Here is a 122,598-nt window from a genome sequence, read left to right as displayed (position 1 = left end):
AAGATCGTACATAGATCATTTACCTTTCCTGATGGCGGCAGTGGACGTTGGACTGTGGATTATGGCATCTGATTGTGATCCTGATCGTGGTGGCAGCTAAACATGGACCATTATTTTCAATAAGACTGCTTGATCGATAATATTTCTCCTCAGATACTCGACCATTACTGACAATAATCCATCAGTTCATTGACCTTCAGTTATTCTACAAAGTGTTTATTCTAATAAAAGCTGTAAATCCTCTGATTTCTCTATGTTCTCTATTACTCGTGACATCTGTGGGACTTGTGTCCGTCCTGGGAGACGCGTCCTCACATGTGTCTCTGAGGTTTCTATCTTCTTCACCTGTTAATGGTTTTAGTAGTTCGACTCTTGTTGAGGGTGAAGAACAGAGGACGTCTCACGTTGTTAAAGACGATGAGACAAACTGGGATCTGTGAACGTGGGCTATAAATTGTCTTGATTTATTTACTTATTGAATTCATTGACTTTCAATTATATTATTATTATTTTTATAACTATTTATTCCAACCAATGCTGTAAATACTCCATAGCCCCTATCCTCACCTGTGACTCTCTGAGCTTTATTTACTGTTAATAAAGTCTGCTAGTTTTACTCTTGTTGAGGGTTAAGAACAAAGTGTGATCAATAATAATTTATAATCAATCAGTGAGGTCAAGGATGAATTATCAATGATCAATGATTCCAGAAAATCTTATTGTAGATGACTCCCTGACCTCTTCAGAGTAAAATGATTAAAACACAAAAAGAAGTGGATGTGTGGGAGACTTTTATTGTGAAAAACTGTGAGTGAACTTCCTCCAAACTGAGGTCGTATCATACCCATGCTTTATCCAATCACAGCGTGGTTATGATACAGCCCCAGCTGTGAGGACACGTCATCAATCAATATGATCCTTCTCTTCAAACATGATCAGACGTCCAGGGTCTCGGACAAACAAGGAAACAAACAATCAATCAATCAGTCAGTCAATCAATCAGTCAATCAATCAGTCAACCAATCATCAATCAATCAATCAGTCAATCAATCAGTCAACCAATCATCAATCAATCAATCAATCAGTCAATTAATCAGTCAACCAATCAATGAATCAGTCAACCAATCAATCAATCAATCAGTCAATCAGTCAATCAATCAGTCAGTCAATCAATCAGTCAATCAATCAGTCAACCAATCATCAATCAATCAATCAGTCAGTCATTTAATCAGTCAACCAATCAATCAATCAGTCAATCAATCAGTCAGTCAATCAATCAGTCAACCAATCATCAATCAATCATCAATCAATCAATCAGTCAGTCAATCAATCAGTCAACCAATCATCAATCAATCAATCAGTCAGTCAGTCAATCAGTCAATCAATCAGTCAACCAATCAATCAATCACTCAATCAGTCAATCAATCAGTCAATCAGTCAGTCAATCAATCAGTCAACCAATCATCATCAATCAATCAGTCAATCAATCAGTCAATTAATCAGTCAACCAATCAATCAATCAGTCAATCAGTCAATCAATCAGTCCATCCATCAATCATCAATCAATCATCAATCAATCAGTCAATCAATCAGCCAATCAATCAATCAATCATCAATCAATCAGTCAATCAATCATTCAATCAATCAATCAATCAATCAGTCAATCTGTCAATCAATCAATCAATCAGGCAATCAGTCAAAGATTCATCAGATGAATTTATCATTTAGACAAAGTTAAGTTGAAATATACAGTATGTGTAAAATACCTTTGAGCTCGGTGTTTAACAACAGGAAGGTTGTTGGTTGGAATCCCAGTTCAGTCTGTGTAGACTGAAGAGTTCCTATGTGCCTCCACGTCTTCCTCTCTCTCGCTTCCTCCTCTTCATCTCCCTCGTCCTGAGGAGGAGTGAAGGAGTGAAATGGTGGATGACTGGGGGAGAAGTAAAGATGCAAGTAAAGGAGGAGTAGGAGGATGAGTGAAGTAAAGTGTGGATGAGGAAGAGAGGGAGTGGAGGAAAGGAGCTTAAGAAGGAGTGGAGGAGTTAGGAGTAGAGGAGTAGAGGAGTGGAGGAGTAGAGGGGTAGAGGAGTAGAGGAGTAGAGGAGAGAAGGAGTGAAGGAATAGATGAGTTGAGAAGTGGAGGAGTAGAGGAGTGAGGAGTGAGGAGTGAGGAGTAGAGGAGTGATGAGTAGAGGAGTGAAGAGTGAAGGAATAGATGAGTTGAGAAGTGAAGGAGTGAGGAATGGAGGAGTAGAGGAGTAGAGGAGTAGAGGAGTGAGGAGTGAGGAGTAGAGGAGTAGAGGAGTGAGGAGTGAGGAGTAGAGGAATGGAGGAGCAGAGAGTTGAGGAGTGAGGAGTAGAGGAGTAAAGGAAAGGAGGAGTGGAGGAATGAAACAGCCTTTTAAAGGACAAGTGTGTTTATCTTGCTCAGAATAACGCTCTTTGGTTTAAAACCAGTTTAAACCAGGTGGGTCAGATTAGCTCAGGTTAAGGGTTAAAGTTAATAATCTGCAGGTTATTGGATTTAATCTCCGTCTTTCTCTGTCTAATCTGATTCTGTGTCGATGTTTGAAGGATTATTGAAGACAGACGAAGACAATCTGCTCAGTTCCAGTCAGAATAAAACCTGCTCAGGTAAATCTGACATCCGGATTCAAGGGGACTCAAGATTCTAATCTGTTTACCTGCTGCAACACAACATGTACTACTACATATGTACTACTATATAATATACTCCTACACTTTATACTACCTGGTACTGTTCTGTGATATACTTAAATACTGCTGCAGCACTATAAATACTACAATATGATAAACAAGATATACTACTACCAATACAAATACTACTTTATACTACATCATATTATTAGAGTTGCTTTCTTGCTTAATGTTTCATCTTGTGTAAAAATCATGAATACTGAATTTGAATCAGTTTCATAAAATAACTGTAAATAATAATGAATTAATAACTGAAATAAATTAATGTTGATAAAAAACCTTTATGGCAAAATGATCCTTTAATTTTCTTCTATAGTAAAAGTTTAATTCTTGAACATAATTTTTGTTTATTTTTATTCAATTTGTTGTATCAGTGGAACCTTCTTTTAAAGAATGACTCATTTATCTTACACATTTTAATAATCAGACATATTTTATGAAAATACATTTTTATTCATCTGAATTCTTTTTCAAAAAAGTAAAATTTACTCTATATTTTAATTAAGTTAGAAATAAATCATTGTTTAATTCAAGATTCACTTTGATAAAAATGTACTGAAGCTAAACAAAGATTCAGATAAAGAGTACAAAAGGCATTTATTATTTATTATTTAATGTTATTTTATATATTATATATACAAATGTTTTACCTCATTGGTAAACTGGTTTGTTTATTATATTTAGGAAAAAATGTGGAGAAGATGAAGAGTTTTCTGAGCGAGTCGCTAAATAACGAGTAAATAAGAGTTTAATTATTTAATGAAGAATTTAGTCGTGAGGAGGTTAAACAGTTTAACAGGTTTAAATAATTAGTCTGTTAATGGGTTAATGGTTTAACTCTGTTCATTTTAACATCGGATCAATGGAACACAAGTCTACGCCCCTGATCTGCAGTGTGTGAGCGTCTGATGAAACCGTTAACTCACCCTTACCCTAACCATTAATGTTAACTCACCCTTACCCTAACCATTAATGTTAACTCACCCTTACCCTAACCATTAATGTTAACTCAACCTTACCCTAACCATTAATGTTAACTCACCCTTACCCTAACCATTAATGTTAACTCACCCTTACCCTAACCATTAATGTTAACTCACCCTTACCCTAACCATTCATGTTAACTCACCCTTACCCTAACCATTAATGTTAACTCACCCTTACCCAACGTTAACCTGCAGTGTGTGAGCATCTTATGAAAGCTGTCTACAAGGCAACTGAAGCTAGTCACTGAGGACATTCAATTACGTTCAATATATCCATCATCCATCATCCATCCATCATCCATCCATCATCCATCATCCATCATCCATCATCCATCATCCATCCATCATCCATCCATCATCCATCATCCATCATCCATCATCCATCATCCATCCATCATCCATCATCCATCCATCATCCATCATCCATCATCCATCCATCATCCATCATCCATCATCCATCCATCATCCATCATCCATCATCCATCCATCATCCATCATCCATCATCCATCATCCATCCATCATCCATCATCCATCATCCATCATCCATCCATCATCCATCATCCATCCATCATCCATCATCCATCATCCATCATCCATCCATCATCCATCCATCATCCATCATCCATCATCCATCATCCATCATCCATCCATCATCCATCATCCATCCATCATCCATCATCCATCATCCATCATCCATCATCCATCATCCATCATCCATCCATCATCCATCATCCATCATCCATCCATCATCCATCATCCATCCATCATCCATCATCCATCATCCATCCATCATCCATCATCCATCATCCATCCATCATCCATCATCCATCATCCATCATCCATCCATCATCCATCATCCATCCATCATCCATCATCCATCATCCATCATCCATCATCCATCATCCATCCATCATCCATCATCCATCCATCATCCATCATCCATCATCGATCATCCATCATCATCCATCATCCATCATCCATCCATCATCCATCATCCATCATCCATCCATCATCCATCATCCATCCATCATCCATCATCCATCATCCATCATCCATCCATCATCCATCCATCATCCATCATCCATCATCCATCATCCATCATCCATCATCCATCATCCATCCATCATCCATCATCCATCATCCATCCATCATCCATCATCCATCATCCATCATCCATCATCCATCCATCATCCATCATCCATCATCCATCATCGATCATCCATCATCATCCATCATCCATCATCCATCCATCATCCATCATCCATCATCCATCATGGAGCTACCCACTGAACAGCATCACGACTGTTTGCCGTCCCGGCTCCTAAACGGTGGAACGAGCTCCACAGTGACATCAGAACAGAAAGTCCTCACATCTTCCTCCGCAGACTAAAACCACATCTCTTAAATCATAATAAAAAATTAAAAGTAGTGCTTCAGCATCACTTATATGTCACAGACATGTTGCACTTTGTAGTTCGGCTTTCTTGAAGAAAATTGTACTTTCTTGATTCTTCTTATTCTGGTTTGTTCCTCCTGGTTGATGCACTTATTGTGAGTCACTTTGGATAAAAGCATCAGCTCAATGAAATTTAATGTAATGCAATTCATCATCCATCATCATCCAACCATCATCCATCATCCATCATCCATCATCCATCCTTTTTATCTAGATATGGATTCTTGAAGCCATTATTCTTTGGACACAGGTTTTCCTAAAAACATTTTTTACATAAAGATTCTGTTTTTATTTGAACTACATCTAAACTCTGGCTGATCTCTGCCTGTGTGGACAGCGACTGCTCAGCTCCTAATCAGATTAACCTTTTCGGACAAAGTTGAGATGTGACAATCTTAATCCTAAGACTTTGGAGAAACCCTGCAGCTAAATCTTTGGAGTAATTGGTTTATGAGGGTTTATAAAGAGGATGGAATCTTGTGAGAGTTAGAATACTCAGGTTCACGATGGGGAAACACTTCCACCTGTATGAGAACATTTCTAATGTGAGTCCGTTCGATGGGCCCCAGTTTTACCTGGCCCCTCAATGGGCTTTTCACCTGCAGACGATCTTCATGGGCTGCGTCCTGTTTGCTGGCACTCCTTTAAACTTTGTGGTTCTTCTTGTGACACTCAAGTACAAGAAGCTCCGAGTCCCTCTCAATTACATCCTCGTCAACATCTGCTTCGCAGGATTAATCTTTGTGGTGTTCTCGGTGAGCCAGGTGTTTGTCTCCACCATGAGGGGTTACTACTTCCTGGGTCCCACACTGTGTGCACTGGAATCTGCCATGGGCTCGATAGCAGGTAAAACAAATCAGAAGTTTGATGTTGTATTTGATTCCCTGTCAGCAGCAGGTAAACACAAGTTCTCTTCAGTCTGGTAACCTAATGTTTCTGTCTTGACTGAACTCCTCTTCAGGTCTGGTCACGTCGTGGTCTTTGGCCGTTCTCTCTTTTGAGAGATACCTGGTCATCTGTAAACCATTCGGAGCCTTTAGGTTCGGCAGTAATCAGGCCGCAGGTGCTGTGGCCTTCACCTGGTTCATGGGGATCAGCTGTGCCATCCCACCTTTCTTTGGATGGAGCAGGTACAACTCTGAGTGAGGTTTCATCTCACAGTGATGTGTTTAACATGAAGCACCTGAACGGGTCGTGTGTGTGTGTGTGTGTGTGTGTGTTCAGGTACATCCCTGAAGGTCTGGGCTGCTCGTGTGGTCCTGATTGGTACACGCACAACGAGGAGTTTCACTGCAGCAGCTACACAAACTTCTTGATGGTGACGTGCTTCATCCTTCCACTCAGCATCATCATCTTCTCCTACTCTCAGTTGCTGCGCTCCCTGAGAGCTGTGAGTTCAATCAATCAGTCAATCAAACTTTATGGTCAAACATTCTCGTCTCTAGATAGAACATTTAACATTTTAGTAAAACACAGTTGTTGATGCACACTTATTTATTATCTATTGATAAAGGTGATTGTAGGAGTAATATAGAATTTGAGTATTGATTGTACGTATAGATTATAAGAGCCTCAACTGATAAAAGTTTACCATGTAAATAGAATGTCTTCAGTTAATGTCAGTGAAATAAGTTTAACATTATTTATACATAAAAGTGTGTGTATTTGTAAGTATATGCATGTTACATAAGTGTCAATACTCCCCCTTGAAAACGAGATGAGGGGTCTCGAGGGGGTTGAACCAACAACTTGCTCTTTGTGGTGTTCAGGTCGCAGCTCAGCAGACGGAGTCAGTGTCGACTCAGAAGGCAGAGAAGGAAGTATCGAGGATGATTATCGTGATGGTCGGTTCCTTCCTCACCTGTTACGGTCCATATGCTCTCGCTGCTCTTTACTTCGCTCACTCTTCTGACACAAACAAAGACTACCGGCTCGTCACCATCCCGGCACTTTTCTCCAAGAGCTCTTGCGTCTACAACCCGTTAATCTACGTCTTCATGAACAAACAGGTGAATCAAACCTTCAATTTCATCTTAACACACAGGTCAAGGCTACATGTAAAAAGAAAAGTAAAGTCAGACAGGTAAAAAACAAAGGTGAGGAGTTTCAAAACTGACATCTTCTGTTTGGCCAAGTGAAATCATGACTTATTCATCAGTCATTGTTCTCCAATGAGGACAACTTTTAATGTCCTTTATATTTTAAATGTCCGAAATGTATGTTATGTTTTTGTTGTTTCTTTTCTCCTTCTCTCTTTTTATTAAGTAACTGATCTTTGTTTTTCTTAATTCATCAGTTTCAAGCCTGTATCATGGAAACTGTGTTTGGAAAGAAAATGGACGAATCATCTGAAGTTTCTTCAAAAACTGAGGCGTCTGAAGTTTCCTCAGTTAATTAATGTTTGAAAAAATTTGAAGTGATGTCAGATGAAAACGATCATTTAACTGTAGAGGTTTTTTTAGATAAAATAAAAATAAAATGTTATATAATGAGTTCATTTGTCATGTTCTTTCGGTGCAGCCATATCTTTAGCTTGAAGGAGATGGTCGAGGGACACAAAGACTCAGTGTAACCCAACTGAGCGAAGTGGACCTTATGGAAAGTAGGGAAAGGGGGGCTACAAGACAGAAAGATTCACCCACACTGGTTATAGGGGAACTAACCCTAACCCTAACCCTAACCCCCACTGCATCCGTTGACTCTCTGTTTGACTGAAGCCAAAGACAATGCACTGGCCCACGCACAGTATCAGAGCCCTCCACTCTCAGATATCCGCTTTAAGTCCGATTGGGTCTGTATAAATGTATTTCTTAGTTTTTGATAAATATATTTAAAAGAAAGTGTACGGTAAGATTCATTTTTTACTTGATAGACTCTTTTAAGGTTTCTAATATTATAGGACACATCATCAGTAGTGGAGCCCAGGATCATTGAGGGTTTTGGCCATCATCACTAAACCCCCTCACTTGAGGAAAGCCCCGCCAGGGTTGATCAAGCCCCAGGGTGTGTCCAGTTAAGTTTTAGCATATAATCTTCTTTTAAGATTTTATTAGGGTTATGGTTAGGGTTAAGGGTTGACTGGTTAGGGTTGGGAGTAAGGTTATGGTTATGGTTATGGTTAGGGCTATTGCTTTATTTTTGAGTCTCAGCCATAGGGGAGATCCTGGAGGGGAACAGTTGTTCGTGAGCAGCTGGAGTTCACATACTTGAAGTTCTGGGTTAGGGCTACCTAGGTTAGCTAACCTTATTTTAGGGGCAAGATCTGGTTAAGCATATGTAGTTGCAAGAATGGACCGTTTTGTGGTTGAGGCTATTCTCCATAGAAGACTTACTCCCTGCTCAGCACATGTACCCTAGTCCTAGAAGTCATAAACTGGTTCTGCCCAGGGATAAGCAGGACCAGACATTTTTGCTGAGTGTGGAATTTTTCCTTATAAAAGGATCTTTTTTTAAATTGAATAATTATGACAAATAACTAGTCAAAATATTAGAGTAAATCGAATTGGTTAATAATTTTACTCTAAGGGTTAGCCTTATCTGTCAAGTACATTAAGTTGCTAGTAGGGGTTGAATTTGTTTGAAAAAATCATAGATCCGTAATCAATCAATCAATTAATAAATTTATTACTACAAATCTTAAATTAGGGAAATCCCTCAGGATGGTATATATTTCTTATCGTTTTTAGATTTGTTTTGCAGATAAGAGGGGAGTAATTTAACAAACTTGTTTTATAAAACAATCCCATCAATCTTTAGGAGTATCGGACACGATTTCTTTGAGTTAAAAACCTTTGTAATGTGTATAAGAATTACTTATTATGACAAGAATTTATTCAAAATATTAAAGTAAATTAGGTTGGGTCCAACAATATTCTGAATAATTTATTTTTTGTTTAATTCCCCTGTTATTATCCGTTTAGTAAATTTTGCTGTTAAAAATGAAAAAAAATTGTAATTTTAAAATATATATATTTATTATTTCCTCCTGGATGAATTTTTAAGGGTTGACCTCGGGTAAGTGATACGATCTGGATCCAGGTTTGAAGGCAGAGCTCAGATCTGGGTCTGTTCTGCCTCCTGCTGTGAATACAATCTGCTGGTTCTTATCTTGGTTCTAATGGTTTTCCTTGTGGTTTAGACGTTTTGTTGTCAGACTGTGTTTTGGATTCAGATTCCGGTCCTCGGAGCTGGTCTGGTCTGGTCTGGTCTGGGCTGGTCTGGTCTGGGCTGGTCTGGTGTGTGAACGGTTTTTTATCGACAGCCTGTTAGTCCGATGGCTCTGGCTGGTTAGGGTTTGTTGACGTATCTCGAGGACCCCCCCCCCCCCCCCGCTTCATCCGATGACACGCCATCAAAGCTAGTGTTAATTAAGCTTAAGAATTTTGCTGTGTTGTTTTGTGTGTGTTGTTTTTGTGAGTTGATGGGTTGTTGATGTGTCGTTTTTCTGAACCTGGGACTCAGCTGAACCTGGACCTGGTCTCAACATATCCAGGATCTCTTTGTCCAGCTGAACTTAACCTGACATCTCAGTCAGGCTCAGTGGTCACATGATGCTAGTTTAACTCGTTAAGTTAACTCATTAAGTTCTGAGAGTGTGCACATGAAAGGGACAGTTTGACTGACAGCAGAGTCGAGGAGCAATCTGTTGTATATAAAAAATCAGAGGACAACAAACGTCCAGAATAAAAGAAACAGTTATGTTGTTATCTCACGGTTATGTAATGCAGGAAGAACAGCTGGTAAAACATCGGGATTGTGTCAAGGTGGAAGAAACAGCGCCCCCAGGTGACATTTTGTAAAAGTATATTAAGTAACCACAATATTATAACGTGTGAACGAGATAAACATTAGTGTCAGGAGACACCACGTGACACCATCTCTCTCTCCCTGTCAGAGTGCATGCTGGGAGTGTGGTGAGTGCTGCTGGCTTCGGCCTCCACACTCTAACAACTGTGTCCGGCTGTGGACTGCTCAGTGGAGGAGGGCCGTCTGGACTCTGCTTCACGAAGGACCAGCGCAGACAAAGTGAATCAGGTTCAGGGCTCTTTCACACCTGGTTTGACACTGAGCAGTCCCGATCTCTTATGTGCACCCGTTCCTTAAAAAAGAGCTTTTGGAGAAAGAGCTGTCGAGACACGGCGGTTAATGTCCCCGATTAACATGATCCACATCCACATCTCCAAACCTTTAACATGTTGTGTCTTTCAGGAGACACGTGGTTCTGAAAAGAAAGAGGAGGAACTGAATTTGGTTTTCATCCGGAGCGGCCCCCCCGGCTGCCCCCCCCCCCTTCTAGTTGAAGACTTCTTTCTCTTTCAGCCATCAGAGCTGCTCGTTATTGAGCCGTTTGATTCTCTGTAATCTTTAAGGTCCTTAACTTCTATGTAAAGAGCCTTGAGATAATATGTGGTGATTTGGCAGTATACAAATACAATTTAACATATAAACATGTATCTGTCTATGTGTATATTTACGTACGTATAATTACATATGTATATTTACACAAATATCATGTTTTCATTTGGAGATTCGTTTTTTCACATCAGTTTTGAAAAGTTTCATAAAAGATGAAACAAACTGGACGAACTTGAGAATATTTGTCTTTACAGTTTCTTCCTTGTGTGATGAAACTTGATTTCTGAACGTTGATAGAAAGAGGAAGAAGAAGAAGAGGAAGAGGAAGAAGAACCTGCTGAAATACTGACCTCAGTGAAGAAACACAAGACAAAAACAACTGAGGTCACAACAGACAGATTTAATTTCTTTAGAAAATCGGAAAAACAAATCATCAATTATATCTGAGAGAAAAAACGTGATTGGTGAGAAGAAGAGCTCTGATTGGTTACTGAGTAATGCTGCTGCTTCCTGGTGGTTTTCACAGACTGGTGGATTTCAGGCCGTCAACATTCAGGTCTTTGGCGACGAGTCCAGCGGTGACCGAGTGCATCTCCCCTCGATGAGCGAGGAACACTCGGACGGCTTCATCGCTGAACTTTTCAAAGTTAAAAACTTCTCTGAAAGTTAAACATATTGATTTGATTCATTATAATTAATGATGAATAATTTGATCAATCTGTCATGTGAGAAAATCTTCCAACTGAATCATACCTGAACAACGGTCTCGTGAACTTCATTCTTCCCTGTTCTGTCGCCATCTTCAGCGCCAAGGGAACAGCCTCCTCCCACTTAGAACGAACACACAACCTCAGCCACCTGCGGAGACACGGCAGCCAATCAGGACAAGCGACGGTTTGAAGCGACTCAGCGGTTTTCTGGTCTCGAGTTCTCACCTGAAGCGAATCTCTGCGTTCAAAACGACGTTCAGATCGTAAACCTCCTGCATCTTCTTCAGGTGAGTCAGAGGAAGAGGATCCTGCAGAGACACACAGGTGGACTGAGTGGGACTGAAGTGGATTAAAGTGCAGTGAAGTGGATTAAAGTGCAGTGAAGTGGATTAAAGTGCAGTGAAGTGGATTAAAGTGCAGTGAAGTGGACTGACAGATTTACCTCCTGAAGCAGGAGAGAAAGGAACTCGATCAGCTGATGTGACGACATCGTCTTCAGGTCGTTCTCTGTGAAGCTGGTCAGATCGATGGCCTATAGGGAGACACGTGAGCATTTAAAAACTCTTCTTAAAGAAAACTAGTCCTCATCAAGTCCAGGTCTCACCTTGATCCACCTCTGACTCAGAGCAATGCAGGAGTCAGCCAGTGTGGTGTCGTACCTGAAACACAGAAGTACTGATCAATAATCTGATCAGGTTTAATGAGACCTGATGAGTGACTGACAGGATCAACTTACTGAGGTTTGACAGGAGGCATCCCTGGAGTGAACATCCATGCGTTCCAGTCCACCTTGTTCAGGACGTCAACCTGAGACCAAGAACAAAGAACGTCTCTCAAACTGCTGCAGAACGCTCGGTGTCAACCATCGCTCTGGAGGTGAAGAGACTATCGCTCTGGAGGTGAAGAGACTATCGCTCTGGAGGTGAAGAGACTATCGCTCTGGAGGTGAAGAGACTATCGCTCTGGAGGTGAAGAGACTATCGCTCTGGAGGTGAAGAGACTATCTAACTATATGGTAACATGTTCACCAGGTGCTGTCAAGGTTCCTGGATATTTCTTTAAGATACACCGGCTTGCCCGTCCACGCCCCTACAATTTACCTATAGGTATATATATATATATATATATATATATATATAGGAATGGAACCAGCTGATGGTTTAATCAACACTTCTCCGAGCGGCGTCAGAGAACTCAGAGAGTTAAGACTCTGTCTCCACTTCATTTCATATTCCATATGTACGGTGGAACTCTTTGAGACACTGAGGCTGATCGAGGGAGACTAGACACACATGAAAAACAAGCTTGGCCTGTTATTTATTTAAAGAATGCTCATTAGCTGACGAGTAGCTATCAGCTAATCTTCCCCTGGTCCAAACCTCACATACAGTACCTAATAGTACATAAGATTACATAACAAACATTAATTACATTTATATACATACATTTATGCTGGCTGGCCAGGATTCACGCCCTATTGAAGGGATAGGGGTGTGGCCCTTAGAGACCTGGGGCCTCACTAATAAACGTTGCGTATGCATGTTTCAGGGCCCGTTGTTAGCATGTGCTACTTCTCATGCAAACCTTGGGATCTATAAAAACTAAAGAAAAGGGAGAATGTGCAAACTCTGACCCATGTTGACAAACAGCTGGCTGGGACAGGTATGACTGTGGAACTGAACTTCCTTGTTTACTAGTAGCTTCACCTGGGATCTGTCCAGAAAGAGGGATCAACTAGCTTCGCTGTCGATAATGGCCAACGTGCTCTCATGTTGGTCGTCATGCTACACTATGACTTTTTATCACATGTTGGACGCCTTGCTGGGAACTGAAGAAATGTAGGTTCTCTGAAACTCCACATGGGGACTTCACTGTGTGTTCACCTGAGCTGCTCGTTCTCACCTTTTCTTTAAAGTATCTGAACAGGTAGTCCTTCCACTCGTCTGTCGTCACACTGCTGTAGGCGAACAGCTGAATGTACGACTTCACAAAGCCCATGAACACCTCTGGAAAACACATTTGACAGGATTAGAAACATGGTAATCACATAAATGATTGAAGAGTGTGTGATGTAGACGTGTTACCTGGACCTCCCATCAGCTCCTCCAGGTAATACAGCAGAGCGAAGCCTTTCTCATAAGGAACAGAGGAGAAGGCATCGTCAGGGTCCACGTCCTGGAGACTGGGAACCAGGTTAGTGAGAGGGTTGTTGACCCCAAACGTGTTCACCTGAGGAACAACACGTTCAGGTGAGAAGATGGAACTTCATGAGTGCAGGTTTGAAACAGACGACAGAGTTCATGGTCTCACAGATTCCTGCAGGTCCTTCCAGCCGCCCATCGCCTTAAACTGTCGGAACTGTTCCCCCTTCATACGCCTGCCAATCATCCTCTCCAGGTACACCGTGTGACCCTCGTTCAACCTGGACACACGGCGAGAGCATCATCATCACCGTGTTGTGCGTTTTCCTAGGATGTCAAGTCGAGCTCATGTAGCATGTTTGTTTACCAGAAGTGCTCCCAGGTCTTGTTGGTCACCAGGTTCCCGGTCCAGCTGTGTGAGATCTCATGAGCGATCACCTGACGTGAAGAACAACATGTGATGAACACGTTAACATTCTCACACATGACGCTGAATCGGTGGTTAGGGTTAGGTGTCTGGTTCTACTCACATTGGACAGAGATTTATCTCCAGCCTGTAAAGAGACAATTATGTTATCAGAGGTCCCATGAAGCGATTACACGGGTCATGTGACGTGTTTATGTGTCTGCATGTACCAGCAGTGTCGGAGTGGCAAAGGTCAGACACGGGTTCTCCATTCCTCCGTACGGGAAAGATGGCGGAAGAACCAGGATGTCATACTGACCCCACACATACGGTCCTGCCAGGTCCTCCGCAGTGGTCAACATGGTCTCTGTCTGATGGGCACAGGAACATGAATAAGTCAATCACACAGGAACACGTGTACATTAACCAGGAACATGTATACTCTATGTGTACTAACCTCAGAAAACTCAGACGCTGCCTTATCAACAAACTCTTTCTCTGACCACACTCTAGACCTTGGACCAATCACTCTGTTGACCAATCAAAACAAAGATACTCTTTAACCTGCTCAGGGCTACATGATGACATCATTGAACAGGTGAGCGAGAAATTACCTGCTCTCTAGATCTCCAACCACAATCGCTATCAGGTAGGACGGCATGGCCACCTGAGGACGGATGTTATAATATTAACAACTTTGAACGTTAATACCACTTTTAGTGTCAGTCGTTTCCGGTTGTAGAAGAGAAACTGACCGGCTGTCTGAACCTGTAGATGATACGATTGTTGTCTTGAGGATCGACTTCCTGTCCGTCTCTCAATGCACTCATCACAGCAACCAGGTCCTTAGGTACAGACACCTAACGAGGACAGAGACACACCTGAGAAATGGGTACGATCACCTGACGTGGACAGAGACACACCTGTGTGGGAAGACACTGGTTGGACAGGTGTGTGTTACCTGTGCGTAGTAAGTGTGTTTGACCGACGGACTGTCCTGACATGGGACTATACTCCTGCAGTGGTGAGCCTGTGAGACAACACAGAGGGAAACAGATGCTCACGAGGAAGAATCAGGTCTATTTAAAATAAAAAGGTTTAAGTGAATAAACAATTATAACAGTTTAATGTGAATTCACTAATAGTTAAAGATCATTTTGTGAAGCAGGACAATGAACCCATCACAGCAGAGACTTGGTACAAAAGGACGAGGGCAAGAAAAGAGGAATATGAAGAAAAGAAGAAGAAGAAAGAAAGAGGAAGGACGTGTGGTCATCGTCTTCATCAGTTACACAAACACTGAGATGAAGAAACTCACAAACAGACGTCTGTGTCAACATCTGTTAAAACATCTCTCAGCTGACGGTATGTGACCAATTGGAAGCGAGCGTTCACCTGACACTGACTGAACAGGTACGGGTGCTTCTTCCCCGCGGTCTGTTCGGGGGCGAGCCACTGCAGAGCCACCGCAGACGGAGACGTCTCATAGGTCACTTCCACGATCACATGCTGCCCTCTGATTGGTCCACAGCAAAAACACAGCACAGTCACAACATGTTACACAGACAGAGAAGAAGAAGCGGGTCGACAGGTGAAGTCACCTTGAGAGGTCAAAGGGCAGAGTGATGTCCAGCGGCGCCCCCTTGAAGCTGTGTCTGGGGCCCAGGCTGAAGGCAGCTGCTTGTCCATTGGCCGACACAGACAAGATCTTCAGGTCCCTGGTGTCGAGAGTCTGCGACAGAAAAACAAGAACGATTACTAATGTGCTGAGAAGCACCTGTACCGACCAGTACTGACCAGTACTGACCTGTACTGACCTGTACTGACCTGTAACGACCAGCACTGACCTGTAACGACCAGTACTGACCTGTACCGACCAGTACTGACCTGTACCGACCAGTACTGACCTGTACCGACCAGTACTGACCTGTAACGACCAGTACTGACCTGTACAGACCTGTACTGACCTGTACAGACCTGTACCGACCAGTACTGACCTGTACCGACCAGTACTGACCTGTACCGACCAGTAACGACCTCTACCAACCTCTACCGACCCGTACCGACCAGTACTGACCTGTACTCACTGACCTGTACTGACCTGTACTGACCTGTACTCACTGACCTGTACTGACCTGTACTGACCTGTACTCACTGACCTGTACTGACCTGTACTGACCTGTACTCACTGACCTGTACTCACTGACCTGTACTGACCTGTACTCACTGACCTGTACTGACCTGTACTGACCTGTACTGACCTGTACTGACCTGTACTCACTGACCTGTACTGACCTGTACTGACCTGTACTGACCTGTACTCACTGACCTGTACTCACTGACCTGTACTGACCTGTACTCACTGACCTGTACTGACCTGTACTGACCTGTACTGACCTGTACTCACTGACCTGTACTGACCTGTACTCACTGACTTGTACTGACCTGTACTGACCTGTACTCACTGACCTGTACTGACCTGTACTCACTGACCTGTACTCACTGACCTGTACTGACCTGTACTGACCTGTACTGACCTGTACTGACCTGTACTCACTGACCTGTACTGACCTGTACTCACTGACCTGTACTGACCTGTACTGACCTGTACTCACTGACTTGTACTGACCTGTACTGACCTGTACTCACTGACCTGTACTGACCTGTACTGACCTGTACTGACCTGTACTCACTGACTTGTACTGACCTGTACTGACCTGTACTCACTGACCTGTACTGACCTGTACTGACCTGTACTGACCTGTACTCACTGACCTGTACTGACCTGTACTGACCTGTACTCACTGACCTGTACTGACCTGTACTCACTGACCTGTACTGACCTGTACTGACCTGTACTCACTGACCTGTACTCACTGACCTGTACTGACCTGTACTGACCTGTACTCACTGACCTGTACTGACTCATCACATCTCAGCTCAAAGTTCGTCTTCACACAAACACGATAACAAGTCTAAAGTCTCATCTGCCTCAAACTAAACTTCAGAAACATCTAGATAGATTTTCATGCCCAAAAATATTTGAATATCAATGAAATATTCACTAATAATTGATATTCTGTGAGAAAATCTCAAACTCGTACTTTGACATAATTAACTCTAAAAGATCAGAATAACTTATTAACATAGATTGTTAAGGTATTGAATTGAATTAAATTTATTTGACTCTGATCTGGAGTAAAACCTCTTGATCAAAGTCTGAATATCAGATCAATAATCATTAACTTTGTTCAGATCAATCTTTTTTATGCCTAATCAGACTAATAAATCATCACCAAACATTATGCAACAGAGAACCTGAAGTTTCCTGAACTCTGTTTGAATGAGTTGGAGAAAAGTCACTGATCGATCAAGAATCCATCAATAAGTCATTTGATTTGAATACGTTTCGTTTTCACATACAACGATCGAGTTATTTGAACTGAACGATTCCATTTAGTCATTTAAACTGGATTTAAATTACATGTAAAACTTCATATTTAATATCTAGAAACATCCGATTTCATTGGAAAATGTTATCTAGAGATTAAGTTTCTTAAGGTCAACATTCACTGTGTTAAATGTATATCTGTGTAATAGCGTTTAAACATGGTAACTAAATGTAACTCTTGTTTTCCTATGTAAATTTAAATAATAAATAATGTAAAGTAAAACTGAATCTAAGCCCGTTCAGAGTGAATGGAGCGTTAGCATGATGCTACCAGGCAGAGCACCGGGAGCACCGGGTGCACTGGGAGCACTGGGAGCACTGGGCTCCGGGGACGTACCAGTACGGACATTCGGTCCTGCAGCACCTCCACGGTGAGCGACACCTGAGCTCTGATCACGTGGCTGTCGAAGTCCACGTGGAAGGTGACGTTCAGGTGCCTGGTGACGCACCGGGACGAGCAAGAGAAGGAGGACGGATCTGAGGACATGATGTCGTTGGTTCGTCTGTGGAGACACTGAAGACACCGAGGACAACACCGGGAGCTATACCGGAATATACAGCCACGTCCGGTACCGGCCTGTTCACAATAAAAGTTACCACATCATCGGCACAGCAGAATAAATGCTTTTATTTTGAAACCCCGCAGATAAAGCATTAAATGTAATGTGCTGTTTTTTTATCTTATGAACTGTTATTGAATCATTTTTTTATTTAAAATAAGCTGAAATAAATTGATAAAAACATAAGCGATGAAATCATAAAACATAACATTGACTCGTTTTTTCACATCGTACGTTGCTTTACTTCTAGTGTACCGACCAGTACTGACCAGTACTGACCTGTACCGACCAGTACCGACCTGTACCGACCTGTACCGACCTCTACCAATGCTGAAATAAAATCGCAGATAAACATTTTCTTTGTTAAAATGCAAGTTTGGTGTCAATGTCAAAGTTTCCTGACTAATCATTTTAATTAAATAGTTTTCACACTATCAATGATTAACTTTCTTTATTGTAGAAACATCTGAAAAACAATATTATAACTTTATTTTATTATAACTTTAATGTTACTTTATAACAAATCATAAAAACTCATAAATCTTAAAATATATTTTACGTCATTAGACTTCAACACGAACATCAGCTTCATTCCATTCAAACCTTAAAAATACTTCTCTGAATAAAGATTTTTAAAAATGATTGTTTAAACAGATTTTTGATAAATGATAAAAATTATTCAATGACATTTTCTTAATTGAGAAAAAAAAAATCTGGTAACAAGTGAAGAAAAAACACTTTATTGCATTATCTCCATTTCTTCTTCACATTAATTAGGAATGACGAGGCGTTCAGGGACGGCTCTGTGGAATGAGTCATCACATGACAGGTCACCGTCAGCTGCTGGTAGCCCCGCCCACAGTGGTAACTGTCACCTGTCGTTAGCCCCGCCCCTCCCGATCCCTTCACTCACATGATTCAGTTAAAACATGCGGATTAAAAGAAAGACAGATCGAACAAACATCTGCAGGAAGAACAGAAGAGTAGAGCATGATGGGAAATGAAGGTGAGCCCAGAGTCCATGACATCACTTCCTCTTACGACACATTTATAATTTAAAAAACAAAAACAGTCTGCGAACCGCTCGTCCTCCGTTTGTACATGTCACTTCCTGTTTCGCGTGCGGTGGTTTAGCGTTTTGACAGCTCATTGGACAACCAGTCCAGACCCTCGTACAGACCCGTCCCTTGCGTGGCGCAGGTCGCCTGAATGTGCCACTGACGAGACAACAGACCAAACAGCTGTTAGAAACACCTCATACTAACACCAGGCTCTTATTGTGAAAGGAAGGAACTGTTAAAGACATATGGAGATTTAAAAAAAAAAATTGGTTACATCATTACAACTTGTTTAAGATAAAACAAAATTTGTCTTGAATCTTTTTTATCAGAATCTTATATTTTCAACTTTAATTAAAAAACAAGTTGTATTCTTTGACAAATGAAGTAATTGTGATGTCATCATGTTGAATCCTTTGTCATGAGATCATGAATCACTGTCAGAAATCAAGCAGACGCTGACACACGCTCACACAAAGCCTCGGTCAGGAACATTGACTGGATATCGCTTCTTACCGTTCGGATGCGGAGGTTGTTCAGACCCAGCTTGTCGGTCAGTTCAGTGACACTCATCGCATTTGGAAGATCCTGTTTGTTCGCAAACACAAGAAGAACGGCGTCCTTCAACTCGTCCTCCTGGATCTGAAGAGAGAGCGTCATGTGACTGGTGAGGTCATGGATCATGTGACTGATGATCATTTTACATGCAGAGGAAAACGTTAATCTGATGTGATGAATTGAATCCTGATCAACAGAAGAGTAAATATTGATCGGACACAGATGAATAATCTCTAGATGTTTTCTCACCATCTTGTTGAGTTCCTCTGCCGACTCTGGTACTCGCTCTCTGTCGTTACTGTCCACCACGAAAATCAGACCCTGCAGAGGTCAGAGGTCAAAGGGCACACACAATCAGTTTTACAATCGGCGTGTAAACATGTCGTAACTAATGTAATTGTTGTGCACATGACAATAAAGTCTTGAATTATGAAAACGGTGTCAGGAGGGTTCTGGTTCTTAATCCAAGGGGAACCTGGCGCTGGTTCGGACGTCATCAGGTCCCTACAAACTTCTCAAGACAAGTTCAAGACCAGGTTCCGGCTCCAGACCGAACCAACTGCCTCGGGGGAAAAGAGGTTAGTTCTGGTTACATTCAGGTTCGGTACCTGTGTGTTCTGGAAGTAGTGTCTCCACAGGGGTCGGATCTTGTCCTGACCACCGACGTCCCAGACCGTGAAACAGATGTTCTTATACTCGACCGTCTCCACGTTAAAACCTGGAACAGACGTTTGATGAGCTTTAGTCTGAGGCTCTGCTTAGTTCTATGTTTAACTTTGTATAACCAGGGAGCCGAGCTGCACTGAGTCCACTCAGTGTTCATTTGGGCCTTTTCACACATGTTTCAGCCTCAATGAGTTTTTTACAGTCTTAGCTGCTCTGTCACTGATTTACTTCTCTATGATTCAAACGACGCCAGCTCCTCAAACATTTACAATTTATAAAGGCTGTTGTTTTTACCCAGACTGAGTTTACACATGTGCCCGATCATACTGTGTTTGTGTGAGAGAGAGAGAGAGAGAGAGAGAGAGAGAGACTGTGTTTGGGCTGTTACTTCCTTCGGGTTCTGGAATCCTTCACAAGATTCATAATTCTTTTATTTAATCAACAGCTCATAGTGTTGAATCTGATCCGGGACAAACTTGATCACTAGAAGTTTCCACAGGAGAATTTAGATTTGACGGAGCTGCTTCTCTCCGTCAAATCGTTTTTTTCCAATTCTCTGTTTCGACAGAAAAGCCAGGATGTGAATGTCTTCATCATCCAGAGCAGCAGGGCTCCATGTGACCAGCCGAGGACCAGTGACATGCTGAGCCGGAGTGTGGCTCACGGATCATCGTTTCTCGATAACGATATTATCGTAGATGATAAATATCACACACTCCTGACAGATACTGTTTTATATAAACGAACTAATCCCAGATCAATCAATCATCTACAGTCCAAACAAATTACGCAATGACTGATGTGTTTGATCAGCAGCCCTGTTTGGAGCAGTGGTCGATCAGCTGGTTTCTTTCAGAGGAGCGACCAGCTGGTTACTGGTTGTTGAACTTACCGATGGTTGGGATGGTGGTGACGATCTCTCCGAGCTTCAGTTTGTACAGAATCGTGGTTTTTCCAGCTGCGTCTAAACCAACTGAACCAAAACAAACATCACATTTTAATCACCGCCCCACACCATCCTCTGAGGGTGATTAAATCAAACAGTCCGTTAGCCTCTGAAGCTAACAGCTAGCTTCTGTTTAACCCTGTGGTTCAGCTCAGACTCTTTAAAGACTTTACAACCGGAAACCAAATTTAAGACGAGAATCACATTTGTCATAAAAACATAAACTAATGGAAGCGGGTTTCCGCCGGTTAGCACCAGAGCTAGTTAGCTTAGCCTCTCTCACCCATCAGGATCCTCATCTGCTTCTTCCCGAAGAACCGGGCGAACAGGGACGAGATGGTCAGGCCCATTTTACTGGAGAGTCCCGGGGAGCAGCGGGCGGAGGTCGGCCGGTCAGTCAGTCCGGGAACAGCTGCTGAGAAGCCGGGGAGCAGACCGGGGACAGGCGGAGAAGAACCGGGGCGCGCGCAGCTCCTCCTCGGTGCCACGTCCAGACCAACGCGGAAGAAATGACGTCACGGCTTTGAAAAAACTTTATTGATTTACAAATAGTGTAGATGTGTTCACGGTCACTGGGAAATGTGTACATTAAAAAACAGAGGAAAACTTCGATTCAAATCAACGACATTCACTCAATCCACTTCCCAGGTTTATTATATACAAAAGTTATATTTATTTTTCCCTTAAAGTTCGTTGTTAAACAAATCAATCCAAAAAAATCAACCGCCAGTGAAAACACTAACATAATTAATTGTAATCATATTGAGACTCGTTTGCTTTACTTTATTATTTCTGTAGCGGGTATCAAGATGAATTCAGATCAAACGGTTGGGTTTTAAAATCCCTGATGCCTTTGAACGCATCCTTGAGTTCCCTCCTCCTCCTCCTGCTCCTGCACATCCGGTTCAGTCCAACATGGCGGCGGCTCGTCTCTTTATTTACAGACGATTCTTTGACTCGTTTTTCTAACGCAACGTTTCTTCAGGTGAGAACCGGAACGTTGTTGATTTGATGACGAGCAGGAAACATTCAATTCATTATTAAAAATTAATTAAATCTGAATGTTGATAAAAACATAATCAAACAGAAACTGAAGCTGATTCACGTTATCAACATCTGGAGTCTATCAATAGAATGTCTGCGGCCGAGTTGTGTAAATGATTCTTTATCAACTGATCAGATCTGAAACTTCAGATGTTTCTGTTGATGTTCCCTGAGTTTTGACTTTCAGGCTTCCAACCTGCAGACACGACCCAGTGAGGAAAACACCAGCTCCACTTATTAAATATTGATGTTATATCGATTATTCAAATTTGATTGAAAAGTTAATATTTTATTAAAGCTGCCAAACAAATATATGATTGTGAATATCAACAACTGAATGATTTCAGTTCATGTTGTTTTAATGACGATATTATGGGATGGACTGTGCTCTCAGTTTTCACCATGAACCAGTTGTGTTCCTGATGGTGGAACCGGTCTGACTGGTGGCCCGGAAGTTGAGCATGGAGAAGTTTGGAATGAGTTTCGGGGGCGGGCCTAGCAGGAAGGAGCTGCTGGACGCCATCGAGTCCCAGAAGAAGCAGCTGGTCCAGTACCAGAGCCGCTTCAAGGACGTGGTCCAGGCCTACAAGAGTCTGCTGAAGGAGAAGGAGGCTCTAGAGGCAAGTCTGCAGGTCCTGAGCGTGACCCAGGACCCGGAGCAGAATCAGGTCCTCGTCCGCCCAGACCCTGCTGACGATGGCTGCTCCTTGCACAGCGAGGACAGCGTGGACACAGCGGTGTCTTTGGACACACCCACTGACATCAGAGGGGACCAGTCTGAAGACGAGCAGGGGGACACGGGCGGAGAACTCAACTCAACAGTACGTGTGAATGTTTGAAAGAGTTTCTAAAGACGCTCCCACTTTTGATTGAACTTAAAGTGTGAATAATGCGGGAGTGGTGCAGACGTGACCAATAAGCTCTTTCACATTTCTTCTTACAGTCGCTGAGAGCAGAGCTTGATACCAGCAATGTAGCAGGAGAGGCTCTGCAACAGACCACGCCCCCCCCGAGCGTAGAGGCGGAGCGACGCCTGGCCCAGCTGAAGAGCCAACTGAGCACGCTCACCAGCGCCCTCGCCACCGTGTCACAGCAGAAGTCTCGGATGGAGGCGAGTTTCCAGGCCGACAAACGTCAGCTGAAGCAGGAGCTGGACGAGCTGCAGGAGCAGCTGGTGGCTGTGACCTCACAGCAGGAGGCGGAGCGTCGTGCTCTCCACCAGCAGCTGGCCGAGAGTCGAGCTCGCATCATCACGCAGCAGCACGAGCGGGAGCAGGAGCACGGCGACCACGTCCAGCAGCTGCGAGAGCTGCAGAGGATCCTGCAGCAGGAACGAGACCTTCGACAGGACGCAGAGCTCCACCTACAGGACGCCAACGCCGCCCTTCTCGTGACATCACAGGCCGTAGACCGGGGGGCGGAGTCCGAGGCTCACCTGAACCAGGTCAGGGAGGAAAGAGATGAGCTGAAGAGGAGGCTTCAAGTCGCAGAGGCAGACCAGAAGAAACCAGATCCGAGAGTCGACGATCTGCAGCAGGACCTGACGGAACAGAAAAAACACTTCCAGAAGCAGATCCATATAGAGACCAGGAAGGTAAGTCTGACCTGAACCAAACCCCGATTCAGACTGAGACCAGGAAGCTACCATGCAGATTGGTTTTGGTCTCATCAGAGTGTCTCAACACTGTCTCTGTATTCCAGGCTTGCGAGGCTGAGGAGCGTGCTCGTGAGCGTGCTCAGGCTGCGGAGGTCCGGGTCGCAGGTCTGGAGCAGCGCGTCTCGGAGCTTTCTGAGCTGCTCGGCTCCTGTGAAAAGGCGAGGCAGCAGGGCCAGCAGGCGGCTCAGAGACTCCGAGACCGGATCCTGCAGCTGGACACTGAGAACAAAACACTGGCCATCGCCGCTTCGAGCAGGTCGACCTCTGACCTCGGCGTGGACGAGTCACAGCTGGACGTCAATGCGCTGAAGGAGAAGCTGGAAAAGGTGAAGAAGCTGCTGCTGTTGGCGACTCAGAGGAACCAGAACCAGAACATCCTGGACCTGACAGAAACCGAGGGAGAGCCTGGCAGCGACAGAGCGTCAATGCTTGTTTACCAGCTGGAGCTGCGGCAGCTGAAGGACGAGTTCGAGCGCTACAAGCTGCGAGCACAAGTGGTGCTGAAGAGCAAAAACACCAAAGATGGCAGCCAGGCCAAAGAGCTGGAGGATGTCCGGGACCAGTTGTCAGAGCTAAAGGAGAAGTACATCAACCTGAGGATACAGAGCGACGAGGCCAACGCCCACCACTGCCGCGAGCTGGCGGAGCAGAGGCAGGCGGCGGCATCACTGCAGCAGAGCCACAAACAGGAAGTGGAGCGGGCGGTGGTGGTGCATCGGGATGAGCTGCTGCGACTGGAGGCAGAGCTGCACAAGCAGAGGGAGAGGACCATGAAGCTGCTGGACGAGAAGGACCAGGAGCTCGAGAGGCTGAGGGCCGCTGCTGCACTCGGCCGCAGCAGTGACAGCTCCGAGGTCAACGATGAGGGGCGCGAGTCCGAGTCCGAGGGGGAAATCATCGGCCAAGCCCTGCAGCGAGCTGCGCCAGCTGAGCCCACGCTGCTGCTCTATGCTGAGCAGCTGGCCAGGAAAGATGTGCAGGTTGGTGGCCTGCGCCGGCAAAGACATCGGCTGGAGGAGGACATCCACCAGCTGCAGGCCAGGCTCATCGCTAATGGAGAACGACACGACGAGGAGGTGACGGAACTGCGAGGACAGGTCGACAAGCTGATCCGTGACCAGGGCAGAGAGGGCGCCAACATGGAGTACCTGAAGAACGTCGTCTACAAGTTCCTGACGCTGCAGGATGCCAGCGGGAGGCATCAGACACTCACCGCCATCTTGACCATCCTGCACTTCAGCCCGCAGGAGAAGCAGCACGTCCTCCGGCTGCAGGGGGTCACGTGGTGGAGCAACAACAGAAAGTAAAACCCCCGAAGAAGAAATCATCAATCATCTGCTTGTAATCATTTTTCTCTGTGATGAAGGGAAAACTCCAAACAGTTTATATTCAGAATCTTTTTGACCCTTGCTTGATGCCATAGATTTTTCTCTTCCTTGATGATTCAAAGTTTGCTTTAAATTCTGCTGTCGAACTGAACACATGAGAATTAGAACATGATGACATCACTGATACATATCTCTGTTCTTAAAATCATCGATTTGTATATTTTTGATTCTTCTGGTGAAATTAAAATATTTTTCCTCCTTCACAAATTGTTTTATTTTGTTCTTAAACTCAATTGTTTTCTTCAATTGTGATTTTGTGTAGATTTAAATAGCCACACACAGCAGGAGCTGTTGTGTCATGTGATCTCGACTGAAGCTCAACACACGTGTATCATGTGATATCAGCTTTTACCTTTTCCGTTTTCTGAAGTCCGGAGAAATAGAACATGTTGACCTCATGTCATGTGAGTCACGTGACTCACATGACATGAGGTCAACATGTTCTATTTCAAATTAAGTCGTCGTCAAAGCACACGTGAACTGACGTAATGTAGTTTGTGATCTGATTTGTATCAAAACAGTTTCAATAAGTTACATGAAGGTGGTAACGACGGAGCAGGAAGAGGTTCACAAATAAACTCATGTTTGAAATAAAAGTGTTTTAAATGAACCTATCACATGTTGGACAGTCAACATGTTTACTGTTGAATCTTTCTCAGAATAACGTTTTATTTAGTGCAAAAAGTCCCAATAGCTAAAAAGTTGTCATACCATGAAAAATCTCATTAAATATAAACTTTTTATCACAACTTTACAGATGTTCTGATTCATTTTTAATGTGGAAACATCAGAAACACAACCAGAGAACATATAGAACATTTACTGTTTCAGTGTAGTGTGTCCTCAGAGTAGTGTGTCCTCTGTGTAGTGTGTCCTCAGTGTAGTGTGTCCTCTGTGTAGTGTGTCCTCAGTGTAGTGTGTCCTCTGTGTAGTGTGTCCTCTGTGTAGTGTGTCCTCTGTGTAGTGTGTCCTCGGTGTAGTGTGTCCTCTGTGTAGTGTGTCCTCTGTGTAGTGTGCGTTGATGTCTAATGCGGTCTGAGGTGGTCTGATGTTTAAACATTTGGTCTCATGAGGTCTCAGATGGTCTCAAGAGGTCTCAGATGGTCTCAAGAGGTCTCAGGACTGTGTGCAGGTCTTCAGGAAGTGTCCTGATGATCGAGTTTACAAAAGAGTCCAGTTTTTCAAAAACTCCATCCTTCATCTGCAGCTGCTGCCTTTGAGCTTTATTCTGAAAAATACAAACACACTTCTTGTCTAATACCTCAACTTTGACCAAGTCCAAATCAGAAGTCATCTGGTCTCATGTGGTCTCATGTGGTCTCATGTGGTCTCATGTGGTCTCATGTGGTCTCCTCTGGTTTTGCATTGACCCTGATTTACTCACCAGTTTCTCCCTGAGCTTCAGAATCAGGTCGACGATCTCAACCTCAGATTTGTCTTTGGTCCAACCGATCAGGTCCTGGAGACCAACGCCAGAGTCCAGAAGTTCAACAGCTGACCAACGTGTGGTGTCATAAACTAACATGTGATGTCAAAACCTAATGTGTGATGTCATAACTCACAGCGTCACAGATGATCTCCAGGTGGAGACTCTCCAGTTTCTGACTCATCTCTTTGTGGCGCTGGCGATACCAACCGTCAAAGTTCGGAGACCTGAAGAACTTCCTGTTGAGTCAAGAAGATGATTTCAGTTTTCACGGCCTAGCACAGGAGCAGGAAGCCGAGCCAGCGACACCTGAGCGACTCACCTGTACAGTCCTGTCCAATCACCTTTGAGCAGCGAGGTCAGCTGAGGTCCGGTGTGATCCAGAGTCGACATGAACTCGTCCTGACTGAACGGTCGAATCAGAGGAGGCGTCTGAAACGTCACGACAAACATCAGCAACATCCTGACTGATTAATCACATATGATCCACTTCACTTTACCTTCCAGGGGGTCACCGATCTCTGCAGAGGCATCAGGCTCGCCATGTAGCGCTCCTGAAAGACAAAACTCAGGGTTATGTGATAACAGGAGCAGAGTTCCTGCTCTGTGATTGGATGATTTGATGAGAGCTAGTTTAAAGGACTGTGGTACATCCTGATGATAATGACAGAGTGATTGTGTTAATGAACTATCAATTAGGGGCAGATTTCTTAAAGGAAGTTTGTAGGAATGGGATCTAAGATACAGGTTGTTGGTTTAGAACCTGAGGTTGTTCCTGTCAGCTGATCAAGTCTGATCAGAGAGAAGCTGTGTAAATAACCATCTCATCGCATTTCTCACCAGAGGGATGATGAAGCTCTGAGTGAGCTCTAGCAGGTGTCTCCTCAAGATGGCGCTCTGCACCTCTGACGGCCTCTTCCTCTGAATCCCCTGAACACGCAGATGGACACGTTGAACATTCATGTCCAGAGATTCATGAGGTCATGTGACTCATGTTCATTTTACCTTCAACAGTCGTTTAATCAGAATTTTGTCTTTGTGAAGAAATGTCTTGTACGATGTGTAGATCCCTGCACACATAAACACACAAATACTGTGAACACGCACACGCACACAAATACTGTGAACACACACAGGCACACACATCTATGTAGTGAGGACACTCAATGACATAATTCATTCACTTAATCTTAACCATCCCAGCTTAATGACAAACCCTGATTCTAACCCTAAACATAATTCCAAACCTAAAATCTAGTCTTAACCCTCAAACCCAGGTTAGGGTCAGAAGGTGAGGACCAGGTTCCCGGCTCACAGGTCCTCACAAAGTCCTCTGCAGGGTTAGGGTTAGTCCACCAAGTCCACTCACACTGACCTGGGTTAGGGTTAGTCCACTAAGTCCACTCACACTGACCTGGGTTAGGGTTAGTCCACCAAGTCCACTCACACTGACCTGGGTTAGGGTTAGTCCACCAAGTCCACTCACACTGACCTGGGTTAGGGTTAGTCCACTAAGTCCACTCACACTGACCTGGTTTAGTGTCCAGGATCTTTAACTTAGAGAGTTTCTTCACCTTCACCTGTTTGGGTAAATCACCTGGAAGAAATCAGAAGTTTCACTTTGACAATCAGTTCATATCCTGGATTGATGATGAAGAGGAAGTGATGATGATGATGAAGAAGAAGAAGTGATGATGAAGAAGAAGTGATGATGAAGAGGAAGTGATGATGAAGAGGAAGTGATGATGATGAAGAAGAAGTGATGATGAAGAGGAAGAAGTAAAAGAGAATAAATACCTGTCGTCATGACGTCTCCCAGTCTGATGATGTGAGGCCACGACTGAAACGTCTTGATGAAGAACGGGTTCGTCACTCCAAGAAGAACGTTAGGTCTGACACACACACACACACACACACACACACACACACACACACACACACACAAGGGTCAGGTCACACACACACACACACTCATTCACTCACTCACTCACTCACTCACTCACTCACTCACACACACACTCATTCACACTCTCACACACACACACACACACACACACACACACACACAAGGGTCAGGTCACACACACACACACACACACACACACACACACAAGGGTCAGGTCACACACACACACACACTCATTCACTCACTCACTCACTCACACCCACACTCATTCACACTCTCTCACACACACACACACACACACACACACACACACACACACACACACACACACACACACACACACTCACTCACTCACTCACTCACTCACTCACACACGTCAGGTCACACACACACACAACACACACTCACTCACACACAGGTCAGGTCACACACACACTCACACACACACACACACACTCACACACTCACACACACACTCACACACACACTCACACACACACACACACACTCACACACACACACACACACACACACACACACACACAGTGACTCACGGCGCCTGCGTCCTCGTTGTGTACTCTCTGAACTCGTTGTCGTGAATTGTGAAGTAAGGTCGAAAGTCGCAGCAGAACTTCAAAGGACTGATGGAGCTGAGGAGACACACACACTGTCACCACGGCAGCAACACAAACACTGCTCTCTGATTGGCTGCGAGCAGCCTGTTAAACCGGTGATGTCACAAAGAGACAGAAGTGATCTGATTGGACGGAGACCTGACGAGCGCCAGCACGGTCTCCGAGGAGACGTCGGGAGATGGTGCCATGACGACCAGCGGCTCTCCCAGTAAGGTCAGCTCCCAGATCATCTGCAGGTGGACCAGCAGCGACTGGAAGCTCCTGCTCAGAGGTCAGAGGTCACATGACAGTCACAAGACGAAAACTCTGCAGAGGAGGAAGGACGTGAGGACTGAGCTCTGACCTGAACAGGTCCGGCTCGTGGAGGCTGGGCAGCAGGGTCGGCGCCGGCAGGACGTTCTGAGGAAATACAAACATGAGGATGAAACTTTATTCAAAACAGATTGAAGGACAAACGGTTTGACCTCTGACCTCTGTCGGGATGTGCCTGACTGGACTTCCACCTGGCTTGTCTGTTTTCGAAGGAATCCTCACCTGGAAAGTCACACAGCAACACGCTAACATGAGTCACATGACGACCTGGACATGTCTGAGTATCAGCTGGTGTCATGCTGCCCCCTAGAGGCCGGTGTCAGTCTCACGCTCTGGAGTCAAACTACAATACCATGCTGTTCCCCTGGCGAGTAAAGATAACTCTGTGTTTAACTGTTAGTCAAATGTAAGGCCACGCCCCCTCGACTAACCTGTAGGGCCCCGCCCATCACAGGCAGGTTGAGAGTCAGTCCAGGTGTGGGCGAAGGCCATTGGTCGATCTCGTTACAAACTGTGAGGGCGAGTCCAAGAGGTCAGGTGACGTTTCAGCGCTCTGCTCTAAACGGTTACAGGTATGATGTAATGATGACATCACCTGCTTCGAGACTCGGCTCCAGCTTCTCAAAGAACTCGGGAGCGATGACCTGCAGCAGCGAGTGGAACAGCTGAGTGAAGGGTAACCTGGACACCAGCACCAGGGACTGGAACACAGAGGGTCACCTGGTTCAGAGCTGTCAACACAACTGAACCTGAAGAAGCTTCTATTGTGAAAAGCCTGATCTGGGTTATTGGAACCTTCACCTGGTCACTGGCTAATATCTATAAATATATAACATCTGGTGAAGACTGATCCTCACCTTCTGGAAGTATCCTCTCTTCACAGAAACGTCCTTCACCTGCCGGAAGTAGACGTGACCAAAGAAATGAGACGCCTCTCTCTGAATGAACAAGAGACATGGATTAGTCAGTCAGTCAGTCAGTCAGTCAGTCAGTCAGTCAGTGACTCAGTCAGTCAGTCAGTGAGTCAGTCAGTCAGTCAGTCAGTCAGTGACTCAGTCAGTCAGTCAGTCAGTCAGTCAGTCAGTCAGTCAGTCAGTGACTCAGTGACTCAGTCAGTCAGTCAGTGAGTCAGTCAGTCAGTCAGTGACTCAGTGACTCAGTCAGTCAGTCAGTGAGTCAGTCAGTCAGTGACTCAGTGACTCAGTCAGTCAGTCAGTGACTCAGTCAGTCAGTCAGTCAGTCAATCAGTCAGTCAGTCAGTCAGTCAGTCAGTCAGTGACTCAGTCAGTCAGTCACTCAGTCAGTCAATCAGTCAGTCAGTCAGTCAGTCAGTCAGTCAGTGACTCAGTGACTCAGTCAGTCACTCAGTCAGTCAGTCAGTGACTCAGTCAGTCAGTCAGTCAGTCAGTCAGTCAGTGACTCAGTCAGTCAGTCACTCAGTCAGTCAGTCACTCAGTCACTCAGTCAGTCAGTGACTCAGTCAGTCAGTCAGTCAGTCAGTGACTCAGTCAGTCAGTCAGTCAGTCAGTCAGTCAGTCAGTCAGTCAGTTACCTGCAGGGTGACAGGAGCGTCTTGGTTGTAAACGTCGTCTCTGACCCGTGAAGATCTCCGACCCACTGACTGACGCAGCCTGAAGCTGAACTGAGTGTCCCCGAGGCATCCTGGGAAATAAAAGCTCATGTGAACTATGTCTAAAATCATTTACTAACATTACTTATAATAATAACTTATATAGAGAGAAACTAAACACTGAAAAAAACACTTTCAGATGTTTTCTCTTCACATCTTTATCTTTAAATGTAGAAATAAACGTGTTTGTGATGCTCTGTTCATATTTACATTATAGGACATGAGGTCGGGCTGTTTGTGTACAGTGACCTTCAGCTCTCTACTTCTCACAATGCGCTGTGTATCATTATAAAACAAGATGGTGAGTGGTGAGTAGTTAGTGAGGTTTCACCTGAGTACGAGTCGGGGAAGGACAAGTAGCAGATACTGGTTTTCTGACAAGAAATCACAAGAGACAGGATGAATACCAGGATGGAGGGATGATCACAGATGATGAAAGAAAGATACAAGGCTTCACCTCCTTCTCAGTGAGTTTCACATCTGGAGGAAACATCAGCTTAAAAAACACAAACAAAACCATGACGTCAGTTTCAGTGTGATGACATCACACTGCATCACTGATGACATCATCAATGTTCTACTGTTTTAACCACAGACCAAACCGCTCAGTTCATTTTCATTGAGCTGGAACATGTCACATGTTACATGTTACATGTATCTTCATACAGACAAGTATGTTCCATGTATATTGATATAGACACGTATATTACATGTATGTTAGATGTATGTTACTGTTGAATTGAGTCTTTGTTTCTTTATTAAATACAAACTTGTATTCACATTTTAATGTGATGATAATTTGTTGTTAATATAATTTGATTCATTTTCACATAAACAGATGAGATCTGATTAAACAAATCGAACCATTAGTGTTTTAGTAATTATTAGTTATAATCATATGAATTACATGATGCTAACGATGCTATGCCAACGATGCTAAGCTAACCTCCACAGCCTGTCCGAGCTCCAGGTCGAAGGTAACGACACACACACATTCCAGCCAACAGGAGAACTGGGACCAGCGCCTCCTCCCGCCGTCATGACGCGGAGAACCGGCTCTGTGAGGCGGGTTCATCTTCCATCAGGACCCGGTCCGAGCTCTGAGCTCCTCGTCAGTCCTCAGCCAGTCCCCTGGTGGACAACTCAGGCCCTGCAGCTACAACAACACAGAGCCACGTGATCTGCACCGGTCATTTGATCTATATATATATCTATGATTTGATCCCTGTGCAACGCTGCATGCTGGTACTAACGCAATGCATGCTGGTTATAACGCAATGCATGCTGGTACTAACGCAATGCATGCTTTTTAGATTTTTTAAAATAAACTTGTACATATTTGTGAAAAAGGACAAAAAGAAAACATGAAGTTCTCTTTTAAACACGAGGGATAAATGATATGTATAAATAGTTTGATTAGCTTTTTGCTTTGATATATATGATACATCATTTATGTATGATTGTGTGAAGCTATATAACCTCTGTCACAGTATCTGTCTGTTCTGTTATTTCATATGTGTATTATTTAATGTTTATACTGTCTTTGGAGGAGATTTTGAGAATATTTTATTTCTATATCTATATATTGGAGAATAATATATTACTCTATATTATTCTCCAAATTTCCTCAAAAGATTTCATTCTTTAAATATTATCATTTATTTTGATATAAACGCAGTTTTTCGTGAAATAATAACCTAGTTTTTCTGTCACTGTAGCTTCTCTGAAATTATAACAAATGTTTTATTTTTTTAATAAAAATCTTGTTACAACATTGAAACTGATACTTTATAACAAACAACGAGATATGAATTGAATATCAAATTATTAAACTTCCCTAAAGGCAGCCCCCCAGTGGACAGAGATGATCATGAATCATTAGCTTTACATTCTCGACTGTGATTTTCTCTCTGAGTGAAAAATCAACACAAAGCATCTCAACCTGAATTATGTCTTTAATGTTTGTTAAACTGTTTTGAATCCACAGAGTTTAGAACAGGTCATTTGACACAGATCACCTGACTGCTGCGTTACAGGTGAGACCCCTCACTGATTTTATGACAGCAAACAGCGCCCCCTGCAGGCTCCGTCTACCAAAAGCATCTTCACCCAGGGTACCTGAATCACACCCGGACCTGGACTCAGGTGCGTGTTGAGGCCGGGTCCAGAGGAGCAGCAGGAATGTTGCTGTTCATTCGTGACAGAACAAGAGCAACTGCTCGCTGTAAATGAGCATCACATGACTCAAGGTCCTATGTTGTGTGATTTAAATCTTTGTGGCCATGTTGTTGTACGAACCAGTCGATTTGTCATAAATAAACTTCCACGTATTCGTCTCAGATCGAGAAAAACAGAAACTCTAAAAAACATTCCATTTATGGAGCCTGTTCTGACGTGAGAAGACAAACTGCAGGTTTTTGTATCCGTGTTCGTGTTTTGTGCGAGTTTCACCTCCACTCGTTAAGCTAGCACCGTGTGATCGAGTGGGCGTGGCCAAGTCCAAGGCGCTAGGTGGAATTAGAGTCCAAGTGGTTAGTTTCTGGTCCATGAAGGATGTGAGTAGGTTCAGAAGAAAATCACACGTAAAATCTTTTCTTATTATTTTCTATTCAACATCAAATTCACTTTCATTTATATGTTTATTTTAATTGTCTTCATTCAGATTCCAAAATATCTTTTTAAAATGTTGAAAAAACAATGTTTTATACGATGGATTTTTTTCTTGGGTTTCGATGAAAGACGTTTTGATGGCACTGTGACATAAATCACTCTGAACATGGAACACCTCTTTACTTCTATTATCTTTGTTTTTAAATCCTTTCAGCAGCATGCTAACATTGACTGAAACATCACGAGTAGCTAAAAATTCAAACTGAGTCCAACATGCTGAAGAAGAGCAAAGACTAATAAACAGGAACCATCCAACCAGAAGCAGCGGGAACCACAAGGTCGACTGGATTTCAAAATAATATTTAACCTTTACAAACCTTACTTATACGTTTTACCCCAACCTACTAAAATGATGGTAAAAACGTATCTTTTTATTTGTTATTCTTCTGGTGTGTAGTATACATAACAGCCTCAAGGGTCCCTAATGAGGCAGCTGTTAAATGCTCATCATATTTGTTTCTATAAGTTTTGAAGGAATCTCCCATCACTGGTGCACTGATGACACTCAGTTGGTGGTAAGAAAGTTAGTTTGTGTGTTATACATATTACAGCCTCCAGGGGACACCGCTGTAGCTTCAGTTCCTGGCTGTTCCCGTCTCTGCTCCTCTACATGAATCCACCTGAAGCCCAACAGACTCAGCACTCAGCCGAAGATGGAGGCAATAAATCAGCGACGTAAAAACTCCACAAAGCGACGGAATCACGCATTTTTTTCATTGCCACCTACACATGAACACGTGCACTAGCAGCTACGCCAAGCAGCGTCTCCAAAGAGAAACAAAAGACGGCAAAAGATCTACAGCAAGCTCAATACGCAGGACTACAACCATAGAACAGTAGTTAGGTCTATTGTCATTAAAATAAAAGATTTAAGTTTGCTTTCATATATAGGCAATACAAAATATGTAACATCTCAATACTCCAATAATATCTCTGACATTAAATTGTGCTCATTTGGATTCTATCTCTTTACATATATTTGTATTCATTTTCATAGATATTTATATATACTTTTCCAGTTTTTTCCCCCTATGTTGTACTTACTTTACGCCACCTCCTGCTGTCGACAGTGCAAAGACCTCATCAATATGCTTTATGAAAAGAGACCTGATTCCCCTGGCTGATGGAAGTATGGAAGGCAGTAAGTGGTTAATGAGAAGATGGGATGAGGCTGATGGTTAGCACCACAGAACGTCCAGAGGGATAATCCACTTCAGAACTCCAGAGGCGATGGTCCAGATCCAGAAGTCAAGGAAGGACCATCTTCTCCAGAGGTTCAGAAGGGATTTTCCCAAACTTAGAGGGACAAACTGTTCCAGAAGTTCAGAGGGAATGATCCACATGAGAAGGTTCGGATGGACCATCAACTCTAGCTCTTCAGGTAGGACTATCCAATGCAGATTTTCCGGAGGGACAATCCGCTCCATAAAGTCAGGTGGCTCATCAGCTGCAGGAGTTCAAGAAATAATTTCCACTCAACAACTCGAGAAGAAACAATCTCCGGGGCGGGACTCTCCAAATCGGAAATCTTGGATGGACAATCTGTTGCAGAAGTTAAAAATAAATAATTCACATGAGAAGATTAGGATGAACCATTAACACAAAGAGTTCAGGAATTAATTTCCACTCTAGAACTCCAGAATGAACAATCATTAACCCTAACCCAACCATTGGATCAGATGGGACAAACCACTGCAGATGATAAATAGAGATCTTCCACTGTAGGTGATCAGGACAGCCTGAGGTGGTTCAGCTATGCCATCCATCCAGGAGGTACAATGTTCTCCAGACCTCCATGAGGGATGATCAGCACCAAAAGGTCAAGAGTGACAACCCCCTCCACAAATTCAGAACGTATGATCAGGTCTAAGACTCTATATGGGACAATCCAGTCCAGGAAGCACTTCAGTAGGAATGTATGAGTCAAGCTCCTAATGAAACACAGAGTTGAAGAATGACCAACAGACAGACAGACAGAACCCTGTTAAGTACCAGAGGTCTTTCAGTCAGGAAACAGGAGACGTGTATCATGGTCCGGAGTTAATTTAGCTACTGAGACACAAATCTGCTCAAGAGAGTCAAAAGTGTGGATCATTAGTTTCAAATTCCGAATCCATTCCATTCACGCTATTGGGACCGGCAGAGTCCTGATCCAAACTAGTCCACAAGGGTCTATGGGTAGCTGGTCACCGCCTGCTTCTGGGCCAGGCGACGCAGCTCCTCTCTGATAGCCTTGATAAGCGAGGCAGAGGTGTGGGCGGAGGGCGAGGCGTCCTCTGGTGGATATTCTGGAGTTGGTGAGGTCAGGAGGAGAGGTGGTGCCGATGGGTCACGCAATGAGGAGCTCGGCATCTGGAAAACAGAGGAAGAGGAGAACTCAGGAAACGACAGCACCTGCAGGAAAATGAAGAGAAGGTGAAAATGTATTCACAACACTTTCTGCACTTTGTCGATCACAGACATGGAAACAAAATGAGACTGACACAAGACTCAAAGATTTGCATTACTCTCCAATGCAAACAATTCACAAGTGAGTTTGATTTGAACAAAGTCAACTGGGACATTTTCACAAGTATGAACAAGTACTGGTAAGGACTGATCTAAAGAGAACTGGTCTAGACTGTCTAAACTTTCTTTAACTGGTCTGGACTGTTGCAGACTGTGCCCTACATCACCACACTACTCATAACTACGCTGATATTTAGAACAACTGTTTGTTTGGTCCAGTTTATTAGGATTCAGAATCTCATCAGACTCACGCTCTCTCTGCTGCCTCCTGGTCTTGATAGTTCCTGGTCTGAATGCTGCTGGGTCCAGCTCGAGCCGGTGGGGCCAGACAGGCTGCGACCTACCCCAGGGTAAGCACCGATCTGACTGGACAAACCCACCTGCGTCAGGTGGTGGAGCCGGGCTCCTGGAGGAAAGCATTCCGAGGATAAAGTCAACAAATGCAACATAAAAGACTGATAGGAAGCGACATCTTGAGTGAATCTTGGACGTGCATCCTCAAATTGACTTACCTGTGCTGCCCCCAACAGGCCGTGGTCTGGAGGAGGGGGGGTCCTCATACTGCCCCCTGTTGGAGTAAACTGACTCCTGCAGCTGATCTCCAGTGGAAACATATCCTCCGGAGCTCAGGCCCTGCCTGATTAAAACACAGAGTATAAGTACCAGTTCACCTCCAACCTTTAGACCTTGACCTGGTTTTATGTGACACTGACCCCTGCAGGAGGCCCTGGACCGACGTAGGAGACATTCCTAACTCTACGTATCTCTGCAGGAAGAGGAGAAGACCACAATGAAAACTGAACTCTGACTCATGACACAAGTTTTGGTTCTCAGCTGCAAGTCGACAAACTCACTGCAGAGAAGGGGCTGTGAGAGGGGGCTGCTGGGTAGGAGCCCCACTGTCTGCCCGGGGGACGGACCTGAGGGGAGGGGCAGGGCAGGGCAGGGCTTATCCCGCTCACCCCGACGCTGCCCTGCGAGGACGGTGAGACCAGAGCAAAGGCGTCATCCAGGAGAGAGTGCATCTGTTGCCGGGCCTCCTCAATGGATGGCTGTGGGGGCATGTAGGGGGGTGGAGCTGGGGCCGGGTCAAACACCTCGTCAGTGGGAGATGGACTGTCATGATCTGGGGGCAGGTCAGGGTCCGACTGTGAGAGAGGAGGCAGAACATTACGAAAATAAAGATATTCAGTATGATCAATCATTAATAAAGGTGTTCCACAAGGATCATCTTCAGGTCCCATGTCATTTACATTTAACACATTGTTATTATTATTATTGGATCAGACTGTTTGATTCATTAAAATGAGAAATAAAGAGGAACTCCGGCTAAATCCCACCTAAGAACACTTCATGAGGAGAACCACACGACCACAGCTGTTATCGTTCTTTGTCTCACCATGTAGGCCACGTTGTTGAGTCCTGGGTACTTCCTGTAGGTGGCGCTGTGATCGGTAAGAAGCCGATCTCTGTCGGTATCAGGAAGACTTCCAGGTCCTGGTTGAGCACGGCGACCCCGAGGAGAGCGCCTCCCCCTGGATGGACATCACACAATTATAATATGTGTGATTTTTAATTCTTACTGTAACTTATGTTCAAATGGTTCCTTTACAACCTTTCAGTATCTGTTTGTGATGTTTGATATATATTAAACATTGTCAAACACGTTAATGTAGGTCGGGGGTGTCCAAACCTGATATCCACATACAGAAAAAAATACGAAGGTCTGGGCCACTCACGCCGCCACGCCCCCCCCGCCCAGTTGGAAGGCAAGGGGTGAGTTGGGCGCCACCTAGTGTCTAAACTGAGAAGTGCAATGCAGTGGGCCAGAATCCATTTCATTTCATTGAGCTGAAGCTTTTATCCAAAGTGATTCACAATAAGAGCATCAACCCAGAGGAACAAGAAGAATCAAGAGAGGGCCCTTTTCTTCAAGAAAGACAAACTACAAAGTTCTATAAGTTAGTGACATTTAAGTGCTACTAAAGTGTTAGTTCCAAAAAAAAATTTGTATTTCATTTATTTTTTTATTTTTTCAAAATGGATGACGGGCCACAGTTGGCCCAGGGGCCGTAGTTTGGACACCACATTAACGTCTCTCAGGTGAACTCTGACCTCTTCCTGGAGTCGGTGGGGGTCGGGGGTGAGGGGGCGTCGGCCTGCAGAATACAATCCATGTGGTCGTGGGCGGAGCTGTAGAGTCGCTGTGCAACCTCGCTCTGCACCGGCCCGTCTCCGAAGGCGTCCATTATGTCGTCCATGGAGGGAAAGTCACACTGACCCCGCCTCTTAGCGCGCTGCCGGAGTTTGTTCCTGTGATGTTCGATCTCTGACTTGTATCTCAGCGCCACCTGCAGGAGCACAGGTGAACAGAGGAGGGTGACGTCATGCAGGTTTAAAAAATGGTGAACAGGCAAAGAGTCTCACCTCTGTGTTGACCTTCTCCGTGAGCGTCGGGCTGTGATGGGGCGGGGCCTGCGTCGGCTGCAGACTCGGTCGAGGCTGCATGGCGATCAGCTGCACCTTGTTGGCCTGTCGCCGAGTCCCGTCACACGAGCCTCGAGAAACACGGTCCACGTGGTCAAAGATGGAGGACGAGGACAGAGGCTCCTCTGGACCGCCGCCACACGGACCTGCTGGAGGAAGTTTACATCACAGCAGATTCTGGATCAAAGGACTGATGATGATGAAGAAGAAGATGATGATGAAGAAGAAGATGATGATGATGATGAGGATGAGGATGATGAAGAAGATGATGATGATGATGAGGATGAGGATGATGATGAAGAAGAAGATGATGATGATGATGATGAGGATTATGATGACGAAGAAGATGATGATGATGATGACGAAGAAGAAGAAGATGATGATGATGACGAAGAAGATGATGATGATGATGATGATGAGGATGAGGATGATGAAGAAGATGATGATGATGATGAGGATGAGGATGATGATGACGAAGAAGAAGAAGATGATGATGATGACGAAGAAGATGATGATGATGATGACGAAGAAGAAGAAGATGATGATGATGATGATGATGAGGATGAGGATGATGAGGATGACGAAGAAGATGATGAAAATAAACGAACGTGCCTATCTTGCTTCGTCCTTCAGTGCAGAGACATGAAAAGAAAATACAGACGTTAACATCAAACTTTATATAGAAATTAAACGTTGATGATGATGATGTCACCGTGTCTCTGACCATTTTTGGGCGTCTTCCTGTGCTGTTTGCCCTCACTGGGCGTGGCCACAGGTCGGGTGCTCTCCTCTGCTGACTCTCTGCCACTGGATTGGTCGCTGCCTAACGAGTCCCCGTCTGACGGGCTGAGTCTGACAGAAGAGATGTTACTCTCGTATGAGGGTGGTGTCACGTTATGTTCACGTTAATGCAGCGTCACGCTCATCTAGGGCTGCTCGATTATGGAAAAAATCATAATCACGATTATTTTGGACAATATCGAAATCCCGATTATTCAAACGATTATTAATATGTGCCCTTATTCTGAAGTCTATGCTTTATTCTTTAAATGACTGGACCGGAAGTACCAGTCACTTCCGGTTCCCTTAAATGTGAACGTCCCCATCTGCCCCCCCCCCGCTAAAAGCACACAGACAGAGAGAGAAAGGGAGGGGTGGGGGCTGAGGACCATCTTCATTTACCCTTGAACCCGACATTGAACGGGTCACAAACAACAACAAGCGGAGAATCGCGGGTCCGGTGTGACCAGCCGGATCCTCGAGTCCGAAGTGTTCCCATCAGGAGAACCGTTCTACTCTCTCTGTTCTGTAAACACGGCCGGTCACCACACACACAACTCGCCTCCTTCACCTCACGGCGGCTGGAGAGTGAGAGCCAGTCAGCTGGGCCGCTGGATGCTTTGGGGGGAGGAGCCAAATAATCGTTTCAACTCGATTATAGTAGTTTGGAGATCGTTTGACCTCATAATCGTAATCACGATTAAATTTCGATTAATCGAGCAGCCCCACGTTCATCACGTTTACGTTAATGTGGTAGCGTCACATTAACCAGTGTTGGTCAATGTAAGTCCTCACAAGTGTGGAAGAAAGAAAGTGTCTCACCTTCCCCTGCGGCGGCCCGACCGCCCCTTCATGGACGAGCCTTTAGATTTGGGGGTGTTGAGGTCTCCGCCATCGGGGGGCGTGGCCTCTTTGACAGGGGCGGGCAGAGAGCCGGGCTCCTGGATCACCATGATGTCGTCTTTACTGTGCTGACCCAGGTGGAGTTTGGCGAAGTCAAAGCCTTTGACGCTCGGAGCCTGAAGCTGAGAGAGGACAACCCTGATTGGTCGGTTTAAATGCATGTGCAAACGAAGAGCCGACGACTTCCCTTTGACCTCTGACCTTCTGCCTCTGCTGGATGGTGTTGATGGCGTCCGGCTGGAACTCGAGTTTCTCTGAGCCGCACAGTTTCCAGTAAAGGATGATGATGATGAAGACAGCGAGCAGCACGGGGACAACCACGCCCACGATCAGCAAGATACTGTTGCTCTGAGTCTCTGCCGGAGGGACAGACAGGGTCTCCATTGCTGGAGACAGACAGGTGAGAGAGAGAGATAGGTGAGAGAGAGAGAGACTGGTGAGAGACAGACAGGTGAGAGAGAGAGACAGGTGAGAGAGAGAGACAGGTGAGAGAGAGAGAGACTGGTGAGAGACAGACAGGTGAGAGAGAGACAGGTGAGAGAGAGAGACAGGTGAGAGAGAGAGAGACTGGTGAGAGACAGACAGGTGAGAGAGAGACAGGTGAGAGAGAGAGACAGGTGAGAGAGAGAGAGACTGGTGAGAGACAGACAGGTGAGAGAGAGAGACAGGTGAGAGAGAGAGAGACTGGTGAGAGACAGACAGGTGAGAGAGAGAGACAGGTGAGAGAGAGAGAGACTGGTGAGAGACAGACAGGTGAGAGAGAGAGACAGGTGAGAGAGAGAGAGACTGGTGAGAGACAGACAGGTGAGAGAGAGAGACAGGTGAGAGAGAGAGACAGGTGAGAGAGAGAGAGACTGGTGAGAGACAGACAGGTGAGAGAGAGAGACAGGTGAGAGAGAGAGAGACTGGTGAGAGACAGACAGGTGAGAGAGAGAGACAGGTGAGAGAGAGAGAGACTGGTGAGAGACAGACAGGTGAGGGAGAGAGACAGGTGAGAGAGAGAGAGACTGGTGAGAGACAGACAGGTGAGAGAGAGAGACAGGTGAGAGAGACAGACAGGTGAGAGAGAGAGACAGGTGAGAGAGAGAGAGACTGGTGAGAGAGAGAGACAGGTGAGAGAGAGAGACAGGTGAGAGAGAGAGAGACTGGTGAGAGACAGACAGGTGAGAGAGAGAGACAGGTGAGAGAGAGAGAGACTGGTGAGAGACAGACAGGTGAGAGAGAGAGACAGGTGAGAGAGAGAGAGACTGGTGAGAGACAGACAGGTGAGGGAGAGAGACAGGTGAGAGAGAGAGAGACTGGTGAGAGACAGACAGGTGAGAGAGAGAGACAGGTGAGAGAGACAGACAGGTGAGAGAGAGAGACAGGTGAGAGAGAGAGAGACTGGTGAGAGAGAGAGAGAGAGACTGGTGAGAGACAGACAGGTGAGAGAGAGAGACAGGTGAGAGAGAGAGAGACTGGTGAGAGACAGACAGGTGAGAGAGAGAGACTGGTGAGAGACAGACAGGTGAGGGAGAGACAGGTGAGAGAGAGAGAGACTGGTGAGAGACAGACAGGTGAGAGAGAGAGAGACTGGTGAGAGACAGACAGGTGAGAGAGAGAGACAGGTGAGAGAGAGAGAGACTGGTGAGAGACAGACAGGTGAGAGAGAGAGACAGGTGAGAGAGAGAGAGACTGGTGAGAGACAGACAGGTGAGAGAGAGAGACAGGTGAGAGAGAGAGAGACTGGTGAGAGACAGACAGGTGAGAGAGAGAGAGACTGGTGAGAGACAGACAGGTGAGGGAGAGAGACAGGTGAGAGAGAGAGAGACTGGTGAGAGACAGACAGGTGAGAGAGAGAGACAGGTGAGAGAGAGAGAGACTGGTGAGAGACAGACAGGTGAGGGAGAGACAGGTGAGACTGACCTTCAGCCAGAGGTCTTTGGACTCGGTGTCCGAGGACGATGGCGGCCCTCTGAAGGTCAAGGCGGTTCAAGGTGGCAGCAGTTTCCTCTGCAGGGATTCGCTCACCGTTCTGACCCTCCACAAAATACATGACCTCCAGGGGGCGCTCTGAGCCTGACAGCCTCGCCACACGCACCACCTGAGAAAGAACAAGTGAGTCAAGGAATCACAAAACCCTGCTGGTTCTAAACGGAACTTCAAGTTATTATAAGAGATAAGATAAGATACCTATAGTATATTAGATACTTCAAGAGCCCTAAGTTCCATGTACTTGTATCTAGGGGTGTGCGATATTTGGAAACATGCGATAAAGTTGTTCAATATCGCAGTGACGATATGACTTGCAATGAATAAACATAAACAGTCCCTGGCTTTGGACGCAGAGACCACAGACGGTCCTCAGCAGCTGCACTAAGTCCACTCAGTGTTCATTTGAGCCTTTTCACACATGTTTGGAGCGTGAATGATTTTTTTAAAGTCTTAGCTGCTCTGTCACTAATTTACTTCTCCTCTGCGTCTCTATCATTCAAACTAAACTGAGCGACGCCAGCTCCTCAAACATTTACAATTTATAAAGTCTGTTGTTTTTACCCAGAGCCGCTTCCCTCCGTCAAATCTCTTTTTCTAATTTTCAGTTTTCTCTATTTTCTTCTTATTCTCTTCTTCCCACAATGATTCACTGACAGAAAACCCATCACGGATCTGAATGTGTTCCTCATCCAGAGCAGCAGGGCTCTGTCTGATCAGCCAGAGAAATGGACCTGCAGAGCGCGAGTGTGTGGCTCATGAGCTCGCACATCGTTAAAACAACCATTAAGATATTATCATAGACGATAAATACCGCACTCCCCTTTATATAAGATATAGAAGTGTATATGTTCACAGTGTCACCTGCAGACTGTTGTTGCCCACAGCTGTGGCTCTCCTGCGCCTCCTGCTGGGCTCCTGCAGCCCCTCCTCCAGCAGCTGAGCCAGACGTCGCTCCAGACGAGCTTTGAAACTTCTCTCCTTCACCTGCTGCTCCTGAACGCCCAGCAGCACTGAAACACACACGGTGTCGGCTCATCACTACACAGATACTAGACAACACAGAAGCACAACACAAAAGGAGGTAACAACAGAGAAGCCAGGGCTCAGTTGGGACCTCACCCGTTCGGACCCAGGTGAAGCGCAGCTGATGAGACGTGTTCAGCTCAGGGTAGTGAAACGCTGAGGAAATGACATTTAACACGTTTATTGTATGTTCAAACATTCAATTAACATGTGCACATAAACACAGACATATACATAACTGTGACATGTATACACACGTTACATGTGTAAAACTGTTGTTCAAAGTGGTTGAACGAGTCTCATCTATTGAATGTTACACAGGCAGGTGTACGTGTCGTACGTTCTGCGATCTGCAGAGCAGGAAATCCCACGAAGAAGCTGAACTCCACCAGGCTGAGCTTCCTCAGGTGTTCGCTGACCTCTGACCCCAGAAGGTAGCCCCATCCATCACGCACTGCAAATGTGACATCGACGGGAACCGTCTGCTCGACCGGAAGCCGGGACATGCTCATGGTGACGTTCAACAGCTGGACGAGAAAATAAACAATGAGAGAGATCACATGTAGTTTTAGATCATGTGACATTGACATCATTCACAGCCAGAGCGCACCCCCCAGGTCACTCACCTGTACAGTGACGGCTCCCGCCTCATGTGACCGTCTACGTGTCTCAGCGTACGCCATCATCAGCCCTCTCTCTACACGTTCACTGAAGTTACAGAATCGGACGTCGACGTGGGGGGGGACAAACTGCAGCACCGAGTGGACCTGATACCTGAGGTCCGGTACGTTGTAGAGCGGTGACACGGTGGGAACCGGGCCGAAGGAGCGTGGCGGTTGGCGCAGGGCGTTGATGACGGCCATGGCAGTGAAGATCAACGGTCCCGATACGACACGGAAGGCGAAGCTGGACGGCGTTCTGAGGAACTGAGGAGGAGACGAGACGGACAGCTGTCAATCATGAGACGTTAGGAAGGTGCAGATCTGCCAGGTGAGAACTGTCAAACCTTTGTGATGATCACATGATCTCTCACCTGTCAGGTTTATTAGAACCAATGATCTTTGAGATGCTTAGCCATGACAGCTGTGGGTGATCAGGTGTATTTACCTGCAGCTCCACTGAGCGGTTGAACTCTCTCCTCAGAAGATCTCGGACCTGACTGAAACCAGCCGACGACCCTCTGGAGCTGACTGCACGACACAACCACAAAACACGTCAGCTGCTCGTCACACACACGGAATCAAGTTCCTGTCACGTCAGCTCTTACCTACTCGGACCAAGTACATCTCTGGTTTGGTCACATTGCACAGGTACTGTCTGCTGGGCGGGGGCTGGGCCGCCCTCGGTGTGGGGACAGGGGGAGTGGTGCTGATGGAGGTGGTGCTCGCCTTGGTGGTCTTGGTAGGCGGGTCCTTCACTGGCGTCTCTGTGACCACCGGCAGGCGCTCCGGCCTTTCAGGACGGGTGGGCGGACCCAGCGGGGGAGGGGGAGGCACCCGGCTGGTGGTGTTAGAGGGGGGGCGGGGAGGGTATTGACCCTGAATGCTGTCTGTAGGTTTTGGAGGGAAAGGGGTAGAGGGTTTGTTGGGGGACATCGGCATAACAGGTGAGAGATTAAGGGGGGGGGTTGGCCCCGGTTGAGGACTGGTGGGGCCCGGTCCTGGAGGAGAGGCGGAGCTCGGAGACAGAGGGGGAGGTTGAGTTGTTGTAGGAGAGATGGGAGTTTTGGAGCCGGACTGGTTTACTTGCTCCTGGTCTCTCTCCCTCTCTCTCTCTCTCTCCCTCTCTCTCTCCCTCTCCCTCTCCCTCTCCCTCTCTCTCTCCCTCTCCCTCTCTTTCACCAGCAGGTTGGTGTAGTACTCCAGACTGTTCATGTCCGGAAGCAGCAGCTCCGTCGGCTCCAGTGGCGCCAGGTCCTCCAGGTCGTAGTCCTCGTCCCAGGTGGGGAAGACGTCTGGGTGGGTTGGGTGGGTGTGAAGCAGAATGCTGGAGGTGGAGGTGGACGGGGAGAGGGGGAGGGGGGTGGATAGTGACAGTGTGGGACGGGTGGGGAAGGCGGTGTCATAGGAGACCCAGTCCCCACCGGTGTCATCTTCATAGGGGTGGCTGGGTAGAGACGTGGCCAGTGAGAGCTCCTCACCGTCAGGCACAATGAAGGACAGGGTCTCCAGGTAGTCTCCAGAGCCCCAGGCCTCCTCCAGGACCGGGCCCTGCACCCAGGGCGGGGGAGGCGTGAGTGTGGGCTGGCTGTGGGGGGGGAGGGGTGGGGGAAGGCTGGGGGAAAGGAGGTCCGGGGGTCTCAGGAGGAGGTGGATCCCCTGAGCTCCAGAGTCCAAGTCCTCAGCCAGACCTAAAACACCACTGTTAACATGGGCACCCGAGTCGGAAGGGGGGCTGGTGGGCGAGGGTCTAGGAGAGGAGGACAGGGACCCCGTCGTTCTGTTGAGGTCCAACACACCTGAGGGCAAAAGACCATGGGACAAAATCCACCTCAGGACCCTGACCACAGACAGACAGACAGACAGAGACCCTGACCACAGACAGACAGACAGACAGACAGACAGAGACCCTGACCACAGACAGACAGACAGACAGAGACCCTGACCACAGACACACAGACAGAGACCCTGACCACAGACAGAGACCCTGACCACAGACAGACAGACAGACAGAGACCCTGACCACAGACAGAGACCCTGACCACAGACAGACAGACAGACAGAGACCCTGACCACAGACACACAGACAGACAGACAGACAGTCGGTTTGTGTGTGTTTGTGTGAAAAGATCATTTTGCTCCATAAGAAGCGTCACGTCTCCTTATAAGGACTTCCTTTCGTTTGACTTCCTGATTGGTCAGAGATGGCCCCTCCTTCCTCTGTTATACATATTAATAATCATCTTACCTGCAACAGGTGAGCTGGACGTCACCATGGAAACCAGCGTGCCAGTCAACAGCAGGGACACAGAGAGTCTGACCACTGAAGGTCTGAGGTCCATCCTGGTCCTGGTCCAGGTCCTGGAGCCCATCGCTCTCAGAGGGGTCTGATCCCGGTACCGAACACCAAGGGCCCGTCAGGAGGACCTGACAACCAGGGGAAGAGAGAGAGGACGTTTTACTGTCAGAACATATACAAACACATGTTCTACACATGTTCTACACATGTTCTACAGGTCCGGACCTCACACTGATCCAAGACCTAATCCATCGATGGGGGTTCACATGTTCGAACATGTTATGGGTCAGTGGTTCGGGTCCCCTCGCACAGTTCGGCTCTGTTCGGGCTCGGCTGTGTTTCCAGTCTAGCCTGGTTCGGTTCAGCTCGCTCCGCTGTCACAATGAGCCCATAATCGGACCGATAACAACCAGTCAAGGTTATCTCTCACCGGGCAGCTCGGCTGATTCATCCCGCTGCTCAGCCTCCATCCACGGGGTTAGAGGAACGTCCTTGCTCGGAAATCCGGTACAGTCCCGGTCCAGTCCCGGTTTAGTCCCGGTTTAACGTAAATGACCGTGCTAGTGTCGAGCCTCTCCCTCCTCCACGTGAGCGCGCAGCCGCAGCTGTTTCAACGACACCGAGCAGCGGGCACGCGGATCAGAGCAGCGGCATCGATACCGACGTTAACAAGAGAAGGATCCGAACCGAGCCGAGCCGAACCGAGCTAGAGGCACAGACACAGTTTAGTTCTGGTTCACATCAGACCGACCTGACATCCTGGTCACGAGATGCGGGCGCGTCACGCCTCCACAGCCGCGCGGCGCACTCCCTGCGTGGGAGGAGGAGGAGGAGAGTACCCGAGTCTTCATCATCATCATCTTCTTCTTCTTCATCTTCTTCTTCTTCTTCATCATCTTCATCTTCTTCTTCTTCTTGATCATTATCACCTTCATTATCGTCTTAATCATCATCTTCATCGTCACCTTCATCATATGATATCTTTATCATCATCTTTATCATCATCATCTGATATAAACATAATTGGAAATTGTATTTAATGTCAAAAATGTCAAAAGAACACATTTAAAATGTGAGCTAAATATAATATGATATATGACATATAATATAATATAGTATATATATATATATATATATATATATATATATATCTCATCACATTCACTTTTTTTCTCAGCAGTGTTCGAGTGACAACTCTGCTGCCCCCTGGAGGACGTCACAGTGAAGTGCACACAGTCACTGACTGAATAAAGTTTGAATGAGTTTGAAGTGGTGACGCAGGTGTGACATCACACAGGTGAGATTGATGAAGAGCACGTGAGCTGAGCTCGTGCGGTTTGTCTCGTGCTGCTGTGACGTGAGGATGTTGTCTCTGCTCTGTCTCCTGTCCTCACTTCTCCTGTCTCACCGGAGTCTTCCATCAGATGAGGTCAGAGCACAGGACGACAACGTGACGGCTGCAGGTAAAGTCCGACTCATCTGATTCGTCGTGGATTCAGTCAAACTGGAATCTGATTGGTTGAATCTGATCCTTCAGGTGGAAACTGGACTCAGCTCAATGAGACTTTCACTGAAACTAAGGAAAACGGAACTTTCTCTGGACTCTTTGGATTCAACGGTGCGTTCAAGTGATTGTATTTTCATCCTCTTTATGAATGTATAAATATTTAAATTACAAGTTTGGTCTCTGGTATTATTAGTTGTGATAATATATAATGAAAATATTAATAACATGGGGGAGTTTGTATTCAAATGTTGAATTTATGTTGGCTAATCATACGAGAAACAGGAAAAATGTTTTATTCACGTACAAATACTTTATATCGTTTTAAATGTTTTAATTGTGAGTTGCTCTCTATTGTTTTACTCTGAACTCATTGATTGGGCTTTTTAATCAAGTAGTTGAACTAACCAGTTAACTAACCTGTTGCTGTGAGCCGCTCCTCCTCAGACGTAGCGGGCCGCCGCTGCTTCCTGCCGGAGCAGGAGCTGGAGTCCCGGATCATCGGCGGGCAGGAGGCCTGGGCTCACTCGTGGCCGTGGCAGGTGTCTCTGGGTTTTGCGTCCATGCCGGCCTGCGGGGGGGCCATCATCGCTCCGCAGTGGATCCTGTCTGCTGCTCACTGCTTTCAGAGGTCATTGTTACACACACACACACACACACGGTTCTGGACGAGTCGTGACGTCATCAGCTGATCAATGAGATCAATCACACCTGCTGCAGGTCCAGCACGGCGAGACTCTGGAGCGTGAAGGCTGGTAAACATGACCTGGACAATCCTGAGGAACCAGGACAACAGGTGTGTGTGTGTTTTTAAAGTCAGAACATGGATGAATAAAGTTTAGAATATGTTATATAATATGTTATATTGTTTGTGTGTGTGATATGAACATATTAAACCTGTTGTGTGTGTGCATGATGTCACCTTTCAGTCAGCCGCCGTGGCGCTCATTATCTTACACCATCGTTACAACAGTCGGACCAAAGAGAACGACGTGGCTCTGCTGAAGCTGCAGGAACCTCTGGTCTTCACCACTTCCGTCAGACCCATTAACATCTGGACGAGTCCTCTGCCGCTTTTCAAAGGCTGCACCATCACCGGCTGGGGCACCACCCGAGAGAGTGAGTCCACGCCCCTCAGAGCAGGAGGCGGCGAGTCTGACGCCTCCTTTCATCTCTTGTCTTTTACCAGACGGACCTCGAGTCAACAGACTGCAGGAGGTGAACGTCACTGTGCTGCCCTCTGATGCCTGTAACGAGTACTACAGTGGTAGGATCAGGTCCTCCATGTTCTGTGCTGGAAGGAGCAGAGGAGGAGTGGACGCCTGTCAGGTGAGACCTGAACCTGTCAGGTGAGACCTGAACCTGTCAGAGTTCGACGAGACCATCAGAACCTGGACTCTTAAAACAAGTCTGACATGAAATGAGTCTACGCGACAAATCTGTCCGTCCCACATCTTAGTTTCTTCGTCGTCCTCTTCTGTAACCTCGTCTCTTAACGTCTGTAACCTCGTCTCTTAACGTCTGTAACCTCGTCTCTTAACGTCTGTAACCTCGTCTCTTAACGTCTGTAACCTCGTCTCTTAACGTCTGTAACCTCGTCTCTTAACGTCTGTAACCTCGTCTCTTAACGTCTGTAACCTCGTCTCTTAACGTCTGTAACCTCGTCTCTTAACGTCTGTAACCTCGTCTCTTAATGTCTGTAACCTTGTCTCTTAACGTCTGTAACCTCGTCTCTTAACGTCTGTAACCTCGTCTCTTAACGTCTGTAACCTCGTCTCTTAACGTCTGTAACCTCGTTGTCTGTTGCTGTTAGGGCGACTCTGGCGGTCCTCTGTCCTGCTTCACTGGCAGTAGATACGAGTTGGCGGGGCTGATCAGTTGGGGCGTTGGTTGTGGACGAGCGAGACGACCGGGGGTCTACACCAATCTGCAGGAAACCACCCAGTGGCTGGACGACAGCATGAGTAAGTTCACAGACGAGCAGACGAGCGGAGCTTCCACCTGCAGCCTGTGATCAGTTGTTTCTCTTTCAGACAAGATGATGAACGATGACGAGCTCGCTGACGGAGGTTCGTCTGAGCTCACACGGTTTTCATCTTGTGATGACCTTCATTATTTATCATGTTAGTCCTGATGTCATGTGATCTGGAGACAGATGAAAGCTGCGGGAGGCGGCCGGGCTCCAGCTGTGGTCGTTCTCCGGGTCTAGCCAGTCTCTCGACGTCGCAGGACGATGACGTGTCTGTGGAGAACGTGACGGAGTCCTGTCCCTTCTTCTGGCCCTGGCAGGTCAGCCTTCAGTCCAACGGGCGCCACTACTGCAGCGGCGTGCTGATCCATCGCCGCTGGGTTGTCACTGCCAAACACTGCAACGTCAGGTAAGCATCGGCGCCCTTGTGACATCAGGTTCTGTCCCCGCTGTGACTGACCTGTCCTTTTCCCCGCAGAGCCAAATACGACGTAGTGGTTTTAGGAGTTCATGACCTTCGGTTCTCATCGTCCCAAACCGTCTCTGTGGAGGAGGTCTTCAACCTGCCGGAGGACGGAAGCTTTCCACCGAAATCGGACCTGTCTCTGCTCCGCCTCAGCGTGTCGGCCAGATTCAGTATAAACACAAACTCCGAGTCTCACGTATCCACGTCTGTCCACCGTCTGTCACAGCTGAACGTGTCCTCTGTTCTGTCTCAGATTCAAATGTGTCTCCAGTCTGTGTCCCTGATGAGGACGAGGAGCTCAATGACAGCTGGAGCTGCTTCACCACCGGCTGGGGCGTCACGAAGGCAACAGGTGACCGCTGCCCTCCGTGACCTTCTGGACAGAAAAGTCCAAATGGACAAAATATTAACTGTGTTGTGTGTGGTGTGGTGTGTGTGGGGTGCTCTGGTCTGGTGTGGTATGTGGTCTGGTGTGATGTGGACTGGTGTGTTGTGTGTGTGGTGGGGTGTGTTGTGTTGTCTGGTGTGGTGTGTTGTGTGTGGTGGGGTCTGGTGGGGTGTGGTCTGGTGTGTGGTCTTGTGTGGTGTGGTGTGTGGTCTGGTGTGTGGTGTGTGGTCTGGTGTGTGGTCTGGTGTGTTGTGTGTGGTCTGGTCTGGTGTGGACTGGTGTGTTCTGGTGTGGTGTGGTCTGGTGTGATGTGGACTGGTGTTGTGTGTGGTGGGGTCTGGTGTGTTGTGTTCTGGTCTGGTGTGTTGTGCAGGTCACATTGATGCTGTTCGTCTCCACCATGCTGGACTGACTCTGGTGAACGGAACGTCCTGCAGGGGGCGCTGGGGGGAAGGACTCGTCACTGACTCTCACATCTGTGCTGATCCTGCTGGCTCCGCCTCCTGCATGGTAACAGGTTTATATGAAGGACGACCTCCTGATGTCAGTTAACGTAATGTCTGTCGGTGGGGGGGTCGGCGGGTGTAGTAACAGTGGACTGCCACCTGGTGTCTTCCTCCACAGGGCGACTCCGGAGCCCCCCTCTACTGTCGGAAGCGCGGTTCCTACTTCCTGTTTGGCGTGGTCACATGGGGCAGTCGGCGCTGTGACGTAGACAAACCGTCCGTCTTCACCGCGGTGACAGATTTTCATTCGTGGATCACGCAGCTGACGGACGACTCGTGAAAATAGTTTGACTGGAAACTGTTGATCGTCCAATCATGTTCTTCTTTTAACAATCAGCTGTAACTGAACGTTCTTGTAAATAAAAGTCATGTCACCGTTTGTTTGTTTGTTTTTTATTTGATGAAAGTTCTTTTCTCAGTTACATGTTTAGATTGTTTTCTACAGTTTACATTAATCAACCAATCAGGAGCCGCGTGTCTCAGCCGTCCTGCAGCAGGTCGTACGATCCTCCGTCCTCCTCGAGTTTGTCCTGAAAACAGTCCGAGGTTAACGCAGCTCACTCTCTTCTGATTCACTCTTTATTTAGTTGAGTCAAGAAATCAAAACCAAGTTTTAAACAGATGAAGCAAAACGACTTGAACCAGCTGATTATAAGGGAATGTGTTGAAGAGTTGTGTTGACGAGTTGTGTTGACGTGTGAAACAGTGACTCACTGTGCCGTCGGACATCTTTGACTCTGGAGCTGCTTCATAAACAGGGTTACAGATGCTGCTGCCTGCAGGGGGCGCCGTCTCCTCTTCTTCCTCCTTTAAGGGACGAAGAAGATTATCAATGAAACCAGAAAATATCATACACTAATTTAAACATTGTTAACCATCCACTGGTGGCAGGATACAGTAGAGGTCATAAACCCCACCTCCTCCATGTCAGCAGATGGGACCTTGACCAAAGTAAAGAATCAAAGGAGACGTCAAATAAATGTTTGTCAAAGATGTTTGTGTCGTTTGTTCTCTGATGTTTGTTCAAGTGTTTCTGATCAGTTTGGTTTGAATCAGTTATTTGTTGATTAGAACAGGCTGAGACGTGATGATTGACAGCTGAGGCTGACTCACAATTGGAGAGTGTGGGCGGGACCCTGATACAACGATCACTACTGCACAGACTCACTGCAGATGAGCACAAAGTGGCAGCTATTGATTCTGAGACAAACAATCACTGACACACACAAACACACACAGACCTTGAAGTAGTGGAACTGGAATCCTTTGTTGTTGTTTTTGTAGAAGTTGTATCCGATGCACACGCCCGCCGCCACCAGAACCACCAGCAGCGTCACGCCCACTCCCATCCCCGCCTTGTGCGCCACATGCATCTGCAGAACCAATCACAGTCAGAGTTACCGCTCTGTGGGGTCGGATGAAGGGGTGCTGTGTTGTCATGACAACACTCACCTCTTGGCGAGGGGGGGGGGCTTTCAGCGGACCCTGGAGAACATGTATGATCCCATTTGAGGCCACAACGTCCGAGTTGGTGACAAAGCGATCGTTAATGTAACGAGACGACTGAGGAAAAGAAAGAGCTTCAAACAACAACTCTGTCATGGTAATCTGTGACGCGTGTCGGGGGGGGGGGCACGTCGCCCCCTACTGACACAGGAGGTAATGACTGACCAGAGCTGAGGCGTCCAGCAGATCGGACACTCCAAGGACCATCAGACTCCCGACTCTCGTCCTGATTCGACTCCCGTTCTTCAGCTCGCTGAGAGGAAGAGCCCGGCCCTCGGACAGGTGGTACTCAATGTCCCACTGAGACAGAGTCTGCAGGGACACGAGGACGGATGAGGACAGGTAGGGACAGGGGAGGCTTGATGAGGACGGACAGAATTTGAGTTGTGGTCTCACCTGGTTGTCGGGCAGTCCGTCGTTGTCGGGTACGAACAGCGTGGACTGAAGCGTCAAGTTGCTCAGACGCTTCACAAACTGCTTCCCTGAGAGCGAGGCCTCGGAGCAGCTGAGGATTTGCTGAAGAAGAAGAACGATGAGGTCACGATGAGGTCACGATGAGGTCACGATGAGGTCACGATGAGGTCATCTGATTCACTGTGTGCTGTTAGTCTGGGACTCACCGTGAGGAAGTTGGAGAAGGTCGGAGTGGACGTCAGCACCTGCAGCAGGTTTCCTGTGCAGCTGAGCCCGTCTCCAACGTAGCCCACCTGACACTCACACCTGACCTCTGCAACCAATCACAGCCTCTCTGATAATTCGTCCTGATCACTTCTATTTTTATTGAACCTCCAACTCAAATTATGTAAAAAAGTCAAAATAAAAGAGTTTTTTATCCATTTAAAAGTCATAAAATAAAACACTCAAGTTTTGATAAAAATGTAATATTTATAACAAATATTTAAAACAATGTGATGACTTCATTTGGCCGCCTCTTCCTCGCTCACCTTTCATCCGGTAGCAGAACACGTCCCACGACTCGCTCAGGTTCTTGCGGACTCCGTAGTCCACGATGCCGACGTGCCCGAAGCCGCAGTTGGGGTTTGAGTAGGTGGTGGGATACGCCACCCGGGCCTGGTCCAACCAGCCGGCAGCACACATGTTGAGCCCACCCTGCGGACACACGCCAGTTTGACCACGTGATGACACCCATGATGAAACACGTGAACTAGTATGTTTGTGACATGTTCACTGACCTCCTGAGCATAGGACAGCTGCGTGTACGTGGCCAGGGCCCCTCCCTCTGCAGCGCACGCTTGCTGCGCAAAACTGAAGTTCAGTTTGTACTGCCCCCTGTCTGAGCGGAGGTGGAACACACCGAGTGTCGCATCTGCACACAAACACGACGACACATTAAACACAACACGTTCAACACAGTGAGTAAACTCGATCTGCTGATTGGTTCTCATTGGATCGGCTGAGCCACGCCCTGTCAACCCTAAATTCAAAGCATCCAATGACGTGGAAGAGAACTCAGCATGTGATCCGCACCTTCAAAGTGGAGGTCTGTACATTTGGCCTCTTGATGACAGCGTCCGTTCCCTTGGAGACAGCGGCTGATTGGCAGCTGTTTGACCTCACAGGTCACGCCATCGCCGACGTAGTTGTCTTTACACGTGCACTTCTTCTTCCCCTGTTCACAGAGACACGTCCCGTTAGGACAGAGGAGACGTCAGAGTCCAAACCCGTTTAAATGACTGGTTCCTCACCGGAGCAGTCATGATGCAGGTGGCGTGTTCATGGCAGCCGCCGTTGTCTCCAGAGACACAGGGGTCAACAGGCTGACAGGTGAACCCGTCCCCAGAGTGACCTTTAGGACACGTGCAGGTCACCACCTCTCCTATCTGAGAACACTTAGCGCCTTTAGCACAACCGCCATTCCAGACCCCGCACATGGCCGCCACTGAGGACATGGAGAGACCAGACATCATGTTATACACAACATATGAAGACTGTGTCCCCACTGAGGACATAGAGAGATCAGACATCATGTTATACACAACATATAAAGACTGTGTCCCCACTGAGGACATGGAGAGACCAGACATCACGTTATACACAACATATGAAGACATGTGTCCCCACTGAGGACATGGAGAGATCAGACATCATGTTATACACAACATATGAAGACTGTGTCCCCACTGAGGACATGGAGAGATCAGACATCATGTTATACACAACATATGAAGACTGTGTCCCCACTGAGGACATGGAGAGACCAGACATCATGTTATACACAACATATAAAGACTGTGTCCCCACTGAGGACATGGAGAGACCAGACATCACGTTATACACAACATATGAAGACATGTGTCCCCACTGAGGACATGGAGAGATCAGACATCATGTTATACACAACATATGAAGACTGTGTCCCCACTGAGGACATGGAGAGATCAGACATCATGTTATACACAACATATGAAGACTGTGTCCCCACTGAGGACATAGAGAGACCAGTCGTCAGGCTGATCCAGGTCTTTCTTCTTCTTCTGATCTTTCCAGTCTTGTGTTGATGACCACTGTACTTTACACCACAGGTTCTCTTCAGCATGCAGCCGGTAAAGACCGGGAGCGAACCGTCAACTTTGGGGCTAGAGGACGATGTTCTTTCAAAATAAAAGCAGCTGAACTGACTGTGATCAGCTCCTGTTACACACACTGATTTACTGTGTGACATCATCAGGAAGTGATACTTCCTGTTTCTTCCTCTTTGTTAGCACAGTGTGTACCTGTGCAGGTGAATCCATCTCCTTCATAAAATGGCCGACACACGCAGGTGCTGTTTTCCGTGCAGACGGCTTTAGGAGAACAAGGTGGAGAACACACAGACACGGGACCTGGAGGAAGAAGACAGCGTCACTGACCAGGAAATGACATCACTCAGGTTTAATGGAGCTGGATTTGAACTCAAAGGTTCCCACTCACTCTGCTCAGCGTCACATCGCTCGCCGCTCCAGCCCGCCTCACAGAGACACGCCCCCGTTCCTCTACGCCCCTCGTCACACGGCCCGTGGGCGGAGCAGCTGCAGGCTGATAGAGAACAGAGGTCACAGGGGTCAGAGGTCACGACACCTCAGGTGGAACCGTCACTCAGGAATCCGCTCACCTTTACAGGTGGGCCCGTAGAACCCATCACTGCACTGCTCACAGGCCACGCCCCCAAAGCCTGCGTCACAGGTGCAGGTGCCGTTGCCAAGGTGACCGTCATCACATTCACCATGGTTACTGCAGGAGGAGCCGACGCCCCCTGGACACGCTGCAGTGATGATGTCACAACACAAGTAAACACGATTATTACTGTTAATGGAATAAAGAATATTTGTCATTAGGACTTAATAAAATGTATTCAAATTTATTTTTTATCAATATATAAAATTTAAAAGTATAAAATTGAAAACTTATCATCATATAACTTTATAATTAAATGTTATTTTGAAGATTGTGACACAATAAGAAGTTTATGAATGAAAGTTTTACGACGTCTCACCCAGACAGTCTCGTCCGTGGTAACCATGGCAACACTTTGGCTGCCAGAAGCCGACGGTGCAGACGCTGAAGCAGCCGGAGTCTCTGCTGACGGACAGGCGGGGCAGGTCACACCTCTGGATCTCCTGAGGACCACACGTTCATAGACACCTTTCTGTTTCTATTTTCATCTGACAGACACGAGACGATCATACCTTCAGCTTGGAGCCTTTCGGGCAGCGAGACGCTGAGGACGTGCAAACTCCACAACTCATCTACCACAGAAGAAGAAAAGACGTGAAACCACCGGAGATAAGAAGTAAAATCACTATCACAGTTTCAAAATATAAACCTCATTCATTTATCGTGTTTAAATAATCTAATAGAATGTGAATAATAATTCAAACTTCCTGGTTCTGGTCCATAAATGTTTGAGACTTGTTACTGTTACAGTGAACAATAAAGTTTTTAAAGGACTTTTATTGTGTGGTTAGTTTTAATAAAACCAAACACATTCTCTCTCAATGTGAAGCATATTGAATTTCCTCAAATTCAATGTGCTTCACAAATAAAATTAGCATGAAGCATATTTGCTGTAAATTTCTCATTACTTCATTACAGTCTTCATTAGAAACAGTTCATCTGAAAGACACCAGGGGGCGCTGCAGACATAACTTAACATGAGGATTTACCCGGAGTTCAAAGGAGCTCTGTTCGTCACAGCGTCCTCCGAGGCTGGGCGGAGTCAGAAGGCAGTCGATCCCGTAAGCCATCCCCCCGTTAAACACGAGGTGTCTTTGAACGATGCGACATTTCCCGTCGTTAACGTAGATTTCTCCCTGTTCAGAGCGAGACATCGTGAGTGAGAGTCGCGCTCGTCGGCTCCTCATTGACTTCCTGTCGTACTTACGATGTTGTCTGTCCCTCCGCAGACGAAGGAGAGAGGGGAACCCTGCAGCGTCCGAGCCGAGTCCAGATAGATCAAACTTTCAGCGTAAATCTGAGCAAGCGGAGAAGAAGTTCTTAGAAAACCTCCCTGTAGAGCTCCCCCTGGTGGTTGAGCACATGATCATCGATCTCTATGTACTTGTCTTTCATTGAGACACATGTTAATTCATCCTGTGATGAACAGATGTTTGGAGTTCCCCAGGGATCGATTCTTGGTCCAGTTTTTATTTTAACTTTTATTTCTCTATTATGTCGACGATAACTTTGTTTATGTGTATAAGTTTGTTTCTCCTTTGATAAACACATAATAAATTAATAAATGTTCAGGTGTTATGCCATTTTACGATAAGGACACAGTTTTATCTTCATATAAAAACTCAGTGATTTGTGTTTTGATTATAACTGTTATGGTTGTGAACCTTCTGGCTGTGCAGGATGTGGTACTTCAGGTACTCCACCAGCTGAGGGCGGTTGTCCTGGTGGAACAGGAAGTCCTTCTGCTGCTGAGGCAGAGACGCCATCACCGCGTCTGACGGCAGGAAGAGCGTGAGCGGCTGGTTCATCCCATCGTTCACCAGGTCCATCACGCCTGTGTCCTGAAGCAGAGGTAAACAACAGCATCATGTGACCAAGGCCAGCCAATGAGGTGTGTGTGTGTGTGTTTGTGTGTGTGTGTGTGTGTTTGTGTGTGTGTGTGTGTGTGTGTGTGTGTGTGTGTGTGTGTGTCACCTCGAGCAGCTTGTAGAAGTGTGTGTATCCATGACGTTCGGCCACATCGGTCAGATTCATCTGAGTCCAGGACAGAAACAACGAGTTATGACAAAATAAATCAGCCAGTGGTTTATTCTCCGCAGATCAATTTATGTCTAGATAATTAAATATTAATAATGGATCTGAAAGTTGTTGATTAATGTTGAGAACTGACTGAGATGTTGGGATCTGAATCTTTGTTGACGTCTGGAGGAAACAGGATCTTGTCGATCTCGTGGAAAATCCCATTGACGCTGACGCCGTCGCTGTACGTCACGTTAGCTTCGTTGATGAAGATGTTTCCCTGAAAATATTCAACAGTTTGTATTCATCATGAATCAGCTGATCGTGTGACAGCTTTTGAAATTTTGATTGACATGAAGCTGCCTGATTGGTGACCTGTCTTGATCTGGTGGACAGGACGAGTCCGGACAGAGAGGTCAGGTTCCGGGGGCGACTCAGGTCGGCGGGCAGCAGCGTGTGACACATCACGATGTGGCTGCGCAGCACGGAGGCGTAGCGCTCTCTAGACTTCTCCAACATCAGTGATTTCATCTGCATGAATACAAATGTGTTGATTTCAGGTCATCTTTTTAGGAGTCAGTGTTTTTGTATAAAATGTTTAATAGAATATGTATATTTTACAAATAATAATAATTATAATAACAATCATGGACAAGTTTAATCATTATTAAGGAAATATTATTGATCCTTAAGCTACTTCAAAATAAATGTCTTGTTGTGAAAACATGTGGTGACCTTGCCGGTCACTCTGTCCACTGCGAAGGCGTCGCCGCTCGGTGGAAAGACGGTGAACGGGCCGCGACCTTTCAGAGAAATCTCCATCATCTGAAAGAAGAGTTCACATCGTGAGTCAGTTTCCACCTGCAGGGGGCGACAGAGCGCTAGGCACTCACCATCAGGCCGAGGTAAAAGTCTCGCAGCTTCCTCGTCAGGATTTCCTGCAAAGAGTCACAGGTTAGCAACCGTCACATGGAACCAGGCCTGCTTTAATGTCATGTGATGTCATGTGTTGTCATGTGATGTCATGTGATGTCATGTGATGTCATGTGATGTCATGTGATGTCATGTGATGTCATGTGATGTCATGTGATGTCATGTGATGTCATGTGATGTCATGTGTCACCTTGCCCACGGTGCCTCTGCATGTGAGTCCGTCTCCCAGGAAGTTGGACCTGCAGGTGCAGGTACGGACACCCGGACCGCTCATGTTACAGCGAGCAAACTGATGACAGCCGCCATTTTTCTAGAAACAGTCAGAGATAGGTCAACCCTCTACAGAGTCACATGACCACATTTCATAGCCTCTACTGACACCTGGTGTTTCACTGCAGTACTGCCTATTTACTAAAGCAGACCTTTGATTTGTATTCAAGATACCTATTTAGCTTTGTTTTCTGAACTTTGAAGAATATGAACCGTTTCAAGTGGAACCCAAATTAAAATGATCAACCCAAAACATATTAGGTTCAAACAACGTTAAAACAGAACCTTTATTGATTATTGATGACATCATCGAACTCACCTTTTGACACAAGTTGATCATGTGACAGTTCTGTCCGTCGCCTGAGTAACCCTCACTGCAGGAGCAGGACGTCTGCACACAGCATGACATCAATAATCAATAATCAATAATCAATAATCAATAGTCAATAATCAGCAGCTGATGGTCGTGTGTTGAAACTTTACTTTGTTCGGCCCGACGTGGATGCAGTCTGCGTTGGCATGACAACCTCCGTTTCCCCCCAGACAGGGGTTTATCTCTGTGGGGGGGGAACAGGTCACGACTGATCAATATCAAATCAGTGATTTTTAATTGAACAGAGATTTAAGGTTTGGATGTATTTGAAAAGTTTGATAGACATTTAAAGCTGTGAGCCGCCCCCTGAGGCCACACCCACCAACACACACGAGTCCGTCTCCAAAGTAACCGCTGCTACAGACACAGTCCCTGCGTCCCGGCCGCGTCCGCTTACAGACGGAGAACCGACCACAGCCGCCGCTGTCCTGCGCACACGCGTCTGTAGCTGGAGACACAGACACACACGCTGAGTCTGACCGTCACGCCTCAGACTGAGTCAGCTGACAGGTCACCTGACAGGTCACCTGACAGGTCAGCTGACAGGTCACCTGACAGGTCAGCTGACAGGTCACCTGACAGGTCACCTGACCCTACCTTGACAGGAAGTCCCGTTTCCCTGGAAGCCAGCAGCGCAGAGACACTGAGGTCCGGACGGTCCGATCACACAACTGTCACACAAACACAACAAATCACATTACAACACATTACACCGAGCTGCATTCAGAGCAGCGCTCTGCAGGGGGCGCTGCAGCTCACTGAGCTGTGTTTACATACTTTGCACTTGTGTGACATTTCACTGAGCCGCACAACTCGTCAGCCGCCGACTCGACTTCTGTAAATCAGGACACTCTCCATTACATATGAATGTACAATATATATAAATATACATACATGTTTTAATACATGCTCTGTCATATAAACACACAGGTACTATGATACATACATATACACATATTTAAACATACGTCCCACTCTCTCTTCTTTGTTTTCTTACTTTCGTCACAGAGGATTCCTCGCCACCCGACATCACACTCACACGTCCCGTCGCCCGAGACGCCTTCGTTACAGAGTCCGTTTTTACATCTGCAGTCTGAGGGAGGCAGGAAGAGGCGGAGTCACAGTTAAATGTCCAATCATGTCTCTTGGTTAACAGTTTCCTATGCAAAGCGTCCTCACCCTGATCACAGTGGACACCATATTTCCCACCCTGGCAGGTTTCACACGCCGTCCCGTTGAAGCCTTGGCTACACTGACACGCTCCGGTTCCGTTCGTCCCGTCCACACACACTCCGTTACCGAAGCAGGGCCGACCCTGTGCCCCTGGGCAAGGCTCACAGTGCTTCCCGAAAAACCCGCCACAACACGCTTGGACCTGAGAACAGACGAGAGCAGTGAGACCGCGAACGTGTTTGTCCTTCTCATGTGAATTACACGTATGTGTCACAGCAGACGTACGATGTTCTTCTGAAGGCAGGTGGGTCTGCAGCCGATGGTCAACAGTCGCTCTCCTTCAAACATGCGGCTGAACATACACTTCCTGCTCCGCACGGACTTCTGCAGAGACCAAAGAAAATCAGTGAGATCTTTACAGAGTCAAGTCTCGGCCCTCATTTATGTTAAATCAGTTTTCGTCAGTCTATTTTTTATTTATTGTACGTTTAATTTTTTGTCAAAACTATGTCTCAATAAACTCATTAGTTGACCTTCACTGTCTCTGAGGACACACACTGACTCTGAGGACACACACTGACTCTGAGGACACACACTGACTCTGAGGACAGACACTGACTCTGAGGACACACACTGACTCTGAGGACACACAATGTGCTGAAAACCTTTTACATCACTACTCAATAATAACACATGGACCTATATCCAGGAACCTGACAGAGAGCATTTGGTGTTTTGGAGTCGGAGCCTCTGGAAACAGAGAGATTGAGATGTACTGGCTGAGTGAAATTAGAAAATCACATCATCTGCAAACAGGCAGAGTTTCCTCATGTTGTTCCTCTTGTTTCTGTTTTTCAGATAAAGTTTGGAAGTCTGAGGTGATGGACTCGTCTGCATCATTGGTCAGTAAATGTTCATCATTGGGAGAATCTGAAGTTTTCATTGTGCGACAGTTTAAAAGCGTACGTCTGGGATGGAGTTGTTGGGGCAAATCTTGCTGGTTGGGAACAAACAGTCCAAGCACGTTGCCTGTGAAGAGAAGAGAGGAGGTTGTCAGTAAACAAATGATTTTGTGTTCGTTGTTCTCCTCGGTTCCTTCGCTCTTCGGGTTCCGTACCGTGACCTTCTGATACGTAGCTTCATCGCAGCGGTTCCTGTTGATCCGGAGAACGGCCGACAGACCGTGAATCACGCCGTTACCGCTCAGGATGTTGGACGAGTTAATCTGAGCGTCGTTCACTAACAGCTGGAGGACGGAGAGAGAGAGTGACTCAGGATGTAATCAGACACTCATGTAAATACAATTTTGTTTATATAGCACTTATCTAAACAAGGTTATAAAAGTGCTCACAAAATCCATGATAAAAAAATAAAACGCTGTAGCTAAAGATAAATGTGACTGGCTACTCTCGTGCTCTGAAAACCATGTGGCCGCTCAGTAGATCAGACGTCATTTCCTGTGTCTTCTCAAACTAAACACCTACTGTCAAAGGCAGCAGAGTCAAAGCTGTCCCATTTAAGAAACTTAATCAAATATAGATGCATTACAGGTAGTGAGATCCAGAGCCGCTGGGCCCTGACAGACAAAGTCCCTCGAGGAGCCTCGACCTTGTAGGGCGTCCAGTAGGGGCCAGCACATGTTGAGCTTTAAAAATGATCAATCCTGAATTTAACTGGAACCAGTGACAAACTATAAACAGCTACGGTTTGTTTGAGTTAAAATCAAGCAGCAGTGTTTTGAATTGCAAACGAGTCTCTTGGGTTTGGCTGAGCACGTAAACAGGGCGGTGCAATAATCCAGGCAGGAAAAGACGGGGGCCTGTTTTATCTTTTCTAAGTCAGAGAGAGATAGAACTGATTACAACTGATTACATTTTGGAATTATTTCATAGATGAAAGTAGCAGGATTTAATGATTTCATTAATGTGTGTTTTGAAATTCAGATGGGAATTGAATGTGTCACCTAGATCTTTAGCTGTTGTTTTTATATGGCTTTCCAGGGACTGAGAAATGACAGGGGTCTGCCTGCTAACTGGTCGGGATCGAATTTTACCATTTCAGTTTTATTTGAATTTAACTGAAGGAAATCAAGTGACATGCATTCTTTAATGGCCGATAGGCACTCTGTTGTGGCTGATAACGTTTCAAAATGGGATCGTGTAGAGCAAAACTGCATGGGACCAAAAATAGAACCTTGTGGCACTCCGAACATCAGTGGGGCCACGAATGAGGTGTTACTTCCAATGGAAACGGAAATGTCTCTTTCTGAGAGATAAGACTTGAACCAACTAAGGGCAGTTCCAGATATGACTACGTATAGCATTAGTCTGTTGATAAGAATGTTATGATCAATGGTGTCAAATTAGGTCAAGGAGCAGTAATACGGAAAAATAACCAGCAACGGCATCAGTAAATCATTCGTAACTTAAGGAGAGCAGTTTCCGTACTGTGTATTTGACTAAATCCAGGCTGGAACTTACAACATTTGTATTATTGTCACACACAGCTAAACCTTGGGTTAGAACCACCTTCTTAATAATTATGGATATGAAGGGGGTTTTGAAAATGGCCTATAATTCTGTGGCAGTGATTGGTCAAGATTTGACTTTTTCAGTAAAGGCCGAATGGAGGCTTTCTTAAAATGATCAGAGAGACGGCCAGAAGAAAGAGAGCAGCAAATCATTCTGTTGAGGCTAGGGCCAATTGTACGATGACTTCTGTTAGGAGTGAGGTGGGAGGGATGTCAAAAGGAAGAAGAAGACACGTGCGAATCGGAGTCGATGAGTTCTGCGATATTTGGAATGACAGTGGTTGTTGGTACAATATCAGTTCAGTACATATAAAAACAAAAGAGAGTCAGTTACTGATCAGATACCTTTCCCTCTCGGAGGACGAAGGCGAGCTGGAAAGAGAACCCCAGCAGCGTCTGCTTGTAACCTCCAGGCTGCAGGTCGGTCTTTAACAGGCGCTCTGCTGCCACCACATGGTAACGAGTCGTATTAACGTCCTGTTAATAGCAAATACAATTACAGAGAGGTTATTCAGAGCTTTTTGTTCTCAGTAACTGGACCTTTTATTAGGTCCAGTTAGAGATAAAAGACTCTTGAGACGTAAACGACAAGTACCAGAGCAGCTGCAGCCATTTTCTTCAGGTAGTCGTTGATGGCGGCGTCTGTTGGAGCGAAGACGGTGAATTCATCACCCTGTTCGATCTCGTCCGTCAGGTTGTAATCCTCAACAACACAAACAGAGACACACTGTGAACATTACACATATATATATAGTGTGTGTATGTTCGGGTATCGGTGTGTGTGTTCATACAATGAGATACGATCTGAAGAGCGAGAACTCGGGTCTCAGAGCGAGTGTCGCCAGCAGCCCTTCACTCAGCTTCCTGTCGGGAACCAGAACCTGAGGATGAATTTAGAAGTGCGTCAGTCGCAGGTGAGAATGTGTCGCCAGCATCGTGAACGCCGTCGGCTCTGTACCTTATCGATAATGTGGATCAGTCCATTGGTAGCAGCAATATCGGATGTGGTGATGGTGGCGCCACCAACAGTTGTGATCTGATAAAACAATATCTTAAAATGGTAAGAAAGTTCTTGGAGAGATTTAAAGATCTGACCCGTACAAGGAGCTGCGATTATAAAGTCCAGAGACCGTTCATTGTGCATCCACTTCAGAATGTATCACACGAGTCAAACAGAGACCGAACAGTAGGAGGAGCCTCCCGCTCCACAGAGCAAGAAGATTCATCAGGGCACGATCTCAAGCAGCGCCTCGTCTTCGGAACATTCTCGTGGAGAAGTTCAGCACCAACAACCTGAGCTGTGGTACGGTGGGAACCAGGCACTCCATCATTTGCACCAACACAACTTTCTCTCCCCACCTGCCGTTCTCACTGTATCTGACTTCCCGCGACTTCGAAGAACGTGAAAGCCAAATTTATATCAGATACTTGTTGTTAATGCAACTGTCCTCAATAAATAAAAGTCAGCGCAGGTTAGAGGACTATCACAACAGGTTTGTGGTCTTCTGGCCAGAAACTTGATTGTAAACCATCACCTCCGTGGACTCACCTCATTGGCTGTGGAAACAGGGAAAGTACTCTTGAGAAGTGAGGTCACAGTGGAAGTGGTGCTCAGGCTGGAAGATGGATAGTTTCCAGGGATCATGTGATTTCTGTCAGGTGTGAAACACAGATGTGAACAAAGAGCTGGAGACAAAGTTAATCTGTCCTAAATAAAACCACTTTAAAGTTTTAACCTGATGAGACTCGGCAGGTTTCCCTTTCTCGTCCAGAAGTTCTTGTCGTCTGAAGACATTTTATCGACAGCAGCAGAAGTCGGAACCAGGAGGGTGACGTTCTGATCCGACAGAGACACACCGGAGTCCTGACGGAGAACGAACAAGACTGATGACATCACAACAAACTATAAACAGCTGGCAAACAGAGCCTGCTCGTACTCACAGTTGTCCACTTGAAGAATTCGGACATCTCGGGCAGCGCCATCAGCTCCTTTAACACCAGGAGAACAGACTCAGGTGTGTCAGTGAACGCACCACACAGAGGTTAACGTGTGAACATGGCCGACACTCACCTGTTCCACGCTCCCGAAACACATCCGGCCATCTCCAACGTAACCGTCGTCACAGACACACGTCCACTGAGAGGACAGCAGCAGACAGCTCGCCTGAACACGAGGACACGGACAATCATCAGACGTCCCACAAGTCACCTGATCACATAATCTACTGATCAATTACTATTCCTGATCAATAACATTCATGAATCAAAACCTCAGACTTGTGAATCGTGGTCCAATCGACCAATCACGAGTCAGACTCCGCCTGTTCTTATATCATCAAATATCTAATTAAAACCAAACTGATCATCTTGAACGTCTACTTAGATTTTTTTGTTTAGTCCATGTCCCATCTGCTAACATGGAGGAGGAGGGTTTATGAGTATACTGCAGTCAGCCACCAGGAGGCGATCATGTCTCTCACCAGGTAATGGCAGCCTCCGCTCACGGTGACACACGGATTCACAGCTTCACAGTCTCGTCCGGTTCCATGGTATCCATGTTTACAGCTGCAGTCACTCTGAGATCACAGACAACACGCTCACACCCCATTGGCTCATTTAAATATGGACAGACATCAGGAGACAATGATTCAAAACCAGAAGCTACTAGCACAGGTCACTGTTAGCCGACTCCATCGCCCAGAGCATCATGGGAAGTGTTATTCCAGACGGAGGTGAGACTCCCCTGAGCAACGAGGACACCTGCAGGGGCTGTGAGGAAGTGCAGGTTCAGATAGAGCTCACCTGTCCGGGGCCGACGTAGATGCAGGTGGCGTTGGGGTGACAGCCGCCGGCGTCCGGGCCGTCACAGTTGTTGATTGATTGACACTCGTCTCCGTCCTCCCTCCATCCTGTCAGACACTGGCAGGAGCGAGTCCCAGGTCCTGTCCTTATACATTTAGCCTGCAGGGGGCAGCAGGAAGTCAAACATGACGGATCTGGACAGAAGAACGCTTGTTAAAGAGCGACTTACGTTCACGCTGCAGCCGCCACGGAGCGGGGGGGCACACGGGTCGGACTCCACACACGTGATCCCATCGCCCTGGTAACCAGGTTTACACACGCACCTGAAAACACACAGCACACGCACCCACTCTTTACTGCCCCCTGCTGTTCATCATCCAGACGTTCAGAGTCAGAGCAGAGGACTCACCTGGCCGTCCCTTGACTGAAGTCGCAGTCAGCGTGGGCGTGGCAGAACCGGGCCTGGGCGCCGCACGCCGCCGTCTGCCGGTCGCAGAACGGACCGGTGAAGCCCGGCAGACACGAGTCGGCTCTACAGCGCCCGTCTGAGTCCGGGCGGTTGTCGCACTGTCCGTGGGCACACACACACGCTGCGGACACACAGGTGAGGTCACTTCCTGTGACATCACACGTATCTGACGTCACAAGGTCATGTGTCACTTACTCTTGTCACATGTTGGTCCATGTTTATCGGTTCTGGAGCAGAAGTGACAGCGAGAGCCGCGGAAGTTTGGATCACAGGCACATGACCCGTTTCCTTTGATGCCCTCCATACACTGTAAAACACACATCACCTCAACCCTCCATACACTGTAAAACACACCTCAACCCTCCATACACTGTAAAACACACCTCAACCCTCCATACACTGTAAAACACACATCATCTCAACCCTCCATACACTGTAAAACACACCTCAACCCTCCATACACTGTAAAACACACCTCAACCCTCCATACACTGTAAAACACACATCATCTCAACCCTCCATACACTGTAAAACACACCTCAACCCTCCATACACTGTAAAACACACATCACCTCAACTCTCCATACACTGTAAAACACACCTCAACCCTCCATACACTGTAAAACACACTTCACCTCAAAAATACTTCAGTAGGTAAAAAACTATTGAGTCCTTCCAATTGACCAATTTTTTGGTCAACAGAGCTTTTGGTTGTGCAGAGTGAGTCTGACCTGCCCGTGTCCTGAGCACGGCGTCTGGTATCCACCTGGACAGGGACGACAGTCAGGACCATAGAAACCTTTACAACACGCTGGCGTCTAAACACACACAAAAAGACACACTTCCATCAGAACAGTCTCGTTTGAAGTGAAAATGAACTCAGGTCATGAATCCTGTGTTTTTGTACCGTTACAGTTGCATTGCAGAGCCGGGAGCAGCCGGTGGACGGGACTTTGATGGGCGGACTGCCGATAGAAGCCATGTACAGACATCCAAACCTGGATGAGCCCTGATGAGCAGAGATCACACACAGACACACAGCTTTATAATTCATGCTATAGCTCACTTTTCATCCCCCTGTTTATGACACAGTTTACCAACACAGTTAATAAGTGATTAGAGTGAGAAGTCTTACTGTGTAATAAACTGTTATAAACTGTAATAAACTGTGATGAACTGTAATCAACAGTGTTATAGACAGTGTCATAATAAACTGATCAGAGTGAGACCTCTTACTGTTTGAACTCCAGATGAGCATGGTAACACTCTGATCTTCAGGCAGCTTGCACACTCGCTCTGAAAAAAACAGCTGATGATTGAGTGTAAATCTGCTTTTCTTCAGTTTTAAATCAGATTAAAGTCAAGTTAAAAACGGGATTGAATCAGGTTTGACTTCAGTCAGTCTGAACACCGCAGATCAGGATCTGAAGAGCACAAATGAGACTGACTTGATTTGACTGACACATGAAAAAGGAAGATGGCGTCTCACCCGGACGATCGTGGACTCGGTGATGTCACACCTGTGAGGCAGCACGGGTTCGATGGAAGGCGGAGTCAAAACTCCATCCAGCACATACAGACGTCCATTACTGGCTTCCACCGCTGACTCCAACACCGCCGCTCCGTTAACCAGGATCTGACCCTGGAAAACAAAGCTTCACATTACAGACTACCCAGAATGCAACACCAAACACAAGCCACTTAAATCCACACTCACGTTTCCTGTCACGTTTATCGTAAGAACCTGATTCGCCCTCGTCACAATTCTGGGGCCAGAAACAGCGTTGTAGACTTCCAGCTTCAAACCAGGAAAGTAATTCTTCATCATCATCAAATCATCATCATCATCATCATCATCATGTTCATCTTCATCCTCTTCATCATCATCATCATCATCATCATCATCATCATCATCATCATCATCATCATGTTCATCTTCATCCTCTTCATCATCATCATCATCATCATCATCATCAACATCATCATCATCATCATCATCATCATCATCATCCTCTTCATAATCATCATCATCATCATCATCATCAACATCATCATCATCATCATCATCATCATCATCATCATCATCATCATCTTCATCATCATCATCATCATTATCATCATCATCATCATCATCTTCATCATCATCTTCATCATCTTCATCATCATCATCATCTTCATCAGGAGAGTAGCTGAACATGGCGTGGTACTCACGGCGGTGGACGGGACGATGTGGTTCCTCAGAAGCTCCACCAGTTTGTTGTGACCCTGAACATTCAGAATAAAAGGTCAGAAAACAGACGTGTGTTTGGGTGTGTTTGTGTCTGTGTGTGTACTAGTTGTGTGTATACTAGGTGTGTGTATACTAGGTGTGTACTACAGGGTGAGGAGGTTTTGTCTGGTTCTCACTTTCTGACCCACTTTTATTGGACTGTTTGAGACTTAAGACTTTTAGGGTTAGAATCAGGTTAAAGGTAGGGTTAGGGTTAGGGTTAGGAAATGCATTGTGTCAAAGAGAGTCCTCATTAAGAGAGAAGCACAAACTAACCTCAGTGCTGCTCAAGTACGTCAAGTGTCCGTCAGTCATGGCGTCAAAGGCTGAGCTGGTCGGAGCGAAGACAGTGATCGGTCCTGGAAGATCCAAGATGGATGCCAGCTGAGTTTTCTGTGGAGTGAACGCCACACGGCCATTAATCCGGTCAATACACCTGAGTGGTTCATCCTCTGAGGACCAGGACCATCATGAGTGTTTTCAGCCTGACCAGGAAACTGGATCTTCAGGATTTCTCGTGGTTATGGAATCTAAACGTGTCGTGTGTAAAAAGCTCTTACCTCCAACAAAGACTTGAACTTGTCAAACTTTCCATAGTCAGAGATGATCTTCAGCAGGTTCTCCTGAGGACAGCAAACATTGTGAATAAGTGGATCCATCAAACAGGATCAGATCAGGTGTGAGAACACGTACCTCAGGATTGCTCTCCACGGTTGAGGCGACACTGTCCATCAGCTTATTGATGACATGGATCATCCCGTTGGATGCGACGACATCGGACTGGATGATCACGCCTTTCTTTCTGCTGCCATGGATACGAATTTTTGTCTGGGCATCCTGGAAGAAGAACGATGTTTTGATTTGAGGACGGAGACAAAGCTGAGGGACGACCGGACGTTACGAGGACAAGAAATCCAAAAGATGGAATCATCAAAATCCTTTTCTCTGAGAACATAGGTTCACTGATCTGTGTTAACGACGTGTCTCTCACTCTCACCCCCTCCGACGAGTCCACCTCGGCTGATTTCCCCGTCAGGGTGAAAAACACGTCGGTTTTTTTCAGACTGTCAAATGGCATCACCCCGGCAACCAGATGCATCTTACACAGGTACTTAGCTTTAGATGAGTCGGCAAGCAGAGTCCTCACCTGTGGATGGACAGATGGACAACGTGACAGGACAATCAGACGTCAATCGGACGACGATCAGACATTGATCGGATGTTGACACGGGTTCACCCAATAATATATTACTTTCATAAGACAACAGAGAAACTGAGGTCAGAGCAACAGAAACGTTTATCAGCTGATAAATCTGATGGATTCTCACCAGAGTTCCTTTGAAACCCTTATTGATCGGGATGAAAACCGTGAATGGACCCAGGTTCTGCAGAGGCCACGACAGAGAACCTGTACAAGACAACAAGGTCCTTTAATTGTCTGATCAGCTGATCTGCTTCCTTATCTCAAACCAATCATCATACCAAACAGAGCGATGGCGTTGCTCAGTTGACCCCTCCACTGTCCACCCGGCTCCGTGTTCAGCTCGTTCAGACGCTGCATGATGTCCCCGTAGCACACTTTACCATTACCAACATAACCCTGGAGACAGGTGCACCTGGGGGACAGAGGGACAGGTGATGCTACTGCAGTTTAAACACACAGGAGTGAAGAGAGAGAGCGTTCAGGGGACTGACTCGACTCGTCCCAGGCCCACGGTCGAACAGTTGGCGTTCTGGTGACAGGAACCCGGTCGACAGGCGTCCTTCAGGCTGCAGCCGCCGTCTGACAGGTTGTCGAAGCCGGGAAGACACTCACAGTGAGACTGAAGCAGAGAGACAGTTTTATTATAATGGCGAATCCTCCTCAGGTCTTGATCCTGATCTTCAGCCTAAACCTGTTCCAGATCTTGTTCATGCTCTTGGTTCTGATCCTGATCTGGAGGAACCTGGTTCCTCTCAGTTTTCCATTACCTTTCCTGGACCTTCGTAGATGCATTGCGTGGACTCAGCGGAGCAGCCTCCTCTTTTGGTCTGACACGGATCGATGGCCATGCAGACTCGTCCATCGCCGCTGTAACCCTCATTACAGGCGCACAGGTGCTGGTTCGGACCCGTGTGGACGCAGGAGGCGTAGGTGTGACAGACCCTCTGAAGACACGGGTTTATTGCTGAGGACATAGACAAATAAGTAAATATGAATATCAATAAAGTTTGAATAAAGAGAGAATAATGTTGAAAGTACTCACATAAACACTGATCTCCTGACTTCTGGTGACCTGGTAAACACTGACATCCCAACTGACCCGTCAGAGCGTCCTCCATGCAACGAGAGTTCTGCTGACACCTGAGCGCCACACACTCCAGAACCTCTGTGAGGTCACAGGTCAGAGGTCACATGAGGTAAGGATGAGGTAACTGATGATCAGCAAATGATTGATTATTGATCAGACTGACCCTGGTCGCAGTTTGGACCTTTGTATCCAGAGAAACAGGTGCAGTGCCCGTCACCTTTTAATCCAGAGTCACAGAGACCATGAACACAGGAACACTCTGAGAGAGAGAGAGAGAGAGGGGGGGGGGGGGGGGGAGAAAGAGATGAGAGAGAGAGAGGGGGGGGGGGCAGAGAGAAAGAGAGAAAGAGAGGGAGAGCGAGGGACAGAGAGAGAGAGGAAGAGAGACAGAGAGAGAGAGAGAGAGAGAGAGAGAGAGAGGGGGGGGGCAGAGAGAAAGAGATGAGAGAGAGAGAGAGAGAGAGGGGGGGACAGAGAGAAAGAGAGGGAGATCGAGGGACAGAGAGAGAGAGGAAGAGAGACAGAGAGAGAGAGAGAGAGAGAGAGAGAGAGAGAGAGAGAGAGAGGGGGGGGGCAGAGAGAAAGAGATGAGAGAGAGAGAGAGAGAGGGGGGGGGCAGAGAGTAAGAGAGAAAGAGAGGGAGTGCGAGGGAGAGAGAGAGAGGAAGAGAGACAGAGAGAGAGAGAGAGAGAGAGAGAGAGGGGGGGGCAGAGAGAAAGAGATGAGAGAGAGAGAGAGAGAGAGAGGGGGGGACAGAGAGAAAGAGAGAGAGAGAGAGAGAGAGGGGAGGGACAGAGAGAAAGAGAGAGAGAGAGAGAGAGAGAGGAAGAGAGACAGAGAGAGAGGGGGGGGACAGAGAGAAAGAGAGAGAGAGAAGGAAAGAAAGACAGAGAGGGAGAGAGAGAGAGGAAGAGAGACAGAGAGAGAGAGAGAGAGAGAGAGAGAGAGAGAGAGAGAGAGACACAGGGGGGCATGGACAGAGGGGGGGAGAGAGAGAGAGAGAGAGAGAGAGAGAGAGAGAGAGAGAGAGAGAAAGGGGGGGCAGAGAGAGAATTAAAATAACTCAATAATAATCAGTTAAGTCAAATTAAATTATTTTACAAGAAACAGTTTGATGTTACCTGAACTACAGGTGGAACCAAATCTACCTGGAGAACAGTCCTCACATGATGTACCTGCAAACCCCTCCTACACACACACACACACACACACACAAACACACACACACACACACACAGACACACACCGACACACACACACACACACACACACACACACACACACACACTTTGTTAAAGACTCAAAGAACCTCCTGAAAGACTCAATCCAGGTGTGTATCAAGATGTGTAACCAGGTGTGTGTCCAGGTGTGTAACCAGGTGTGTGTCCAGGTGTGTGTCCAGGTGTGTTTCCAGGTGTGTGTCCAGGTGTGTAACCAGGTGTGTGTCCAGGTGTGTAACCAGGTGTGTGTCCAGGTGTGTGTCCAGGTGTGTGTCCAGGTGTGTGTCCAGGTGTGTAACCAGGTGTGTGTCCAGGTGTGTGTCCAGGTGTGTGTCCAGGTGTGTGTCACCTGACAGCTGCAGGTCCCGTTCCCGGTCAGTCCATCGGAGCAGACTCCTCGGCTGCTGCAGGGTCTGTCGGCTCGATCGGGACATTCTGAAACAACAGGAAACACTTTCAGAGGCTGTCCGTCCACTTCCTGTGTCTCCGTCTCACTGCTGCTCCATCTCTGGTTCCTGTTCCCAGGTACATGTCAGAGGTCAGAGGTCGCAGATGATCCAGCTCCATGTGACCGTCAGCACATTTCAGTCCAGCTGATCCTGAGTCTGCAGAGAGGAAGGAAGTTGTGATCCTGCAGGATGATCTGCTTCCTGCAGGAGGGAACATGTAACACACTCACACACTCACACACTAACACACTCACACACTCACACACTAACACACTCACACACTCACATACTCACACACTCACACACTCACACACTAACACACTCACACACTCACACACTCACACACTAACACACTCACACACTAACACACTAACACACTCACACACTCACACACTCACACACTAACACGCTCACACACTCACACACTCACACACTCACACACTAACAAACTCACACACACACACTCACACACTCACACACTCACACACTAACACACTCACACACTCACACACTCACACACTCACACACTCACACACTCACACACTAACAAACTCACACACTCACACACTCACACACTAACAAACTCACACACTCACACACTCACACACTCACACACTCACACACTAACACACTCACACACTCACACACTAACACACTCACACACTCACACACTAACAAACTCACACACTCACACACTCACACACTAACAAACTCACACACTAACAAACTCACACACTAACACACTCACACACTAACACACTCACACACTCACACACTAACAAACTCACACACTCACACACTCACACACTAACACACTAACACACTAACAAACTCACACACTAACAAACTCACACACTAACACACTCACACACTAACACACTCACACACTCACACACTAACACACTTGACTAACAAACCACTTCTGAAGTCTCAGGGGGAAACAGAGTTAGCCTCCATATCTGCTCCTGTGATGTCATCAAGTGTCCACAAGCCCCGACGTTCATATTCAACTTGAGACAAAATCATTTACACCAAGTTTTCAGTTTGAAAGTCTCTGACGTCTTCCTACGAGATGCGTCCACGGACCTCGGAGACATCGAGACACTAAGTCCGCTAGCGTCAACACTTTGAGGCTTAAAGCAAACGACCTCGTTCCAGTGGAATCTGACACTTGATGACATCACAGGAGCTTGATGTGTTTGATCTGTCGTTTATTAGGTCTGAAGAATCTATTAGCGAAGGGCAGCTAATAAAAAAGACACGCTTAACTAAACAGGGCTAAATTAAGTTAACTGAAAAGTATGGCAAAACTAAACAAAGGTAAAACTAGCTCGGTTAAGCCAATTAGATTCGATTTTCCTTCACAATAAAAGCCAGTTGAAGTGTTTTATGTCAGTTAGCATTAGCAGGGAGCTAATAACAGTGAATGGGCTCCTGAACATTTATATTCATATGTGACTAAGAAACGTTTCTAATCCTCACCGACACAGTCCGGCCCCCAGTACCCAGGACAGCACCTCTTCAGCTCCACCTGCAGGTAGCACTCGAAGCTGCAGCCGCTGATCGGCAGCTTCAAACTGGAAGTTCTGACGTAGTACCTGAGGAGAGAGCGTCACAGAGGGTCGTCACATGTTCTCACGTGTTCTCACGTGTCGTCACGTGAGAACACGTGTCGTCACGTGTTCTCACGTGTCGTCACGTGTCCTCACGTGTCCTCACGTGTCGTCACGTGTTCTCACGTGTCGTCACGTGTCCTCACGTGTTCTCACGTTTTCTCACATGTTCTCACGTGTTCTCACGTTTTCTCACATGTTCTCACGTGTTCTCACGTGTCGTCACGTGTTCTCACGTGTTCTCACGTTTTCTCACGTGTTCTCACGTGTCGTCACGTGTTCTCACGTGTTCTCACGTGTCGTCACGTGTTCTCACGTGTCACACTGACCTGCAGTCCTGAGCGACGGAACGCGGCGTCTGTTTGAATCTCGACGGACACGACATCAACAGACTGATGCTGCACGAGTGACACGACGTCCGAGTCCTGAGAAGCGTCGAGTTCGAGCAGAAGTTCTGAAAAACAATGTTATTTAGATAAAGACTTATTCATGAATATAGTATATAATCATCTACACACATATATATGTATACATACAAATATATACAAACACAAACACATACACACATAGATATACTATTTTACTTATACAATTAATTAAATTCCTTTAATCCACATAGTAGTAATAACAACAATAACAAAAACAATAATCATCACAAAAGTTTTTGACTAAATCAGTGAAAACTTGTCAATGGTCGAAGTTTTTAACATTAAATGAAGAGTTTAATGAAACTTGAGTTTTAATTGAGTTATTTGTTTTATTTTTCTTCCTCTGTGGTTTATTTTCATGTGCATGTTTATTGATGATTGCTCAAAAACAATAGCAATCAATAGATAAACACCACAGAAATAAAACAAGTTAGATTTGTTTCAAACACATTTTCTCATATTTGGTTTGTTTTGACTGAAGTTTAATAAAAATAATCTGAGAATTGATTTACATTTTCTTCGGTCGAGCAAATCTTAAAAAGGGAAACTGATCAATTTAATTTTGTGGTTTGAACAGAAGGAAACAAACTATGAGAGATTTCTTCTGAATGAATGAGTGAAGTTACCTGTGCAGCAGCTGACGTCTTCATCATCATCATCATCAGGGAGACGAGCAGCAGCTTCAGACTGTCCTCCATGTCTTCTTCTTCTCCTCTGTCCAGGACGTGTGCAGCGTCCCACTCTTTTCAACCTCCTGTGCCCCCCCCCCCCCCCCCCCCCCCCCTCCTCCCTCAACGAGCTCAGAGTAAAATCCGCTGACTCAGGTGTTTTATTCACACACTTCTCAAACACGTGTTTTTACTGAACAAACATGTTGTCAACTTCATACACAAACTGATCGTTTGATCATAACACAAACGACAAACACACAAAAAAGTGATACACATCTTGATTTAACTGTCCTGTTCCATCGTATTTATTCTGTACAAGATTATTGTATTTTACATTATATGTTATTTCCCGGGTTTATTTTTCTTTGCGTTTATATTTATGTTTTTTCTTTATTTACCATTTTTCTGATGTTAGTGTTTTAACACAAAACCATATAATTTACACTGTAAAAGTATTAAAAACAGGCAGAATAAAACTATAAAAGTCTGATCAAGTCAAATGATTATGAATTGAAATAATTGTTGTCAATAATAAAATGTATTAGATGTCTGTTCTATGAAGCAAGTTCAACATATCCAGGATCTCGTTATGAGTGGTCACATGACGCTGGTTCTTATCTGGTGAAGTTAGCTCAGGTCCACACCGGCTCCACGGGTTCAAGCGTGATGTCATGTGTGAAAGGAATTGTGTGGGTGGAGCTTATATACTGTTTGATCATAGGTCACCATGGTGATTTGATGGAGATTCAAGGAAAGAACAAAACCTGAAGTTTACTTGATGAAGACAAATCCTGCTTCAGAGACTCTGCTTCTAACTAAATGAACTTACAGCTCATTTGATTAAGAATAAAACACACACACACACACACACACACACACACACACACACACACACACACGAGCGCAGGTTAGAATCGGGTTTGGGTAAGAGAGTGTGTTTAGTCAATGAGGCTCCTGAGATAAGATAAAAGTACAAACATGTGTGTGTGAAGAATAGCAGGAAATCCTGTAAATGAGAATCTGTGTCTGGTCTCTGCTGTTTTCTGTTTCCTGAATCTTTCTGCTCTGTCATCACACACACACAACACACACACGCGCACACACACACCCTTTCTGCTGAGTCGTCATCAGACCCCCCCCCCCCCCCCCCCTGAACCTTGTCTGTACGAGTTCCACAAAGTGAACGGAATGAAACTCGGTTAAACCGCAGGTTACTTGAACTTTGTTTCAGTGAAACATAAACTGTAAATAAAAATGGACGACGTTTCTTATACAAACGCTGCCATCTTGTGGTGATGATAATTATTTACAATCTGTGCAGTAGTGAACGTGTGGAGCTGTGGTGACGAGGCCCCGCTCACACATGCTCTCGACCAATCAGGAGTCAGTCTGTGATGTCAAGCCTCACGCCTCAGCCTGTTTTTATATCATCAAATAACTAATGAAACCCAAACTGATCAGAAACACGTGAACAAACATCAGTGAGAGAAGAACGACCGGAAACATCTTTGACAAACATTTATTTAACATCTGCTTTGATTTGTTTTGTTTGGTCCCATCTGCTAACATGGAGGAGGCGGAGCTACTGGAGCCGGACACCAGGAGGAACAGATCATTCACTTCAGGGTCGAACGTGTCTGACACCGAGTTCCTCTGGTTCTACTTCCTGTTTCACTTGGACTACGATCAAACGTCCAGAAGATATTACAGACAAAATGAGAACGTGAAGCGTCACATCGCCTCCCGACAGTTTACTTATTATTACTACTGTTGTAAACTTAATAAACGAAACTCTATTGATTTGTAATAACTGGGTGTTTCATTTAAAATGTTTGGACTTTTTTTACTTTTTAAACAACAATTTGTATAAAACTTGTATTATATTCTGACAGTTTGTTCCTGAAATCAACAAAATTAAATGTGACTATTTCAATATAAATAAACATTTACTGACAAAATGAAATATAAAAAAAAAAATATTTGTTTTGTTTTCATGAATAGTTTGTTTCTCAGAAGCAGTTGGTCACGTGACTCGAGGTCGGACCCTCTACAGGTTGTTCAGGCAGTGATGTGTGAAGCTTGTCCTCAGCTGTGATTGGTTTATTTGCAGGTGTGCATGTCGTTCATGCTCTCGCAGCGCCGGCAGCGGACGTAGCAGCACCACACGAACTTGCACTCGCAGCGTTGGACGTGTCGCACCACATGCGTGTTGTATCCACGGCCACAGCACAGCAGGTTGCACCCGTCCGGTCCAGCGGACGTCCGGCTGCAGCGGCGCCCTCTGGTGCCGGCGATGCCGCGTCGCCGGTCCTCCAGGCAGTAGTTGGGAGACTTGTTGATGAAGATGAGCTGGTGTTTGTCGACAGGAAGGAGACGCTGGTCCTTCCTCCTCGTCTTCCTCTTTGAGCGGTCCGACACCTGCACGCTGTGCTCGTACTGCTCCTTCAGATAAACGCCGACACGTCCGAACGCCGCCATCGTCTTCCAACACGTCTTCACCGCACAGGAACCGGAAACCCCGTGACAGCGACAGTCTGTCAGCATCGTCCTGTCAATCGCCTGCAGGGGGAGACAGTGAGACGCAAATTTAGACATGACAACAGAAAAGCATTTTTCTTTATTTCTAAGATGCTTTTATTTTGAAACTCGTGTGCACGGAGTGATATTTAAACTAAAAGATCATTTTCATTGTTGAAAAGTCAGAAAATAGTAACTCTGCTGAGTTGGTTTTCACTCGGGGTCTCACCTGGCGTCCTGCCTCTGTGTTGTGTTGGTTCATGGTCCCCGGCGTGTAGCCTCCGCTGCTCGTCGACATGTTTTTGGCGGCGGCGCCGATGAACCTGCGGCTGAACCAGGTTCCGTACTGGATGTGGTCCGAGCAGCCGCCCCAGTGCCAGCCCTCCGGCCCGGAGCCGCCGCCCTGCAGCCGGGCGTCGCAGCCGCACTCCGTCATGTTGCCCTGGCTGCAGGAGCGCGTCACGGCGTGGACCAGCCCGGCAGCCATCACCGCGTAGATAAACGCTGTTTCTTTGGTTCCTATTGGACGAGAGGGAGGCAGGGTCAGAGTGACATCATCACGTTAACATCCTGGAGAAAAAATAAAAGTTGTAAAAATGTTTTGGTTCTTGTTGACGGCCAATGTGTTTGTTTTATTAATATAATGTGTTTGTGCATCATTATTATGATCAGGTCGCGCTCTCACCGCTGGTTAACTCATGTTCGAACACTGGGGGGCGCTGGTTGACGGAGCAGTTCCACCTCTCGTGTCTGAACTGACTCTGACACTCGTCGATAGCGAGTCGAGCGCCGTCCTGGACGCTCGGCAACAGAAAAGGTTTCTTACGACACAGCTCCCTCTGCTGGCGGCTCAGAGGAAGGCCGGAGCAGCTGAGCGTCTCCGGGCCGCCGGCCGACGCCACGCCCAACCACCTGTTCACGAAGGATTCATACAGTTAACGTCTCGGCCTGTGATCAAAAGATAAACACTGGATATATATCATCAGAAAGAAAATCTTTTTTTGTGGGGGTTTCACTTCAGCTCAGAAAAAGCTGATTTGAATTTTTTATTTACTTGAAAAGCTTTCACTTTTAGAATAAAAAATAAAGATCTGTGTTTTATGATGAGTGAACAGCAGAGGGAGACAGATGACTGCAGAAACTTCACTGAACAACAACAATAATAATAATATTATAAAAGTAATAATAACAATACTACTACTACTACTACTAGTAATAATAATAATAGAGTTGTGTCATGTGACTAAGTGAGTCATATCACCTTTCACTGGTATCTTTTTATTTTACTGCTTCTGATGTTTTATAAGGTTCTTAATATTTGAAAAATATTTGTATATTGTTGATCAGTTTCTATGTCATGTGACTGATAAAAAAAAGATCTACAGAAATAGGCGTGTCTTTTTTATCTCGTATGACGTGGGATGTGATTTGCAGTCGGTGGGTCACATGACATGAAGTTATTAAAAACAGATCAGGTCCCTGAGTGAAGGTCTGAACACCAGAGGATCCACAGGAGCCTGAAACTCCCTCAGGTTGTTTCTGTTGATTATAAACACTGAACCTTAGAGCATAGTATAATTATATGTTCTTTATTTATATATGAATTATAATAGTTCTGACAGAACCTTTATAATTTATTATTTTAGGTAAAAATCTGCTTTATTATCCAACACTGTACAGTTGAATGAGCCAGAAAAAAACCTTGCTGAAAACAATCACATTCATATCTTTATTTTTTATCTCTGATTATGATTATGAAATTATTCGCGGTGATTATAAGATAAACTGAATAATAAATAACTGATAATAAATTCACATTCACTTCTATGTTGATGAATAAAAGAAAAAAAGTCTACGTGAGATTTGTTTCGTGTAGTCACCGTGTGTGAAACAGCAGTATTAATACTCGTATACAGTATAATGTACTCACATCCAGGAGCCCCGGACGCACAGCGGACACACGCAGAGCAGCAGCAGACTCACGGGACTCATGTGTCGGCCTCTTCGGATCCTTGTCTCCATGTCCTGTTCATCAACCTGGAGCTCGACCTCCAGAGCAGCTCCGGTGAGGCGGCGGCCCCTGAGCCCGGCGTCCTGCTCCCTGACTCGGTCACTGGTCCGCGGGCGTCCCGGAGCAGCAGGTATATGCAACGGGAGCAACACGACCATCCTGATTGGACAGCTCAACTGCTGACGTCAGGGACACACACCGTGGGATCGCCCAATACAAATGATGATCGATCTTGTTGATCCGTGATTATTTATATCATTCAGGACGTAGAACAGAAAATTAAAGTCGGATAAAATAAGTTTTATTCATTGATTTAAATCAAACAAATCAGATGTTTCATGTTTTCACAGTCGAAAAGTTAAAGTTCAGAGAATAAATATTTTTCAGCATGGAAACAAAACATGAAACGATTCAACATTTAAATATAAAAATATATAAAATATAAGACTTTCTTTACATCTTTGGTTTGAAACAAGAAATAAAAGACACAAAGCAGCTGGTAAGGAAACATCTAACTAATTAGTATGCATCGTCATTTAGTTAGAACAGATGAAAATCCAGTTACTTACCACGTGACCTAGAAGTCTTTAGAAAACATAAACTAGTTACTATGCATTGTAAAGTAACTAGTAAACTCCAGGACTAGTTAGTGTGTATCAGAACTTACTGCAGCTATGGACTGAAAGTAGCAAGTTCTGCCCTTTAGAAACAAGCTGATTTAAAAATAATAGTGACATCACTTGACGAGGAGGTATGACATCGCCAGGACCACACAAAGATTTAACAACAGATATAACAACAGATATAACAACATATAAACCTGTACTGTATATCAACAGAGATATCAAGAGAGATATCAACAGATACGAGTAGCAGCACTCGAGGATGTGACGAGCAGACCTGGCAGACGTAACTAGCAGCATTAGCAGAAGTTAGCAGTATTAACTAGCTGTAACTGGTAGCGATAGTAGAAGTAACTGGTTCTCACACAGGAAACGTAAGATTGTTTCTTCTTTTTAACAATGAGATCATGATTGTGTATTACAAAATTTGAGAAAATATTTGTAGTTCTTCAGTTTGATGAATTGATGATGTTTAGACATGTTAGCTGGAATCAAAAAATAAAACAAGTTTCATACATGTTCGTCTTCATTTGTTTTTACTCCTCTGTCTCACACACACACGCAAGCACAGACACACACGGACAGACACACAGACACACACACACACACACACACACACACACGTTTAGTTTGCGGGACACAGGCGGCTCAGCAGGATCTCAGAGTACACCTGGTTCACTGGTCCTCTCACGTGATAGGTGAAGGTGTCAGGCTCCGCCTCCTGCTCCGTGTCCTGCACGGCTGATTGGCTGCTGAGCCTCGTTCTGGTGGATGTGGTTCTGTTGGATGTGGTTCTGTTGGATGTGGTTCTGTTGGACGTCGTGTCAGCTGGAGGCCTAGAGGAAGGAAACTTCTCCACCTGTGAAGAAGAAACAGCCGGTGCTAGTTGACCAGTTGGGAATCGTCTGCGTAGAGTGAAATCTGACGTTTCCAAGACGAACTCCATCATCTTTTAAATGTTTCAGATCCCGCCCACGTTGATGTTGCACCAATGAATTTACAGAATCCAAATCAAATGAAAGCTTTGTTCTTATTCGTTCACTCAAGAAGATGGACAGAGGAGATGTTGATGGGCTGTTACCTCGTGGAAGTGGCAGGCACAGCGTCCCTGAAGGAATTCTTTATATCGACCCATCGTGATGCTGAACGTGTCGATCACCTCGTACCCATGATGCTTCGCTGTGGCGATGATGTTGTCGTTGTCTCTGTCGAGATCTTGGATTTCTCTCTGAAAGTACGAGGGAGCTGTTTTCAGTTTCCTAAGAGAGGCGACCTCAGGTGATTCCTGATCCTCAGAGGTTAGACCCATGAGATTGTTACTTTATGGCATTATTTATAACTTAGTTATACTATATTATTAAAAGTCATCATTAAATCGACACTGATGTTTCATCTGTTTCATCCTACCAGACTCAGAGATCTGATCCCATCCACAGGAAGATGGAAACCCATCCCCAGAGTCTTCACCACCACCAGGCTGTTACTGAGACCCTCCCTGGGGAGAAGGAGCATCAACACCACTTGTCATGAGAACCACAGTCTTGACATGGATGCCTGTGAAACTGACCTGATTCCCTGAGTTCACTGCAGATCTGGAAGTTCGACACTGACGACTCTTTATATACTGAATGTTTTCACCCTCACTTTTAAGTATTCTCAAAAAATTTCTGACGCTCAAACAAAGCTACATCTGAGTAACTGCACAAAAGAGATCTTCAAAAGAAAATCGGGATCTTGGAAAAGTAAAAAGATCTGATTTGATTTGTATGTGAGACAAATTGTATTTTCACTGAAACACAAACTCTGATGATGTCCACAGAGACCGAATCTGAAGACGTGTTCCTCACCTGTCCAGCACCTCGCTGACTGTCCACAGGTGATTGGTGTTGAGCCACTGGACTCCTCCCACCACCAGGACCGTCAGGTTGGAGTTCACCAGAGGTTGAGACCTGTCGGAGCAGATGGAGGATTCGTGTTAGTTTCAGAACCCGACCGCCCCGGTGACACCCTGGTGACTCACCTGTGGAGCAGCTGCAGCAGCGCCTCCCTGAACGTGGGCCTCTGCTCCTTCTCCAACCAGAACTGAGGATAATACGAGTAGCTGACCAGAGTCTGACCTGCGTTCAGGTCCCGGTGGACCAGCGTGTCGTGAGCTTGGCCCCAGTCCTCCAGACTGGAGTTGACCCGCTCCATCAGGAAGTACATCATCCCGCGATTGGTTGAGTCACCGATAAACAACACCTGAGGACGGAGGATTCCACAGATGAGTCTGATGGGACATTAGTCTCACTCCTTCATGTCCCATGACCTCACCTGAGATCACATGACCTCACCTTCCTGTCTGTCATACAGCCCTGCAGCGAGCGGCGCTCCACCAACCGGTGATCACAGCCATCTGGTTGCCAGGCCACCTCCCTCCAATCACATGTCCTATTGTCAGAACAGCTAAGACATGGAACCACCCACCGACCTGAGACAGACAGAGATGTGAGACAGAGACATGTGAGAGAGACAGGTGAGAGACAGACTGAAAGAGATGTGAGACAGAGACATGTGAGAGAGACAGGTGTGAGATGAACGGACGGAGAGACAGACAGACAACCGAGAGATGGACACACAGGTGAGTTACTGGGGACAGGAAGTGACATCCCACCTGGCTGGTGTCCTGATGTGCAGATGTGACGTGGCCTCTGGGACATGACGGCGGTCTGGAGACCACAGGAGCGATCGGGCCGGACTCGCAGACCACAGTCCTGAAACCAGAAAACGCATCAGAACTCTTCCTCTCCTACCTCCTTCTCTTCTCCTTCTTTTGTTTCTGAACTCTGTTGTCAGAGGTCAGAGGTCAAATAAACCAGCTCGGCTCAGAGGCCCGTGAGAGCCGCCGGGTCTGGCCCCGAGTTCAGAGACTCCGCCGTCAAACACGCCGTACAACACACACACGCTTGTTTGTCCCCCTAATGTGACTGTCGGTCCCCACAACAGGGGGTTCACCCGGCAGCTCACACACACGGCCTCCTCTTCTGCAGGTTTCGTGGCGGCGCCACATTCCTCACCGCGGCGTCGCAGCTCACAACAAAGTGCAACAAGAAAACTTAACAGGGATTTTCTTGTTCGTACCTGAGCTCAGTGTAAACGCTCAAACAGACCGGACGCTGCTCTGAGATCAGCCGCCGCCGCCACGCTACCAAAACACGCCCACACCAAACACACCGTAGCCTTTCATCCCGAGGGTCACGACTCAGAGCCGCCACAGACGGACCACAGACGGACCACAGACCTCGTCCAGGACTGAAGACTTGATCCTGGAACTGGTCTTGGTCTGATTCATGTTGTTTTCTATCTTTAGAAAAAACTCAATTTAAGATGAAATGTAAAATATGAGAAATTATAAAACGAGAAAATCTAAACAGCAGATCAATTTATTTATTTTATTTTTATAAGGTTTATAAACCTTTTTATCCAGGTTGAGAATAAATATCACCATCACTCATATTCATATTCAAGTCACAATTAATTCACATGATTCATTCATTTAAATTATTGATAATTTATTCCATTTTAAAACTGTAAACGTTTTTATCAGGATAAGAACAAGTCTCATAATATTTTTCCTTACTTTATGTTTTTCAGATTGTTTATCTATTATTATAATTTAAACTGGAAATATCGAACTAATTATAACTCTGTTTTTTATCGATTCTTAATAAATTAAAATTTAGTTTGAGGCTCGTCACAGACAATATTCATGTGATCTGTAGGTATGATGTCACAGTGCGTGGGGGTGGAGCTGCAGGTGTGATGTCACAGTGCGTGGGGGTGGAGCTGCAGGTGTGATGTCACAGTGTGTGGGGGTGGAGCTGCAGGTGTGATGTCACAGTGTGTGGGGGTGGAGCTGCAGGTGTGATGTCACAGTGCGTGGGGGTGGAGCTGCAGGTGTGATGTCACAGTGTGTTGGGGCGGAGCTGCAGTGGTGATGTCACAGTGCGTGGGGGTGGAGCTGCAGGTGTGATGTGACAGTGTGTGGGGGTGGAGCTGCAGGTGTGATGTGACAGTGTGTGGGGGTGGAGCTGCAGGTGTGATGTCACAGTGCGTGGGGGTGGAGCTGCAGGTGTGATGTCACAGTGTGTGGGGGCGGAGCTCCATGTTCTGAGCTTCCAGACGAGTTTCACTCTGTTGTTCAAGGCCGAGCAGAAGCAGAAAGTTAATCCTCTGAGCGCAGTGATCAAGCAGCTCAACTGATCTGAGATCTGATCTGATCTGACTCTGAGTAAACCTGCTCATAATCCCATCAACAGTCATCAGATCAAACTCACTAACGCCAGGAGCTTTTAAGAAAAGACCTGAGACGCTGCCAAAAAAAGAAGAGCAGGAGACGACTCGGAGGAGAATCAGGAATTTACAGCTCCAACAGAAAAAGTTAGATTTTCTGTTTCAGAATCTAGAAGAAAAAGTTCTAGAAGTTTCTCACTGACGACAACAAACCCTCATTCACCACATTCTGTCACCAGGGGGCGTCTCAGTCAGAACCAGAGACTGTTCTCCAGAAATGAATCTAAAATATCTTCGATGCGCCCTCTTGTGGTGACGACGTTATTTGCAGTCAGAAACGTGGAGTGGAGCCGTGGTATGGAGTTCCTGCCAATACACACTTCCACCATCAGTCTCAGCTGTCAATCATGACGTCTCCGCCTGTTTTTCAGGAGGTCAAAGGTCACTGAAGCTAAGTGAGACCTGTTGTTTCAAAATAAAAGCATAAACTGAACCAGGCTGCTGCTGGTGTTCATCTGTTTGTTCCGTCACATGATGAATCTGGATTTGACTTATGATGAAAAAACTTGAGCAGACGAAGTTCAGATATTTCTATAACTGATCGTCTCCAACTTTAATCGCAGCTGTCACACCGGATCCTGATCCTGATCCTGATCCTGATCCAGAATCTGATCCTGATCCGAACCTGATCCTGATCCAGAATCTGATCCAGAACCTGATCCTCATCCAGACTGTAACTCAACATTAATAACATCATGCTGGTTTCTCCAGAAGCCCAAAAGCAACTGAAGAACCTTCCACACTTCAAGGTTCTGGATCATCGAAGCTTCAGGTTCTGAAACATGAACCGAACATCAGCTCAGAACCAGAATAAGACAGTGATGACATCATTCAGCAGGTCAAATTAAAAATGATCTTCATCACATGATGTGTCTGATCTCTGATGAGGAGTCTGTTAGCGTGTGTTGGACACAAAGTGGACAGACAGAGGGTCCACTGTGGCCCGACCCGGTGAACCAGGGGCCCGGACCAGTCGTGGTTATCGCCTCGGATCAAAGAGAAGCAGCAGCTTTCATTTTACCTTCAAAGCACCGGCCCCACCGCGCATCAATGGGCTCTGTGTTCTGCAGGGGCCCCCCCGCCGGGGGCCCGCTGACCCCCCAGCAGGAGGACTAAACACCCTCTCTCTGCATCGGCCTCTGTTCGAGGCCAGGTGGATCACAGAGAGCAGGTGAGGGCGGGGACGAAAACATGAGACATTATAGACGTTTATGAAAATATGTTCTGAGCTTTCACTGAGCGGCAGCGCCCCCTGCAGCCACAGGTGGTGATGACCTCTGATCTGAACACGAGATAACCGCTGGACACAGGAAGTGACATCAGACAGAAAACTGAGAGACAACTTCAGGACAATTTGACCAAGAGTCAACTGTTTAGATATTATCTGATATATACTCTATCTATATATATATACTTCATCTGATAAGTATTCTAAATGTTACAATATTATTTTCATTAATATGGTTAATATCATAATAAATATGATAAACATGACTTTTGGGTCTATCTCACAGAAGCAGCCAATAGGAGGGCGGCGGACCCACCTGCAGGAAGCTGCAGGTCACATGGTCGGTGAACATGGGCAGACTGGGCCGGTTCTCACGGGCCAGGTGGACGGTGTAGATCGTCATGACGACGGGCTCCGGCTCAGCGTCGTCCGTCACCAGGATGCTGATCCGGCTGTTGCCGAGGCCGACCGGGTAGTTCGCCATCCTGCAGACAGGAACACGTGAATCCTCTGCGATCAGAGGTCAGAGGTCAAAGGTCAGAGGTCAGAGGTCGGTCCTGGTTTCACCTGGGTCCTCGGTGCTCGTCCAGGTGGACCGCGCAGGACGGGCTGAAGGTCACCGGTCGGATTCGAACCGTCACCGTGTCAAAGGTCACCTCGGCACAGTACTCCTTCACCCCGGGGCTGAAGGGCGGAGTCAGGGTGAGGGGGGGGTCGGTGTAAATCTGTCGGAGGTGGGGGTTGCCGCAGCGACCTGAAGCACACAGAGAAACCGACCAATCACAGAGCTGGATACCAGTGGTGTCGACCGTGTGATGACCTGACTCATCATGGTCTTACCTTTACCTGCAGCTCCGCCCAGTGAGCTCACATCTGACTCCTGATTGGACGAAGCGTCATCGCTCCTGTCAGAGACACGAACATAACTTTAACACGTCTGTCTGAATGATTGACAGGCTGGTGCAGCAGTGAATTATGGGATTTGGAAAAGTCACCTGGAGCTGATGTTTCTGAGGAGGTTGTAGTAAGAGCTGATCCTAACCATGTGATCAGAGATGCTCAGAGGACGAGAGGAAGAGGAGGATGAAGAAGAGGAGGAGGAGGGAAAGAGCTGCAGAGAAACAACAGAGCAAGAGACTGATAAAAGCTGCAGCAGCTCCCCCTACAGGTGATGAGATGTAATCACAACAACAATGTGTTTACCAGATGAAAGGCAGAGGGCGCTGACATCTGTCTCTGAAACTGAAGAAGAAGAAGAAACTCTTCCTCTGACAAACACAGATCATCTGACCCTCTACAGACACCGTCCTGAGAGAGAGACTGAGAGAGAGACAGGGAGAGAGACGGACAGAGAGACAGAGAGAGAGACAGAGAGACAGAGAGACACGGAGAGAGAGAGAGATAGATAGATAGAGAGGGTTAGGGTTAACTGGATTCAAATAAACTGACACAAACCAGAGGATCAGATCAGGACATGAGACAGTTTCTGTCTCATGTCCTACGTTTGTCTCTCACCTGTCTCCTGTCTGTCTCTGACGACAGGTGTGTGTGTGACAGGAAGTGCAGTGTGTCCTCCAAGATCAGGTCTTTGGTGACCTGTCCGTCAAACGTTTCGTCCCTCAGAGCTGAAAATGTTAAATCAGTGTCCACCTGGAGACAAAGAGACGGCAGGGAGAAGAGGCTGAGGACACAGTGACCTCTGCTGGACATTTACCTGCAGCTCACCTGAATAACTTGATTGTATAAGTTATGAAAACTCACCTTAAATTAAACATTTGTGTAATTATTCTCTGATCATATGTTATTCATTTGTAGTTTTGACACTTTCTGGTCATTTAACTTTTTTTCTTCTTCATAAAATCACATTATTTGGAAGGAATTAGAATCGGAATGTATTTTATTGCCAAGTAGGTTTACACCTCCTGGAATTTGTTTTGGTTGAAGGTGCATACAATGAACATAGAACATAAAGACACAATAAGTACTACACGTAAGAAAAAAACATTTTATAAAATTAAAAGATATAAAAAGTAAAATAAAATGCTAAATTCAAAACCGAAGGGCGATGTCAATGTGCAATTTGTAATGTAATGTTTGTTAATGTGACACAGACTTGAGGCGTGGGGGCGGGATAAGAGTGACAGGAGGTCTCACTCTGACAGAAATGTGAGGATCAGTTCTTCTCTTACCTGGACGACGACAGGAGTGATGGAGCCGCTGAACTTCAGAGTGAAGGTGAGCAGCTGGTAACACAACACACACCTGAAACCCCACAAGCACACTGAGCTACACAACACACACCTGAAACCCCACAAGCACACTGAGCCCATGGGATCTTTCAAAATTTAATGGATTGTATTTCATTGGTGGATTTTTACCTGTTGACTCTTTCTGTCCTCTCATTGGTTGACACTGCCGCCTGAAGCACATCGCCTATCACGTGCTTCATCTGCCACAAAGCATGATGGGAGCTCGCTGGTCCCAGCTTCTGCCGCAGAAAGTCCCTGAGCTACGAGAGAGGAGGATTTAACACCAGCAGGGGGCAGCGCCCCACAGGAAGTACAGCGTTAAGATAGAAGCTCTGTTTCACCTTCAGGGGGCGTGCCCTCAGCTCCTGATTGGTCGCAACCACCATGATGTCATGCAGGAACGATGTTAGAGGTCGGACTGATGTCACCAGAACATAAATGTTCACCATGGCAACCAGACCAGGAGGCGGAGCTCCAACAGGTGACGGACTGTCAGAGAGAAGTACGTGAAGACAGAGAAGTTTGATCAATCTGACAGGTGATCTGACACTCACCTGTCCTCAGGCATCCCCAGCTTCTGATTGGTCGATCCACAGGAGTTCGGCCTCAGGGGTAAGTCTGCTCCTGAGGAGGAAACAGGTGAACACAAACACACCTGGTGTCATTATTTTTTACAGTGTAAAAAACATCAGTTCACACCTGAAGCTGCTGACTCACCTTTCAGGTGAGACCATGTGAGCATGTGACACAGACCTGCACCTGCGTCAGAGAAGGCGTCCATCAGACCCGGGATGAGGTTCACCTGAGGACAAGGAGACACAGGGGAGGTGAATGGGACGTCAGGTGGGATCAGAGCCGCTCTGTGATTGGCTGGAACAGGTGAGTCTCACCCTCTGATGTCGCTGCAGGTGAGAGAACGAGACTCTCCTCAGACAACTCGGCTCGGAGCTGCTGAGACACAGCAGCAGGCTCCACCCACTCACACCTGTAACCATGGAGACACACTCCTGTAACCATGGAGACCATTCTCAACTGTGGCGTGCAGCTGTCAATCATCAGGCTCTACGCATGTGATGATGTCACGTGAGCGCCCTCATGTCTGTACCCTGATTGGTTTGAAGGACGCTGCTGGTCTCGGTGTATCTGGACGTGTGGACGTCGTAGTGCAGCTGCTGCAGAACCTGCTGGTACAGCTGCACCTCGGTGTCCGAGGCCCGGTGTCGACCCGTCAGCACCACGGCCCGGCGCCGCCCGGACGGCTGCTGAGACACCCCCCGCACCTGAGGAGAGAGCAAGTCCGTGAGACGTGTGTCTCTAGACACTAGAGGCAGTTTGTTCTAACGTTATGATCAAATCACATCGTCATCGCTGCAAAACAAGATTCTGACAAAACATCATAAATACATTAATCAAATAATAAACATTTGTTACAAATAAAGTGGAAAAGTTCTGTTTGTCTTCATGTTGGTTGTTATTCAGGTCACGTTTGGGACAGGAAGTTGGCAGCGTCTGTTTGACTTCAGACTTTTTCTTCAATCAGAGACAGAAAGAGATGAGGACAGAGGGAGGGAGAGAGAGAGAGAGAGAGAGAGAGAGAGAGAGAGAGAGAGAGAGAGACATACAGAGAGAAGGAGAGAGAGAGAGACTGACAGAGGGAGAGAGAGAGAGAGAGAGAGAGACAGAGAGAGAGAGAGAGAGAGAGAGAGACAGAGACAGAGTGAGAGAGACAGACAGAGAGAGAGAGAGAGAGAGAGAGAGAGAGAGAGAGAGAGAGAGAGAGAGACAGAGAGAGAGAGAGACAGAGACAGAGTGAGAGAGACAGACAGAGAGAGAGAGAGAGAGAGAGAGAGAGTAATTTGTCCGATGTAGAAACAGAGTGGCCCCGAGCACAGACAGGAAGAGGAAACGGCCTCCACCCTCCTGTAAAGAGATCTTATCTCAGTTTGTTGCTTTTTAAGGTTGTTTTGTCTTTCTGGGTTAACGTGGACATGTGTCTCCATGGTTAACGTGGACATGTGTCTCCAGGGTTAACGTGGACATGTGTCTCCATGGTTAACGTGGACATGTGTCTCCAGGGTTAACGTGGACATGTGTCTCCATGGTTAACGTGGACATGTGTCTCCAGGGTTAACGTGGACATGTGTCTCCAGGGTTAACGTGGACATGTGTCTCCATGGTTAACGTGGACATGTGTCTCCAGGGTTAACGTGGACATGTGTCTCCATGGTTAACGTGGACATGTGTCTCCAGGGTTAACGTGGACATGTGTCTCCATGGTTAACGTGGACATGTGTCTCCATGGTTAACGTGGACATGTGTCTCCAGGGTTAACGTGGACATGTGTCTCCATGGTTAACGTGGACATGTGTCTCCAGGGTTAACGTGGACATGTGTCTCCAGGGTTCCCGTGGACATGTGTCTCCATGGTTAACGTGGACATGTGTCTCCATGGTTAACGTGGACATGTGTCTCCAGGGTTAACGTGGACATGTGTCTCCAGGGTTCCCGTGGACATGTGTCTCCAGGGTTAACGTGGACATGTGTCTCCATGGTTAACGTGGACATGTGTCTCCAGGGTTAACGTGGACATGTGTCTCCAGGGTTCCCGTGGACATGTGTCTCCAGGGTTAACGTGGACATGTGTCTCCAGGGTTAACGTGGACATGTGTCTCCATGGTTAACGTGGACATGTGTCTCCAGGGTTAACGTGGACATGTGTCTCCAGGGTTAACGTGGACATGTGTCTCCAGGGTTCCCGTGGACATGTGTCTCCAGGGTTAACGTGGACATGTGTCTCCATGGTTAACGTGGACATGTGTCTCCAGGGTTAACGTGGACATGTGTCTCCAGGGTTAACGTGGACATGTGTCTCCAGGGTTAACGTGGACATGTGTCTCCATGGTTAACGTGGACATGTGTCTCCAGGGTTAACGTGGACATGTGTCTCCAGGGTTCCCGTGGACATGTGTCTCCAGGGTTCCCGTGGACATCTGTCCCTATGGTAACCCTGGACAGGTGTCTCCAGGCTCGTCATGATAACAAGGTCTCATTCCACACACTGATGTTGAAGTGGGTCACTGATCACATGACCTCAGACGTCCACTCAGCTGGTCTGAGAACATGTGACCTCAGGAACAGAAGGTTCCTGAACTAGAACCTTTTGATCAGCTGATCAGTTCCTCCACATCATGGATCAGTGGAACCAGTGGAACCAGTGGAACCAGCTGTCTGAAGATGGTGCTCATGTCAGCAGCTGTAAAAACACACCTGTCTGACCTGCTACCAAACAGTTCTGACCTCAGCCCACCCGTCCACGGGGGGTAAACGTCAGCTGTCTCCTGTCAGTCTCCGTCCTCACTGGACGACCCTGAGGACCCTGAGGACATTTAATGACTCTGCAGGACACTTTCAGTTTTCACCTGCTGGGGTCTCCAGCCTTTGAATCAGAGACACGTTCTCTTCCTGATTGGTTATTATCAGTCACATGCCGACCAACTGCAGAGGAGACATCTACTTCCTGTTATCACCACATGACCAGTGTATGTGAACGGTCACGTGACGCGTGTGATGAACCAGTCACAGAGTTCAACTGGATCATTCAAATAAACTGAACACAAACCAGTGGATCAGATCAGGTTTACAACAACCTGACACGCCTCACTATGTGTGTGTGTGTGTGTTTGTGTGTGTGTGTGTGTGTGTGTGTGTGTGTGTGTGTGTGTGTGTCAGCTGTCAGTTTCACACTCAGCTGATTAATGACACAAATGTTTATATTAGGACACACACACACACACACAGGTCACTGATCGTCTCATTAACTAAAAATACTGAAACAATGAGACTCTTCTTTTCTTCTTCTTCTTCAATTAAAAACCATTTAAAAAGCATCACAGTTTAAAAATGGTAAAAATAAAGGTTCTGTTTCATCTCTGATAAAAATCCATTTTCAGATTACAAATGATTTAAGTTTATTGAGACTCTGTGGTTGTTTAATTTATATAAAGCGAACATAGTGATCATCTATCACTGATATAAACTGTGTTGAACGTCAGTCATCTAATAATTACTAATTTATTATTATGTATTGCTGAATGGTTATTTCAGTTTGTGATGAACAATTTAAATGTTCTGAATGAAGATCTTGTTGCAGACGATGACTTTGATTTTATTTATTGATGTTTGGATGAAAGTTTCCCTCGAATACAAACTTAAGTTGTGTTGTTTATTAACTGTTATTTTTTATTGAAATAACATTAATTTAAATAAGGTTTGACAAAGCATTCATTTTGATGTATGATCTTTGCATTTGTTTGGGTTTAAGAGCTTTTGACCAGACTCACTGTGACTTTCCTTCAGTTTATGTGATGATGAGGTTTTAATATGAAATCTTATTGAGTCTTTGGTGAATCATTTAGAACGAGTCTGATAAATAATCAGAAACATCAGCTGATGCAGGAGATAAATCATAAATCATCAAATCAACAGAATCAAGATTTTAAATTCATCATATATTCTGTATATCCTTTTAGGAAAGTAACAAAAAATAGCACACACACACACACACACACACACACACACACACACACACACACACACACACACACACACACACACACCTCTGTATTCCTCTGCAAACTCTCCAGGATATAAATGACCCTCCTGGTCTTCTCCGTGACATCATGTGGTGACTTCCGGCCTCGGACATCAGCGGGTGGTGGTCCGGAGCGGAGCCGGTTCGAGGCCGACATCAGGGTCTGGTAGAAGACGCAGAGTGCGGCCCCCAGGAGCAGCAACAGCGGCCCCCAGGAACAGCAGCGGCGGCGGCGGAGCAGCATCCCGGGCTCTGCTCACATCCCCGCCGGGCAGAGCCTCATGTCAAGCGGCCTCAGCTCGGTCCTCAGCGCGGTACTCTCTGGTTCTGGTATGGAGAGTCAGTTCCTTAAACTCCACTGTTATAAAACATGTTAAAAGTGAAAGGTGATGAGTTATTTTCTCCCCGAATGTACTATTAGCCCCAGAGGTCTCTGTGCATGTATTTAATAATGATATTAACACAAATAACTACAATACAGAACCAAATCAAATTTAAAATCTGTATATTTTCAGTGGAGTCTGGTTGTAAAATGCTGTTCTACTGAAGCGAGTGATCTCTATTTGCAGGAAGTTCAAATTTGATTCTTTAATTTAAAAAAAATGATCATTTTTGGATTATTAACATTTACGCCGATTTAAGTGTTGGATTTATGAGAGTTTAAAAACAGTATGAGATCAGGTTTTAAATTGAAAAAAGTTTCTTTAGGAATAAAAGTTGAACTTGTTTTTAACTGGGAGTCTGTGATGAATCCAGAAGATCAGCTGAACGTCATCTGTTCTTAAAACGTTTCAAGAAAACATGGAGAACATTAACCAGGTTCCACCGAGAACACAGAACCTCCGGTCAGCTGATTCCACTCACCCGACCTGGACCCATGACGGAACCGAGGAGAAGCACCGGTAGAGTCCAGAGAAAGTCCCGTTACTCTCCGGTTCAGGTGTGAGGGAAGAAGAAGAAGAAGAAGAAGAAGGAGAAGAAGGAGAAGAAGAAGGAGAAGAAGCGGAGTTTGGTTCGTTCCGTTAGAACCAGACTCAGCATCTGGTTCCAGTTAAATCACTGAAGAAAACAGTCTCTCCCTCCTCCTCGGGACTCCTCCTCCTCTTCACCTCCTTCATTCTCTTCACCTCTTTTCCTTATGTTCTTCACATGAAGTTAAACTGTTCTGTAGGTCAGCACCTCCCCCTCCACAAGGCTGGGTTATTTCAGGAACACACAGAGACACACACAGACACACGCGCACACACGTCGCGCTCCATAAACACAAGTACAAATGTGTTTTATTCCACAGGTTTGATCTTTAGCTTCTAATTCTTCCGGAAAAGCCTCATTTCCAGATAAAAAGGTTTAACATGTTCAGATTCATGTTCTTTAACCAGGAGCATGTGGAACACGACTGTTTATTAATTAAAACAGAACATCACTTGTGATCAATAAGTCCTGAGAGACAGCAACAGACATCTAGTACAAATGTTACTTTGGGTTCTAGTTGGGCCTGAGGAGAACGTCTCCGTATATGTTAAGCTGGAGAACATGTGGAGAACGTGAAGAAAGTCTCCATCCAGGTGAAGAACCTCATCTGACATGAGGAGAACGTCTCCTGAGAGAACACGTGGAGAACATCCGTCAGTTTTAGAGAGCGTCTCCTGTCAGAACCCTGTTACTGTTTAGGTGGAGAACGTCTGTATCAGTGGAGAACTCTGTTCTAAGTTCTTTGTTTAATTCAGTTTTTAGAACCAGCAGCTTTCCTGTTCCTCACTCCAGATCCCCCTGGTGGTCACATGTAGTGCCTGCATTTAGATTGAGGGGAAACACTGGTTTAACCTTCTGTCATTTATCAGCTGGAGTCACTGAAGTGTGAGAACATGAAGTTCTGTGAGAAGAGAACCAACGTTTCATCCGTTTCTTTAACACTAATAATTAATATTACACCGTATAAACGTATATATGATGATTCTGTCTCAGAAAACCAAGATAAAGTTATTTAGCTTGGTTCCACTTGTGGTGACATCCACAGATGTGATCGGTCGATCGTCTTCCTCCACGTGGTCACATGCTCTGTACGTTACCATAGACGTTAAATTTGTTTCATATTATGAATCTATTATCTGTAATTGAACCATTAACAGGGAAATCATTGGCTATATGTAAAAAATAAAATAAATCACAAAACTTAGAAACAAATCAACCATTTTATTGGACTTTTTCTTTACACATCCGTGGAAACAGGCATCAGTGCAGAGCGACTGAACACACACACAGACACACACAGACACACACAGACACACACAGACACACACAGACACGACGTCCTGAAGGTCACTCAGGCTCCTGTCGATTCACGTGAGGAGGAACATCTGGAGATTACACCCAGATAAAAAACATCTGACACGTCAACATCTGGACGTTAAAGATCTAAATCTAAGACGGAAATTCGGTCAATAAAATTAGAACAAAACAAATCTTATTAAAATAAAGTCAGGATTATTACATTTGTTTAATTAAATCTGAATATATTTAACTTCATAAAAATAGAGAGAAACTGAATTTGGAGTGTGAAATATCTAGACCTGGATTAATTAAATATGAATCTGGATTAGAGAGTTTTACTAATCCTGACTTTATTCTATCAAATCTTATTTGAATTTAAATTTAAGATCACAGGAAAAACAGAGATGACTTTTTTTTTTATAGATGAATCTCAGAACCGAGCTCCTGTTTCGATCTCATATTCACAAAGTTCTCACAGAAGGTAAAAGGCTCCTCCTCCTCTCGACTAACCAAATGTGCAACCTGATCCAGGAAGGTTGACCTCTGACCTTCCTCCTGACCAGGTGATCTGTGTGTGGGATCCTCAGTCAAACTAAAACCGCCCCATAAACAAAATCTATATATTGATCATGGAGATCATATATTGCGAGATAAAGTTTCGGAATTTCATCCGTCAGGTGAAGACATGAAACTCTTCGTCCAGCCAATTATTTCTACTTTTCAACATTTAATTGTAAATGTCAAGTTTCCTGTTTGTCCGTCGTTAAACCGTCTTAATGAGTCGTTGACTGGACGGAGGGGGAGTTGTAACTTTCATGTTGTGGAACCAAACGTAGCCTCAGACATGAAACGATCAAATGAATCCTAGATTCATCTGATCAAATGATTAATCACGTCAGATTAAATTTATTCTTGATAATTAAATTGGAAATCTGAGAATAAATCCGGTCTTAAAAGATAAATGATCTTAGTTTTTGAGTCATTAGATTTATTTTCCTTCTTGTGGCTTCGATCCGTTTGTTGGCACAAAGACTTGAATCAGTGAGCCGCTGTGTGAGCAGCCCGTTGACCTCTGACCTCTATGGTTCTGCATGTGGTTACAAGGTTAAAATCCAACATGGCGGACAGAGCAGTGAGTCTATTTGTGGCGGCTGCCTCTCCTCTTCATGGCGGCCGTGCACTGAGGACAGTACCACTTCCCCTTGGGCGCCTCCGTCAGGCCGACGCAGCCGTAGTGGAACCACTCGATGGGACACTGAGCGGAAAGAGTCAAGTTATTAATCAACTGTAAATCAACCAGTGACAGGTTCAAGTGCTTTTGTATTTTCTGCTTCCAGTTTAGTAAAAACACAAATTTTTTAATATAAAATGTTAGGGTTAAAAAATTACTTACATCTGTGTTATCGCAGCCGACCATTTCTCCATAAGAAACCTGAAAGACAGTTTTTACTTATTAAAATTATCATGTTGGGTTCAATACATTTTCTGGGAGTCAAACATCGAAACAGCAGCTCAGGACGTTGAGTTTCATTATCAAGACGAACCGGGTTGTAGGGATTAACTCATTTCACCATAACACTGGTTTCATAACCATAAGAAGTGTACCTACAATATCCAACCATGGTGTCCTGCTCCTCTCGAGTCAGCTAATGTGTGTGTGAATCATTCGTTGAGAATAAAACACACACACACGCATACGATATTGATAATAGATATTTTAGTTCATTAGCTATATATTGCTTGTTGTGTGTATTTTTCCAACTATAGTATTGATAATCATGAAAACCATGAAACTTTGATATTTCCTGTGATAAACGTCATATGGTGACATCCTTACCGTGTTCCACTTTCAAAGGTTAAATCTTTATTAACATTTGAGGACTTGAACAGTCGCCCAAACTTAGTCTTTGAACTAAATGAAAACTACACGTCACTGACAGTTAGGGATGGGCATAATTAATCGACGGTCGATTAATTGATCATTAAGAATTTCGTCGATGAAATAATTTTTTCACCGAGAAATTCGCTAATTACACATTTGACCACGGGGGGCAGTGTTTGAAAAAAACGCCACAGTCCTACTCAGTTACCTGCGACTGGCTGCGAGTTACCGTGTATTTCCATTTCCAAAGTAAACATGAAGAGGTCACGGCGAAGTGTTGCATGGGACCATTGTGAGTTAAACAATGACTTGGTTCACTGCCAACACTGTGAAGCTATCCCAGAGGCTGGGGGAGACAAGGAGCCTGCGTGGTCTGACACGGACGAGGGGAAAACACCGGAGCCGCGGCCCGGCTAGCCAAGTTAGCACGGAGCTACCTGTGTATCAGGGCGACGTCAGTCCCCTCAGAGCGGGACTGACGGTCACCAGGCTGCGTTCGCCTCTGACCCCAGAGCAGTTTAACATGCTCATCTTTCTCAACACAAGTCCGTAGGCTGGTGCTGAAGTTGTTTGTGAGTTACTGGTTATTTTTAATGAAGCTTTCTCGACTCGGTACCTTGTTTGATAGTTTTGAGTTACATTTGGCAAAACCTGTCAATATTATATATTTGTTGTTTAACATTATGTTTTTTTATATTATTATTATTTTATTTTGGAGGGAAACAAACCGAGGGTCAGTTGTGTTTAGTAGCTCCGGCTTCTAAATGTCGGCTCCGCTGCTGAAGATTACGGCAGCGCATGTTTTGTTCATCTTGTAATAAAGATCTCAATGAGGAAACACGCTTTTTTTTCCACTGCATTTTAATGTAGCTTATAAATAGTGAATTTTTGAACTTGAAAATGTTAATGATTAATCGAAAATTCGTCATTAACTGTCCCGACGATCGACGAAGACAATTTAATCGAACGCCCATCCCTACTGACAGTAGCCTCCACATCATTGTTTTCACGTGGATTTGAATTGTATTGATTACTTTTAGAACCTGTGTATATCGAGGATTCATCTTCTCAACCAATCAGTCTCCATCTGTTGCTGCTTCTAAACTCCTCCTGAAAACCCTCCACTGACAGCGTGTGTGTACCTGGTTACAGATGCAGTATCGGGGCTCGTTGGGGTCGTAGGTCCAGTCCACCTGACTGTTGGCTTCGGCCTCAGGTAGCGCTGAGGCCTGCTGGGAAAGCTCCTGGGCCAACGCTGATGATGACGAGCACGATGACAGAGAGGAAGAGGAGGACGACGAAGACGACTGATGATTTGAAGACTTGATGCTGCTTCTGAAAAACAGTAATTATAATATAGAAACACGTTTCTGTTTGTTAAGATCCGAACCTGCAGGATGAATTCAACACATGCTGATAAAAAGTCCAGTCGGGGGTGTGGAGGTCTTACTTGGACTTGCGCCCCCTGGAGTCGGAGGCAGCGGTGGGGGTGAGGGTCTGGGTGAGGGTGGAGGCCAGAGCAGAGGAGGAGTATCCAGTGTTGTCCCGGGACAGAGAGAACTCTCTGCTGAGCTGGAAGTCGTTGTTCTTGATGGCCTCGTAACTTGCTTTGAGACTGGACGTCCTCCTGCCCTCCTTCATCTGGAACCACAATCACTGTCTTTATACCACACATTACAAAGGACCCAGGCTGGACCCAGTCAAACCCAGAACCACATCTGTGGCTGGTAGAACCTCTGAGGAGAAGGGTGTTCAACCTGAGCTGTTGCCTGAACCGCCTGAGCGGCTGCCATGGTGATGGCCCCGGCGCCGGCGCCCGGCCCGGCCGGCAGCGAGCTCAGGCTGTAGGAGGCCGGCGGCTGAGACGGGTTCACACTGTACACGTTGTTGGTGGAGGCGGACGTGCTGTTGGTGCGACAGCCTGCAGGGGGCAGAGTGAACACGTACAATGAGAGAACTGCTGCTTTGATCAGAATGTAATGTGCCTTCACATGCTTGTCAGATTTGATGCTGTACTGTTGGAGGTCAGAGGTCAAGTGGAAGTCTTCACCTGGCGTGTTTTCTTTTGAAGCGTCTGACGTGAGAGTCGACAGCAGAGCTTCAGATTTGAACTTCTTCTCTGGAACGTGCTCTGTGGTGTGATGAGTCGGAGCGCTGTACTTCCTCTCTGCTCCCACACACAGCACAACGGTTAGAAACATGTTAAACCAGCACAGAGATCAGATCCCAGATCAGATTGATAAGCAGACTGAGGATGGTTGGTACGTACTCTCAGTGGTGGTGTGGGAGTGGGCGTGATGGTTGTTGACGGGTTGAGACGGACTGTCCATCTCTAACGACCCTGAGAAGAAACAAACATGAAGATAAGAACCTCCTCTTCCTCGTGTGGTTGCTCCTCGGTGAGTGACCTACGTCTCTCCAGGATCTCGGTGATGCCGGCGTTGTCTGCCTCCAGCTCCATCTTGAACTTGGCCAGTTCCTGGTCCAGTTTCCGCAGATGACGGTCCACCTGCAGGAACATGAACAAACAGCATCATGGTTTAACTTCCTCTGTTGTACAGATGTTTCTACAGACCACATCTTCATCATCTTCATCTGTTTCCTGTTTCTCTTCATGTGAATAAGTTTCTCTGTGGCTGAATAAACTGAACATGTATGATGTTCTGCAATAACCATGTTTGTGTGACGTGTGCGTCGTCCAGCTCAGAACGACTCGTCTTTAAGCTCCGCCTACTCACCAGATCATAAATCTGATTGGCAAGCTGAACTTTTTCATCTGCGTCTTCCAGAGCTTTGTAATAATCCTGAAACAAGAACAAAGTGATCGAACGTTTTAATAAAAACAACCATTCACTGCAGACACACAATGATCAGCTGATTGATCGACATGACAGGAGTCGAGTGAAGAAAACAGAACCACACTAAGGCTGTGTGCCTCTGACCTAAAGTGCAGTATCCGTGTACATACTTGTGTACTTTCCTCCCAGATTCATATAAAGGGCACGGTACCTTTGACAGCTGAAACACAATCACTTCATCTTTGAGTCCAAGTGATAACTGATCAGAAGACTGGTTATCAATCTTCTTCCATGACGCCCTGATCACTTCTTAGAACACTGAAATGCTCCCAGATCAGATCAGAGGCTGGTGCGTCCGGTACCTCTTTGTACAGCGCGCCTCTTCTCCACCAGCTTTCAGGTGAGTGGGCCGCACGCACAACTAACGCACCTGGTGACCAGTATAAACTAGGGCTGCTCGATTTTTGGAAAAAATCATAATCACGATTATTTTGGACAATATCGAAATCACGATTATTTAAACGATTATTAATATGTGCCCTGTCTATGCTTTATTTTGTTAATCACTTCCGGCTCCGGTAAACACCGGTGAAGGCTGCGTGTCTTGTTCCTCCGTGAAACCAGGATATCGGAGCCCGGTTATTCAAACCCTTAATGATGGCCGCCCTAACACTCTCTGACCGGCGGGGGGAAAGCCGGGTCCGGTCTGACCAGCCAGGCGGGAGCGCGCTTGAGAATAGCGGTGCACGCCGAGGCCGCTACATGGTCTGCTGCTGATCAGACGGGGTGGGGGGGGGGGGGGGGGGGGGGGGGGGGGGGGGGGGGGACCGCCGGTCACCACACACACAACTCGCCTCCTTCACTTTACAGCTGAGTGAGAGCCAGTCAGCTGGGCCGCTGGATGCTTTGGGGGAAGGACTGAATTGTGCATGCCCGACTCTTTCAAAAAAAAAAAAGCCCAAATAATCGTTTCGGCTCGATTATAGTTATTGGAGATTGTTTGACCCCATAATCGTAATCACGATTACATTTCGATGAATCGAGCAGCCCTAGTATAAACCCTAACCCATTGCAACGATTCACATCTGACAAAAACACAAGTCATCTATCTGTACCTCTCCCGCTGATCCACACCTTTTCATTTTAAAACTACGTAGAGTCGTGTGACTGATAAGAGCCAATCAGGGAGAGAACGAGGGCGTCTGTTTACGTCTCTGTTGGTCCAGACTACAACTCAAGAGTTTTCAAACTAAAACCAAAAACTCTGACCGGCATAACCGTAGCAGCACTGATGAATTCCCCTCGATGGAGGAACATGATCCAAACATCTAAAGATGGAGTTTCCTGTTGAAAAGGTTGAATTAACGTCTGGTTTCAGTCATGATTTCTGACCTTTTTAATAACCTCCATCTGTTCCTCTCTCCACTCGGGTTTGTTCTTCTTTGCGTTGACAAAGAACTCGATCACTTTCTGCTCCAGCTGATCCGTGGCGTCTGTAACAGGAACATTCAAAAACCTGTGAGTTACTTCAACAACAACGATCTCTAATCATCAGAATCCTTCCTGCCTGGTCAGGGCTCCTCGCTGATTGGCCAGATTTTGTGACATGATTGTTGGTATTGCTAACTATCTATGTGTAAATAAAGGTTAAAGTACAGTAGTGCAGTGGGAATTTTTCACAAGTTTATGATTGCTGCCACATTAAAACTCAAACTGATGATTTGAATATCACCATAATCAGCATCAGACCAGGTCCCTGCTGCTTCCTGTGGATCTGTGCTTTTATCAGCTCAGTAGAAACTCTAACTTTTAATTCTACACATGTAGTTTTCTGGCTGATTTAACATTCGAAAATCTACTCTGCGTGTACTCTTTACAGTGTGTGTGTGTACTCTGGGTACTGTGTGTACTGTGGGTACTCTGAGCGTACTTTGAGTACTCTGTGTTTACAGTGTGTGTGTACTGAGTGGATTCTGAGTGTACTGTGTGCATACTTTGAGTACTCTGTTTACAGTGTGCGTGTACTCTGCGTGTACTGGATGTACTCTGTGTGAAATGTTTGTACCGTGTGTACTCTGTGTCCTGTGTGTGAACCTTGTGTGTACTGTGTGTCCTTTGTGTGTTATGTGTGAACCGTGTGTGTAACATACTCTGAACCTGCAGGTCCATCTCCCTCATTTCCGTGAACCTGTCGCGAAGGTCCATGGGAAGCTGCTCGATCACTGCCAGGAGAAGAACAAGCCGTTACGTGCTAATGCTGCTATGCTAGCGGCCGGAGCAGCACAGGCCGGAAAACACCGCACATTTAACGCAGAAAACGCACAAACAGCCCCCCCACCGCAAAGTCCGGGTCCCATACTCACTCTCCAGGTAATCCTCCAGGTACAACATGGTGCCAAATCCGACGTTTCACGCGTTTTATGAAACAATTCTTTTCTTCCAATATGGCGCCGGCAGCCGCTGCGTCTATGAGAAAAACACTGAGGTCACACCTGCTGACGTCAGCGGAGCTCTGTCTTTTGATTGGTTAAAACACACGCGGGCGTTGACGTGTGTCCTCAGAACAGATGCCTCATGGGAGTTGGAGTTCAGAACGAGTTTCCAACATTTATTTTGTGATCATGAATCATAATAATGATTTTATTTAAATCATTTAATTATGATATTCTAATTTTAAACAAAAATAACATTTAGAATAAAACAATCAGATATTTAAAAGTGTTTATGTCAAATGTTATGCTTAATGAACAGTAAGCTAACAAGGGTATGTCATATATTATATATTGGGTATATTGAATGATAATACATCATATTACTGAACTTTATGTCACTAAATAATTCGTTTGTTTTAAGGAGATTAGATCAGAACCTTAAAAACCTGTGTTGGTTTCGATGATTTTATCCTGAGGAATAAAACTCTTCTTTCTAAACTTCAGATCAGTTAAAACATTAATTAGTGAAGAACATGATTGAGGTTATTCATTTATTCATTCTCCTGTTTGACTGCAACAAAACAATTAAGACTTTTTATTATACACCTGTGTGTGGGTGTGGCTTGTGTTCAGGTAAATATATTTAAGTTAACCATTTAAATTTATACTATGAATCAGACAGAATTAAGTTCTAATGAAATAGTTTTCTGCAACCACACGTCACAAATTATATAGATCAAATTGACTATATGGCCAAAAGTATGCAGACAGTAGTCCTTGCAGCCACCAGAGGCCTCCACGTGTCTGTGTCCTGTCCTCAGCTTCATGACGTCTGTGACCCCGAGTCTGAAGCTGGAGGCGGACACATTCCTCTGTCCTCCCCCAGGACCGGAGAGGGAGGGAGGACACAGAGAGAGAGAGAGAGAGAGAGAGAGAGAGAGAGAGAGAGAGAGAGAGAGAGAGAGAGAGGAGCTGCTACTCAGAGAGTTTAATTAGTGACGAGAAAGAAGAAGCAGCAGCAGGAGACAGTTGAACAGTTGTAGTTCTGCTTCAGGTCCCTGTCTCAGTCCTCAGAGACACAGATCTGGTTTTAAAGCAGGTCACTGAGGATTTAAATCAGCTGCTGACGACCTAGCTGGACTCTGGACTCGGTCTGGACTCTTGTCTCTGGTCTCAGCTGGACTCTGGACTCGGTCTGGACTCTTGTCTCTGGTCTCAGCTGGACTCTGGTATCTGTCTGGTCCTAGTCTCAGCTGGACCCTGGACTCTGTCTGGACTCTGGTCTTTGTGAGCTTCTGGTCCTAGTCTCAGCCGGACTCTGGACTCTGTCTGGACTCTGGTCTTTGTCAGCGTCTGGTCTCTGGTCTCAGCTGGACTCTGGTCTTTGTCAGCTTCTGGTCCTAGTCTCAGCCGGACTCTGGACTCTGTCTGGACTCTGGTCTTTGTCAGCGTCTGGTCTCTGGTCTCAGCTGGACTCTGGTCTCTGTCTGGTCCTGGTCTCTGGTCTCAGCTTGACTCTGGACTCTGTCTGGACTCTGGTCTTTGTCAGCGTCTGGTCTCTGGTCTCAGCTGGACTCTGGTCTCTGTCTGGTCCTGGTCTCTGTTCTCAGCTTGACTCTGGACTCTGTCTGGACTCTGGTCTTTGTCAGCGTCTGGTCTCTGGTCTCAGCTGGACTCTGGTCTCTGTCTGGTCCTGGTCTCTGGTCTCAGCTGGACTCTGGACTGTGTCTGGACTCTGGTTTTGGTCCTTGTCTGAGGTGAGTGTAGTTCTGTAGTTCTGCAGAATCCAGATCAGTCCAGAATCAGGTGTGAGTTTGGCGCTGAGTGATTTGTGAACCACCTGTTGTTGAAGTGTCCTCGGACGGTGAACCCCCCCCACGAGGCTTGAGCCTGGGAAGCATGATGCCATCGGGATGGCTCGTGAGGACGCGGTGAGATGTCTGAGGTGTCTGCTGTACGCACTCAACGTGCTCTTCTGGGTGAGACCTTCATCTTCATCACTGTTGTTAATACCATCATCATCTTCATCTTCAGTGAATGTTTAGTAACCAGAGTCACATGTGAAACTGTTTGACATGTGACATGATTCCAGCTGTTATCATGTGATGAATTCAGTATATTATCAGAACATTTTACATGTGAAACATCACACATGTTAATCTTTACGTTTGATGACTGAACTTCATGTTTTTATTTGTTGAAGCATATATAAAAAGATCTGAAGGGTCAAAGGTCAAAGTCACCTTATAGTTTGCATAGATGAACAGCGCCCTCTGCAGCCACACGTGGTTATTAATTCAAGAGTTAATTGTCTTATAACGATATACATTCATTCTATTGGGCTTTTTGTCTAAAAGAAACAGGGTCTATCGAACAGAGCTTGTAAAGTAAAGTAAAGTAAAGTAAAGTAAAGTAAAGTAAAGTAAATTAAAGTAAAGTAAAGTAAAGTAAAGTAAAGTAAAGTAAAGTAAAGCTCGGACCTAGACCGCGGCTGAAGGGGACACAAGGGCCACGTTTCCCCTGATGACTGACAAATGAAATAGAATCTGAGCTGATGTGACCAAGCCCAAATATATTCATTTATATTTACAATATTTGTATCCACACGCTGACAGCACAGTCCCACTCACCTGAACCCCCCCCCACAGAGGAGTGGGAAAGATAGAGGAAACTCATTTTCATCAAACTGCTGCTTTAACGTGAAATAGTGTTGATTGAAGTCTGAAGTGAAAGTAGGTTGTGTGTGTCTGTGTGTGTGTTTGAGGTTTAGGGGTTTGTGTGTGTGTGAGGCTTAGGGGTGTGTGTGTGTGTGTCTCACATTCCGACATGTTATTTGTAGGCAGCAGAAACTGATCTGTTTTTCTCTGTGTGTGTTTATTTGTGTGTGTGTGTTCAGCTGATGTCAGCGTGTGTGTTGGGAGTGGCCGCGTGGATCCGAGACGCTCTGAACACCGTCCTGACGCTGACGGCTCACACCAGGTGAGTCAGGTGACACAGCGACACCTGGTGGGGGGGAGGCTCAAGCGGTGTGACGACACATAAACACGTCGCACTACTGGTAGAAAGCTACTAAGTACATTTACTAGTACTACTGTACTGAAGTATTTTTACTGTCTGTTGCTGCACGCATTTGCATCTTACACGTTAGCCTGACACGTTAGTCTGACACAGGTCAGAGGTGAACACGTATGTGTGTGTGCAGGCTGGAGGAAGCGGCCGTCCTCACGTACTCTCCAGCTGTTCATCCCGTCATCATCGCCGTGTGCTGCTTCCTCATCATCGTGGCGATGGTGGGATACTGTGGAGCGCTCAGGTGCAACCTGCTGCTGCTCTCCTGGGTAGGTCCCCCCCCCCCCACACACACACACGTCACTGTCAGCAGGACAACAGGGCTGGGTGTGATCCAGGTCACCTGTCGGCTGTGGCCTGAGGGGGCGGGGCCAGGGGCCAGGTGTGTATACGTGTGGGAGGAGATCGTCTCCTCGGCCTGTCCCTGAAAGACGAGCTGTCGGGACAACCAGAGAGCATGATGGGAAAACATTAATAACATTACATTATCCTGTATCGCATTCGAGTGCATTAGGTCAAATTACTTTCCACCACACGTATCATGTCATATTAACCTGAGTGTGTGTTTCAGTACCTGTGCAGTCTGCTGGTGATCTTCTGCGTTGAACTGGCCAGCGCCGTGTGGACGTATGACCAGGTGAGAAAACTCTATAGCACCCCCCGGGTCTGTACACAGTAAATAACACCTAGCTTTAAATAAACTGCAGACTGCCGCATAATTATATTCAAATTTCAAACTTTATCTTTGTAGAAGAGTGTGTTGTGTGTTAGCGTGTAGTAAACTGTGTGTTGGTGTGTGAGCAGCTGCTGATACAAACTGAAACTAAAAATAACATGAAATGTGAAACATGTCTGAATATCCTCTTACACACGCACCCCCTCCCCCCCCCCCACCACCACCCCCACACACACAGAACTGTTTGATCAGTGTGTGTGTTATCTGAGCTCACTGCCTCACCTGCCTGCAGGGGATTGTGGGTATTGTAGTGAGGACAGATTGTTATCAGGAGGGGCGGGGCTTCATGATAATCCATCATCAGGACTGATAAGGGGGGGGGGTCATGACAACTCACCTGTTAAAGTTGACTCTGTGTGTGTGTGTGTGTGTGTGTGTGTGTGTGTGTGTGTGTGTGTGTGTGTGTGTGCAGCCATCAGTGCAGCGCTCTGATATGATCAGTCTCAAGTCTCGGATGTCAAACTACGGCCTGCAGAGATACCAGTGGCTCACACACACCTGGAACAGCTTCCAGACACAGGTAACACACACACACACACACACACACACACATACACACACACACACACACACACACACACACACACACACACACACACACACACACACACACACACACACACACACACACAGATGACCAGTAGTCATGTGACCTGTGTGTGTTAACCAGTTTAAATGCTGTGGAGTGATGTACTTCACTGATTGGCTGGAGATGACAGAGATGGAGTGGCCTCCTGACTCCTGCTGCTCCAATCAGTATCCAGGCTGCGCTCGCCACGCCCACTACCACGACCTGAGTGACCTCTACCAAGAGGTGAGACCTGGCCGCCTCTCATTGGTAGAGACATGTCACATGTTCACAGAGGTCGAGGTTCAAACTGACTGTGTGTGTCGCTGGTGTGTTCCAGGGCTGTGGTCCAAAGATCTACGGTTTCATTCGTGGGACGAAGCAGTTGCAGGCGCTGCGTTTCCTGGGCGTGTCCATCGGCGTGGCTCAGATCCTGGCCATGGCGCTCACCCTCACGCTGCTCTGGGCGCTTTATTATGGACGAAAGTCTCCAGACCTGGACTCCATGGCACCCCCGATGGACTCCGGCCCCGACACTGTGACGCATGGAGCCTCAGGTTCAGGCAGTAACCAGACTAACATGTCCGCTGCCTCCACGCCGAAGGAACACCAGTTTGAGATGGAGTGCCTGTCGTAGCCGTGTGGACAAGCAGGACGCTCTCCGGGTTCATGTCTGAGACGTGTAAACATGTGACATCATCAGAGGACCAAGCAGAAACTGAGGAAAACATGACGTGGAAAAAAAACGTAAAAAACAATGAGAAATTAAATAGCAGTGAAATTTCAAGTCAGGAACACGTTGTGAAGATATCAGGAACACGTCAGGAACACGTCAGGAACACGTCAGGAACACGTCAGGAACACGTTGTGAAGACATCAGGAACATGTCAGGAACACGTCAGGAACACGTCAGGAACACGTCAGGAACACGTCAGGAACACGTCAGGAACACGTTGTGAAGATATCAGGAACACGTCAGGAACACATCAGGAACACGTCAGGAACACGTTGTGAAGACATCAGGAACATGTCAGGAACACGTCAGGAACACGTCAGGAACACGTCAGGAACACGTTGTGAAGACGTCAAGAACACGTCAGGAACACGTTGTGAAGACGTCAGGAACACGTCAGGAACACGTCAGGAACACGTTGTGAAGACATCAGGAACACGTCAGGAACACGTTGTGAAGACATCAGGAACATGTCAGGAACACGTCAGGAACATGTCAGGAACATGTCAGGAACACGTTGTGAAGACATCAGGAACATGTCAGGAACACGTCAGGAACACGTCAGGAACACGTCAGGAACACGTTGTGAAGACGTCAAGAACACGTCAGGAACACGTTGTGAAGACGTCAGGAACACGTCAGGAACACGTCAGGAACACGTTGTGAAGACATCAGGAACACGTCAGGAACACGTTGTGAAGACATCAGGAACACGTCAGGAACACGTCAGGAACACGTTGTGAAGACATCAGGAACACGTCAGGAACACGTCAGGAACACGTTGTGAAGACATCAGGAACACGTCAGGAACATGTCAGGAACACGTCAGGAACACGTTGTGAAGACATCAGGAACACGTCAGGAACACGTCAGGAACACGTCAGGAACACGTCAGGAACACGTCAGGAACACGTTGTGAAGACATCAGGAACACGTCAGGAACACGTCAGGAACACGTCAGGAACACGTCAGGAACACGCTGGAACAAAGACAGAAACATTGTCCCTTTAAAGTGAACCTGAGCTGATTCGTAGGAACCAGGACAGATCGTGGCTCCTTATTGAACATGAACATGAAGCTTGATGGAACCACAACTGTTCTCAAGACGTTCTCTAGAACCTGAGCTGTTCCCATGTGAGGGATCAGCAGATTTGTGTTTTATATGTGAACATGTGTGATGTTGATGTTTCATACTTTTGTGTCTGAGTTATTTTTCTCACTGGAAAATAAAACAAAGTTTGAAAGTTTCCGAGGTTTAATTTCATTTCAGACTGTTTAGAGATCAACTACAGGGAAACATAATTGAAAATGTATTGACAAAATCCAATGAATAATAAATAAACATGCAAATATTAATGTGAAATAAGTTTAAATAATGATGTCATGAATTCAGGTTAGAGTTTGTTGATTCAATTCAGACACATAATTTAAGATAAAATATTTTGACTGTGAAGAATCTGAAATATAAAATTGTAGAACAATAATATATCAAATTTACTAGAAATGTTAACATTTCCAAACTGAATTCAAAACTTAAAAACAATGAAATTAGGACCTGAAATAGAAGACTTCAGTAACAGTGACTGTCACACACAGTTTCTGGTGGGCTGTGAGTTTCAGGGTCTGAATTGAACACTCAGACGTGTTTAGTGTTTACATGGGACCATGTTTTATTTGCACTCCACTAACACACAGCACCTGATTTAATAAAACAAGATGTGATTCACACCAAAGAACAACGACAGCACATGTGCACGTAATCATCATCATCATAATAATAATATAATCAAAAATCAACAAGCCAGTTTTTATACTTTCTTCCTGATTCCCACTGAAAAAGACAGAAATATGATGTTTGCATGATTCAGTTTCTGACATTTATAACATTTGTGTGGAGCTGTAACGGTGACCGGGCTGCGACCTCGGGCCTTTCAGCTTTGACCCGAAAAACTCCAGCGTTTATCATTTAAAAAAGAAACAACGAAGAATCTGTCATTTCACATTCCGGCTGTGAGACGAGATTTAGTTGTTCAAAGTGAAACTTCTTCCGATTTCAGTCGTCCACAAATATTATCTGATAAATCGTTTGTTCTGTGAACAAATTTGAATCGGCTCGATCGAACGTGATCAGCTGAGATCGTTTGTCTTATTTTATAAAGATGTGACGTCGAAAAACTCAGAAGGTCACATGGTTTGAGTCTGAGAGAAAAGTGACCTGGTTCAACCTCTGAGGACAACGACTGAAGATTGAGACTCAATATAAAAACAGATCTCATTTAAAAGACTTTCACTCATTCACATGTTCACTCATTCACATGTTCACTCATTCATCTGTTCACTCATTCATCAGGCCCTCCTGTCATGTGGGGTACCTCCGTTCTCGCCCCCCCCCCCGAGCATCAATTAAAACAAATAGAATGTCTCCTTTCAAATTCAAATATACTTGCCCCTGAACCATAAAACTAAGACTTTTTGTGATGACGTTTGTGCAAAGGTTTGTGTTGATAATTGGGTTTTTTGTGTTGATGATTGTGTTGACGTATATGTTGTTGCTTGTGTTGATCAGAGTGGAAGACCGTCGGCTGCGCCACATAAACTAACACACACACAGACACACACACAGACACACTGACTCTGAACAGTGAAACCCAATTCATTGTTATTAACACGCAAACATGTTAATTAGTTAAAACATTAACATTAACACATTAAGGCCCTGATCCAGAACTGTTTTACATATGGAACATGATTAAATCCACTTTTTGAATCAATCAAATATTGAGAAAGTTTTAGAAACAACTTACACATAAATAAAAACAAAAATACATATGACTTTATTAAAATGTCAATAAATTAATATAAAAAAATAATAAATAGTAGAATTAAACTTAAATAAACACAAATAAAAATGTAAAAAGATTAAATATCAAATTTGGAATTTAAATGGATTGATGTATACATGAAATAACAAAATGTTTATTTCAAAGTTTCATATTTAATTATTACGCTCAATTTTCACAACCACATATTTATTGTTTTAAACGTATGATAAAACAGTTAATATATGTATTCTTATAATAATAGAATCAATCCCGTTCATTAGGAACCTCTAGACTTTTGCTCCATGTTAGGAATGAAGCTCGTGACAGTGACTTCCTGTTTTCAGGTATTTTCTCCTGAGACTGAAACAGATGAATCTGATTTAACAAGATTTCAAACTTTCAGATTTTACATATTTGATTATGATCATCTTTCAAATGACTAGAAAAAGAGATGTTTTTTGACTGTGGAAGACATTTGAGTCCTTTGTCAGATAACGAGTCTGAGACATTGAGGACGAACCACGTGTTAGAATCATCATCGTTCCAGTGACGAGGAAGAGAGAGACTTTTTCTTTGGTTAGGTTTGAATGGTCGAGAGAGGCTAGCAGTTTCTTTGTGCTATGCTAGCTCACATATGTTACGATGGTTAACGGCGAACTTCCCAAAATGGGGCTTGAATTTCGAGACATAAATCGAATGAATCAGAAAATAACAACTATAACGATTTAATATCAGAAAAAGATAATTGATCAGCCGTGCTAGGATTTCTCCTCTGTTCTGCGCTGCTGGGTGATCGGAGGTGGAGTCAGCCGAGTGCGTTCAGGTTCACGTTCTCCTCTGCCTGGAGGACGTTGAGCCGACCAGTGACTTCCAGTGTGGACACCTAACCTGTCGTCCTTCTGCTGGCTAGATCATTTGTCCATGTTGGAGGGGGGAGGAGCTATCTAGAGCGCTGACACCCCCACGATGTTTCCCTGGGAGTCGTTGGTCGAGCCGGTTGATCCGTCGCCACCCGGCTTGGTGCCAGCCGGCTTGGTGCCAGCCGGCTTGGTGCCAGCCGGCTTGGTGCCAGCCGGCGTTGGCGAGCTGATGACGGCGGCGGTGATGTGCGCCTGGTCGCAGTTCAAAGGAACTGTCTCCTCGAAATTTGCGTTCAGACTGGAACGACTACGAGAGAAGAAACACAAATATGGATCTTGATTTAGTAAAACATGTTCAGAGTCACTGACACGAGGATTCTCTCAAAAGTTTCATCGGTAGAAGAACTTTTAAGAACACGCGGACGTTAAGGTGAATGTCGTCAGCAAACATCAAACTTCAGAACTTATTTGCAGTTTTCGATTTAGTTCAAGAGCAACGGCCAATCGAAAGACTCCAACAAACTGTGGCTAGTCACATGACATGCAGTTGACCAATGGTGTAACTTTATCAGTGAGTCAGAGATATTCATGTTTAAAGAGCTGATTGATGATGAAAATAACCTGCAGATCAATATTTTAAATAATCCTTATTTTAATGTCTGCACCATCATCAGACGACGGACTGCAGTACCGGTTCTCTCCAGGTGGCGTCACGCTGGCCCCTGGGGGGGGGGCAGTCGAGCAGTGGGACACCTTTAAAGTGAAGCTTGTGTTAATGTGACAGATCGAGGATCATGTTCCTGAGACTCTGTGTTTGTTTTCTTTTAGAATCATGTTTGTCTGTGTCAGATCAGTGAGTTTAAATAAAGTTTTTCACGGTAAAGTTTCAGTGTGTGGAGACGTAGTTTCCAGATGTTTCTGTTCCCACAGCTGGACATTCTCTGGATTCCTGTCACATGATCCCTGCTGTTTATAAACCAGTCAGCGACTCATCCTGTTGCACTCACTTTTATTTAGTTTAAAGTTTTATCTGAATAAACTCACAGAGACAAACATTCATCTTCAGTAAAAACTAAATACATTATTATATTTCCTTGTACACCATAGATGATTTACTGCTCTCTGATTGGCTACCAGCTGTCTCTGACACGCAATTCAGACTTTATTAAACAATACCTTACCGTAGCAACAGGATCAGTAACATCTCAACTAGAAGCTAAGAAAAATATCATCGATCATCACATTTCATTTGTTTCATATTTGTCTCTTAGATGTTAACAAGGAGCAACATCCTGTTCTTCACTCGAGACCAAAGAAACGTTATTAACCATGAAGCTCAGAGAGTCACATGTGAGGATCCTCTCAGGACAAAAGTCCCATGTGACCTGGACAGGGACTCAAGAAGACCGGGAGTCTCTTCAAGAACCTTTTCAAGATTCCCTTCACCGTTTTGATGATAAGTAGAGCCTCATCAAGAACCTCTTCCTCAAGTTCCTCTAAGACCTCCTCAAGACCGTCAAACATCTCGCTAAGGCTTTTACATCCCTTTGCTTTCACACCCAGAGATCTCTTCAATGATCTTCATAGACCTATCAAGAACTCTAGACCTTTGGACAATCTCAAACCTCCTAATGAATTTCCCGAAGATTCCCATGGCCACCGAATAGTTTGTTAAGAATCTCTGCAGAATCCTCAATGAGCCCAAAATCGTTTTGAAGACACCATAAGCACATTAGGACTTATGATACATCTTCTAAGAATCCTGGGACAAAGAGTTTCCTCAAGGTCAACTGAAACCTTCTCAATGACTCCTGGAACCTTCTGAGATCTCCACAGCCTTCATAGGGAACTTCCTGAGATCTCTTCAGAACCGTCTCAGTGACTCCTGATGAAACGTGGTTTTCCAGTAATGTCCTCCTCAGATCACGTGATTATTTACCTGACAACTCTCGGCCTCTCACTGATCTGGATGGTGCTCAGCTCCTGGAAGCTGCTCTGCAGAGCCACAGACATGTTGGAGTTTGGAACGTTGAAGTTCTTCTTCCTGCGGGCGCAGCAGGACGTGAGGCTGTGAGGTGAGGACAAGATGGAGGAAGAACGGGAAACCTGCTTCACCAGCGTCACCTCCCTGCAGCTCTCATGGTACATCTTCTCCTCCACAAACTGGTGGTTCTGAGGAACGTCGCAGGAGAGGGAGGTTTAACGTGAGGCACCGACAATAAATCTTTACATCGTACGACAACCACTATGTGTACGATTTGAGACTTTAGTGATGACACCTAGCAGACAGTGTCAATCAGGCCAACAGCAACACACACCAAAGGAAAGTGTGTGTTGTGTGTATTTTTCAGTGGTGTGATGTGTGTTTGTGTTGTGTAAACTCACTGTGGTCTTCTCCAGACACTGCAGCAGGTGATGTTGGTGAACTTCGTAGTCATGGTTGATTTTACACACCAGTGCTTGTCCCGCCTCCTTTGACACCTTCACAAACAGAAGTCACATGACCACAGAGTGAGTCCAGGTCCACCACAAGTGGCTAAGCTAGGCTACGTTAGCATGTCCGACAGTCCCTGAATGCACCTCGTCGGAAGATATCAGAGACATTTAAAATAAAAACTTTTCATTTTTCAGTGAACTGTCCCTTTAAAATCTGTGTGTGTGTGTGTGTGTGTGTGTGTGACGTCATGGTGCGTTCAGGGTCCCACCTTCTGAGCGCGTCTCTTCTCCGATCTCTGACTCTGGAGGTAGAATTTGCTGAAGTTGGACACGATGACGGGGACGGGCAGAGCGATGACCAGAACTCCGCTCAGAGAACAGACGGAACCGAAGATCTTCCCCATGATCGTCTGCGGAACCATGTCACCGTACCTGACAGGAAGAGGAGGAGTTAGACACTCAACCCTGAGATCCAAGCCAACAGTACAGAGAGAATCAGGAGTCCCAGAATATCATATCATATACAATACTCTCTATGATAAAATAAACTATAATATAATATAATATAACACAATATAATATGATTTGATTTGATATTATATTATATACAATACTATCTATTGTATAATATACTATAGTGTAATATAATATAATACAATACAATACAAGTAACTATTGGTGTTAAACATATTTTCATTTGTTGAAATGATTATAAACTGTTTCGTAAATAAACTTAAATAGTGAATTTGATTGTTTGTGTTTACAAGGAATCATCATGAATAATAAATAAAGATTCCCTGTAAGTTCATAATTTATTTTTAATTCGCACAGTTAAATTTTTTATATCAATAAAAAACTTTATTAGTCAGTTTTCAGGCGACTGATTCTCAACATGTTTATAATGATTTAAGCTGCAGTTCCGTCGTCATCCCAACGAGGGAGCCAAAGCTTCACTTCCGCCTCATAAACATTCATTCACTGATGTTCCCCACATATCAGTCAGACACACACACACACACACACACACAGACACACACTCTCACACACACTCTCTCTCACACACACACACACACACACATACTCTCACACACACTCTCTCACACACACACACACACACACACACACACACACACACACACACACACACACACACACACTAACACACGCACACAGCCACACACTCATTCAGTCCTCTAGTGAATGTAAACATGTTCCCATAGTCACATATCAAACAGAAACTAGATTCATTTAATAGATCAGTTTATCATGACTGCAGCTTTCATCTCTTCTGTGACCTATAATTAGATTTTTATGAATTCCCATCCATTTAATTTTATATTTATTATTAATTATACATTAATATCTTATGTTACAGAGCTTTTCTCTCGTTTCAGATCAGCTGATTACTGTCGTCGCTGCACATTTATGATCTATAGACAGATGATGTTTCAGTCTGATGGAACGATACTAATTGTTTGTGTTACTTTGTATATTACTTTGTGTGTGTGTGTCACTCTATCTGTCTGTTATGTAGAAACAAGGTGAGTCTCAGCTCCACACCTGCTGCTGTAATTACGCTCAGGGACAAACAGATCATATAACACACACACACACACATACACTCACACTCACAACGACCCCCCCCCCCCCACACACACACAAACACACACACACATACATACATCCCCCCCCCACACAAACACACACACACTCACGACCCCCCCCCCTCCACACACACACACACAAACACACACACACATACATACATCCCCCCCCCACACAAACACACACACACTCACGACCCCCCCCCCCTCCACACACACACACAAACACACACACACATACATACATCCCCCCCCCACACAAAAACACACACACTCACAACGACACACACACACACTCGCGACCCCCCCCCCCCCCACACACACACACAAGTAACTGATGTTGTTTATTTTATCTGACTTCTCCAGATTCATCCTCTATGTGCTCAATGTAAGTATATGTGTGTGGGTGTGTGAGTGAATCTTCTTCTTCTCTGAGGTCATGTTGGTGTCAGCAGGTTCATCAGGATGATCCAGATGTTTGACCCTGGTCTGACTGTGAGTCCTGGTTCTCCAGAGATAACCTGGTCTGACTGTGAGTCCTGGTTCTCCAGAGAGAACCTGGTCTGACTGTGAGTCCTGGTTCTCCAGAGAGAACCTGGTCTGTGTATCTGTTTGAGTTCATCATCACACGGATTAACATCAGGAAACATCATATGAACAGCAGCAGGTTCAATGTTCCACTAGATTCAATGGAAACACACACACACACACACACACACACACACACACACACACACACACACACACACACACACACACACACACACACATTCGACTTAACAAGCTCTGGTCCATGCTGTCTCCATGGTAACTAATTGAGTTTTCTTCTCTGCAGGTCGTTAGTGTTTCTAACTGATCAAACAGAGACACTTTATGAATCATACAACACAACATGACACCCAACCACATGATACAACACAACATGACACGACAACATGGTATGTTATTCTACTGTCTGAGGTCCTGTAAGATCCTCACGTGTGAGAACGAACACGTGAAGATCATGTGTCTGTCATCATGATGTAAATACTACATTACCCATGAGCCTCAGTGACGTCACAGGTGCATTAGTTTCCTGGTCACATGACAGACGTACAGCGAAGACGTTTGTCCTCACGTTGCAGCAGAGTGTTCGTGCAGGTGGACAAGGGGAGGGGCCACAGGTCACGTGGTGTGCAGGTGAAGACAGTCACATGTGCTGTCACCGGATCCCCTCGTGGTCGACTGACTGGAGATCAGGTCACAGCGAGCAGAATGAAACCTGATCTCAGATCGAGGAGCAGGACACGCCCCCGAGGCCGTGTTCCTCGAGAGGGCGGGACCACAGGGGACGAAGGGTCGTGTGGAGGCGCAGGTCACATGTTGGACAAGTTAACCAGATAAAAACTATGACGAAGACATAATGAAAAGTTCAGGAGCAGAAATTATAGAATATGTTCAAAAGATCAATTTATGATCTGAATAAAGTTTTGACTTAAACTGAAAACAGCTGAACTGTTTAACGACGTTTAAAATCCACCTCCTGGTTTCATGAACCTGTCGATGAAGACGAGCAGCGGTCTGTCCCTCGTCCACTGGATGTTTCTATAGAAGTCTGTGAGGACCACCCGACATCGCCCTTCATGGCAGGACACACATCGGCATGCTGGGTCTGAGACCTGTCACATGACCAACGTGTGTCACCTGACCAACCTGTGTCACCTGACCAACGTGTGTCACCTGACCAACCTGTGTCACCTGACCAACGTGTGTCACCTGACCAACATGTGTCACACAAAACTCATTTGACTAAATAATGAATGTGTGTTTGTACTCGTGAGCAGTAACATGACCCCCCCCCCCCCCCCCCTCATGTTATGTAACCACAGGGAGGAGACGACTTCATGTTGTGACTTCAGTGTTTTCCTATCGGAGTGAGTGTGTGAGTCCGAGCTGATGGTCCAGTCCAGTTAGTCAGGAATCAGGAAACAACAGATATTTCTACGCTGCTGCTTCAATTGGATTTTGGAGCTTCAGATGTTTTCTGTTGATATTTAGGTAAAAGTCACACAAACACACACACACACATTCACACAATCACTCACACTCAGTCAAACAAACACACAACACACACACAGGCCTCACTCACCTGTCTGAAAGAAATTTTTACTTGTGTAAAACTTTATCGAAAACTTAAACAAACGTCTGAAACTAAAACCAGAGAAAATCTGACAAAGTTTAAATCAAGACGGAAAATGTCTCTTCATCATCAGATCGCCACGCCCACTTTCTGAGCCACGCCCCAAAACCCGCACCATCAGCATCACCTACCCCAGCGTGGTCATGGTGACGATGGTGTACCAGAAGGCGGCCGGGATGCTGGTGAACTTGCTGTCGCTGGATCCTTTCTCTGCGTAGAACATGACGGTGGCGAAGATGATGATGGCCATGGTGAGGGAGAAGAGCAGGAAGCCGAGTTCTGACGCGCAGCTCTTCAGCGTGTAGCCCAGGATGCGAAGTCCGGCAGAGTGTCGCGAGAACTTGAAGATCCGGAACACCCGGAAGACACGCAGCGTGACGAAAGCACCGCTCACGTCCTCGTTGTCCGTCATGACGAGGCCAATGTAATACGGCATGATGGCCACCACGTCGATGATGCTCATCACGCTTTTTACGAACTTGTAGCGGCTCGGCGCCACCAGGAGGCGCAGCACGTACTCCACGGTGAAGATCATGACGCACGCGGTGTCCAAGCAGAAGAACGCGAGCGCGTACCGCTCCCCGCAAGAGACCTGCCGGACGCGGTTCGGCGCCGCGCCGCACGGAACCGTCTCCGCCACGTTGGCCATCACCGACACCGCGATGAAGAAGCCGGTGACGTAGTAGAGGACCAGCGCCATGGTGGATGTGTGCGGGTTCTCGAACGCGCGCCACATGGTCTCTCTGAAGCTCAGGTCCACGGACACGAGCTCGCGGCTCTGCTCCATCTCCACGTCGTCCTGGATCCGCTCCTGGTCCTCCCGGTGCCGGTCCTTGTACTCCTCGTAGCAGCAGTCCCCGATGATCTCCGGGATGATGCCGAAGAACGCCAGCTCCTCGTCGTACGCGGAGATGCACTCCTGCCGCGGGAAGTGCAGCTTCCCGGTGCGGTAGAAGTTGAGGATGTGGCGGAAGATGTCCGGGTCGCGGTCGAAGAAGAACTCGTTGCTCTCCTCGAGGAAGAAGAAGTCTCTCTCGGTGGAGCCCAGCAGCGTGTCCGGGTACCGCTCCAGCGTGTCCGGCCACGTCTGGAACTTTGTTCCGCTCACGTTCAGGACGATCAGTCCCGTCCGTCCGCGCCGCTTCTCCGGCGGCGGCACCGGCATCGGTGCACTCGCCACCGGCATCCAGCCGATGGCCGCCGCGCGAGCGAAGGGCAGCCACGGCGCTCCCGCTGCCATGCTGCGGCTGGACCTCTGCGGAGGTACCGGGGGTCAGAGCAGCGGGACACCGACAGCACCTCCAGGTGGAGAGGACACACAGAACCGGAACACAAATGGAACCAACGCACCGAGTTCCTCCGGGAGAAAATCAACTTTACGCACGAAATCGATGCGTAAAACCAGAGAAGAGGTTCAAGAATCCGGATTCTCAGAAGCTTCAGGACCGGGTCTCAGGTAGAACCCGGATCCTGCAGCTGCAAGCTCCGGATGATCCGGATCCGCACCGGGTCACGGAGCTGCTACAGACCCGCTGCAGGCTCGCTGCCCCCGGTTCTGCCCAATGGAGTCTCCCGGCGTCCGCAGCAACCCGCGGGTTCTCTCCGCCGCTGCTTCGGGTCCTCACCGATCCAGTCAGAACCGAACCGAGCTGAACCTCAGCAGGAGAAGATGTTCAGCTGGAAAGACGAGGAGACTGAGGAGGTGTGATCACACTCAGGTGCTGCTGGAGAGAGAGAGAGAGCGAGAGAGAGAGAGAGAGAGAGCGAGAGCGACTGGGAGAGGGGGGAACAGAGATAGAGAGACACGTTCCTACCTCTGCTCTCTCTCTCTCTCTCTCTCTCTCTCTCTCTGGTAAGGGGGCGTGTCTGTATCTGTCGCCTTCACGCGGACAAAAACTTGTTTCTCTTTTTGACCAGTTTATATAATAGTAATAATTATTATTATTACAATAATGATGATAATAAGTTTGAGTGCAGCTTCCTGTTTATGGAGGTGTGGGGGGGTCAGAGGTAAAAGTCACCTCCTGATCAGCTGATGATGACGTTATAACGAGCCAATTAAGACCTGAGGAGTTAATTACATGTAAAGTAAGATGAGATAAGTAAAGTAAAGTAAAGTAAAGATGAGTTAAGTTAAGTAAAGAAGAGATAAGTTAAGTAAAGAAGAAATAAGATAAGTAAAGAAGAGGTAAGTTAAGTAAAAAAGAGATAAGTTAAGTAAAGATGAGTTAAGGTAAGTAATGAAGAGATAAGTTAAGGTAAGAAGAGATAAGTTAAGTAAAGATGAGAAGTTAAGTAAGGAAGAGATAAGTTAAGTAAAGATGAGTTAAGGTAAGTAATGAAGAGATAAGTTAAGGTAAGAAGAGATAAGATAAGTAAAGAAGAGATTAGTTTAATAAAAAAGAGATAAGTTAAGTAAAGATGAGTTAAGGTAAGTAAAGAAGAGATAAGTTAAGGTAAGAAGAGATAAGTAAAGTAAAGGAGAGTTAAGTTAAGTAAAGGAGAGATTAGTTAAGTAAAAAAGAGATAAGTTAAGTTAAGAAGAGATAAGATAAGTAATGGAGAGTTAAGTTAAGGAAGATTGAGCGAGAGCTGCTGCAACAGACAGCCACCAGGGCGGCGCCACCCTCCAGTGTTCGTGTCTGTTCACCTCGGTTTGTCACTTCCTCCGAGAACGACCAGAACTTCAGACTTAGAATTACACAGTACAGTACTCTACAGTACTACAGTACTCCAAAGTACTAGAGTACTCCAAAGTACTCCACAAATCAGGAAGCCATCATTTGTCAGCTCGACTTGACTCAACTCATCACTTGGACCTTGAATGTCTCATGACATTGTCTCTACAAACTTTGTGTGGACAGACAATCTGAAGGTGGACGGACACTCTGAAGGTGGAGGGACAGAATGGAAGTGGACGGACACAGTGGAGGTGGACGGACACAGGCAGTTTCCCTCAGACACCATCAGTCCTTCACACCTCATCATGTCTTTGATTTGCAGTAACAAAGCTCCGCCCTCGTGCTTTGTCTTGTGTGAAGGACATGTCCTTCAGCCAGAGGACGCCCGTCCCCCCCAGAGGGTTTTTTGTGCAGTAGAGCTGGAGATGCGTGCAGGTGCTTCTCCTCTTCGTCTGTCCTCAAACTAAACCAACATTTATACAAACTGATTTTATTTATAATTCACAATAATTATAAATAAACATTTAATGATCTGTTTCTAGAGAAAAACAAACGTCACTTTACTTCAAGTTACTTTACATCAAGTTACTTTGCATTTCTTTGTTTGTTTATACATTTTTCAGGTTCATTGTGATGATAAGATGAACAAGTGACATCATAACATGATATAAAATTAATTAAAATAAATAAAACATCAACAGAGCTGTGTGTGTGTGTGTGTGTTCTTTTTATGTTCAATTAGAAAACCAAAAACAGAATTTAAAAACAAGTCATTATTCTGTTATTAATGTTTATAACTTATACTAAAAAATGAATAACGTTTGTTTTTCCTAGTTCGGATATTTTGCTCAGATTGAAACTAGGAAATGAAAAAAACGGGTCACGGGCCGAACTTTATTTTGAAATTTAATTTGTATGATTTCTGTGACCCGGAAGTCAGATTACTCGGATCAATAAATCGTAAGAGAAACGTTAAAACACAGACGCCGCCTCTTTCCCGCCGTAATAACCTGGACAACCGGCTACAAACCCGTTTTCATCGATACCAGTCGTCCTCCGAGCTGCACACAGAACTTTGTCTCTGTGGACGAGTTGTGAGACGAGTGGCAACAACTGAAAAGAGATGTTACAAAAATATTCAATAACGTCACTGAAGTACTGTTTATTCTCAACAAAATTACATTAAACATTCGGCTCCAGATGCACAGTATGACAGTGAAGTTATTGAATAATTTTCACAATAAAAGATTTCCTACAATTATGCTGAATTAATGTTTCCAAACTAACTGTAGTATTATAACTAGCAGTAGATGCTGGATGTGTGACATCATCAGTCTGTCCATCAGGGACTAAGACACGGAGAAGGGGCTGTGGCTGAGGGGTAGAGTGGTCGTCCTCCAACCTGAAGCTCGGCAGTTCGATCCCCAGTCTGACCCATCTGCATGCCGAAGTGTCCTTGGGCAAGATGCTGAACCCCGAATGGCCCCCCCTCATAGAACAACAAAGTGCTGTGAATAGATGCAGTGTGTGAATGTGTGTGTGAATGTGTGTGTGAATGGATGAATGTAAAACTGTAAAGAGCTTTGAGTCATCAACACTAGAAAAGCTCGATATAAATACAAAACCCTTTACCTTTACCATTTATACACAAACAGGTTTGTGTTTGTGTTTGTGTTTTTTTCTGCTGCAGCTCTTAGACGAAACCACATTAAATGTCCCCCCCCCCCCCCTCTCTCTGCCCCGCCTCTCTTTCTATTTATAGTCATGGGAGAAAAGATTGTTTTCTATCATGGTCATAAAGGAAGGGGGGGGGGGTTAAGTGTGTGTGTATGTGTGAGTGGGTGTAAGTGGGTGAGTGTGAGTGTGTAAGTTTGTGTGTTAAAAATAAACTCTGAAGGTAAATCTCATCCATTATTCATCCTGACAATTATTAACGTAATAAAATATAAATTATGTCGCTGCTTCCAGTGATTCTTAATAATTCACGCAACAAAAGCAGCGACAAGACACTGGTGCATTATGGGTAAAATGGCTGCAACGATAAATTCTATCAAGCTGAAAAATATGCCGTCAGAGTGTGGTACGATATGTGACGTTAGCAACCATCTGTCTCTGTTGAAAATCTCTGATCATGTTATTGATTATTGATTAATCATGGCTTGAATATTCAGATCAGTTAAACCTCCTTCAAGTTCAAAGTTCAAATATACATCCAAATGTATTTCAAAATAAAATGTAGAATACCCTACTTGTGAGTGTATCAAAATAAACTACTGTAGTTTTGTATTTTACAAATACTTTATTCTATCGTTACATCTGAGGAAGTCTCACATCGACTTCAGCAGTTTCTCTCTCTCTGTCACAGAGGGGCGATCGAACATGATTTAAAATCAGCCTCGAGACGTTTGAAGAAATAAAAAAGATTCATCAAGACAAAAAATACAAACTGTCACAAGATCAAACAGGAAGTCAGAGAAATCATAAAACAATCTGTTTCCTCTGCGTTTCCTCTGGGTTCTTCTATGTTTCCTCCGTGTTTCCTGTATGTTTGCCTCATGTTTCTTCCATGTTTCCTCCGTGTTTCCTCCATGTTTCCTTGATGTTTCCTGTATGTTTGCTGCATGTTTCCTCCATGTTTCC

The 122,598-nt window shown here is 45.8% G+C and overlaps 13 protein-coding genes across 14 annotated transcripts; 4 read left to right on the top strand and 9 right to left on the bottom strand.

Moving 5' to 3' along the window:
* Nucleotides 1-5,667: 5,667 nt before the first annotated feature.
* On the top strand, nucleotides 5,668-7,559 carry opn1sw1 (opsin 1 (cone pigments), short-wave-sensitive 1). Its single transcript, XM_053414944.1, has 5 exons — nucleotides 5,668-6,007; nucleotides 6,123-6,291; nucleotides 6,386-6,551; nucleotides 6,931-7,170; nucleotides 7,458-7,559. Exons 1-5 carry the CDS (start codon nucleotides 5,668-5,670, stop codon nucleotides 7,557-7,559), a joined length of 1,017 nt encoding a protein of 338 aa, XP_053270919.1.
* A 3,337-nt stretch (nucleotides 7,560-10,896) lies between these two features.
* lta4h (leukotriene A4 hydrolase) lies at nucleotides 10,897-17,777 on the bottom strand. Its single transcript, XM_053414940.1, has 19 exons — nucleotides 17,562-17,777; nucleotides 15,375-15,505; nucleotides 15,169-15,289; nucleotides 14,735-14,803; nucleotides 14,529-14,633; nucleotides 14,388-14,440; nucleotides 14,231-14,303; nucleotides 14,004-14,144; nucleotides 13,898-13,921; nucleotides 13,735-13,805; nucleotides 13,537-13,648; nucleotides 13,311-13,455; nucleotides 13,129-13,232; nucleotides 11,963-12,033; nucleotides 11,831-11,885; nucleotides 11,669-11,758; nucleotides 11,452-11,534; nucleotides 11,270-11,374; nucleotides 10,897-11,175 (listed from the first exon to the last, which is right to left on the bottom strand). The coding sequence occupies exons 1-19, from the start codon at nucleotides 17,709-17,711 to the stop codon at nucleotides 11,037-11,039; spliced, it is 1,842 nt and encodes a 613-aa protein (XP_053270915.1). The 5' UTR covers nucleotides 17,712-17,777; the 3' UTR covers nucleotides 10,897-11,036.
* A 443-nt stretch (nucleotides 17,778-18,220) lies between these two features.
* On the bottom strand, nucleotides 18,221-21,458 carry LOC128428715 (ADP-ribosylation factor 4). The gene is made up of 6 exons (XM_053414945.1): nucleotides 21,296-21,458; nucleotides 20,959-21,039; nucleotides 20,009-20,118; nucleotides 19,650-19,721; nucleotides 19,359-19,484; nucleotides 18,221-19,001 (listed from the first exon to the last, which is right to left on the bottom strand). Exons 1-6 carry the CDS (start codon nucleotides 21,360-21,362, stop codon nucleotides 18,915-18,917), a joined length of 543 nt encoding a protein of 180 aa, XP_053270920.1. The 5' UTR covers nucleotides 21,363-21,458; the 3' UTR covers nucleotides 18,221-18,914.
* A 361-nt stretch (nucleotides 21,459-21,819) lies between these two features.
* Nucleotides 21,820-25,855, top strand: gcc1 (GRIP and coiled-coil domain containing 1). Its single transcript, XM_053415255.1, has 4 exons — nucleotides 21,820-21,997; nucleotides 22,451-22,877; nucleotides 23,000-23,650; nucleotides 23,758-25,855. Exons 2-4 carry the CDS (start codon nucleotides 22,518-22,520, stop codon nucleotides 25,018-25,020), a joined length of 2,274 nt encoding a protein of 757 aa, XP_053271230.1. The 5' UTR covers nucleotides 21,820-21,997; nucleotides 22,451-22,517; the 3' UTR covers nucleotides 25,021-25,855.
* On the bottom strand, nucleotides 25,852-32,140 carry dennd6b (DENN/MADD domain containing 6B). Of its 2 annotated transcripts, XM_053415256.1 has the most exons (20): nucleotides 31,957-32,140; nucleotides 31,468-31,506; nucleotides 31,342-31,384; nucleotides 30,933-31,042; nucleotides 30,238-30,318; nucleotides 29,976-30,081; nucleotides 29,812-29,891; nucleotides 29,540-29,602; nucleotides 29,412-29,467; nucleotides 29,207-29,329; nucleotides 28,988-29,083; nucleotides 28,325-28,419; nucleotides 28,059-28,124; nucleotides 27,533-27,597; nucleotides 27,368-27,457; nucleotides 27,028-27,081; nucleotides 26,850-26,959; nucleotides 26,664-26,766; nucleotides 26,486-26,560; nucleotides 25,852-26,329 (listed from the first exon to the last, which is right to left on the bottom strand). In XM_053415256.1, exons 1-20 carry the CDS (start codon nucleotides 32,083-32,085, stop codon nucleotides 26,198-26,200), a joined length of 1,716 nt encoding a protein of 571 aa, XP_053271231.1. In that variant the 5' UTR covers nucleotides 32,086-32,140; the 3' UTR covers nucleotides 25,852-26,197. The 2 variants fall into 2 exon arrangements, with proteins under 2 accessions (XP_053271231.1, XP_053271232.1); XM_053415257.1 differs by lacking the exon at nucleotides 31,468-31,506.
* Nucleotides 32,141-32,997: 857 nt separating this feature from the next.
* On the bottom strand, nucleotides 32,998-46,651 carry si:dkeyp-27e10.3 (UPF0606 protein KIAA1549). Its single transcript, XM_053414970.1, has 21 exons — nucleotides 46,539-46,651; nucleotides 46,263-46,441; nucleotides 45,197-45,813; nucleotides 44,623-45,139; nucleotides 44,463-44,545; nucleotides 43,982-44,281; nucleotides 43,696-43,882; nucleotides 43,452-43,511; nucleotides 43,194-43,342; nucleotides 42,264-42,441; nucleotides 40,560-40,744; nucleotides 40,278-40,480; nucleotides 39,388-39,527; nucleotides 38,616-38,824; nucleotides 38,304-38,539; nucleotides 37,588-37,723; nucleotides 37,043-37,336; nucleotides 36,902-36,954; nucleotides 36,701-36,825; nucleotides 36,440-36,594; nucleotides 32,998-36,074 (listed from the first exon to the last, which is right to left on the bottom strand). The coding sequence occupies exons 2-21, from the start codon at nucleotides 46,384-46,386 to the stop codon at nucleotides 35,853-35,855; spliced, it is 4,173 nt and encodes a 1,390-aa protein (XP_053270945.1). The 5' UTR covers nucleotides 46,387-46,441; nucleotides 46,539-46,651; the 3' UTR covers nucleotides 32,998-35,852.
* Nucleotides 46,652-47,676: 1,025 nt separating this feature from the next.
* On the top strand, nucleotides 47,677-51,426 carry ovch1 (ovochymase 1). The gene is made up of 11 exons (XM_053415501.1): nucleotides 47,677-47,776; nucleotides 48,265-48,448; nucleotides 48,538-48,613; nucleotides 48,747-48,936; nucleotides 49,007-49,146; nucleotides 49,631-49,781; nucleotides 49,946-50,195; nucleotides 50,265-50,422; nucleotides 50,506-50,604; nucleotides 51,014-51,150; nucleotides 51,265-51,426. Exons 1-11 carry the CDS (start codon nucleotides 47,677-47,679, stop codon nucleotides 51,424-51,426), a joined length of 1,647 nt encoding a protein of 548 aa, XP_053271476.1.
* Nucleotides 51,427-51,541: 115 nt separating this feature from the next.
* On the bottom strand, nucleotides 51,542-75,366 carry stab2 (stabilin 2). The gene is given in 68 exon segments (XM_053414910.1): nucleotides 51,542-51,676; nucleotides 51,861-51,953; nucleotides 52,388-52,519; nucleotides 52,599-52,709; nucleotides 52,818-52,964; nucleotides 53,049-53,168; nucleotides 53,273-53,379; nucleotides 53,597-53,762; nucleotides 53,846-53,979; nucleotides 54,141-54,282; nucleotides 54,359-54,552; nucleotides 55,388-55,495; nucleotides 55,584-55,688; nucleotides 55,765-55,914; nucleotides 56,146-56,269; nucleotides 56,339-56,398; nucleotides 56,816-56,962; nucleotides 57,034-57,123; nucleotides 57,491-57,667; nucleotides 57,801-57,860; nucleotides 57,997-58,125; nucleotides 58,221-58,376; nucleotides 58,581-58,670; nucleotides 58,739-58,783; nucleotides 58,969-59,088; nucleotides 59,368-59,439; nucleotides 59,532-59,605; nucleotides 59,744-59,869; nucleotides 60,019-60,092; nucleotides 60,199-60,514; nucleotides 60,601-60,796; nucleotides 60,880-60,978; nucleotides 61,561-61,623; nucleotides 61,712-61,840; nucleotides 63,470-63,601; nucleotides 63,720-63,827; nucleotides 63,916-64,005; nucleotides 64,083-64,160; nucleotides 64,674-64,776; nucleotides 64,861-64,988; nucleotides 65,066-65,113; nucleotides 65,196-65,288; nucleotides 65,605-65,700; nucleotides 65,927-66,085; nucleotides 66,156-66,249; nucleotides 66,336-66,516; nucleotides 66,591-66,702; nucleotides 67,127-67,213; nucleotides 67,303-67,404; nucleotides 67,632-67,691; nucleotides 67,885-68,037; nucleotides 68,113-68,193; nucleotides 68,607-68,660; nucleotides 68,941-69,057; nucleotides 69,225-69,287; nucleotides 69,358-69,501; nucleotides 69,662-69,811; nucleotides 69,993-70,072; nucleotides 70,147-70,280; nucleotides 70,360-70,487; nucleotides 70,636-70,832; nucleotides 70,911-71,033; nucleotides 71,119-71,214; nucleotides 72,077-72,143; nucleotides 72,525-72,610; nucleotides 74,107-74,222; nucleotides 74,567-74,691; nucleotides 75,292-75,366. Coding segments are annotated over 68 exon segments (7,764 nt in total). The 5' UTR covers nucleotides 75,364-75,366; the 3' UTR covers nucleotides 51,542-51,625.
* A 1,474-nt stretch (nucleotides 75,367-76,840) lies between these two features.
* On the bottom strand, nucleotides 76,841-80,022 carry wnt16 (wingless-type MMTV integration site family, member 16). The gene is made up of 4 exons (XM_053415500.1): nucleotides 79,784-80,022; nucleotides 78,539-78,765; nucleotides 78,083-78,372; nucleotides 76,841-77,895 (listed from the first exon to the last, which is right to left on the bottom strand). Exons 1-4 carry the CDS (start codon nucleotides 80,020-80,022, stop codon nucleotides 77,437-77,439), a joined length of 1,215 nt encoding a protein of 404 aa, XP_053271475.1. The 3' UTR covers nucleotides 76,841-77,436.
* A 121-nt stretch (nucleotides 80,023-80,143) lies between these two features.
* On the bottom strand, nucleotides 80,144-94,108 carry cped1 (cadherin-like and PC-esterase domain containing 1). The gene is made up of 22 exons (XM_053414808.1): nucleotides 93,752-94,108; nucleotides 92,907-93,245; nucleotides 89,402-89,555; nucleotides 89,187-89,281; nucleotides 89,014-89,098; nucleotides 88,851-88,920; nucleotides 88,638-88,785; nucleotides 88,426-88,556; nucleotides 88,237-88,309; nucleotides 87,563-87,697; nucleotides 87,251-87,367; nucleotides 87,043-87,158; nucleotides 86,888-86,952; nucleotides 86,615-86,801; nucleotides 86,364-86,532; nucleotides 83,141-83,240; nucleotides 82,821-82,957; nucleotides 82,508-82,728; nucleotides 82,335-82,436; nucleotides 81,895-81,982; nucleotides 81,569-81,715; nucleotides 80,144-81,346 (listed from the first exon to the last, which is right to left on the bottom strand). The coding sequence occupies exons 2-22, from the start codon at nucleotides 93,129-93,131 to the stop codon at nucleotides 81,113-81,115; spliced, it is 2,799 nt and encodes a 932-aa protein (XP_053270783.1). The 5' UTR covers nucleotides 93,132-93,245; nucleotides 93,752-94,108; the 3' UTR covers nucleotides 80,144-81,112.
* Nucleotides 94,109-95,060: 952 nt separating this feature from the next.
* On the bottom strand, nucleotides 95,061-102,344 carry ing3 (inhibitor of growth family, member 3). Its single transcript, XM_053414807.1, has 12 exons — nucleotides 102,202-102,344; nucleotides 101,989-102,060; nucleotides 101,231-101,331; nucleotides 99,779-99,844; nucleotides 99,453-99,549; nucleotides 99,310-99,381; nucleotides 99,091-99,207; nucleotides 98,798-98,961; nucleotides 98,491-98,681; nucleotides 98,183-98,375; nucleotides 96,552-96,590; nucleotides 95,061-96,413 (listed from the first exon to the last, which is right to left on the bottom strand). The coding sequence occupies exons 1-12, from the start codon at nucleotides 102,227-102,229 to the stop codon at nucleotides 96,297-96,299; spliced, it is 1,257 nt and encodes a 418-aa protein (XP_053270782.1). The 5' UTR covers nucleotides 102,230-102,344; the 3' UTR covers nucleotides 95,061-96,296.
* An 868-nt stretch (nucleotides 102,345-103,212) lies between these two features.
* tspan12 (tetraspanin 12) lies at nucleotides 103,213-108,623 on the top strand. Its single transcript, XM_053415488.1, has 8 exons — nucleotides 103,213-104,027; nucleotides 104,123-104,249; nucleotides 105,167-105,249; nucleotides 105,473-105,608; nucleotides 105,911-105,976; nucleotides 106,488-106,595; nucleotides 106,746-106,889; nucleotides 106,984-108,623. The coding sequence occupies exons 2-8, from the start codon at nucleotides 104,184-104,186 to the stop codon at nucleotides 107,278-107,280; spliced, it is 900 nt and encodes a 299-aa protein (XP_053271463.1). The 5' UTR covers nucleotides 103,213-104,027; nucleotides 104,123-104,183; the 3' UTR covers nucleotides 107,281-108,623.
* A 2,519-nt stretch (nucleotides 108,624-111,142) lies between these two features.
* Nucleotides 111,143-118,517, bottom strand: kcnd2 (potassium voltage-gated channel, Shal-related subfamily, member 2). Its single transcript, XM_053415487.1, has 5 exons — nucleotides 117,409-118,517; nucleotides 113,764-113,926; nucleotides 113,444-113,539; nucleotides 112,998-113,230; nucleotides 111,143-111,365 (listed from the first exon to the last, which is right to left on the bottom strand). The coding sequence occupies exons 1-5, from the start codon at nucleotides 118,515-118,517 to the stop codon at nucleotides 111,143-111,145; spliced, it is 1,824 nt and encodes a 607-aa protein (XP_053271462.1).
* Nucleotides 118,518-122,598: the final 4,081 nt, after the last annotated feature.

Source organism: Pleuronectes platessa, chromosome 22 (genome assembly GCF_947347685.1).
Source record: "Pleuronectes platessa chromosome 22, fPlePla1.1, whole genome shotgun sequence".
Lineage (NCBI taxonomy): Eukaryota > Metazoa > Chordata > Actinopteri > Pleuronectiformes > Pleuronectidae > Pleuronectes > Pleuronectes platessa.
This window is presented reverse-complemented; position numbering and strand designations above follow the sequence as displayed.

Bases quoted from the DNA above. Each gene is read 5' to 3' on its own strand.
- LOC128428715 (XM_053414945.1), bottom strand. From the start codon at position 21,362: ATGGGCCTGACCATCTCGTCCCTGTTCGCCCGGTTCTTCGGGAAGAAG. The intron at 19,485-19,649 runs GTGAGAAAACAT...CTCTCTCTTCAG, and splicing joins CAGAGGAACTCAACAAGATG to ATCCAGGAGGACGAGTTGAA. The intron at 19,002-19,358 runs GTAAGAAGCGAT...TTGTCTCGTCAG, and splicing joins ACAACCTCCGCATCCGAACG to TGGCACATTCAGGCGACCTG.
- wnt16 (XM_053415500.1), bottom strand. From the start codon at position 80,022: ATGGTCGTGTTGCTCCCGTTGCATATACCTGCTGCTCCGGGACGCCCG. The intron at 78,766-79,783 runs GTGAGTACATTA...CTTCGTGAACAG, and splicing joins TGCGTCCGGGGCTCCTGGAT to GTGGTTGGGCGTGGCGTCGG. The intron at 78,373-78,538 runs GTGAGAGCGCGA...CTCGTCCAATAG, and splicing joins CGAACATGAGTTAACCAGCG to GAACCAAAGAAACAGCGTTT.
- cped1 (XM_053414808.1), bottom strand. From the start codon at position 93,131: ATGCTGCTCCGCCGCCGCCGCTGCTGTTCCTGGGGGCCGCTGTTGCTG. The intron at 88,921-89,013 runs GTGAGTCAGCAG...TTTCCTCCTCAG, and splicing joins CACATGGTCTCACCTGAAAG to GAGCAGACTTACCCCTGAGG. The intron at 87,368-87,562 runs GTGAGAGACAAA...TCTCTCTCTCAG, and splicing joins CAGAGACAGACAGGAGACAG to TCTCTCTCTCAGGACGGTGT.
- lta4h (XM_053414940.1), bottom strand. From the start codon at position 17,711: ATGTCCTCAGATCCGTCCTCCTTCTCTTGCTCGTCCCGGTGCGTCACC. The intron at 14,804-15,168 runs GTGAACGCTCGC...GTTGTCTCACAG, and splicing joins ACCTGTTCAGTCAGTGTCAG to GCTCACCACTGCAGGAGTAT. The intron at 14,145-14,230 runs GTTAGTACACAT...TGTGCCCATCAG, and splicing joins CAGCGTCTGAGTTTTCTGAG to ACAGAGACCATGTTGACCAC.
- opn1sw1 (XM_053414944.1), top strand. From the start codon at position 5,668: ATGGGGAAACACTTCCACCTGTATGAGAACATTTCTAATGTGAGTCCG. The intron at 6,008-6,122 runs GTAAAACAAATC...ACTCCTCTTCAG, and splicing joins TGCCATGGGCTCGATAGCAG to GTCTGGTCACGTCGTGGTCT. The intron at 6,552-6,930 runs GTGAGTTCAATC...TGTGGTGTTCAG, and splicing joins TGCTGCGCTCCCTGAGAGCT to GTCGCAGCTCAGCAGACGGA.
- tspan12 (XM_053415488.1), top strand. From the start codon at position 104,184: ATGGCTCGTGAGGACGCGGTGAGATGTCTGAGGTGTCTGCTGTACGCA. The intron at 105,250-105,472 runs GTGAGTCAGGTG...GTGTGTGTGCAG, and splicing joins ACGCTGACGGCTCACACCAG to GCTGGAGGAAGCGGCCGTCC. The intron at 105,977-106,487 runs GTGAGAAAACTC...GTGTGTGTGCAG, and splicing joins CCGTGTGGACGTATGACCAG to CCATCAGTGCAGCGCTCTGA.
- ing3 (XM_053414807.1), bottom strand. From the start codon at position 102,229: ATGTTGTACCTGGAGGATTACCTGGAGA. The intron at 102,061-102,201 runs GTGAGTATGGGA...TTCTCCTGGCAG, and splicing joins CCTGGAGGATTACCTGGAGA to TGATCGAGCAGCTTCCCATG. The intron at 99,845-101,230 runs GTCAGAAATCAT...TTCTTGTTTCAG, and splicing joins AGATGGAGGTTATTAAAAAG to GATTATTACAAAGCTCTGGA.
- kcnd2 (XM_053415487.1), bottom strand. From the start codon at position 118,517: ATGGCAGCGGGAGCGCCGTGGCTGCCCTTCGCTCGCGCGGCGGCCATC. The intron at 113,927-117,408 runs GTAGGTGATGCT...TCTTCCTGTCAG, and splicing joins GTCACCATGACCACGCTGGG to GTACGGTGACATGGTTCCGC. The intron at 111,366-112,997 runs GTAAATAATCAC...CTTCTCTCGTAG, and splicing joins GAGAGGCCGAGAGTTGTCAG to TCGTTCCAGTCTGAACGCAA.
- ovch1 (XM_053415501.1), top strand. From the start codon at position 47,677: ATGTTGTCTCTGCTCTGTCTCCTGTCCTCACTTCTCCTGTCTCACCGG. The intron at 49,147-49,630 runs GTGAGACCTGAA...TGTTGCTGTTAG, and splicing joins GAGGAGTGGACGCCTGTCAG to GGCGACTCTGGCGGTCCTCT. The intron at 50,605-51,013 runs GTGACCGCTGCC...TGTGTTGTGCAG, and splicing joins GGGCGTCACGAAGGCAACAG to GTCACATTGATGCTGTTCGT.
- si:dkeyp-27e10.3 (XM_053414970.1), bottom strand. From the start codon at position 46,386: ATGGGCTCCAGGACCTGGACCAGGACCAGGATGGACCTCAGACCTTCA. The intron at 45,140-45,196 runs GTGAAAGAGAGG...AGGGAGAGAGAG, and splicing joins AGTACTACACCAACCTGCTG to AGGGAGAGAGAGAGAGAGAG. The intron at 42,442-43,193 runs GTGACACTGTGA...GTTCTTTCTCAG, and splicing joins TGGGCAACAACAGTCTGCAG to GTGGTGCGTGTGGCGAGGCT.
- gcc1 (XM_053415255.1), top strand. From the start codon at position 22,518: ATGGAGAAGTTTGGAATGAGTTTCGGGGGCGGGCCTAGCAGGAAGGAG. The intron at 22,878-22,999 runs GTACGTGTGAAT...TTCTTCTTACAG, and splicing joins GCGGAGAACTCAACTCAACA to TCGCTGAGAGCAGAGCTTGA. The intron at 23,651-23,757 runs GTAAGTCTGACC...TCTGTATTCCAG, and splicing joins TCCATATAGAGACCAGGAAG to GCTTGCGAGGCTGAGGAGCG.
- dennd6b (XM_053415256.1), bottom strand. From the start codon at position 32,085: ATGAACCCGCCTCACAGAGCCGGTTCTCCGCGTCATGACGGCGGGAGG. The intron at 30,319-30,932 runs GTAACTGACTGA...TTGTTCATTCAG, and splicing joins ACGCTCCTGTCACCCTGCAG to AGAGAGGCGTCTCATTTCTT. The intron at 28,420-28,987 runs GTGAGTCACTGT...TGTGTGTGTCAG, and splicing joins ACAACGAGGACGCAGGCGCC to ACCTAACGTTCTTCTTGGAG.